The following is a 144,179-nucleotide window of genomic DNA, read 5'->3' on the forward strand; positions in this document are numbered from 1 at the left end:
CCTATAATTTTTAAAACACAAATTAATTATTAAATTAATATAATGCGTAAAGTATATTGATGACTTAACATGTATATATATCTAAATGAAAATAAATTAGTCCTCAAATTAATTTGATTTTTATCAATATAATTTCTTATGTTGCGTTTTGTTCTTTTGTTTTTTAAAATTTTTGAGTATTTTTTGTCCTACATAAATAATTATATTTCTTTTTATTAATCTATATGGCTATAATTAATATTCCCTTATTCATGTTAGTAAATTTTAAGTATTATCTCTTTTTTAAATAGTAAAGACCAAATTGATAATTAAGATAAATTTAAGGGATGAACTTAATAAAAATTAAATTTTAAGGACCAAATCAACAAGTGAGGTAAACTTAAGAGACTAAAAATTCTATTATCTCTTTTTTAAATTAAATATTTATAATTTATATTTTTTTATAAAATCTCTGTTTATATTATTTTATTTGTTTTCTAATTCTCAATAAATACTTAATAATTTTCTATGCCTCAAAATTATTTTTGTTATGCATTTTAGTTTCAGATAATTAATTTATTACCTAGTGATTGAAGCCTAAGATGTTAGAAGAATAATGTCTCAATAACCAAATAAATTAAACTAATTCAATCACTTGCATGTTTAGAAAACAATGAGCATGCAAAGTAGTCGACAAAAACAATTTATCATTTTCAAACAGTACATATAACAATGCATGATGAACACAATCTCTTTTACAGCCTTTGGTCGGCTCACCCAAAGCTCTTGCTAGCCTCAAATCACCTCCAGGAGTCATGTATAAACCTTATATTGAATTTTGATTTTGATGATTACAAAATAATAAAGTTGTTATTTTACAGGTTTTTGTTATTGGCAAGTTTAAGGAAATAAGGTTTATATGCTTAATTCTTTAACTTATTCCTTGTCCTTAATCCTTATCTATTCTTTCCCTCATTAGAGATAATTATTTGAATCATTTCTTGATCATTGAATTGATTTCAGCTTGAGTCAAATTAGATTAAACATGTGTACTGAAATAGTTCTTAAACATACTAGTAGAACTTATTCCTACCGTTATGAACATTTCCTACTCAAATGTGTACCTTGTTACCCAAATATCTTCCTCCGTTCTTGGTCTCTGGTGTATATGAACTTTCCTATTTGAGCTCTACCCAAATATCTAATTCTTGCGCAAATGAACAGGTTCTACCCAATGTCCTCGTCTATTTTTAGTTACCCAAGTTCTTAATATCCTCACCAGTATATTGAAAACCTACCCATATATATATATATATATATATTACCCATATGTCTTTTGTCATTTTAGTAAAAGTCTTCTTCAATCAATGTTTTTTGTAATAAATCCTTTCGATATATATCTCATCTATTCATATGAAGTTTTTTATTATCATTCTTAAAACATTCATACTCGTATCAATATATTTCACTTCCTACTGATATATCTTTAAAAATTATTGCCTTGTTTTTCCTTTCCTAAATAGAGCTTATTGAAACTCACCTAATTACTAATCTTTTTAGCTTTGAAGTGATGTATTCACTTTTTTATTGCACAGTGACATATAAAACCTTAACCATATCTTTGGTGCTAATTTGCCTTGAATTCTTTTTTTAAGAGCGTTAGGTATCCTGAAGTCTTTTTAAAATAATACTTAATAAATATTATTAAAATATTAATTATTCTAATATTTAATAATTTAAATATTATTATTTATAAATATTTATTCAAAAATTTATTCAAATAGCATTTTATAAATTTATAAATTTTTTTTATTTTTTATATATCAATCTTCAATCTTCTTTTTAAAACAATGCTCAAATTGTTATACTTTTTGTGTGTGTCAAAACTTACTAATATCTTTAATAGTGATTAAGTTTCTTAAATTTTTAAGTCATTATCTATAATTTTTTTGTTAACTAATTGATCTTCCTTTAACATATTGCACTACACAAACTTAATATTTTCTGTACGTTGCAATTTAGGAGTAAATTAGAAACATGACAAATTATGACCAACAATTTGCCAAAAATGTTTATTTGAAAGATATTACCTATTCTATTAATATGCTACAAAAAAAGTTACTTAATAAGAAAAAATGGAGAAGTGAGAAAAAAATTTCTTACTTAATTTGGAGGTTCATTCCTTTCATTTTAATACAAAATTATAAAATATAAAAATATTAAAATATTAAATTGGGTGGTGTAATATTTTGAAATAAGACGGTTAGTTGATAAAAAAATTACAGAAAATGATCTAAAAAAATTTAAGAAACTCAATTAATATTAAAAATATAATCAATATATAAAAATATTACAAATTATTTATAAATTTCTAAAAAACCTAGTTTAAAATTTTTAATATTTAGGCATATTTAAAAAGTAATTTATAAATTTTGAATGAATATTTATAAATAATATTTAAATTATTAAATATGAAAATATTTAATATTTTAGTAATATTTATTAAATTTTATTTGATAAGACTTCAAGATAACCAGTGTTTTTAGTAAAAGATTTTAGGGTGCCTAATAGTTTTGGAAAAACAATCCAAGTACAAATTAACACCAAAAAACATTATTACAATTTTACTTGTTATTATACATGGGCTTCACGCACATGCCATATCAGTAAAAAAGAGCAAAGTTAATGATTGACCAATAGAAGGAGATTTTTACTCTTGAAAAAGTAGTTTAATTGCTCCATTAATCAGTACAAAGTGTTCAGTGCTCCTAAAAAAATTTAAAGATAAAAATGCATATTAACCCAATGGATAAGGATATTTTAAAAATTTTAATTTGAGATAAAAATTTTCCATCAGCCAATAATTAATATTGTGGATCATATTATGTTTCTAAAACGCGCTTAGTATACCAGACCAGAGGGAGTATATGTAGCATACATCACTTTCCATTTTATATGCATTAATTACTAGTTGATATTATTACTTTCTAGTACATACGTGTCAATAAGCGATGCCGCCACAACCACAACGAAAAATTTATAGTTCTGTCAGTAGTTAAAGCGTGCTTGTCACTAAATAAATTTATGTACACGTGTCAATATGAAAGAATACGCCATAGAAGGTCCCCACACGGCTTGATGTTGAAACACTCATTGTAGAAGTTTTGACAATCAGCTTCAATCTCAGCTTTCTTCTCGGTGGTATTTCCTCGGGTCATATTTATTAGGCGCGTTTTAAAAGCATAATCTGATCCACAACATTAACAGTTGGTTGATTGAGAATTTTTATTTGAAATTAAATTTTTTAAAATATCCTTATTTTATTTTACCTTTCAGGCTCTCTGTCTCCTTCTCTGGATTCACTTTGCCCTTCTCGCTCTCTTCAGGATTATAAATTCTTGGTTGCCTTTTAAGTAAAATTTATTTGCCTTGCATATTTGCTTACCAGTCTGAGTTTTTGTAATTCCTCTCAAATTATATATGATGAGTTTCAGCAAGTACATAAAGATTAAAAAAAAAAAAGGAAGATAGTAATAGGTGTCTTTAACATTCTTTTCTCTATTCATTGCAATATATTGATCTTCACTTTGATTATTGTTCAAGTAGACATTTCAAACATGGGAGGAGCATTTTTTTTTTCCATGGTGGAAGATCAAAAACCCATTGGTGGTGGTTCCTTTTTGTGTCTTTGTTTTTCCTGGATGCAATTTGACTCCCTTTTAAAAGGATGTGACTTTCACAAAATTTATCCGGCGTCATTAAGTTACAGGAAAAATATGAGAGACTAGCTTTCTCTATATCTATAAAGGGAGTAGCTTTTTATATGTTTGTAAAGGATAAGGGAGAAATACAGGAAAAATATTATTATATGAATTGATTGTATTTTTTGCTTTTTATTTGAAAGTTATTTTTAAAAATTTAATTTTTTTATTTATTATATTTTTATTATATTAATAGTGATAAAATTAATAGAAACAATTTAAAAATAAAATGTGAAGGGATTTATCTTAAAATGTAACTTTTTTTGTGGGGCAACTTTCCCCCGCTATAATATGGATGGAACCCCCCTTGACTATTATCTGTTGTATTGCATATAGATCTATCTGCTTACACTACAACAAACATTGACATTTGATGGCGACAAAAGCTCGGAGACCAAAAAAGTTCAAAAATCACCACCAATAACGGTTCTGTCTAAAAATAAATAATGAGAAGTTCATGCGATGTCATCTATCAAGCATACACCATGTCATGCCACATAATGTGCAAGTAGGCACCGCATCATGCTATGCTGGCCACCATGTGTGAACCGCGTCAATGGCCAGGCCCCATTGCCAAGTCATAAAGGACCCATTGCCACATTTTCTAATGAGCCATTGCCATGTCATCATCACATCACATGCAAGGCCTACTGTCATGTCATTTTCCACCCCAAGTGCCATATTGTTGCGAACTAGGGGTGTTTTTATTTTTTTCCTTCCGTTTCTCTCCACTTCTCCCATCACAATCATTTAAAATTTTTTATTAAATAATTTTTTAAATGATAAAATTAATAAATGGTGGGGATGGGAGAAGTGGAGGAAAATGGAGAGAAAAAAAATGAAGAGTCCTCACTTTCCATTGTTGCTGGCCCCTTACATACCACATCGTTACCTGTCACTTGTTGATGAAATATGAGATAATAATTAATTAAGATAATTAGAATTAATATAAGATATTAAGATTATTTAGTATAAATATTTAATTTGAATAAATATTTCATCCATTAAAATTATAATTTATTATTTTATTTTATTATTAGTTTTTGGTTTTAGATATATCATTACTTGAGTTTGAATTAGATTTAAATTTATTATTTTATTGTTTTTAGAATTTTATAAATAAAACTAAGAATCTTCATTTGTATTTAGACTATATTTGAATTGAATATTGAATAAAAATTTCAAAAGTTTAAGCCTTCTCACTTCATCTCTCTCTCTCTCTCTCTCTCATTCTTCCTACTTTCTATTCTCTCTCTCTCCTTTTTTACTTTCCTATTTTACATGAGTTGATGCTAAAATAAAGTTCTACCACTTCAATCATATGTTTAGAGATGTCAATAAGTGTGCGGATTGATTTGCTCATCAAGCATCGAACGACAATAATAATATCTTGATTTTTGATGACCTTTCACTAAAATGTTGCACTCTTATATAATTTAATTTGACCTAATTTTACACGATTTTTTGTGTCCTTGTATAATAATAATAATAATAATAATAATAATAATAATAATAAGCATCCACCTTCCTTGTAGGGCTGCACAAAGGACATGATAGCACTAGATTTCACCTTAACCAAAAGTCCGGTCTCTTTTATAAAAAAGGATTGAATTAGGCAACCGGTAGTCTGATCTTATTTAATGATAACCTGAAGATTAATAGGATCAGACTTGATTCATAAAATTAGAAGACTAGTCCTGTTAGTCCAATACTCACTTAGCTTTTTTTTCTTTTATGAGAGGCAATAATTTATTTCAACCTAATAAACTCAATTAAGATAATAATAATAATAATAATAATAATGATAATAATAATGATAAATTCATAATCATTTCCAACAATAAGAAAAAAATATTTTTATTATAGTCTAAATGATAAAAATTTCTAACTTTAACATAAATAGCACTCAACAAATATTAATAACACTATATTACAACAATAATTTAAAAACAAACTCAATAAATTTTCATACAATCATCTCCTTAGTTTCAATTACATTTAAAGTATTTGTCAAAAATAAATTAATTATAATTATAATAAATTAATTAATAGAATTAGACTGAATTAAGTAGCTTGAATATTTAATCTCTTATCCAGTCCAGTTTAAAAAAAATTAATCTTTTAAATTTTTTTAATTCAAAGACTAATATTCATGTGCATCGAATAAAATTAGGATCATCCCAAATTGAATTGGGTCAGGAATTGATGTACTTTTGCAGCACCCTACTTCCTTGTGCGATTTCTTTGTAAAACACCTATACCCAATTCTACCTTAGTTAACTTCACAAACGTCGATGTCAATAGCTTCATCCAACCTTTTACTGACAGTCATTCAATGTGCGACCATCACCATCATCTTTGCCTCGTCGAACTCGACAGTTGCGTGAAGCACATCGCCGGATAACGCTACATGCACCCACACGCGCCAACTGTAGTATATGCTCATGAAGTTATGCACCGCACGCGCCTGGAGCCTTCTTCGCAGTGTAAATCCCACTCTCAGCATGTGCCGCATGCGTCTGTTGCTCCCAATTTTTCCCAATTGCATTTTTGCCATCCCAAACCTTCCCGAAACTGCGTATAATTACATAACATATTTGAGGATTGGGGGGTATTTTTCAACTCTTATATTTATGAATTTTTATAGGTTATTAATTGATACATGTGCAAAGGAGTGTCGAAATTATTGTGAAATCCCACCTCAGTATCCACAATGAAAGGCTAAACAATGGGGAAAAAAATATGAAGATCGATGCAACTACTAAAATGTGTATAGCTAATGATGCGATTATGAAGCATGTCATATATAGGGTTGAATATAAATGACAGATGGATGAGTATGAAAGTTTTGATGCTGAAATAAAAGGCAAATTGTGAAATTTTGTTAACCTCTAAAATTTCATTCCATGTTATCACATTTTTTTTTTGAATTTTTAATATATTCTTGCTCACTTATATATATTTTAAATACTCAAGTTAGTAAGAAACTGTGCATATTGATTTGGAAATTCATACCATGAGTTTATTTTGTTATTTGTTAGCTAAGTTAATGCTATTTTAGTTTAAGGTTATGTTGAGGGTGTTTTTGGCCACTAAATGATACTTTAGAAGGTATTAAGATGAACAAATGAGGTGAAAAGTTGAATAACCACTCTAAATGAGAGAAGTGTATAAAACAGAACAAATTTGTAACCAAAGTTGCGATTTTTGATGTTGACAGCAAGACACAACATTTTATTCAGTTAATAAAGGCTTTTTTCGACTTTGGTTGATATTCTAGACTTCTTAAAAGTATTTAGAAGTTTTAGGTATGCTAGAGGTTGAATTTTGATGGAGACTAAGTTAAAAGTGAAACATTAAAAGAGATTTTAGTTTTATATTTTGCATTATTAGAAAAACAAATTTAGAAATATTCCTCACTAAATGAAAAACATATTTAGCGATGGCCTTTGCTAATTTCATGATAAAAAATAAGCTTGATAATTTTAGCAACAAAATATATCTCCTCACTAATTTGGTGAGGGAATTGACTTCACGCTAAATTTGAAATAAGTTCTTTTCATATGATATTGATTGATATATGCAAAAAAAATTATGTCCATTTGTTATTGGGCGTCCCTGCCAGGCTGATGCAAAGGCTCCACCGTTTAATTAATTTGATAGTGATTGGAACATCACCGGTGCACCCTCTGCAACCATAATATTTATGTATCCATTAGCGCAAAGCATGATATAATTAAATATATATCTGCCTATTACAACACTCTTTTCATTTTAAATTATAAGATACTTTTAAATAAAATTTTATATATTAAAAAATCTCATTAAATATATTTAACAATTTAATTTTTTAAAATAAAAATATAAATTTTTAAAAATATTTATATTAATGTATTGAAAAGAGAAAAGATAAAAATTAATCATAAAGAGAAAAAAATAATATTAAAATTATTGTATTTAATGAAACATTAATCTATTCAAAATGTCTTATATTTTAAATAAAAAAACTCCTTGATAAGTGTTCTATAATTTGAACGTAGTAGTAACAATTAATAACATGATTGATGTATATATGGGTGTGCACTGTGTATATATAAACATATATGAGTGAATGCCTGGCGTTTATGAACTGCTTGATTTGATATTGCAGATATACACAGACAGGGATTTGAAAAAAATGTGGAAGCTGAAGATCGGAGAGGGAGGGAATGATCCGTACATATTCAGCACAAACAACTTCACGAAGGCAAACATGGGAGCTTGATGCTCATGAAGGCTCTCCTGAAGAGCGTGCTGAGGTTGAAGCCGCTCGTCAACACTTCTTCAATAATCGCTTCAACATCAAACCTTGTGGGGACCTTCTATGGCGCTTTCAGGTCTCACTGTATTTTTTATTAATATCCTGTCCAACCTTTTCAATACTTGCACATATATATATATATATATACACATATTTATAAAATATCATAAAAACATTAAAAATATAATTTTAATTCAAAAAATATTTAAACTAGCATACATATATATTAATGCTTTATAATAATGCCAAGCAAAAAATACTCTTTAATTGTTACTTATTCTATGAATATATATATATATATATATCTAATTACCTACCGCTTAGTCAATACTAATAAGTATAATATTAATATTTTCTTCTTAACCATCGTTTGAAAGAAGAATAGCTTCTATATATAGTTTATCGAAAGATACGTTTGTTACTCCTAAAATTTTCGGCACCATAAAGGTCATCCCAAGTATTTCTACTAATATCTCAAAAAAGATATTAATAATAAAAAGTTTAATATTGTAATTTTTAATAAAACTTAATTTCTTAAAAATGTTGTTGAAGTATCGGCTTTGAAGCATTAACTATTTAACTCCCAATCAAGAAGTATAGCAAAATTCAATTTTTTTAAATTTAAAAAATAATATTTTGATATTGTATGAATACATATTAAAGAAGGATGGTGATTGACAATATCACATATAATATTAATTTAGATATATGAGGTAATTTAAAATATTAATGCTTCATAACTAATAACGCAAGACACGCAATCAACAAGCACCAACCCTCCTTTGAAGATAGATTTGCTAGCTGTTTAATCAACAAGGCACGCAACCGTGCATGATTATATTGAAACATCACCGGTACGAACCCCTGCAACCATAATTAAATTATCTACCTACCTGTTATAGCAACAATTAATAACATGATTGACATGTGTGTGTGTGTACTATTTATTTATATAAACATACATGAGCGAGTGCCTGGCGTCTATGAACTGCTTGATTTGATATTGCAGATATAGAAAGATAGAGATTTAAAAAAAAAAAATGTGGAGGCTGAAGATTGGAAAGAGAGGGAATGACCCGTACATATTCAGCACAAACAACTTCACGGGAAGGCAAACATGGGAGTTTGATGCTCATGAAGGCTCTCCTGAAGAGCGTGCTGAAGTAGAAGCTGCTCGTCAACACTTCTTCAATAATCGCTTCAACCTCAAGCCTTGTGGGGACCTTCTATGGCGTTTTCAGGTCTCTCCCTGTATTTTTTTTTTTAATATCCTATCTAACCTTTTCTTAGAAAGAAGGGATCCCACACATTTGCATTTCAATATAATACACACTTACACGACACACGCCACACAACAAAATTACACACACAAGATTTCTCCCCTTTTAATCACATGGAGCTTTGATCCTTTAACCCATCAAGAGGTAGGATCACAAGGATGGGTATTACGTACTACTTCAAAGGACTGGGCTATTCTTTATTGAGGAAACCTCCTCCACACCTCTCTTAAGGGGGTGCCACTATCCAGACTGTATCTATTTACTGTGTTTTTTTTATTTTGTATTTATTAAAATAAAAAATTATGTAAAATATAAAAAATTTTAATAAATATATTCACTAGTCTGGATAGTCTAAATTTAATATAAATGATTCAAATTTAATATTAAAAATTTTGATATTAAATTTATATTGTTCAGAATATATCTGGATAGTGAATTTATAAGAATTTAAATATTAAATGTGGACCATTGATATTAAATATGAACTATCCAGACTGCTAACAAATTTATTACATTTTTTTAATGATTTATATAAAATTTTATTTTAAAAAATGAAAAAAAACAATAAAAAAATATTATATTTAAACTATCTAAATTTACTTTAAACAGTTCAAATGTAAACTTGCCTTAGTGGAAGTGCGGAGAAAGTTTCTTTTAGAAAACTCGAGTCCTAACTTCAAAGGGTGATTTGTGTTTTTCAGGTCTTTTTGAATTCCCTCATTTCTTCATAATTTTTTTTTTTATGTAATCATGTAGGGAATGGGAAGTCTATGCCTTTAATATATGTCTCTTCTTTAAGCGACATAAAAAGCTTCAATGTGATACACACTAGTACGTTTCTCTTTCCATTAGTTCATGTTTCTGTCGCGAACTGGGCCCAATGTTGATATGGATCCATTTGAATATCATATTTTCTCCAGTATTTTCTATATTCTCTGCCCGTCGAGATTGGCGATCGTGACATTTTGCCGTTCCATTAAATAAGTTGTTGATGGAATATTGTTGTATGTGAAGAACAATGTTGAAACTTGAAACCATATTCGTATACTTGCATATTTCACTTACATATTTTAGTTAATTTCGATCGCCTCATATGGCTAAGGCTAACTAATGTTGATTTTTTTTTTTTAAATACAGTTTTTGAGGGAGAAGAATTTCAAACAAACAATACCAAGTGTGAAGATAGAGAATGGGGAGGAAAATAAGTGATGAAAGAAGTTGGTAATACTGTGAGAAGGGCAACACATTATCTATCGGCTTTACAATCAAAACATGGTCATTGGCCTGCTCAAATTGCTGGATGTCTCTATTTCATGCAACCTCTGGTAAGCACCAATCATGCATATGGATTTCAAAAAGTGAGAAAAAAAGTATTTTTAATTTAATTATATCTTTCTATGATCTCATAGTTGAAAATACAAGTAAAGTATAGCTGGTAATTTGAATTAAACCCCATGAACCAACTCAAATAAGCCAAAAATTTTAAAGTCAAGAGCTTGAGAAAATAGTATTAAAAAAAAAACAGGATAAATAAGCTTTAGGTTTAGTAGCATTTTAGACTTTGAACTTGTTTATTGTACAAATTATTCTTTTAATTTTTGAAAATTATGCAATTTGGCTCCTGTTGTTAATAAAAATTAACTTTAACCTTAGTTAATTAAAAATTGACAGCAAAGAATATCACAATTATATAAAAGGACAAAAAATTACAAACAAAGACCCAGAGAACTACAGAAAAGAACCAATTTTTTTTGGAAGTTTTCTATAATATTTTGAGATTCTTTTCTATCATTTTCGGGGTAAATTAATAGTCAAAGTTAACTTTTATTAAAGCAGGCAAAATTGTATTGCTTTTAAAAATTAAGAAAATAATTTACATAATAAATAAGTTCAGTCTTTGATACTATTAAATATTAAATTCAGGAAATAATTTAATCATTTATCAAGTTAGTCCCAAAAATATCTAGCCAAACCTGATTGAGTTGGGCTAGGCTTAAATGTTCCTAACATTTTTTTAACTGTAACATATATTAAATGTTAATTATTCTTTTAAGTCCTCGTCCATTTTATTATAGTAAGAGACTATATATTTAAATATATTATTATAAATATTTTTTAAAAAAGTTAAAAGATCCATCTTATTATTTTTTCATTTTTGATATGCAAATATTTTTAAAACAATATTAAAATTTTTTAATGTTGATTTTTAAATTTAAAGAATGAAGACCCACATTTTTCTTTAAAAAAATTGAGTCTTTTATATCTTTTAAGTATTCCAAAAAGTATGCTGTATAACTTTTGATAATAATAATAATAATTAATTTTAAGGTAAAAATTGAAATTTCCTTAAAAATAAAAAAATAAAAATATTTTTTCAATTAAAGTATTTGATATGGCCTGGATAAGCTCGAAAGTCCGAGATATTAAAGCCATCTTGATTATATGAATACACGAATATTTTCATAAGTTCAAGTTTATTTAAGTCATCTTGATGCAAATTGAGTTTGGCCTAATAATGCAAACCTGAATTATAAATTCTAAAGCATTGTTTCAAAAATTGGGTAGGATGATGAATTGAAAAGGTCAGCAAGTTTTGATTTCTTATAGTTTAACCAATTAGATTGGTGGTTGAACTAATATCATAATAATTAAATAAAAATAGAATAAAATATTATGCTCTCCCATCTATTTTATCTTAATTGCAGATACATCTCTTCTATTTTTGAAATATACATGAACCTCTCTTAGAATGAATAATTACAAAACACGGACATTACTTTTATTTTTAAGATTTCATTTTTGTATACTTAACCGTTAGTCGACCATTAAGTTTCATATGTTAGATCAAAATACTCCTCTTTAAATGTAAATTTTGTCTAAAAATTAATCATATTACCTAGAGAAAAATTAATGCATACACTTTTTTCTTTTTAATTTATATTTAATTTTTTTTGTTTTGTGAACGTATTTATTAAAAACGAAATTTAAAAAATTAACGGAATAAGAATTTTTTTTGGCTAGAAATAAAATAAGTATTTATTTAAATATTGACGTACTTAATTTTTTAAAGTTTTTAAAATTAGAACCGAGAGTAGAGGGAAAATTAATAATTTTAAAATTTTCAACATAATTATAAATAAAAAATTAAGTATTTTGAAACCTTTAATGAAATATTTCTAAAAATTAATATTTATATGCAAGAAAGATAAGTTAATTCGGTGGTGATGCTCATGACTTTGATGATAGTGCTTATCAGGCTGATAAGATATGAATGCTCCAAATTTTAATATAGATAGTCCATATTTAAAATAGTTATTTTATAAAAAAATATAAAAAATATAAATATTTTAATAAATATGTTTATCATCAATCTTGCTTAGATTTAATTTGGAGGATCCATATTTAATATTAAATTTTTAGAAATTTTTTGGCTAGAAATTTTTTTATAACTTGATTATGCTGATTTAATCTTTTTAGATTTAAAATTTTTAATTGGTATTTTTTAAAAGATATTTTTTCGGAAAGTGTCTATAAGGAGATTATTTTAATTTTTTATATTGCATTTATCAAATTAAAAATTTTATAAAAATTATAAATGATTTAATATTAAATATAGACTGTTTAAAGTACATTAAAATAGTCAATATACAAAAATTATAAGAAAATTAACATTAAATCTGATTGTTTAGATTAAATATGTACTGTTCCAATTGGTAGTAAACAATTTAAAAAAAAAAAGGAGCAATACTTATATAATTAATATAATTTTATCCAATCAAACAAAACATGTGAATTTTAATATGTTAATAATATTAATAACAAGAATTTGTTATAGATTAAATAATCTATAAAAGATACACATGTGTTGATTTTATTGAAAATAAGTACTTTAAGTATATAAGGTTCAGTATGTAAGTTTTTCTGTAAAAATTTTATATTTTTTTTATAATTTTTTACTTTAATAAATATTAAATAAAAATATAAATAAATACTTTAAATTTGGACAATCCAACTTTTAAAATCTGGACAATCTAGATATCAAGGTGCTGGTCACAGTGATCAGAAGTTGAACTCTCTTATGTGATTATCTCTATTATTTAAGGAACTGCAGTAAAGAAAGGAGAGAAACTATTATTATAAATTTACATAAAAAATATAGATATAAATAAATTTATAGTGTTAAAATTTTATTTGTCCGAATAGTTTAAAATTTAGACTATTATTAAATTTTAAATATTTTACAAACTGAATTTTTCCACTTTTTTCATTACAGTTTTAAATTGTCCAAAATAAATTTTTACAGTTTAAATTCATTAATGTATTTTTACATAATATTATAATATAAGTAGAAGCTTTGAAATTTTGATCTAAAAAGGGGAGGATATAAAAAGGAAGGGAAGGAAAAAGAAGAGGGTCTCTCTCTCTCTCTCTCACACACACACACAATCAAGATTCTACTCCTCTGTTTCAAAATTTAAGGGCCCTATTTAGAAATCTATTTTTGGAATGATTTTTTGTTATCTATAATAAGATAATAAAAAAATTTGTTTGGTAATGTGTTGTTAAAAAATATTTTGACAAACAAAAAAATAATATTGTTCTAAAGAATAAAAAAAAGAAAATAATTTTTTGGTATTCTAGGATTATTCTTCTAAAGAATGAAAAAAATACCTATTTTTATTATTTTTTTATTCTCAAAACATGTTCTATAAAAACACCAAATCTCATAACAACAAAATAAAAATAATTTCAAATAACTGCTAATTCTTTTAAAATTTTAATGCACAGATTAAGAAATACAATGAATACACTAAAATACTAATGTATTACCAGATTCTTCCTTTATTTAATGCATTTAAATATGTTCACATTACTCATAGATAAGGGTGTAATAGAAAATGTTAATAAATGCTATTTTAGACTTATAAAAATATAATTCAAATTTAGGTCACAATTAAGCTATAACTTTTACTTAGCTTTTCTATCAAACAATTATTAAATAATTTGAAATTTTTGAAAATGGTGTAGGTTTTCTGTATGTATATTACTGGCCATCTTGATGATGTATTTCCAGAAGAGTATCGAAAAGAGATCCTTCGATACTTGTACTATCACCAGGTTCAAAAACTTGAAGTTAGAATAATGCAGCTACTTTATTATTCATGACATGTTTATAAATACTACTCCATGTTTGAAGTGAACTAATGATTTGTAAGTACTTGTTGGTGGTATACATGTTTAAAGAATGAAGATGGAGGGTGGGGATTACACATAGAGGGACACAGCATCATGTTTTGTACTGTGCTGAGTTATATATGCATGAGAATGCTTGGAGAAGGACCTGATGGAGGTGAAAACAATGCTTGTCTTAGAGCACGAAAATGGATTCTTGATCATGGTGGTGCCACCTACTCACCCTCATGGGGAAAGACTTGGCTTTCAGTATGTGGTTTTATTTATCTATTTATTTATTTTTATCTTTGGTCATACATTATACAGATTTTGAAACGGCAAGCCAAAACATAAAATGTTTGCATCACGTAGATATATAGAGGGGCCAAAAAGCCACAAGTGAATAGTGCGTTTGCCTATATATATATATAGGGAAAATATATTTAAAATCCTTATAGTTTTTCACAATTTGAATTAGGTATCTGCAGTTTATTTTGTTTTAATTGATCTCATATTGTTTGATCCATTAATTTTTCTAATTCTTAAAGGTTAAAATTCTTGAATTTTTCCTTTAGAATAACAAAATTAAAAATTTTTATATTTCTATTAAATGGTTATATAACTTTAGAATTAATTATATAATTTTTATAACTCAAAATTTATATAAGTGAGTTATCTTATAAATAATATTTACACATAGAATTTTCATAAAAATTCATAAACATGTAAACAGTGCATTAAATCAATTATTTTTAAATTTTGAACAAAATTATTTTAAATCAATTATTTTTAAATTGTGAACAAAGGTATTAAATAAAATTTCCTATAAATTTCAAAAGTATTTTTGTTTCAGGAAATTAATAATTTATTATTAATTTTAATTTTCAAGGATTAATATATATAATGGAACAAACTATAAATTTTTTATTAAAATAAAATAAATTATAAGATCCTAATTTAAAATTGGAAAAAACTATAAGGATATACAGATTAATTTTCCCTACATACACTTCCTCCATTTATAAATTAACATTTCTGGGTGAAATTAATATAATTTACAAATTTTTTGGGTGTAAACTTTTTTTCCTAAAATGCCTTTTATTCACTGAATAAACATACCTGACCCCCTTGATAGCAAAGTTGAATAAATGATGAGAATTAATATAAATGAGGGAAAAAATGGAAAGCTGAAAAATTTTTAAGACTGAATTAGTTAAAACTATCTCATTGGAATATATAAGTTGGTAATTTGTTTTATAAAGTGGAAGGGAGGGTGAGGGAGGGACCTAGCTTCCCTCCTCTTCCTTATTCCTCCTCTGCCCCCCACTCCATTTGGAAAAGATTTGGACTATCTATATTTAACCTGGACGGCTCAGATTTAATATAAAAATATTTATATTTATTTTATAGATATTAAAATAAACAATTGTAGAAAAATTTAATAAGTTTGATAATCTGGATTGTCCAAATTTAATATAGATATCAAAGTTTAATACTAAACATTTATAAAAATAAAAAATTAATATTAAATCTAAACTATCCATAATATATATGGATAGTTAATTTATAAAATTAAATTTTTTTAAATAAATATGATCATCAATCTAGATAATCTAGATTTAATATGGATTGTTCAAATTTAATATCAAAAAATTTATAAAAGTTATAAAAAAATTAATATTAAATCTACACTATCCAAAATATATTTGGATAGTTAATTTATAAAAAAAATTAGTATTAAACTTAGACATTTATATTAAATATAGATTGTCCAAACTAGTGACTAAATTTATTAAACTTTTTACACCATTTTTTTATTAAATTTTTTTATTTTACTAAAAACATTAAATCTTGATTGTCTAGATCAAATTTAGATGGTCCAAATTTTCAATATCCCTCAAGGGAGAGACAGCAAAGGGAATCCGAGTCTGTGTGGAAGAGGCTTCTCTCTACTTTATGGATATAGACTATTGAAAATGTGGAGGGATGTAGGTTTGTTGGATAAGGCTGGCAGTTAAGAGAGGAATAAATTTGGTATTCTAAAAATTTTCATAAAACTTTTCCTAACCCAAAAATAAAAATAAATTCAAAAACAAATAAGTACAGAAAGCTTTAATGAAATAAGAGTTTAAAGAATTGAGAGAGCTTAACAAAAAAATTTATCTTAGTTTAGTCTGACCACATAGCCTACACCAATCTTCAAGATAACATTTAAGATTTTTCATTATAAATACAAGCTTAATTAGGTGTTTGCCACCTCAATATAAACCACAAGACTACGCTAGTCTTGATTTTATAAAAACCACTTACAACACTACTTGCAAGCTCTAACAACCTTTTAGGAAAATTTCTTTCTAAGATTTCAAATAAGCAAACAAAACCTTTTCAAAACAATAATTCTATAAAAGAATGAATATGAATGCAACAAAAGCTTGTAAATCAGTTGAGAGCTTTTTCACATAATATTGAATACAAGTTGGTGAGAATTGAATGCAAATACTTAATGATCAAAGAATTGTTACCCAATCACTTAAATGAGGTCCTCTTTGTAGATTGGAATCAAAATAGACATTAGGAATGCTTAGAGTAATGATCATAGCTGTTGAAGACATGTAGAAGTGAAGTTTACTAGAAAAAAAGCTTTTTCTGTGAACAATGCATTTAATGCTTATTAGAATATGATTCACATGTGGATTAGTAGGGACACATGCATGGATTAGCTGTGTACCTAAAATCTTGGTCCACTTTTATCTTTTTTAAGCATGAAGGAGATAAGGGTACAAGCGTGTATTACAGTTTAAAAGCTCCTTGCTTCCATTTTGAGTTGTACTAACTCGTTCAAGCTTGGATTGAAGATGTACTCTTTGTAAGGTGAAACATCATTGAGTTACTTTTGAAAAAAGCTTGAATTGGCTTGTTCAATCTTAAGGCTCTCTCAATCAAGCTTGAAAAAAAAAACTAAGTATAGAAACTCATTCAAGTGTGGATTATAATAAGGCACATTTCAAGCTGACACTTTAGGATAATTCAAGTGTGTATAACATCTAACTCAAGCAAAAATTAGATCATAGAAGTAAGTCTAAGTGTAATGGCTAATTCAAATGGGAACTCAGACCTAAGTCAAGTGTGATCTAGCCAAGCTCAAGACATTCACTTTTACTAAAGACTAAAACAGTAGATCTAAACCAAGACAAGCATGGATTGACTTGTAGTGTTAGGCAAAGCTTTTGGAGGCTAATTCAAGTAAGTATTAATCTTAACCCAAGCTTGAATTGGACCCTTGAGTCCTATAAAATATGATAAAAGCTTGATTCCAGCATGGGTTCATACTAGAATAAGTGTGAATTGGACAATAAGGCACAAATGCAATGTAAGTGTTTGACAATGAAGTTTAAAGACTTATGAGCATATGACATGTTCCAATGGATGCATTCTTACCATTCAAATAATGATTTGGCTCTTAAAAGTTTTCACAATAAGTATTTAAGAGAAGAATAAAAAGAATTAAACCTATTAAGTCTAAGTCATTCTTCATGCACTTAGAAGTTTTGTCACTTAGAAATATATAACATTGATCTGCACAAGTGACAAACTGCTTTCTCCTGATTTTGTACTCATCAAAACACACAATTTACATTTTTTCCCTTTTTGATGATGACAAAACCTCAAATTTAGATAAGTTATATTCAAATAATTAACTCTACTTTAAGTAGGCATATGAGTTCAAAAAGTGTAAAGACTAGAAAGATCAGATTAAAAATTAAATAATAGAAAGTAAAGCTCAGAACTACTAAATAATATTCAAATTTCATTGATGATAAATGAATTACAAGAAGTATAAGCATATATATATCAATAAAAATACTTAAAGTCACACATTTAAGCAATGTACATAAAATTAGATTAAACAAAGCTTGAACTCTCTCTTCTCTCCTATTGCTCTCCCTATTTAGCATCATAAAAAAGATGCATGGTGGCCTATAAGATTATGAAATTAAGCTCTAGTGCTAGCCCCTAGAACTTCTCATTCAAGTAGGGGAGGAAGGTTTGATTGAGAGACAACAATGGGTATTTAAGGAATTGAAGGAAGGATGGATTGCTCTAGAGGATTATAAATAATCATAGTCTAGGTCTTTAAGAGCTCATTGAATCCATAATAGGTATATGGTCAAGCTCTTCATATTAATCTTCTCCCTTTTTCTCTTATAATGCATTATCCTTTCCTCATCTATATCCATTTTATCAGCTAAAACCTTTTTAAATTTATCCTTATCATTCTGAAACACATACTTCCTCTATGGTGGTATTCTTAACTTCTAATGGCTTAAAGTGCTTGGTAAGTTTTGGGTCTTGGTTTTAGGTTGGCTTTTCTTCCTCAAAACATTTTTGTACCTGATTATGTAATAGGAAGAGTGGTTTGAGATTTGGGAGAGGTAAAGGGATTGATTTTGGTAGCAAGAGTTGGAGGCTCACTAATATGTCTAATAAGCTACCCAACCAATAGATTGAGAATAGAGTCATCTACATTTTCATCTAAGTAAGCTTCACTTAAGGTGAGTGTTTCATTAGATTTAGGTGAAAAGGGAATTTAGCTTTACTTAAAGGGATGAACTTCTGTTTTTCTCTCATGTTGCTTTTGAGTTGAGGTTTAGGGTGTGGAGGAGGTGGTTGTTTAATTTGTTGAGGTTTAGAGTGAATGCTAGGTTGAGTTTTAGTTTCTTGAGTTAGTTAAGGTAAAAGTTGGTGGTATGGGATGTTTGATAGGAGATTGTTTGGAAGGAGATAAGATAGGAATACCAAGGTTAAGTTTGGTTTTTGCTTTTAAGAAACTATTGTGTGTGGAGGTAGATGAGGATATCACTTTAACAAAACATTCTCTTTTTGGCTGAATCTATGATAGACCAGCTTCTTACTTCTCTTTTAATCCTAAATGCCTTATAACCATAGTGCTCAATCTATCTTTCTTCTCATTGATAGCAAGCATTATTTTCCTAAGTCCAATGGTGTCTTGCTTCATATGGAAGGCACTTTCATCAATTTTGCACCAAATGTTATTTAGAACTATAGCTAAGAATTGATTGGTCTTGAGGGATTAGGCTTAGGCTTTTCAGAAGGGAGCTCTATAGCTTTCTTCTTGCCCTTCTTCCTTATTGAAGACTTAAATAGACTAGCCTCATCTTTTCTACCTTCTTGATTAGCAACCAATCTTTACCAACCACCTTATACTTCATCTTGAAGAATGTTAAGTCTTTGAATTCTTCAAGGGACACCTTCAAGATATTATATGTTAAATCAATTTAGAATTGTAAAGATGATAGTAGGATAGCATAAATTTCTTTCAATCTTCTCGTTCTTCTTATTATCTATCTTTGATACCTATAGCATCTTACTTAGAATAAAGTGGCATATGTTTATCATCTTTTTCATAATAAGAGTCATTATCTCATGTTCTATCTCACTATAAGTGTTGAATGTTGTTCTCTTGATGAAAAACCATATCACCACATATGCCAGCTTCCTATGCATGAAAGGAGAGGAAGTTGGATGAACTGTAAATACAAGCTTGACATACTGAGGAACCTCATTAACTATATAGATTGCTTTGTACCTCTCTTCCAGAGTGTGGTAGTTTAGCCTTTTATTACTCAGTGCAGCCAAATTCTTACAACTCCTTATCATCTTCATCATATTCAATCCCAAGAATGTGAATAAGCCTCTTGGAAGTGAAGAAAATGTGTTGTCTCCTCATAATGGCTCTATATCTAAGGTGCTTTTTCTCATACTTGAAACTAACATAGAAAGCTTTAACTGCCTTTATAGTGTAATCTAAGTTGAGTTCTAATAAACCTCTATAGTCTTTCAAGTTATAAGCCTTAAAAAGGGACTCATACTTCACCTAATAATTATACGCTAGCTTTCTGTTTAGGAACTCCTTCTTGTATTTAACTTTGATTTCCTTCGTCATCATCTTCCGATCAAATAATGGAACTTTAATTATTTTCCTAGCAGGCATATTACTCATATCTCTTGATAATTATCTACCAATTTTTATCAGAGCTTCTTTAGATTCTATTGTTTTGTCTTCCTTTAGCATCCTCTCCTTCTTAACTTGAAGAGTAGAGGATGTTCTCAGAGTAGTTTTGATTATTTCTTCAACCCTCTTTCTCTTGTTGGATGTCTTATCATCCTTCTTTAGCCCAGTATTCTTCATTCTGGTCATTTGCTTAGCCACAGATAACTTTTTGGACTCTTGGCTAAGGTGATTAGGTCAAGAGATTTATGGTGGTTTAGAAGGATTAGAGTTAAAGATAATAAAACAATGTGTAGAATGTTTCAATATGAGTAAGGAAGAAATTTGCTTAGAAAAGAAGATTGGAGTTCATATAGTTTACATTGGCTCTTTTTCATATTATTAGAGTGCAACTTGAGTGAGAAAGACTCAAGCAACATAAACACACACAATGCGGGCATGTTTCAGCTTGGGCATATACTTAAATTAGCCTTAGTCCTCTTTAGAGTCTAATTCCCTTGTATGCTTAAACTGAATCATGCTTGAATCAACCACAAGTAATTTCACACATAATGAGCATTTAAAGGACTTATTTGATTCAGGCTTGAATCATAATGAACACATACTTGGATTAGTTGGCATATTGTCATATAGTTTACTTTGATCCCATTCATGCTCGACTCTCTTAAGGCACAGGGTTGAATTGATCAAGCTTCTTAGTGTTTCTCTCTATGAGCTATTAATGCTTATACTTGATCCAATCTCCTCATGAATTGGATTTTCCATGCTAAAGGAAAATCTCTAGGTAAGTATGATTAAAGCATGTTTTAGCCACACCACATACTTGAATCAGCTTTTAGAGACCTTGTTTTTTGCATGCAAATTCATGCTTGAGCTCCTTCTGGTGCATGCTTGAATCATAATCAACTCTTACATCAATTTTTTTAAAACACCAATACACGCATGTATCATGAATTGGTTGTTTCTCTCTAAACTTCACCTTCAATGAATTTAAAACACTAAAAGCCAAGGTGAGATCTTGCACAAACATCATATAGCTATTATGAAACTCAAGTTACTAATATATAACATATAAAAACATAAAATTTGACACAAGATTAAGGGATTAGGGATACATGAGCATTCATTAGAATATACCACTCCCAATTCTCTTATAATGATGGTGAATTGTTCTTCAGCTAAGGGCTTGGTAAGGATATAAACCAATTGTTGTAGGTACAAATTCCAATACTATGTCCTTTTTTTACACGTGATATGAGGAAATGATGCCTTACATCATTGTTCTTGTGTTGTCATATCAAATAGAAACTTCTTTGATATATACTCCTAAATCCTCTAATTGTTGTTTGAGCCACAAAACTTGTGCTAGCTTTGGGCAACAAATTATTTAGCCTCACATAGTGAGAGCGAGACACTATTTTGCATTTCGCTGAACCATGATATTAGTGAGCTTCCAAAGAATTGACATATCCTACTTATGCTCTTTTTGTCTATTTTTTATCCAGTATGGTTAGTATCTGAGTAGGTGATCAACTTAGCTTCACCTCCTTTGGAAAAACCAAAATCTAAGTTATGTTATTCCATTCAACTGTTTGAAATTATCTTCACAAGTTGTAAATAAGACTCCTTTAGAGCAACTTAGAATCTTGCACACATGCAAACATTGAATTTAATGTCAAGTCTACTAACTATGAGATATAACAAGAAACCAATCATTTTTCGTATCTTTTCATCTCTCACAACAAATCTAGTTGAGTTAAATTCCAATTCATAATTTTTGCACATAATTGACTTATGCTTAGAAGGTTACCTAAACCATCAACTAAATAAACATTCTCAACACAAGATGTGGTTGAAGATTTCTTACCAATCTTACCTACACCAATGATTTTGCCTTTATCATTGTTCCCAAAAGTGATAGTCCCTTCATTTTTTTAGCAATGTAGATGAACATAAAGCTATCACTAGTCATGTATTTGGATCAACCATTATCCAAGAATACCATTTTTCTTAGTGGTTCTCCTTGAAACTTGCACAAATGTCAAGTTTTCTTAGGTATTTGAATCTATTTCTGTTTTGGAGGGTTGGTGGACTCTTTTAGAACTCACTTCATATTTTCACTCAACTCATGTTTTGTAAAGTGACATGACTTAGTCATATGTCCCTTCTTGTTACAATAAGAATAAGTGGAATTAGGTAAGTTAGTAGGCATAGTTGCAAGCATAAAAAAGTTATTTTAATACTTTAGCTTTGGCTTTGGCTTATAACCTAAACCCGAGTTATCAAAAATACTTCTTTGTTGGCTTAAAATCATGTTTAAATTTTATTTACCTTTAGCAAACTTAACTAAAGTTTTTTTTTCTTCCAAATATTCCTTTTCATCAACATGCAATTTGCAATCAGTGTAATTTATTTGAGTCTTATTTTCTAAAATAGATAATTTCTTTTTCAAAGACTCATTTTTAATTTTCAACAATGCATAGTCTTTTTCAAAAGATGTTAATCTCTTCTTGATTGAAACCAAGGATTTTGCAAGTTGAAGGGACTCACTTGCAATTCTTTAAAATCATTTTATAATTCATCAATTGTGAATTCAAATTTAGAGTGTGAGTCAAAATCATTTACCTTATCATCATTTCCTCTTACCATTAGGCAAAGGTTATCTTCCTCAAATTCAAATTCCTTATCACTGTCACCTTATATAGAGGAGAGATAAGTTTTGAATTTCTTATCATCATATTTGTTACTCTTGCTCTCTTGGGCTAGTAGACATCCATACTTGATATGATCATACTTCTTGCATTTGAAGCATGTTATTTCCTTCTCTTTCTTTTCCTTCTTGAAGTCTTTCTTTGAGAATCTTCTTGTAAATTTATTCTTCCTAAAAAATTTACCAAATTTTTTAATAAACATAGTCATTTCTTCATTTAATCCTCATTATCATTGGATTTAGAATAAGTCATGCTTGGAGGCCTTGAATGTAAAAGTATTCTTCTTTTCTGCATCCTCTTTCAACATCTCAAGATTTCCTTTATGTTCAACAAGAATGCTAGAGAATGCAGCAACTGAGCTTATACAATCACCTTTAACTTCTTCTATGACAGTGATTTTAGGCTGCCATTCAAATGATAAGGCTCTCATTAACTTTCTTACTTGATTTTTTGAGGATGTCTTTCCCAGTATAGCAAGCTCATTCATCCTATGAGTATGTCACTTGCATCTCCTTGATGTTCTATTTAGACTTCATCTTAAAGATCTCATATCTTGAGTCTAGGTGCTCAACTTGTTCTCCTTGACACCTTATGTGCTATCTCAAGGGCATCCTATATCTTGTTTGTTGTCTCTAAATTGCTAATTTGGAATTACTCTTGTTGGTTTAATGCATTAGCTATAATCATCTTGGCTTTTGAATTTAGCAACACCAACTTCTCCTTTTCTGTTAGCTCATCTATGCCTTTTCTAATCATTAAGCCATCTTCTTATTTTAAGGGAATGTAGGGACCTCTCTTCACAATGCCCTAAAGATATCTAAATTAGATGTCTTAAAGAATAATATCATTTTTTCTCTTTCAAAATGTAAAGTTTTCACTATTGAATCCTGAAAATCTGTTAGTCTTGGCACCCTTAGGAAGAACGTAGTAACCAAAACTAGCCATAAGGTCTTCTTAGACTATTAAATCTTTGATCAAGAGACCTTGTTCTAATACCAAATGTTGGGTAAGACTAGCACCTAAGAGAGGGATGAACTAGTGTTCTTAAATTTTTCACAAAAACTTTCCAACCTAAAAATGAAGATGAACTCAAAAACAAATAAGTGTAGAAAGCTTTAATGAGATAGATGAGTTTAAATTGGGTGTTCTTAACACAAAGATTTATCCTAGTATAGGCTAAGCACACGACCTAGTTCTAGTTCCTAAAATCAGATTTGAGATTTTTCACTATAAATACAAGCTTAATTGACTTGCCACCTTAATTCAAACCACATGACTACACCAATCTTGATTTCAAAAAAACCACCTATGGCACTTTTCTAACAACCTCTTAGGAAAATCTCTTTCTAAAATTTCAAATAAGGAAGAAAAAGCTTTTTAAAATCATAACTCTCTAAAAGAGTGAATATGAATACAATGAAAGCTTATAAAATAGTTAAGATCTTTTTCACAAAATATTGAATGCAAACACTTAATGCTTAAACAATTATTATTTACTCAATTAAATGAGGTCCTATAGTATAAGGATTATAACTGTTAGAGACGTGTAGAAGTGAAGTTTACCAAAAAAAAAAAGGTAATTTTTTTTGGAAAATAGCATTAAATGCTTGTCAAAATATGATTCATATATCAATTGGTAGGGATGCACACGTGAATTAGCCTGGTACACAAAGGCTTGGATCACTTATGGCTATTTCAAGTGTGAAGGCTATAGGGGTTCAAGTGTGTACTAGAGTTCAGAAGCTCCTTGCTTTAATTGTGAGCTCAAACACACGTGAGTATTAACTCATTCAAGCATGGATTGGAAATGTACTCTCTGTAAGGTGAAACATGCTTGAGTCATTTCTAAAACATGTTTGAATTAATTTTTTCAATCTTAAGGCTCTTTAAGTCAAACTTAAAAGAAACTAAATATGGATGCCCATTCAAGCGTGATGTAGCCAAGCTCAAGACACTTGCCTTCACTAAAGACTAAAACACATGTCGGTCCAAACCAAGACAAGAATGGATTGATTTACAATGTTGGACAAAGCTTATGGAGGCTAATTCAAGCTTGTATTTGTCTTATCTGATGCTTGAATTAAACCCACTAAGTCCTATAAAGCATGATAAAAGGTTGATTTACCTGTACGTTCATACCAGAATAAGGTGAATTAGACAACAAAGAAGAACAAATGCATTCCAAGTGTTTGACAATGAAGTTCTAAGGACTTATGAGCTTATGACATGTTCTATTAATAGATGCATCCTTACTATTCAAATTGTGATTTTGCTCTCAATGGTTTTTACAATAATTATCTAAGAGAAGAATAAAAACAATTAAACCTATTAAGTCTAGTTTTCTCTTGTTTCTTTTTTTCATGCACTTGAAGGTTTCGTCAACTAGAAATATATGACATTAATCTACACAAGTAGCAAACTCCTTTCTCTTGATTTTCTAATCATTAAAACACATAGTTTAACAAGGTCAACCATGTTTATGAGGGGTAAGGACTAAGGTTCATCATTTAGTTCATCAGGTTGAGTGTCATTATTCATGAAGTTTGTGGACAGTGTAGTGATTTTTACATTTAATTTGTGGTATATAGTATAGGGTTTTATCATGTTTACCATAAAGAGGAGGGTACTTTAGTTTATTTTTTATTTTGATTTTTTAATTTCTATTCTCATCCTTCTTAGAAACCAAAGAGTCCTTAATTTTATTACATATATTTCATTGTTGGAATTTTGTCGTAGATACTTGGACTGTTTGACTGGTATGGAACAAACCCAATGCCTCCGGAGTTTTGGCTCCTTCCATCATATCTTCCTATGCATCCAGGTAATTCAATACCCATTTACTTTTCTTGCCGTCACAAAGTGAACAATATTGAGCCCTTGGTGCTAAATATTTTAAATTTCAAAATTTTGTCTCTTAAATTGTTAAATTTCTAACTTATTAGCTCTCTACCTTATCTCATAACTCATTCTAATCTCTTAATTTTATTCTGCTTTAATTTGATCTATTTAACTTTTTTTATCATATGCTTATTTTCCCTTTAAGACTATAAATTTAAAATGCTTAACAAAGAGTAATATAATTAAACTAAAAGGAAATTATCTATAATAATGTTAAAAAATAACAAAAAAATTAAGATACAAAAATAAATTTTATTATAAGCCAAAGGGATTATGTATACACATTAAGAATATACTACAATAAATAAGATTAAGAACCAAATATATATAGATATATATATATATGCCACTATAGAACTGAGTTGTTGAAATCGTATATCCCAATATAAGAATGCTGATTTTCTAGGGCTCAAATTCTAGAAAGATTACCACATGGATATTTTTCCCCAGAAAGTTATATATTTATCTTTTAGATTCTGTACACAACTCAGTCGATCGGGTTGATTGTGATTTTTGTTTAAATTTTTTTTTCTACAATGTGATTTTTGAGAGCATTGATTTTGTTTAAATATTTTTTATTAAAATCACTTTTGAATGTGCAATTACAAGTAAAGAGTATAACAATAATAACTGGTACTTCTACTCCTTAACCCTTTAACTTCTAAAAGGCACTAGGGAGCTCTTACAAGTTGTAAGAACGTTTACAAGATTTCAACTAATTAACATTTTCAGTTTCTAAACATAACCCTTAAGGCACTATTTGACACTTTCAAAAACTTTTATCAATTTAAAAAAATCATAACCAATTTTAGACAACAGGTTATTCAAATCTCCAATTAAAGCTCTTGAAGTCCTCTATGTGACAAAAATACCTACTAAACTTAACTATGTGGAAACCTATCCAAAATAATTTTTTTAATGTAGATTACTCTTGGATAGGCTGGCATTCAAATTGGGGGTGAATTGTATTATTCTTTGCATCAATTTTTTTTTTATAATCAAAACCGCTACAGAATCTGGTGCATTGTTTCCCGCCATTTGACGTCATATCTTGTGGTTTTCATGCAATCACCACCACGTTTTGTCACAGTTATTGTCAAAAAACCATCACACTTTTTCAAGCCATGGTAGGGCGTCAAAACATAACAACTTAGAAGTGGTTTTGTATTAAACCGTGACATTGACAATGTCATACAATAATTGTAGTGGTTTTATATAACTGCTACTACCAACCATTATCATATAACATTTTTTATAGTGAAATAACAGAATACTTGTACTTATTCTATTGTACTCCAAAAATGTTTGGATAAAAGTTATCTCAAAATCTTTCTAAAGTTTCACTCAATGCGCAGGAAAAATCCTCAACTCAACTGAACTAAATTTATTTCTCTCTCTTTTTTCTTTTATTTTCTTTCCTTTTGGTGGTATTTATCCTTCTCTTTTTCAATTCCTTTTAATAGCACACCATTTTGTTCCCAAAAACTGAGCAAATTGGTGCCTAGCTCCGACTGACATAATTGGATAAAAATTGTACTTTTCAAGAATAGAGAATTAATTATACGTTGGGCATTAAAACTCTTTTTAGGGTCTTCTTCAATGGCATAATTGCCCTTGGAAAAATCCCTTCCTCCTTTATTGAATTAACTGTGCATGTTACTTTGTCCAATCTGATGATCATTTCAGGCTCTTTTGACCATTTCGGGAATTTTTTCACCTGGTACAAAAGTTAATTGACATTGAACTTTATAACCCTTTAATCTTCTATCCTCCATTTAGTACTTTATGTCTAGATATTTATAATCATATTTTAGGCTTTTGCTAGCCTCTGACTATGATAATTTTCTTCATACCGTTATAGGTATTTGGCCTGACCATATTATAGCAGGCTTGGTTGGTAATGCCAACCTAGAATTATTATTAACTATGGCCTAAGGAGAATTTTTACCTTTAAACTTTTTTTTAAGGATATGTGAGTATCTGAATTGAGTTCCATTTTGGGTTACTTTTATCATTAAATGTTTGAAATTAAACCAACTATTCTACTATCTCTATGTAAAGTAATAAATTCATTCAATAATCTATTGTTTGATATTTTAATTTGGAATGCATATAACATGGTAATGAGTATCTAGTTTCACATGTTTTATAATTAAATTAATATTTTAAACAATAATACTGTTTGTTTAAAATAATTAAACATGTGATAGTTAAATTTATTCATCCATATAATGATATTTTAACTAATCTAATTTCAATTTAAATTCTACTTTTAATGCCAGCAACTTTGAAGTTTGATGCTATTTTAAGGGTTCCTAGTTCAATAGTTAATGATAAGGAAGATGATGAAAAGAAGAGAAATGAGATATTTTAAAATTCTACTTTTAACTTTTGAAATATATGAAATATATCTATGTATGTTATGCTATATGATTTTTTGTTTGATGCTATCTTGAGAAATAAATATAAAAAAACTGAGATAATATGGTGTATAATTCTTTTATAAAATTATCATTTAAAAATAAAAAATAATTAAAAAAGTAAAATGCAAAAAAAAAAGTCAAATACGTTACTTAAGATTTATTGTAAATTAAAATTAAAAATAAAATTTTAATTAAACTAGCTAGAACAATAAATAATTATGATCTAATGTATAATCATCTATATTTTTTTATTTATTCTTAGATATTTTTATATTTTTAAAAATTAAGTTACACTACTTAAGAGTTATCATTTTATTTTTTGTTTAATCTAATATTTAACATTTTAAGATATTAATTTTGTTGTATTCAATTAATCTAATTTTTCAATTAAAATTTGTTAGGCTTTGAAGCTTGATTCTAATTTAGAAATTTCCAATTCCACTACTAGTAAATTTTTAGAATATATAAAATATGTCAATGTTATGCTATATGATTTTTTTTGTTTTATAATATCTTAAGATATAAAATTGTCATTTAAAAATAAAAAACTAATTAAAAAATTAAAATGTAATGTAAAAACAAATCAATAACTTTATTTAAGAGTTATTGTTAATTGAAAGTAAACCCAAAAGCCATATATAAACTCATAACGTAAACACATAACACAAATTTATATAAATATATAGGCAATACTTATGCATTTAGCTTTATACACTCAATATAGTACTTTTGTTTAATCAAATCAAGAATTTTGGTAAAATTAAAAGTTTAAAAGTCAAACTTACAGTCAACTAAGTCATATATATGTATATGGAAATGGAATCTCAAATACACAAAGGAGGTTTATCTAACATATATTTTAATTTTAATGAAAAGATCTGTTTACTTATATATTAATCATTTCCATTTTTAGTTTACTTTTTTTAAAAATAACTCCATTATATTATGCTAAAAATTTGCATATATCTAAGTACAAATAAATTCCTTGAGGTTGTATTTGGATGGGTGAATTTAAGTTGAGACTTTAGATTTAAAATCTCATATTTGAAATCTCACATTTGAAATTCATAGATTCTAAATTCTTCATTTGGATGATATAAAAAATTTCAAATTACAATATTAAAATCTTTTGTTTGGATCTAAAGTAAAATTTTAAATTTTAAATTTTAAATTCTATAGTTAAATTCAAAAGAAACTTAAAAGATTTGTCAAACTCGATGATTCAAATGGCCAACTTCCAACACAATCAGACAAATAAAGCCAATTAGGACTATAGCACTGGTGACGACCGGCGTCGGACCACTGACTTCCACTAAGATCGGACCAATGGGGACCGAATGGCCAACTTCCACTGAGACCGGACTAACTACGATGGTGGGGATTGAATGGCCAACTTTTCCTGGGATTGGATCGATAATGATGATAGGCATCATACACTAGACTTTAACAGGGACCAGATCGACGGCTACTATAGGCACTAGACAATCAATTTATATCGAGATCGGACTGAAGGCGATGACAAGAACTAGATAATTGACTTCTATTGGGACCAAACCAACGGCAATAACAAGGATCGGATTGCAGACTTCCACCGGGACAAGACCAATGACAACTATGGGCACTGGACGACTAACTTCCACCAAGATCAGACCAATGACAACAGCAGGTACCAGATGACCGACTTCTACTGGGGCTGGACTAACGACCATGGTGGGCACTAGTTCCATTAGGACTGGACCAACAGCTAGCACGAGCACCAGATGACCTTCTTCCACCGAAATCAGGCCGATGGCAATGATAGGGACTTGATTACCGACTTTCTCTAACACCAGACTGGACCCAATGCTACTACTGAAACTGGACAACCTTCTTCTATTGCGTCTAGATTGATGGCAATGACGAGAATCTGACTGGTGACTTCTACTGGCATTAGACCAGATCGATAGTGATGGCAACAGCAACCAGACTGAAAGGATTGTGGCAGAAGCCGACCGTTTGGTCCTCGCCCGGTGGAAGTGTGCAGTCCAATTTCAATCATCGGCATCGGTTTGGTGTCGGTGGAAGTCAATCATTCGATCTCAATAGAAGTTGATCATTCGGTCCCCATCATTACCATCAATCTAGTCCTCATTGTAGCCGTCAATTTGGTCCCAATGGAAGAAGGTTGTCTGGCACCTGTGGTATTCGTTTGTCCGATCCTAGTAGAAGTCAGCTATCCTTTCATTATCGTCAATCCAATTTCAATGGAAGTCTGCCATCTAGTCCCAGTCATCACTGTTAGTCTAATCTTAATGAAGTCGGTAGTCTAATCCCTGTAGTTGCTGTCGGTCTGGTCTCCGTAGAAGTTGGTCATTTAGTCCCTGTCGTCACAATTGATCTAGTCTTGATAGAAGTTAACCGTTAAGTGACTGTCATCGTCGTTGGTCTGATCCTAGTAGAAGTCGGCTATTAGGTGCTCGTCATCGCCATCTTTTCAGTTTTGGTGGAAGTCATTCGTGAGGTCCCGATCGTCAATGTCAGTCTAGTCTCAATGAAAGTCGGCCGTCAGGTGCTCGTCATCATTGTTAATTCAGTATCAGTTGAAGTTAGCCATCCAGTCCCTGTCATCATCATCAGTTCGGTCCCAGTGGAAGTCAGTTGTCAGATGCCCGTTGTCACCGTGAGTTTGGTCCAAATGGAAGTTAGCCGTCAGGTGCCTGTCGTCATTATTAGTCCTATCCTGATAGAAGTTAGCTGTTCGGTCCCCGTCATCGCTGTCAGTTTGGTCCCGATTGAAGTCAGTCGTCTCGTCTCGCTCAATGGTGGCTACTTGTTTCTGTTAACTTCAGTGGTTTGGTGCAATTAACATTAGTAGATCAATAAAGCCTTTATGTATTTGAGTCAAATTACAAAAGAGCTTGAGTTAGGATTTGAAATAATAGGGATTTAGAGAGGGTTTCAAATTACAAAGAGATTAAGGGAGAACTTGAATTTAGATTTGGGTTAAATCTAAATCCATTCATTTTTAATTATTCAAACAATGGATTTGGCTCAAATCCAAATCTATATATATCCAAACATAGTATGAAAGAAAATCGGTCCAGCTGAAATTTGCATCTAGTGTTATATATCTAATCTCAATTTTTTGAGGTGTAGAATAGGTTCGACATATTATTATATGATATAATTGATTAAAATATAGGTATATATAAAATATTGCCATAAGAAAATAAGCATTACTTTCAACCTCCGTGGTAGGAATGCAGTGATCGCTTCTTCAAATCTACTAGTACTATTTTCCTACCAACATAATGTGAAAATTGCAAATTCTTATGACATGTGATGTGTGGTGATGTGGAAGCATGCAAGGAGTGACATAGTGAGCCAATGTGGTGCCATGTGGGGGTCGAATGGTGACATGGAAGCATGCAAGGAGTGACGTGATGCCACATATGACAAACAATTAATAGTATCATTTTTTTCAACAATGACAAAATAGTTGCCACTAATTGGTAGTTTCAGCCTTAACTTTCAATGGCGACTATCTTTTAATGGTAAATTTTTTGTCACTGCAGATAGAATTAGCAATGGAATCTCTCATGGTGACAAAGGTCACCTCTAAAAACTATTAATGGTGACTTTTCAACTTTTAGGGATGATTTTTGTCATCACTGAAAGTCAAATTTTTTATAGTGATATATGTCCCAAATAATTTGAGTTTGTCCAAATGAGCACTTGGACATCTTAGTAAAGAGTTGATTAGCCATCAATTGCTTCAAGACCCTATTCAACATACTTTAAATGTTGAGACCAAGTGGCACTATAAACTATTATGTCATCAAAGAAAATCAACATACATTTAAAGAAATAAGGCTTAAACACTAAATTCATCAAAGATTGAAATGCAGCTAGTGTGTTTGTATGTTCAAAAGGTATAAAGAGCCATTAATAGAGCCCTTAGTGTGTATGTATGCTGTCTTTCTAGTGGGTGCATTCGAACCTGATGATATCCAACTCGCAAGTCAAGGTTGGAAAAGTACGTAGATCCATAAAGTTCATATAATAGCTCAGTCCATTATGTGATGGGAAATGTGTAATGAGCATAAGCGCAAAGAGAGAGCCTATCTTAAGAAACTAGTTTGTTGGGTGGGAGAGTCCTTTAAAATTATAAACCTCACACCACTTGTGAGGCTCTCTGATGTAGGACTCATGACAATGCCACCCCGTCAAGAGCTGATGTCCTTGGTAGCTTTACTCCAATGCACTTCACTCGGCCTCTTATTGATCAAAACTCTCCGTGGGTAGCCCTTTTCATGAAACTGGTCTCTCAATGAAAGCACCAATGTAACAAGCATAAGCTCAAAGGGAGAACCCATCCTAAAAGGCAAGCTTGTTAGGTAGAAGAGTCCCTTAAACTTATGTTTCACACCACTTGTGAGGTTGACTACTATAGGACAGACTTTTAACAATGGTTATTTTGAATTTTTAACATCAGTTATTGAGGGAAAGTGAAAAATTGGGAAGCGACAAGTAAATATTTAATGTTAGTTACGTACTGACATTAAAAATACTTTCAACGTCGATTACAGTTATAACCGATGTTGAAACTATATAAAAAAATAATTCAATTTTTTTTCCAAAATTGGACCTTTAACCACAGTTTTGGAAAAATTGTGGTTAAAAGTCTTTTTAACTATGGTTATCGTGTATAATCATTGTTAAAAGTTGTTTTTAACAATGGTTTTTTTTTTTATAATAATCATAGTTAAAAAGACTTTTAACCATGGTTTTTAAAGAATTGTGGTTAAAAGTCCTTTTTCTAAATTTTTTTCAAAATTTTCTGTACATTCACAACTGAAAAAATGAAAATGGTATAGATTATAAACAACTAGCCAGCACAACTACAATCAATATACAACAAGTTACAACTACATTATACATTTGTTCAACCACTAAAAACTATAAAATTATATTCAATCACTTTGAAAAGTATTCTTGGAGAAGTTGTTGAGCCAGAATATTCTGAATGCCATTGATCTCTTTTTCATTATAAGGCTCCATATTATCAAAAATCAAATGATAAAATTAATCAGAATAATAATTTAAAGCAATTAAATACAAGAATTTGAACTAAAATAACAAAATCAAATACCTCTTGTAATCTTTTAGTACTTCCAACTTGAATTATCTCATACATGTAATGGATAACATAATATCCACATTCTGTGCTTCCTGGTTGCCTACGACACTAAAATAAATGAAAATTTAAAATTAAACCAAAACATGTAAAGAATAATAAAATATGAAAGTTAGAGGTTCATACTTGCATTTGGATAAATCCATTCCACTGATGATTTTGGCTTGCGTTCCCTTAGTGTAAGCATATAATATGTCTCAGGTGCACTATTATCATTTGTAAATGAAAAAAATTACAAAAGCATAAATATATCAAAAATTTCAACAATAATCAAGTTTAACTCAAATCTCAAACAATTTGAAAATTTAAGTAAATCTAGACAAAATTAAACATATAACAATTTTATTAAATAGGTACAAATTCCATTATACTATCTAACAACATCATGGCATAAAAATCATTATAACAAATTCAATTCATCTAAACAACTACAAATTTCATTCCTCTATCCAACAATATTCATCATAAAAGAAATTAATTCCTCTATCTAAAATCATTTCAGACAAAGAAAATTTTTTTATTAATTATAAAAAAATAGAAACAGCAATATAGAAAAATAGAAAAAAAATATAACCAGCCAATAAAATTTTCATTAATCAAAGAAAAAATAAAAAAAATTAGTAATACTTACTTGGAATATGTGAACATGAAAAAGCAACTCAAAAGATCAACTTGAAACCACAACCAACAATGGAGGAAGAGGAAGAAAGAGGAAGAAGGAAGTACACCTACTGAAATGGAAGATTAACTGGCAATGGAACACAATGAAAAAATAATAAAGTAAATGAGAGCCCCAAATCAATGATTAAAACTTCACTCACAAAGATAAATGAAAAAAACCAACCTTTAAAGAACTCAAATGTCAAAGAAATGGGGGGGAGGGCAGAGTAGATTGGCTATGGCAGTGGCGACGGCTTCTTCGACAGCGACTGGACTCAATTTCGGCAAGGGTGTTTTGCTCATCGACTTTGGACAGTTTGATGACAGAGAAGAGAGGTTTGAAAGTTTGAAATCTAGGAAAAAAAAAATGGGGGAGGAGACGTGTGGGACAAATGAAATAAATGGGAAATGACATTGGTTACATAGTAACGGACATCATTTCCCTTCACATGTGCTCATAAATTTTTTTAAAAGATCTAAGGGATACAACATCGGTTACTCTTTTTAACCGACGTTGTATCCCATAATTTTTTATTTTTTTAAATTTTGAATGTTTTTGACGTAGCAACTGATGTTGAAAGCCTTATACGACGTCGTTTTACCTATGTGACTGATGTCGTATCCTTTAAAATGTAATTTTTTTTTATTTTTGTTTTTGAGTAGGTAACAAACGTTGAAAACAATTTTGCCACATCAGTTAGTCACATAACCGATGTGGAAAATTCCTTTGACATCAGTTATTTAATAACCAACATCAAATATTTCAACTTATTTATGCTTTTGCCACCATTTTATTTATAACCACGGTTTTCTTTTAAAATGTGATGTCAAAGGCATAATTTCTAGTAATGGTTCCCCGATGTGGGACCCGTGGCAAAACAAGTCTTTCAATGCAACCTTGTTCGATGCCTTATAATCTGCACAAAAATGCCAAGATTCGTCTTATTTCTTCTTAACAAGGAGTACAAGTTCCATAAAAAGACTGACACTAGGCTCAATGAATGTATTTTTTAAAAACTCTTCTGCCGAGCATTCAATTCTATCTATTTCTGGAAAAAAACAAATCCCTATCTTTTGGACACAAGGGTAATGGTACGATCGTACCTTCACTAGCTCAGAGACTAGTTGAAGAATAATTTGAAGATCACACTCATAGGGTGGTGGTAATTCATGAGGGGTGTCAAACACTGGCTGATACATAGTTAGCAAGTTATACATATTATCAGAAACACAGGGATAGTCCATGAGGGGATGACATCTAATAGAAAGCAAAAAATTGCTCCGCACGAAAAATCCACCCAAAAGGGTTAGTGCTATCGAAACAAGGAAAGTCGACTTTGGAGCTGAGTGAAGTTGGTTTTGGAGCTGCCAACCAAACTTAGGTCACTACTTCAATTGCACGTTTCCACCACATGTACCAGGGCATCCAATCGAGCTTCAAGCTTCTCGAACCGAGGAACTGGAGCACTAGCTAAAGCTTCAATGGCTGCCTCTAGCTTATTGATCATTGGGTTTAGGTTTCATAATAGATCACCTAAAGCCACCTCCAACCTGTCAAGAAGTGAGGCATTCGCTTCCTCCACTTTTTCCATAAAGTTCTGTAAACTCTGTAAATCTTCATGTAGGGCTCTAACATCATTGGACAGAGCCTTCACGTCACTAGATAGATCTTTCATACGCTTGTTCTCAGCCATGGAAGCTAAGCGCGTGTATCTCAATGAAGCACCTTTTGTTACACCAACAATCAGAAATAAGGAATGCACGAGTATTACTGGTAATTGCTAAGCGTATTATTCATCAGTATAACATTCCGTCATAAAAATTACAGAAAAGAGTAGAACGGAATTCATAGGAAGGGTATAGAAATGAGGTCAGAAAGATGATAACACAGAGAGAGAGAGAGATATATATATATATATACACAACCATAACAACCATAGTTTAATTTCCTAATGATTATGTCACTCCCCATATGACCTCCCTACTCAATAGCCTCACGTAACTTCCATGTGACTCTCCTTGAGCGAGTGCTACATCTTGGAGCAGTGGGACCCTAATCCCTTCCGTCTAGCACATCCATGTTGTCACCTAAGTCAAGGGCGTGACAACGCGCCAAAGTACAATAGTGACTTGTCTATGCTCCAGTTTCACGGAGTTGCCTTCCATCCTCTGAAGGAAGCAGAATAATCGTCCAAATTTAATATTTTTTATTTTAAATTTTTAAAATAAAAAATTATATAAATTTTAAAAAACTTTAATAAATTTGTTTACTTATTTATATAGTTGAGATTTAAATTAAATGGTCCATATTTAATATTAAATATTTTATAAGTTGACTTTTCAGATATATTTAATATCAAAAAATTTAATAAATTTGTTCACTTGTCTGTACAGTCCAGATTTAATATAAATAGTCCATATTTAAGATCAAATATTTTATAAATTAAATTTTAAATATATTTGAAAATTTTTAATGAATTTATTCACCAGCTTGTATTGTCCATATTTAATATAAATGGTCCAAATTTAATATAAAATGTTTTATAAGTTGACTTTTCAGATATATTTTGAATAGGATAAGTTCAATATTAATTTTTTAATTTTATGAATTTAGTATGGACTATTCGTATTAAATCTAGATTATCCAGATTGATAAAAAAAATTTATTAAAATTTACATAATTTTTATTTTAAAATAAAAAAAAAAAAAAAAAAACATTATTCTGGACCATCTAGATTTAAATCTAGAATGGGAGGGTGGAAGAAGGAAAACCGAGTCTGACTTTTAGAGCACCAAATGCTAAACCAAACAGGCTTGTATCTGTTTGCCAACAAATTACCAAAAAAGCTTGTAATGGACAAGAAAACATCTTTTATAAAAAATAATAAATTAAGAGCAAAACATTTTATCTCAGCATATTGATTAAGGCACTATCACTTTCTAATTAATCACTACCATCTCATTTCATTCATGTCTCATTAATAATATTATAATACAGGTAAGATGTGGTGCTATTGCCGAACAGTTTACATGCCTATGTCTTATTTGTATGGGAAAAGATTTGTGGGTCCGATTACACCACTTATTCTTCAATTGAGAGAAGAACTCTATCTGGAACCTTACCATCAAATTAATTGGAGCAAAACCCGTCATCTTTGTGCAAAGGTGAGTTTTGTATCAAATTAACCATTATATATATACGAGAAAACATAACAATTCATCCTTATAGTTTTTTATTTGTTTTGATACAGGTCTCTAGCTTTTTTCGTTGCTCCATGCAAGTCCCTCTAGTTTATCTCATTTACAACATTGGTCCCTCTATTTTTGAATATACCCAAAAAGATGATGAAATGGCATTAATGGTATTAAATATGTTGACCTATGACTAATCCCATTAATTTGTGCTAGGGTGAAATTATAATTCAACATATTTAAAGCATTGCCCACCCCATTCTATTTCATATTTCATGTTTCAATTTGTTGAATCATAATTCAGCTTAGCACAAAGATTGATGTTGTTAGTCAAATGTCAACATATTTAACATTAATTATTAGTATCACCTCATCATTCTTTCAAATATATTCAAAAATAGAGGGACCAACATTGCAAGACGGGATAAACTAAAAACATTTTAAGTAATGGAAAAAAGCTAAAGGAACTTATACCAAAACAAGTTAAAACTATAGGAATTGATATTTGTGTTTTCCTTCAATACACACACACACATGTAGCTAGATTTCTCAACACGTTAATGATTAATTATCATAAATTATATATCGTTGTAGGAAGATCTGTATTACCCCCATCCTTTGATACAAAATATGATGTGGGATGCATTATACTTCTTAACTGAGCCACTTTTTACACGATGGCCATTCAATAAGTTAGTCAGAGAGAAAGCAATTCAAGTAACAATGAAACATATTCATTATGAAGACGAAAATAGTCGATATATGACTCATGGATGTGTTGAAAAGGTACAACTACTTCACATTTAGCTATTGATTGGTTGAGATTTATTTGATTTCGATATGCGCATAAATATGATCTTAAGATATGTATTCAAATGCATTTTTATATTTGTCACAGAGTTTATGTATGCTTGCTTGTTGGGTTGAAGATCCAAATGGAGATGCCTTTAAGAAACATCTTGCAAGGGTTCCGGATTACATATGGGTTTCAGAGGATGGAATCACCATGCAGGTGAACTAATTAAAGCATATTGATGTAAAATAATGAAATTATGATTTTCTGTGCAATTTGTAGGGGACCTAGTGTAGGGAAAACTAGTGAAAAATTTGATTCGAATCGTACTCAATGATACTATCTTTAAGAGTTATTCCACCACACATGGTTAAATGCAATAGCTCTCTAAAATTAAATAAATTCAGGAAAAGCACTAGGGGGTGCCAAAAAGCTTAGGATGATGTGTCCAACTATGCAATTTACATTGCCTTTCATTGGGAAAATTCATGAACATTGGACAATCACACGTGTCATTGACACTTTAATACCATTAAAAAATAGTCATTAACACTTTAATACCATTAAAAAACAAATTTGGGAAATAATGAGAAATAAATAGATTTAAATAGTAATTAATATTACTAATAAAAATAATTCCTTTTGAAATACCAAAAGATATAAAATATCCAACAGTTAGGAGACCTTAAGTTAGTGAGGAGACTTGAATTAAATTTGGAGAATTACAGTTAGGTCCCAGGGAATTAATTACTGCAAGGTCCATTAATAATTGAACTAAATTGCATTGACAACTAATTGTGTTGTTAATACAATTTAGTTCAGTTGTTAATGGACCTTGCAGTAATTAATTCCCCTATGTGGGACTTTAATATCATTCTCCTAATTAAATTTAGGCTTAGTGGGGTCAAAATATTGAAATTATCGATTAAAAAAAATCAAATTTTTCATATCTGGTAACATGTACTTTTTTGCAAGTGACAGGACATTGCTCCCCCCCCCCCAACCCTTTTCATGTCTACTCATGTATACAATTATTGACTAAACCAAGAAGAGAACCAAATCAATAATATTTTATCAAAGCAATGCCTTTATCTTCTCGCATGCTCAATGTTTAGTTCCAAATAAATATCATATCGTTAGGTTCATTTTTTAAAATTTAATAAAATATCAATAGTTTGGGTTTGATATATTCCATTAACTATGTGCAGAGTTTTGGAAGCCAAGGATGGGATGCTGGCTTTGCAATCCAAGCTTTACTTGCCACAGACCTAATTGACGAACTTGCTCTTACACTTGCAAGAGGACATGACTTCATAAAAAAATCTCAGGTCAACCTTTCCTTTTAATCAAGAAACATGTTCGTATTTGACTAGCTTGTTAAATGCGGGTCCCATGCATGGCATGAGATTTAAGCCATAAGCAACACCATTTATAGCCTATAATATAAATAAAGTGACTTACTATATTTTAGGGAAAAAATTAATCATTAAATTCTTATAATTTTAAATCAATTGTAATTTAAATTCTAATATTAAACTTGTTTAACTTAAGCTTGTCTAGCTCAATATTTTTTTTCCCAAAAATCTGTCAAAAACACATTGAAAATTTTTTTGCATGAAATTTGTGACAAGAATTTCATAGATCCAACAGCTTTGTGATGGAACACCACCAAAAAACCATCACAAACACAACTTGTGATAGATTATACTTGATTTTCGATGAAACACCAATCTGTTGCAAATCTCCTTTTTTTTAAAAAAAAAAAGTAATTGATAGCGGTTATGATTATTTTATTAGGTTAAAGACAACCCTTCAGGTGACTTTAAAAGTATGCATCGTCACATTTCTAAAGGGGCATGGACCTTCTCTGATCAGGACCATGGATGGCAAGTTTCTGATTGTACTGCAGAGGCTTTGAAGGTGATGAATATCTCAATAATTAAACAAGTCAATTTGATTGTTCATCTTCACCTTTTATGATATTTCCTTTACTATCCATTGTTTTATTTTAGTGTTGTCTTCTTTTCTCAATGATACCACAAGAGATTGTGGGTGGAAGAATGGAACCAGAAAGGCTTTATGATTCCATTAATCTTCTCTTGTCACTTCAGGAAAGTCTTTCACATTATGATTGTGGTTTGTCTCTTTGTGTATTAATTCAATGACTAATATACACATTAAAATTCATATATTTACAGAGTAAAAATGGTGGTTTAGCAGCATGGGAACCAGTGAAAGGTCAAGATTGGTTAGAAGTGAGAATCATATATAAACATCATTTGAATTCATTCGAATTGAAGTGAACAAAATCAAATGGGGGAAAGGTGCAAATCTACCCTCAAAGTATCATATGAAGAGTGTTGGGTATGCTAAAATAAGGAAGGTGCAATGTTGCCCAATTTCAATAGACCCCCAACGTTAACTGTTAAGTTGACTTATTGTGCCCGAGGGCATGCACATGTGGACTCATTGCTCTAGTGATGATCAATGCTCTAGAGATGACTTCTCACTCTCTCATGGCATCTTTGGAGTATCACATGTGTATGCCACCTAGGCATAATAAGTTAACTTAATGGTTAATATTTAGGGTAAGTTAAAATTGGACAACATTACTCCCTTTTAAATAAATTGGTGGCAACATTTCACTTTTGTATACCTAACACCCCTTGCGTGATACTTCGGGGGTAGATTTGTACCTTTACCCATTAAAATAATATAATATAATTGGTAATAATGGATTAGTTTGTTCGGATCAGGTGTTAAATCCTACAGAATTTTATGAAGACATTGTGGTTGAACATGAATATGTAGAATGCACTGGATCAGCAATTCAAGCTTTAGTTTATTCAATAAGTTGCATCCAGAACATAGGAGGAGAGAGATAGAGAATTCTATTGAGAAAGCTGTGAGATTCATTGAAGATACACAAGCAGAGGATGGTTCATGGTATGGGAATTGGGGGGTTTGCTTTACTTATGGCACTTGGTTTGCATTAAATGGCCTTGCTGCTGCTGGTAAGACTTACAGCAATTGTGCTACAATTCCCAAAGCTGTGAACTTTCTTCTCACATCACAAAAGGATGATGGTGGATGGGGAGAGAGCTATCTTTCATGTCCAAAAAAGGTAAATTAATGATTATAAATTTAGTATTTGTTATAGATTATCCAAATTTAGGTGCACTTGAATTGATGTGAGTAGGAAGTCCCACATCAAATAAAGGTGCACTTAATAACTAATATAATTAAAATAAAGAGGTACAATCCATATACTCGAGCTCTAAGGTTTTGAGTTAAGATGTGGTGTCTTTTCTATTACTCTTGCCCATTACTTCTCTCACCCTTTTCAAGTAGTCGCTTCTCATTTTTAACAAGTGGTATTAGAGATAAGTAAGGAGGAGAGATTGTTAGGCTGTTCAAGTGTGAATAGATTTAAATTGATGTGAGATAAAGTTAGGTTTAATAATTAATATAAAATGAAGAAGAACGCATAAATTTGAACCTTGAGATGTTTAGTTAAGATATGGAGTCCTTTTTTTTTTACTCTTCCCTATCTATCCTCTCTCTGTTTTCATGTGGGCACTCCATATTCTTAACAAGTGGTATCGGAGCCCAAGGGGAGAGATTGATAGGTTGTCCAAGGGACTTAAATTGATGTGGGATAAGATTGGTTTAATAACAAATATAAAATAAAAAAGACCCATAACTAATATAATGAGTGATCACTCCCCCTTCTTAATAATATCAATATAAAATATACAATTTATAAGAAGTCACATTATGTAAGTAAAGAGAAATATGAGTATTATTGCTCATTCATTTCCCAAACTTTATATAATTCACGGAGATGCATGCATGCATATATATATATATAGCTATACGGCCTTAATTTTAGTTACCTCATCCTCTTATGATTTTTATAAACGATGCAGAAATATGTTCCCCTCGAAGGTAATAGATCAAATGTAGTACAGACAGCATGGGCTATGATGAGTTTAATGTATGCTGGACAGGTGATTATTTAATTGTTTATTGTGAATAGCAGATTTATGCTTATTTTCAATTTAAAATTATAAAAAAGACTAAAATAATCAAAATTTATTGGAAGGTTGAGAGAGATCCAACACCTCTTCATCGAGGAGCAAGAGTCTTAATCAATGCTCAATTGGAGAATGGGGATTGGCCACAACAAGTTAATTAATTAGTACCTTTCACTTCTTCATTTGCAATGATTTGCTAAACTTATAACATTAATCAATCAGTGGTAGATTAAATGTTAGTTTATGTGTGACTTGTTTTTAGGAAATCTCTGGTGTATTCAACAGGAATTGCATGATCCATTATCCAATGTACAGAAATGTTTTTCCACTTTGGGCTCTAGCAGAATATCGCAAGCGGGTTACAGTGCTTTCTAAAGTTGAATAAATCATGTAATGTTTAAATCTGATGGGAAGCAAAGTGAATGCAAGAGTTCTCATGAATGTTGATAAACTTCAGGAACAAATTATGTAATGATGACCATCTAGTTATCATTCTCTTTCATTACCGAAAAAATTCTTGTGCCAAAATCCGTGAGAAAATTCTATTGTTGTCATACTTGTAGCTTGGAGGTCATTTGTGGTTGTTGTGTTGACTTTAAGTTGTGGTTGTTGTTGTGTTCTTTCACTTTAAATTGTAGTTGTAATTCAATGCTTAAATTTATGTACTTGTGTGTTTTAGTTTTGGACTTAGAAAGCTATGTAATTTAATAAATGTTATTATCAATCTCTCTCTTCCACATTTTGTCTACTTTATCAGGACATCCTAGTTAGAATAGTGACATGATGAGACAAAGGACAAAATTCTAGTGTAACACCTCACATAATGAAGACTTGTTTTAGAATGTTGAAGATTCTCTAAACATATATAACTAAGAAAATTAAGGAGTGGGTGGATTGGAAATTTTCTTTATCATATTTGGGACTTTTAGAAGAAGTCTTGGAATTTTGCAAAAAAAAAAAAGTAGTAGTCTTGGAAATTGTTAATTTTAGATGGTCAAATGATAACATTTTTGAGTTCTTCTTTTGCATTATAAAGTCAACATCATAAGCTTTCCAAAGGGCCCTGATTCATAATTTTGAAAGTTGGTGGAATAAATTATGAATTTCCAAAATCTAGGGGAAAAAGGGGTATTTCTCATGGAAATACTCCATGACAAAATTCCAAGAGAAATGTCAGTTTTCAAAGAAGAAAATATAGCATTTCCAATGTGTAGGGTTTTGAGGGTAAACATTGGGGCTCTGCCAGGGCTCAAATTTTGGGAAATTTTGGTTTATTTCAAAGCAACTAATCATTCCCAATCATCAATGTAAAGTTTCGTCTCCAATCTACTCCCATTTCCTTCATGATTCATCAGTTTGTTTTCCTCTTCTCTCTTGAATCCGAACTTGAGGTTGGAAATATGATATGGTTGAGTTGTTTGGTTGTTGATATATGCTTTGGGGGTCGGATTAAGATTTTTGTTGCCTCTAATGTGGATTTAGACAGTGAAAATTTTGAATTTGTCTCATTTGCTCAAACCGTAAGCTATATAAAAGGTGATTTCAATTTTTAAGCCTCTTCGAAAAAGAAATTTTTGTTGAATTGAACATTTTGCAGATTTTTTATTTTCTTTCTTGTATTTATGTCTAAAATTTTAAGGGATTTTTGGTTGGAGCAAATGGGATGTTATGTAAATAAGAAATTCATTTAGTTGGAAACTTTAGGTAACAAAGATGTTATTTGTTTGATTATTTTGAACTTAAGATTCTTAATCTGAAAAGAGCTTATTTGGAAATAAACTGTGAGATTGGTTTGAATTGTTGAAATTGATGTAAGCATGGGTCTTTTGAAATTGAATGGATAACTGGTATTTATAGCACCTGCAAATATATAAATTTGGATGAAGGATAAGGTTGTGTTTTGTGTTATATGTCTTTCTTTGGATTGAACCTTGATTGTAGTATTAGTTTCTATCATGGGATCTGTAGGTTTCAAATTGGGATTTTGAATATCCAAGTGTTTCTGTTATATCGTGGTTGGCCCTTTTATCCTTTTAATTTCTTGAAGGGTTGAGGTAACCAGAGTTTAATTCTTGTTATGACATATGCATGCATATGTATTCAAATGCTGTGTGAGCTTCCAAAAATAATTATCCATTTGTATGAGCTATGTTGTGTTTTGGAAAATGATATTTGAAAAGTATATTTACATTTGCACTTTGGAGGAAAATTGGAACAAAGTTGTTCTTTCGAATGCGATGTAATATTTGAAATATTATGAACTATTTTACTAAAGTAGAATGGATTAAAAAGTGATTTAGAGAACTTATTTAATCAAATATGTTTAACTATACGAGCATGTTTATAATGATAAATTGGTTTTATACCCTACTTTGCCTGTAATAATTCTAAATTTTAAATTAAATAAATTTTTTTCTCCCAATTGATATTTATTTAAATTAGTTTTGTAACAAGTAGAGAGTGATAGTTTAATTTTATGCTAGTAACTTCCTTGAAGATAAGAGTTTGAATTTTAAGAGCAAAAGTTTAGTTTTATTTTAGTTTAAATTATAAAAAAATTTTGTCCCCGTTCTTGTAATTTTTTCAATTTATCTTCTGTTCAAATTTTTCTTCTCTACCATTCGAATTATAAAGTATCCCATTTTTTCTTCTTACTTTTCATCGACCCATTCCTCTGGTCCTCCTCGTCGGTTGTCACTGCTCACCGCTGGCCTGTGTTCCTTCTCGTCGTTACATCTCTGCTGTTGGGAGAGTTATAAAGTCATCAAAATTTTTTCCTATCACTATTCTTTGTTCCTTATTGGTCTTGTGTTGACATGTCCACATCCTGAAATATAAGAGTGATCAGCACAATATATGTGCACAAACACACATCCTCAAAGCCTTGATTAAGGAAAGTTTTGAATTAATATGTCTAACACAATCAGCATGATTATATGTACCTGATTTTACTTTCACTTAAATCAAAATTTCATATAAATTTCGGCAGCACTTTTCGTATAAGTAAGATCTCCCAAAATTTTTACAACATAAATTTTACAATAAACATTCAACAATATGGAGCTCTGATCTTCAGCAACAGATAAACAACATAATAAAGTGAATCAAGACCTGCTTGTAATCAATGTAGAGCATCTAATTATATTTTTAAATATAATATGTAAATTTCCATAATTGCATCAAAAGGCAATTTTCACAACATGAATCTCCACCTGACTTAGCCAAAAAAAAAAAATCTCTCAAGGGTCAGCAGGGGATACAATGTCAACTATATTATCTGAGACCAAACCATATACTTTTTAATGAATAATATCCAAACTATAAAATTTGCAGTATTAAAATGAATAATTTACAACAATTACAAAAATTAAAGAGAAAAAAATTGGATATAATAAAAATTAATAAATTAGAATAAAAATTTCTATACAACGTTAATATTATAAGCTTTAAATCTTTAATAATGATGCAACTTTAACATTTAATCTTGATGAGTTAAATTGATTAAATAATCAAAAAAAATAAAAATAATGACATTCACTAATTAAAAATCATTAGAGCATGAAATCATAAATTAATAAAAATTCATATTTTTTAAGGATTTATTAGAATAATTCACAAACGTAGACACAGTTCACGAGAGTAAGTAACCAAATGTAGCCTAAGTTACAAAATAAATGTGGACACACAGTTCATGAGGATAATACTAACTAAATGCAGCTCGAAACCATGAAAATAAATGCAAGTATTAAACCCACGAATAACAAACATGAGAACAAAGCTTGCGAAAATTAAAGTAGTGAGTCATTGATCATGGACACGCTAAGGGCTAATGAAACTACTGTTAGCAACTAGTGTTCTGTATAAAATCTCCCCCAAATCCATTTTCAAACATGTGAAAGAATCACCAATTTTAAAATATAATTTCTATTCTTAAAATCAAACTAGCATGAATAGTTTTTAGGCATCAAAACTTGTTAGAATAAAATTTCATTTGCATTTATTGAATAATTAAAAATTGCAACGTTAGTGAAATTATTTTATCAATCTTGAAAGTATATCTCATAAGGGGTAAAACATTCATATGCCATGATGTAAATATTCTTCATTAGTGTCTTATAACTTAAAATTGAAGAAATTTAATTAACAAGTATCCACTGATTATATAATTATTATTGAAATAATCTATATAAAAATATAAAATTTCAATGAAAAAATTAATTGATAAATTATTTGGGACACTATTCACTTACCTATAATTTGCTCAAGTAGTAGAATTCATTTCTTAGAACTTCAATTAACTCTTCTTCCTTTAAGCATCCTATTCAATATAATACTTTAGTTAAATAAGTTGTCTTCCAATATTGAAAATACTATAATCAATTGGTTTCAATCATTATAATTTAATTAACCAAGTCTTAATTTCTTCAGTCCTTTCAATACTTTACATACCTACTTCCCCATCCAACAAATTGCTTATATTTTAATTTGTTTTCTCAACCCTTCTCTGACTTATGTAGCTAAACATTAATCAGGTGCCTATAAGCATATCCAAATGCGCACACACACCCTACATTTACTCTCTCAAGTGATCCCCAACTCCTATATCACCCATTTCACCGAACATCTTTCATGCTTCTCAAAATTAAATAATAGAACAACACTAAGGTTTATAATCTATCAACCATACAACTCTCAAGAGCTTAGCTAGCCACATGTTAGCTTCATAATCAATTCTTCCTCAAATCTCAAGTTAATGAATCAATAACCCATACCGAGCATGCTTATCAAAAGAGTTAGTGAAAATTCAGAAAAATACATATTCCAGCAAACTCTACCTAACAGACATTTTATCTAAAAACTTGTAAACATTAAACCTAAACTACAATTCCAAACTAATTTCTCATCAACTCTCATTCTAACAGTTTCCTATGTTAATTTCAGGTTTATCAAACTTCTCAATTTTTTTTTATTAACAATAATCAGTTCGAATATGAAAAGGTTACCCACATAAACCCCTTGCCTCTTACAATAATCAAAGGGGTTAAAGCATAATTTCCTATCAAAAATTAAAGTTACAACTGGATCAAACTCTACCTATCCTCTCTGCCATGCTCAGCAACAAGAAACAACTAAGTGCAACCCCAACCAAATAATACACATGCAGACACAATCGGCGAGGGCAAAAGAACTGGATCTCCTACCTTGAACCAGCGATGATGTGAGCAGAGAAGGAGGAGAAAGGCCTGCGACACTGCACAAGGAAGAGGGAGAAGAACGTTCGATGCATTCCTTCACAGCACTAGGAACAGAGGAGGGAGAATTGAAATTCAAAGCCCACACACACACCAAACAACGTCACAGCAGGGAAGAGCGAAGCGATCGACGGAGCACCTGGGAGAACTCGCAACTCAAACTCCAAGCAGCGGCAGACGAAGCTTCTAGACTCATCAACACCGGCGAATGGAGACAGAAGACGGAGAAGGGAGATGGAGAAGACAAAAGGCGAAGTTTCTGGATCCAGGATTTCTCTCCCTCTCTCCACCGATTCTGATCGGACAAAATGGATTGAAGAGAAATGGGGAAAGAAAAGGAAAAGGAAAAAGGAAAAAATATCATCATCTCATCATCATCATCATCAAGGGCATAACAGTAATTTTAGAGGAGCTGAAGTAAAATAAAGGAAATCTCATTCTTTGCCCCTGATGGATCCGAACCTAGTACGTATGAGATAACACCAACATAATCTCCGCTAAGCCACCATTCCCTCTCCATGTATCTGCTCTAGAATTAATAAAAATACATTTAAAATCCCTTACTAGATATTTATTCACTTAAAACTCTTGGGTTATTATTACATGACATGTGGGTGTGTGTGGGGTGCTAAACGTCTTCATCTCTTCTTCCTCTTAAGTTTCTAGCCGTTGTGTGTGTGTGTTGTATGGTAAGCTCAAATTTCTTTTTACTGGCCAATGCATTTGCTCTGTTTCACATGTTGCTGCCATGTTGATTTTTAAGGAAATTGAGGTGTTGTTTGGTTTATGCTGGGTATTTTGATGCTGACCTGAATCTTGATTGTAGAATTAAATGTTTGAAGTGTTTGGGGGTTGGTTCATGATTGAGTTAATGATCAATGCTCTCAAGGTGTCTGTAAAAATGTTTGAGTGAAATATTAGTGAATAAATATTGTTAAATTTTCATTTTTATATCTGGAGGTATATGTATAAATATTGGCTTGAGCTATTGGTTGGAATCTTAAGATGTAGCATAAGATAAATGATTAAATTGATAGTGGTGGTAGTAGTGGTAGTGGTGGTGGTGATGGTGATGATACTTTATTATTGTGAATAAGCATAAGAAGAGTTAATGTGGCCTGTTATGATTGATGATTGAGGATGGTTACAAGGAAGCATAAGGATACATTGAAATTTGTCAAATGGTATAATTGACTGAAGGATATTTGGAACATAATTGATTTTGGTATTTTTCTTTAATGTTGTTTGGAAATTAAATTGTTATTATCTTGAGGAATATGGAGTTGCTTATAATTTACTTTGTATTATGTTTTAAAGTATTTAGACATGGAATTTAGTGAAGGTAAGACTGTTTAATTTTCATATTAGGATCTAGAGGAATTATAAGTGAAACTTGAGGAGTATGTCTTTACATATATAAGTTGTAAGGTTGGACTACTCATTAAAATCATGTAGCACCTAAAGGAAAATTGTTAAACTCTATGGTAATTGTGATTTTTGTTAAGTATGGATAAAGTCTGTGTTTATGAAGTTAAATGTTGCCAAGTGTTGTTGTACTATTTGATAAAAGTTATTTAGAGGGTTCAGTGAGAGGTTAGGGGTTAATAAGAAATTTAAAAATTATTGAAGAGAATTGAATGTACTTTTGCTTGCTTATTATAAGAAGGGAAATCATAATGACATAAGGATTGTTGGTTTATGTGCTAGATTATTAGTGACATCATTGAAGTAAGGAGAATTTGAGAGAGCCTAATGATAGGATTCTTGGAAACCCTCAAGTGTGTGTGGTAGCACTCCAATTGTGTAGTTATTAAAGATTTTTTTTTTCATAAATTCTCTTTTTTAAATCTTTACTATCAATTCTTCATAATTTATGAAATCTTCATTTCCTATCCTTTTTTTTCATAAATGATGTATTATTAAAAAGTTTTATTCTTTTTTATTTATTTATGTGTTTGATGCAAGCTTGGTAAAAGAGCTTTTGAATATGATATGTGATGGATTACTCATTTCATTCCAAACAATCCTATTATTTAATTCTATAAAACAACTAGAAATTTGAAATTATAGAACACCCAAATCCTACACTATCAAGAATTTAAAAATATTGTGGAAAAAATAATCACAAAAATATTTAGGAAATTTATCTAGCCTTAGATTGTTTCAAATCATTGTCCAAGTATCATATATAGTAGAACCTACCTTTAAAAATCTCTTCCCGGATGACACCCCTGTTCGCGTTTGCAAAGCGCAACTCTTTCTTTACTACTAGTGATGAGCAGAGAAATGAAATGAATGTGGGGGAAGAAAAAAAATTCTTAATTTTTTGTTCTAAGCCTAATTTTCCTTCTATAGTACTCTTCTTCAGCACCTTCTTCTTCAATACCCAAACAAATACCATAATATCTCTAAGACAGGAAGGATTTTAAGACTTAAAATTAAGATGTTTGATCAGATAGTCTCACCAGCTACCTAAAATAGAGAAGCTAGGATTTCATGATTGGTAAAGGAAGTGCATCCTGGTCTCATTCTTTTAACGCAATATGTGTTGTCTTGTGAATTAATGTTCCAGTGGCAACCAAGATGAAGAAGGCCAACGAAGAGAATCTTGTGGAGGAAAACCCTGGCAAAACCTTAGACCCCACTATTTCTCTCGCCGCCAGAATTAGAGCATGAGCACGAGAAGAAAATTCAAAACGAAAAACAAAAATTAAACTGCTTAAAAAATCGAGTAATCAAACACGAACTGATGAAACATGAAAGCATGTAGAATTTGGTTAATTTGATATGAACTTATAAAGAGAAGGTTGTTCATCTTGATTAGATCAAAACGGGCCAAGAGGACAAAAAAGAAATATAAAGAGAGATTATGTAAACCAAGAAAAGGGAAACAATAGAGAGACCACAAAAAAAAAAAAAAAAAAGAAAAAAATCGAGCTCTTCGGAAATGACTTGCATGTGCACTTTCATGTTCTCCTTATCAATCACCCCAGCATGAGGTCTTTCATGATCTTCATCATCTAACAAGAACTCTGTTTGATCTGAATCTAGGAATTCGATCACTCATTTGCAAATTGGGTCGTCAAATTCCAGGATTTCGGCTATGGACTCCATAACCGGCGTTCGCCTTATGCTCACGTCCTTCTCGCTCCGACAGCTCAACAAAGACACCCCGTTTCAAGATGAACCTTTTCATTTTCATTTCTCTGCCTTGTGTCTCCCACTGTCATACACAAAGGAGATGAAATAGAAGTTTGGACAAGTAACCTCAAAGTTCGGGACGAATGAAAAGCAACAGTTAGAAAGCAGCAACTTAACTTTTTCTCTAGCGAATGATCTTATCCTTGTTATGGAAAGATTTATATGAAGTTTTTATGTCATGCTATGAGTTATTAAATTCTTTATGTGAAGTTCTTCCACGATGCCATGATATGTTTATGTCATAAAGTTTTATGCTAGTTGTAAGTATGTTGTATATCATGCAATACTTGTTAGTTGTGTTCAATGTTTGAATGGATCATGTTATGTGGAATGGTTATGTTGCTATTGAGATATTATGTCTCACTCCCAATTACTAACCATATTAGGTGGAAAGCTAATAAGAACAAGAAGGAAGAAGAATTCAAAGTAAGTGGCACTAGATTACCAAGTTGGAGACTCATGTTTAAAATCACATGTAAATTCATGAGTTATGTAAATTCACATAAAAATAATGTTGATCTTTGAAATGGCTAGAGTGATCAAGTTTGAGTTAAGCTTTAGAAATTTCTCGCAGCCATTATTTAAGCATGTAAGTGTCAAACTGTTCTGATGCAGGATTTTCTGAATGTCCAATACTGTTTCATTAAAACGTTTACAGTAAATAGATTCTTGACTTTGATAATTTGTATGCATAATCTAGACATCCTAAGATTTCCAGAAATTTCAAAACCTAATCAATTGGAGCTCTATTTCTTGCTTTATTAATTTTCCAATTGAAGGGTCAGAATCAGTCTTGAAAACAGAGCAATTTAAGAGAATGTATTAACTGTATCAGTTGGCCCAATTAAAGTCTTGTTCCTTATTTTTATCATGTATAGGACTTGTCAAGATTTAAAATGAGATAAGAGTCAGATAAAAATAAATTTTATAGAATTAGTTATGAATTTTTAAAGTTAAGGAGCATAATAAGTTTCAGAAATAGAACAGTTTTGGAAAATGATTAAACTATACTTTTTGGAATGAAAAAGGATTTAAAATGTATTTTTATCATGTAAAGGACTTCAAGAGATTTCAAGCTAAGTTTAGTTCATTGTCATACAAATTCTCTAGATTTAGTTATGATTCTTTTAAAATTCAAAAACTTACCAAATGTGCAGTACGTAACCCGATAATTAATTCGTGAATTTTAATTCATGGGCTCTGATTCCCATTTGCCTGAATCATATTGCTTTCCATTGCATGGTGAAAGTGTTAAAAGTGAGAATGTAATAAATTCCAACGCAAAATGTAATGATTGGTTATGATTGGGACACGTGATGATTCTCATATATTTCAACATGTCCTCACAACGATGAACTTCCCACGTCTGCCTTTAGGTATATTTATTTTTTTACAATTTATTTGTCTTAGACTTCAAATTACAAACATTGACATTGATCTCATTTTTTATAAACTAAATACTATTTGGTAGATGCTGGTTATCCAACACCAAATGGATGTGTTGGATTGTATAGATGTAATTGCTATCATCTTTCTAATTTTGGGAGATCATCTTCATTTGCAAGCATTAATGAAGTCTTCAATTATTATTATTCAAATTTAAGGTACACATTAGAAGGAACTTTTGGAGTTTGGAATAATAGATTTGCAATTTTATGCTATATGCCTAGCTATGATTGTGATACACAAGTCCAAATTATTGGTGCAATAATGGCAATATATATAATTTCATTAGAAAGCAATCTGATTTTGATTATGAATTTATGCGTTGTGAAAATGAACATCACGTATAGCATGAGGATAACGAGCATGTTGGTGAATATTTATCTTTGCCTTCATTTACAGCATCTTCATTACATATGGCTCAACTTTGTGATGTCATTAGAGATTAAATTATTTATTATCTCCATGGCAATAAGTCATTGTCAACTTATGTTTAGTATTTAAGAATTATATTTGTCTCTTTTATTAAATTTATTTCAAGTTAGATACGTTGACGTATTTTTTTTATGTAGATTTATTTTATCAATATTACATTATAAATCTAGTGAAACAATTATTACATTATAAAAATGGATGTTACTTATTGTAATTTACATATTTAAATTGATTCTAAAAAGTTATTTAAATATCTTCAATTTTATCAAATTAATTTTTGAAACACATTCTGGTAATCAATTTTTCCAAATGAAATCCAAACACACCCTAAAGCTTTTGGCAAAAGGAATGAAATTAATGGTCTTTCTCAGTCGAAATTTAAAGGACACAATTAAGCAAAAAATTAATTAATATTATATTGAATATATATATATATATATATAATAAGCCCATTCCATGCTGTGTATATTCTAGTGATTGTACAGCCATAAACATATGAATTGATAATAAATTTCACGAACTTGAAATTATATCCTTGTTAAAGCTTTAATTTCTATACGATTTAACAGTAGTGAGTTGGGGAAGAAAATGAACAAGAATTGAAAGTCTAATAATAATGGGAAAAGGAATTAATGCTAATATTATTATTAGTGTATATATGAGCATCCAAGCCAAAAGGACAAGCCAAGGTTCAAGGTTGTCAAGAAAATAAGAGGTGGCCCTTGGAGATCTCCCTTACGCAGCTAAGGAATATGAAAACCAACCGAACAAATGAAAAAAAGGTGGCAAAGGGAGGCCAAGTGGTTGAGGGAGGGTTGACACATGCACAACAACATCTCACAACAATTGATAACACTATTCTAATTAAGTCAATCCTAAAATCTAAAATTCACAACCACAACGAACCAAAATAAACCCGAAAAAACAAAACAAGAAGAAAAAGCACCACCACCACATGCTTCTCATCACCATTATCTGGGCCTTGGCTCTCTCGTCCCTTCCGATTTGCTAATGGGCGCGCACGCCGCTTTGCCTGTGCGCGTTCCGGCAGCAATTTACTCCGTTCTTGTTGTTGTTCTTTTACTCTCGTGGTCGTCTTCGTCGTTGTCCAGCTCCGATGCCGAAGCTCTCTTGAAGTTCAAAAGCTCTCTCAACAATGTCGTCGCTCTCAGTAACTGGGATCCCGGCGTCAACCCTAAGCCGCCCTGCACCGGCAATAACCCCAACTGGATCGGCATTTTCTGCATCAACGACACCGTTTGGGGCTTCCGTCTCGAGAACATGGGCCTCATGGGCACCATCGATGTTGAAGCTCTTGCTTCCATGCCACGTTTAAGGTCTATTAGCTTGATGAACAATACCTTCGTCGGTCCTTTGCCTGAAATTAAGCGCATCAAGAATTTGAAGTCAATTTACTATCGTACAACCATTTCACCGGCGACATCCCCGACGACGCGTTTGAGGGTATGAATATGTTAAAGAAAGTTTATTTGGCAAATAACCAGTTCACCGGAAAAATCCCTTCCTCCCTTGGCGTCTTGCCTAACCTCCTCGCTGTCAGGCTTGACGGCAACAAGTTTCATGGTCGAATCCCTAATTTTCAAAATAGCACGTTGAAGCTTATCGACTTTTCTAACAACGCTTTGGATGGCCCCATTCCAGAGAATCTAACATCTTTCAGCGCCTTCGCCTTCTCTGGTATGTGTGTGTGTGTGTGTATATGTGTGTGTGTATAACAAATGGATTATTTAACGTTACGTTTTGATCAATTTTGAATCAAATACATGTAAATGCAGGGAACGTACATTTATGTGGACCTCCTCTGCAGAATCCTTGCGCTTCAATCCCCTACGCCACCATGGATTCTCCAACAAAGACAGCGATTCTCAAGATTCTACTAATTTTAATTCTGACATTACTGATCATAGTGGTGATCAGTTCGGCGATCGTGATAGCCCGCCTGAGGACGAGCCGGCGATATGCCGAGGATTCGGTCTCGGGGTTCCAAAGCCAACCTTCTCTGAAGTATGCTCCTCCTGCATTCACGAAAGCAAAAAGCATAGATCATCATGACAGTACGAAGCTTCTTGCTGGACAAAACAACACAAATTATCAGAACACAGCATCCATATCGAAGAAAGGGGAATCAGGGAAGCTGATATTTGTGAGGAATCGGGAGAAGAAGTTTGACCTGCAAGATTTGTTGAAAGCGTCGGCGGAAATTCTGGAAGTGCTGCGTTTGGGTCATCGTATAAGGCAGTGATGAAAGACGATCAAGCTGTGGTGGTGAAGAGGTACAAGCAGATGAATAATGTGTCGAGAGATGAGTTCTTTGAGCACATGGCAAGACTAGGCGATCTATCTCATCCCAATCTTCTTCCTCTCGTTGCTTATTATTACAGGAAAGAAGAGAAGCTCTTGCTCTCTGACTTCGTTCCCAAGGGTTGCTTGGCCAGCCAGCTTCATGGTAATTATTACTAATTACTAAGCTCTAAATCTGTAGGTATATGTGTGGGGATAACCAGTTAATTTGCCATTATTTCGCCTATTATTTTGATAATCATGTATATTTTTATTTAAATCTCCGCAATTGAAATCTATGAATTATGCGATGTTTGTTTTTTTTTTTCGAATTTTTTTTATCATTTTATTATTTTTTATAACATATAAAATACTTTCTTCATTTTTTTCAAAGGAAAAAACAGAAATTCATAGATTTTAACTTCAGCGAAGTTAAATCCATAATATCTCAAGGGTTTACCAGTAAATAATATATATATATATATTTTTGCATGGTAGTCTAAACTTTGAGAGTTTAGTGATGTATCAGGTTTGGTTAATAAAATTACAGACTAATTAACAATAGAGGATTGTGTTTAGGAATTTATTGCAAATGTTAAATTAGTTATCATCTGTAGATAACTCAATAATCAGAAGAATTTTGGGTAATCTAACCCAACATTTATTGCTAATAAGATAGAATGTGTGTGTGTACATGTGTGTAAAGTTTAACCAAATCAAACTAGTTATATAAATTTTAGACTTATGAATTAATCGTGTCGTTGATATGTGTACAGGAAATCATAATAATGAACGGCCAGGCCTTTGTTGGCCAACTCGGTTGAAAATTGTGAAAGGTGTAGCGAGAGGGTTTATCATACCTATACAACGCATTGCCATGCCTCGTAGTGCCTCATGGTCATTTGAAATCTTCCAATATTCTATTGGACGAATCATACGAACCATTACTCACAGATTACGCTCTCATTCCAGTGATTAACCTAGATCATGCTCAACAGATCATGATGCCCTACAAATCCCCCGAGTACGCGCAACTCGGCCGGATCACGAAGAAGACCGACGTGTGGAGCTTCGGCATCATGATTCTGGAGATCTTAACTGGGAAATTCCCGGAGAACTATCTCACTAACAGGCATGACACCAGCTCCGATATCGCTAGTTGGGTTAACAGCATGGTCACCGAGAAGCGCACTGGCGAGGTTTTTGACGTTGAGATGGGAGGGGCAGAGAATAGCAAGAGCGAATTGCTCAAGCTTTTGAAAATTGGGCTGAGCTGTTGTGAGGAGAATGTGGAGAGAAGATTGGACATGAAGGAAGCTCTTGAGAAGATTGAAGAGTTGAAGGATGAGAATTATGATGGAGATTTTTCTTTGATTGTCACTAGCGAACGAGATGCTTTTCAAGCTATATGATTCACGTTGGACTTTGACTATTCGGATTTTCTGAGGTTAAGAATCTGAATCAAGATGGTGAAATTTAAGGCAAAGTATCAGTACTATATATCTGTGTGTGTGTATAGTATTGGTCTTTAATTTGCGTTTATATGTCTTCACCTTCTTGTAACTTCGGAGTTTGTTCTCCGGTTGGACTTTTGCATGGAAGCAACTATGTACGTACAGAAATCTAAAGTGAATCCATGCCCCAAAAAACACACAACTGAATATGTGATATCTCTAATTAACCTCGCTGCTATTTTTTGATTAATTAATTAGTTTATTTTTCTGATCTGTGCAAATTTTGTTGTTTTGTAATTAGGCAACTCTGGTGATTTAATTTCTCTAACTAGCTTCTTGTTGTAATCACTTCGCATAGAACTAGTTGGGTTTAAAGTTCTCTAACTTGTCTGATCTCGTTTGACTTGTCTTCCACCGTGGGAAAAACAGTTCTCGCTGATTTATATAAAAGAAAACAAAATCTTTTTCTATGCAATTTATAAGATAAACAATAATTAGCGAATAGAAATTTTTTAACGCAATATATATTTATCCAAATAAAATTTTAGATGAAAAATTCAAAATTTTTTGGAAATTGTTATGAAATGTGCGGAGAAGAAATAAAGATCAAGGGATGAGAGAATTTCCTTAGATTATTATACTTTACAATGCAAATAACATGTCCTATTGATCTTATATCAAAGGTTACGCTCATGATTGAATATAGGTTTAATGGAATAATGACGGTGAGAGTTTCATGGTAAACGAAAAAGAGGTGAGGAAGATGAACATCTATACCTTTGATATTCATAACACTATCCATTGAATGCCCATTACATAACAATATGCGTCATTAAAAATATCAATAAGGAAACACCTTGTGGTGTAATATAGGATTTAATTTAGGATGTTAGTTAGGGTTATCTATTAGGAATTTTAAATAAAGATATTCATCCATTAAAATCATGATTTATGATTTATTTATTATTATCTTATATATTAGTATCTTTAAGATTAGGTTTATATTTAGAATTTGATATTTGAGTTTAAATTATTAGCATTATCATTATTATTATTATTATTATTTTAGGGCTCTATAAATAGAATTTGAAGTTTTCATTTGTATCTAGTTTTGAGTATTGAATAATAAGAGTTCTTATTTTCTCGACCTCCTCCTTTTCTTTCTGTCTTTCTTTTTTTTTCTCTCTTCCCTATTCCTCTTCTTGTTTTACATCACCTTGTGGGATAAAAACTCTGCAAAAGAAAAGAGTATAACATTACTAAGGAAACCCAACAGGACAAAACCTTAATTAAAAAAAAAATGGTGTAGCATGTAGTTACTTCTTGAGAAGACAAAACATTTTTAAATTAGTGTGCACTTCACGATATATTAATTTCTCAAATGTGACTATTGTCAATATTTTTCAGGAAGATCTTACTTATGGTTAAATCATATTAGATGCATTGTTATCATATAATTTTTGACAATATAGTTCATCTATAGTTCTCTAACATATTTTTAGGATATACACTCTCTCAAAATATCATATTTCTGTTTCAATTTCTATTAATTCACTCAGAACCTAAGCTTGCTAACAAAAATATAATAAATTATAATATAAGAAGATATGTAAATATTTATAAATATATGATACTTCTAGATCAATCAATTCAGTATATTCTCGCAGACAAAATAAACATGATATAATGATTTTATAACCGGTGGGTATTAAATACTCAATCAACTTGAATGAAAAATTGGTATCAAAATTTTATTCTCAATTTTTTTTTTATCAAAACCTATCATTTTCAATATATATATATATATATATTTTGTAAGGGCAATATGTGTGTGTGCAACTGTGTGCGCGTGCACTTAAATTATTTTAATTCATACAAGCTTAAGAACTCTCTCATACGCACATGCATGTTAAATAATTTTTTTCAGGAATTGTTGTCATTTTAACTCCTCCAAGAATTATTATATAAATTTTAGTATTTAGTGAGTCATATGCATAGCTAATAATAATATTAAATAGACGAATAATATTCTCAATTTATTATACTGGTAAACTAATGATATATTATAAAAATCCACCATCTGATAACATACTTGTTCATAATCACCTTTAGACATTTCTGAAAAATCTTATTTTCACATAAATGTTCGTTTATCCAATAACTTTACACTTCAAGTGTTTGAATTACAAGTCCGTGATTTTCATATATTAAGAATGAATGTAATTCTACTGACATTGTGTCCTTTCCATTGCTTTTTACCTGAGCCGATAATTTAGGCAAATTTCCTAAAAAATTGTCAACAAAGTAGCAATACCCTCACTTGTTCTCATTAGTATGTTATTTCATTGGTTATTCAAAATTTGAGGGCAAAATTTCTAAAACAAGGAGAAAGTTAGATCATCCAAAAATTGTAATCCCGAATTATTAAATTAAGAAAGGGTAAATTATTAATTTGGCAAATAAGTTAAGAAAGGGTAAATTATTAATTTGGCAAATAAGTTAAGTTAAGAGTGATTAAAGATGACTAATGGGCTCATTGAATTTGTTGATAGCCTAGGAATTAAGCATGGGGGTGCATTGGGCCACTTGGGCCCAATTGGAAGAGTTAAAATTCAAATTTGGACTACTGTACCATCAGGCGTAATGGAACATGCGAAATAGAATATAATTAGATTCATGTTTGAGCTGGAGAAAGGAAAGAGGAATGGAGAGAATGAGAGCACACGATCTCAAGTTGCTAGGGTTCATCATACATGGCTATTGGATATAACTGGTAATATAAGTTGAGCCCACAAGTTCAACCAGCCAACCCACAAAAAAGTGTGGATTGGATTAAAAAAATGAGCTCAATTCTATGTGATGTGGTCTTGGTTAGCTCCGCATAGCTTGAACTTGTAATGGGCTAACTTGTGAGTTGGTGGGTTAGTTTGCTTATTATTTTTTTTTTAAAAGAAGGCAAAAATTGCATAATTGTTCTCAATTTTCAAACATGTCAAAATTTAAAAATTGAACCATCCAGAGCAATTTTGGATAATTAATTTCTAAAAATTTTAAAATTTTTTTAATATTAAATTGGGCCATAAGATTAAATTTATATTATCCAGATTGATAATGAAATAAATTTATTAATGTATCATAATTTTTATTTTTTAAAATATTTTTATAATGGCCATATGTTTGATTAGAAGAAATCTTCATTAAAAAAAGGTTCAATTTTTAGATTGATATTTTGACAGTTTTTTCAAAAAATATTTTGATGATAATTTTTATAATAAAAGTTGTCCGATATCGCTTCATATAACGTACGTACACATATTCATTAGTTCTGAAAATAAATACAAAAGCTTATTTTTTAAAACTTATCGATAGAGAGAGAGAGAGAGATATATATATATATATATATATATAAAATAACGAACAAAAAAATGCATAATTTGCGCGCGCCGCGCGCGCATATAATTTACTTTTCATAACTTCAGTGACATTATGTTTCTTGTTGTGTGCATGACAGCTGACAAGAATTATAAGCTGATCAATCACGTTGTTCATAGTATACATAAGAAAAAATTTTACATTTTATATTAATATTTATACAAATAAGAATATTTTCTAGGAATTTCTTACTAATTTGTATGGTGGTTATCCTCAACTAGATTCATTTAATTTTTTTAATGGATTTGCTCAAAGACTTTGCACCTTCTAAAGTGGTCCTATGTAAAGAATCAACATGAGTTTCCTTTGTCTTTAATATTTTAAATTGATCGATATTTATGATTTGTATGTTTGGTATAATTTTCAATTTGTATTTTTTTAATAATTTAGAAGGAGTTTTATTGTTATTTGGATAATTAATTTTTAGGGAGAAAATATGATTTTTTTACCACAAAAAACAATGAAAAAAGTGAATTTATAATTTTTATAATTAAAAAAATGTATATAAAAAATATTTTTTATTGATAGGTTAGCTTGCTGACCCACCAACCCATTGCAGGTTGGTAGAAATACAACTTGCACAAGATACGGGTTATGTCAACTCACCCCACCAAGCCCGCAACTAACTCTACTATTGGAGATTATTTGTGTAACATCTCAAAATTTAATATTATAATTTATAAATTAATTGAGGATAAATTAATAAATTATAGTATTCATTGAGTTAATTAATTATTTTTTCAAATTGCTAATGGACTCATTAGAATGTTGGGCAACCTTAAGATAGGTCTATGATGGTTATCGCACCAAGCAAGCTGAAGTGAAGAACCCAAACCTATGTATAGGGTTTTTGTACCATCCTTCATGACCAATGCATGGTGCGTTGTGGTGAATGTGCAATTTTGGAATTAAAACACGAGCTCCAATAAAAAAAATCAAAAGGAAAAGATGGAGTTCGACAAGCGAGTTAAAGGGCTCTGCTAAGGCACACAAGAATCATCTATAGGGCATTTATTTGGAGTTCAAATAGTATGGGTAAGCTTCATATCTTCTTTCTCTCTTATTCAATGTGATTTGTTGCTAGGTTTTGAGATGGTAGAAGATGATTTTAGTTTCTTAGGGTGTTATAATCAAACCCATTAACTTAAATGAAGCCTTTGGAAATTAAATTAAGTTTCTATACTTCAGGTTAGTGATTTTGTAGAGTTATGGTTGGGCTTAACGGCTTGGATGAACCCTAGCCTGTAAATGAATGTTTGGGAGTAATGTGAACTATTAATTAATGTTGTTTAACCTTGTGGGAGTTAAATGGAGCTAATGAAAGGTCATTAAGGTTTTGGTTATGCCAAAGATGGGAGTTGTACATTTAAGATAGCTAATTAGAGTGAAAAAGTGTATGTTTTAGAATTGGAAATTGGCAAACACTACAAAAAATTGACTTTCAGTCGCCGCTGCTGAAAGTCAAAAAGTCGCCGCTGAAAGTTTTCAGTGGCGACAAAAAGTCGCCACAATGTCACCGCGAGAGCTTCTGTCGCTGATTCAATCTGCGGCGACAAAAAAAGTCGCCGCTGAAAGTTGAGAATCTGCGGCGACATTTGTTGCCGCTGAAAGTCAAATAATTTTTTTAAAAACAAATAAAAAAATGCTGACAATCAGTGGCGATACTAAAAAGTCGCCGCTAATTCTCAACTTTCAGCGGCGACAGTAAAAGTGGCCGCTAAAAGTCTAACAATCAGTGGCGACTATATCTTGTCGCCGCTGAAAAGTAATGTTGGTTCACTTACACACATGGCACCACATCACCGTCCATGTGGCACCCCACATCACGCCACGTGGTGTCATGTCACCTCCACGTAAGGCCCCACCTCGCACCACGTGTCGCCATGTCATCCTCTACGTGTCGCCCTCACCTCACGCCACGTGGCACCATGTCACTCTCCATGTGTTGCTCTCACCACACGCCACGTGGCGCCATGTCGCCCTTCACATAGGGGCCTACCTTGCACCATGTGACGCCATGTCATCCTCCATGTGTCGCCCTTCACCTCACGCCACGTGGCCCCATATCACTCTTCATGTATCGCTCTCACCACACGCCACATGTCATCATGTCATCAATTTATATTTCCATTTTGAAAGTTGTCTCCTCCAAGGTTTGAACCCGTGACCTCCTCCTTTTGTGTCCAACCATTTTGCCACTAAGCTGGAATGAACTTATAGTCTATTATTACATAATCAAATATATATATAATATACACACATATTATTAAACTATACAAACACACATATATATTAAATATTAAATATTATAAAATATCATTACTATCCTTAAATACTTCAATTAATTCTTTCTATTTATAAAATTATAAATTATATTATTTATTTTGTTTAAAGTAAACTATAAATATAATTGATACAATATAATTTGTATTATTTATTTTAATTTTTTTTACTTCTTGAGGTTGTTATATTATTTATTTTAGTATTCATATTTATAATTATAATATAAAAAATATCTAAGAATAAATAGTAAAAATATTGATGATTATACATGAGTAAAAAAATTATAAAAATGCTGATAATCAGCGGCGACACTGAAAAGTCGTCGTTGAAAGTCCACTTTTAGCGGCGACTTTTATATCGCCGCTGAAGTTTGCAACATAATTTTTGTAAAAGAATTAAAAAATGCTGACAATCAGCGGCGACTTTTATGTCACCGCTGAAACTTGCAACATAATTTTTTAAAAAAATAAAAAAATGCTGATAATCAACGGCGACTTTTATGTCGCCGCTGAAGCTTGCAACATAATTTTTTTAAAAAAATAAAAAAATGCTGAGAATCAGCGGCGACAATAAAAAGTCGCCGCTGAAAGTCGACTTTTAGTGGCGACTTTTATGTCGCCGCTGAAGCTTGCAACATAATTTTTTTAAAAAGAATTATAAAAATGGCCAAATCTTTCACATTTATAACAAACTATTTCTATTTTATATTTTTTAAAATTATCTTTTCTAAAGGTTTTATAATATTAATTATTTGTCCATATGTTAAAACAGTAGAATTTATTGTTCTTCGTTATAACTAGTAAAATAAAAGCAAAAGAAATATAGAAAATGAAATAGATAACACCCCTTTTGAAATAAATCAACAAAGATACATAACATAATATCACATATAACTTATAAAAAAAATGATATTGCCAAGTAAGTTTAGTAACAAACATAGAATATTCAAGAAATATAATATTAAAAAATCCTGTGAAAGAATAGGAAAGTTAGGCAGTGGTGTTCCTATGAAGCTCAAGAAGAACAATATCAATAGAAAATAAAACTTATAGAAATAGAAATATGAGATGGTTCGATAAGATATTAGGATCTAAGTCAAAAAAGAAGAATAAGATAAGTCTTAAGAGTCTTAGTCTATAGCCAAATAGGAATAGTGAACCTGAAAGAAAAGTAGAAGAGGTAGAAATAAAGAAATACATTATAAAATAATTGAAGAACAAATAAAAATCTCAAAAATAGAAAATAGAATAAATTAAATAAGAGAAAAATTTGAAAGAGATATTTGTGCAGAATATCCAAATTCTTTTTTAAATAGAAAAAGACACAAGAAATCACGGGTGAAAAACAAATATGACAAAAGAAGAAAAAGAAAAAGCAAAAGAAAAATAAGAGTTGAATGGCCCCTTCTCTATCTCTTAATATAAACCTCTCTCCACTTGTAATATTATAACATATGTATGTGTATCTATGCATACATGCATACATACATACAACTTGGTTAAATAAATGAAAATGAAAATAAATTAAAATTTAAATAAAAAGAACATCATGAAATTGGTAAAACAAAAATATATTTTTTCCTATGAAAAATACTTTAATCTATTTTTGAAAACACAAAAAAATGCTGACAATCAGCGGCGACACTAAAAAGTCGCCGCTGAAGCTTGCAACATAATTTTTTGAAAAAGAATTAAAAAATGCTGACAATCAGCGGCGACACTAAAACGTCGCCGCTGAAAGTCGACTTTCAGTGGCGACTTTTATGTCGCCGCTGAAGCTTGCAACATAATTTTTTGAAAAAGAATTAAAAAATGCTGACAGTCAGCGGCGACAGTAAAAGTCGCCGCTGAAAGTCTAACAATCAGCGGCGACTACATCTTGTCGTCGCTGAAAGTCACACTTTCAGCGGCGATGTTTACTGTTGCCGCTGAAAGTCACACTTTGAGCGGCGACTTTTTAGTGTCGCCGCTGAAAGTCATTTTTTTTGTAGTGAAAGTAGTCTTTAATATGTAGATTGTTGTTGCTTGGGAACTCATTGAGTAAGAGGAGGCTCTAGGAGTTGCTAAATCTAAAGGTAACTCTTTTTATTAATAAAAAAGTTGAGGTAACTAGATGAACTAAACTTGCCACATGTTTGCTCGCATTGTTTGTGATTGTTAAGTGCTATTTTGATTATATATATATATATATATAGAAAATTATGTTTTGCCTTATAAAATTATGTGAAGTGGGAAATGGTTTTAGAAAGAGTTATATATTTGCAAAAACATTTCCAAGCATAATTATGTTAAAGGTTGATCATGATTTTGTTGTGGTATGAAATGAATATGTAAGCGTAAAGATAATGCATATTTGACATTCTAGGGTGATATATTAAGTCCAAATGGTACCCAATAATACCAAGCACTAAAAAAAAAAAAATCAATTTTCCATCTCTAGTCAATACAAATTTTGTCCCTAAATTGGTTAGCAACAGAATAATTTTTTTGGTTAAAACACTGTCCTTAATTCATTAGTGATGCAATTGGAAATTCTGTCACTAATTAGGGAATTATTCCATTGTCCCTAATTTGAAGGATAGCCTATTCTTATTTAGCGATGGAAATCTAATCTCATTACTAATCCATTACAAAGTAGTCATGGATTAGCAACAAAAATCTGTCACAAATTTTAGTTTCGAAATTTCCATGGCAATTATGTCACTAATTTTTTTTAATTTCATATATATTTTTTATTCACACATTTGGTTGCAAATCCATAACTAATTTTTTTAATTTTTTTATGCTAAAGTATACTTTTAATCATCTAACTTTATATAAATTTTTAATTTAGTTTTTAATTTTGTAAAGTATTTTTTAATCTTTTAACCCTAATATTATTACTTTCAACTGATTATTTTTTTCAATCATTATTATTTTGAAAAAAAATTAAACTTAAGATATCAACATCTAATAATGTTTTGTTAATATTTGAAAGTTCAATATAAAAATTTATTAAAATAAAACTAATAGTGTTAGAGTTAAATAATAAAAAAAATACTTTATAAAATTAAGGAACTAAAATGAAATGTCGTATAAAGTTAAATGACTAAAGTATAGTTTAGCTCTTATTTTATTTATAGATAGCATTTTAAATATACCTTAATATTCTATTCTATTAAAATTCATCTAAAATAAACAATTCAAATTTACTAAATAATTATATAATATAAATTTACTAAATTTACATTGAAAATGTCACTATATTAACCCTAATATGTGCAGGAATAATTAATTACACCATCATACAATGCTGAAAGCAAAACATCAGTAAAGAAACAACAGATTAGCAACAGAATTTCCCGTCACAAAATTACCATAATAATGTTTATAGCATATAATAAAATGAATCACTCCTAAAACAAACTACTATCTAACAATATGGGAATAATACAACTTTTTTTTGGACCCTCCTCTACTGTTGCTTGCATAATGATACTATTCTGGGAAGGTCAAGATGCATAATACTCAAGTATCAGTAGCAACCTTTGGTCTTCCTTGCCCTGCACCAGTTTGAAGTTGAAGTCAAATATTATCTATAAAGTAAATTAGTAACAACGCCAACGAAACACCACAATTTAGTATCTCAATAACTTTATAATTAGTAACAAACTAAGCCAAACTTTCTTGTTCATCACAATAAGCTTTCCAGTATGGTTACTATTGATAATACTTCATCCTAAGAGACATACTTTTAAAGGTGAAGGAAACAAAGAAAATTGAAATGATTTATTTATTACCCCATTTTTTATGCTCATTAACTGTCAAGCTTGCTTATAAATAAATTAGATTATGAGATTACTGAAATATTATTTTCACCCTTGTGGTTACTATTTTACAAGCGAATGGATTAGTAGGGACAAAGGGGAAGGTACTCAGGGTAAGGAGTGGTATTCCTTACTATAAAGCCCTTGTATATATATTTTTTAATGTGTAATATGAATATTGTGCACATATTGCAAACTAGGACAATACCAATGTTTTGGGATGCACTTGCATGTTTGGGATTGTGATGTGTTGTATTTTGGCCTAGAATGAGTGATTTGTTATTCAATAGTTGTATGAGGCCAAAATACCAGTGCTAGTGTGTCTTTAATGTTAATGGACTTGTTTGGATGATAAATGGCCAAATGAGACTTAACTAAAATGAATTTGTGAAATTGTGCCCCTTATTCTCGAATTGAGAGTTGAATGGCCAAATTTTGTCTGATATGAATGATTGACATTACCAAAAAGAAAAACAAAATTTGGAAGTTGAGATGTTACAAGGGATATTAGAGAAATACATATTAAAGGCTCATAGCCCTATCCCTTTAATCCAGGGATGGTGTTGGGTTCTCTCTCTCAGGCACACTCATGCCTTTTCAGTTATAAACATGACTAACCAGGTAACAAAGGTTTTTGTTAAATATATATGAATGTTAGTTATAATCTTAATTAATACTGTAAAACTGAATCATAAATTAAAATAGCGCCAGAAGCGAGATGGCGCAATTTCGTTTTTAAAAAGTGTCCTCAAAATCTTAGTGAGCAACTGGTGTAATAGCAATCCCGTGATGGCCTTGAATTCCTTATTTTTGTAAGCAGGTGGTTCATCATAATTATTCATGCACCCAAAAAAAAAAAAATGTACACTCCCCACAAATGCTTTTCATGTGTGTGTGTCCTTACCCAAGATTTTGGCTTGTGCACCTAGGAACACCCAAAGATTTTAATTATATGGATATGCAATTGTTGTTACAAAGACATTGCGATACAATGCTTTCGAGATAAACAAGCAATCTAAGCTTATGAGTGCTTTCAAGATGGGGTCTCTGAGGTTCATGAAATTCAACGATTATGTTTATTAAAATGTATGTATGACATAAATGAGATACACCTTAGAGTTCAACTTCATAAGTTTCGAAGGCACTAACTTTAGAGTATCTGACGAACACCCATATCAGGAGAACTTGTGCTTGCACTTCATTTCATAATTTCACATCACTCACACACATGTTATAATTTATTGAACTTTGGAGTGCAAGCTGGTAACCCGCCTGCGATATTCGGCTAGAGCCCAAAGTGGATAAATATTCCTGTACATTGGATAATGTTGCATGCAATTCTTCAGGAATACCCCAGTAAGTTCCTGAAAATTAAATTATGTCTCAAGCAGTCAATTTCACCACTCATTCATTGTTAAAATTAAAGGGTAAAAACGTAAAAATTTCCCAAAACTTTTTGTCTGAGCGTCCAATACATTCTCCAGTCAACAAAGATGCAAAAGTACCTAATAACTGTGTTTTTCTTTTTGTTTTTTTTTTGCTCATACCTAATAACTCTTTAATAATGGCATCCTTCCTTGAAGCATTAAAATGGCTTAATATCCGTTAATGCGGACCCTTGATGTCAGGTTTTTTCAGTTTTTGACCAACAGACCCCTGAGATTAATGAGCAAAAATATCTAGAAAGTTTTTTTCCAAGTAGCTTCTGGTGATATCCTTAAATTAACAATAGTCCATGCTAGTTTTGCACTTGAAAAAAAAGTTTTTTTAATACTTTTGCACCTTAAGTTCATTTTCTTTTTTTTTAACGTCAATGTTAATGGGCGTTGGACAAATTTAATTATAGCATGGGAAAGGATGCCCTTACTAAAAAGAATTTATAGGTATTCATGCATCATTATTGACTTAAAAATATTGAATGCTCCTCACAAAAAAGCTCCTAGATATTTTTGCCTTTTAACCCTAATTAAATTAAATTAAGTGTAATAATGTAATATTCCAACTGGATAAGTCAAATGTACGCACTTGTTGTGGCCAATCTCCGTTCTCCAATTGAGCATTGATCAGGACTCTTGCTCCACGATGAAGAGGTGTTGGATCTCTCTCAGCCTCCAATTAACAAATTTTTTTTTTGCTTTGTTTTGTGGGGTAAATATGATCATAAATGAGTGCATATTGCAATTCACATTAAATATTTAAATCAAATTAATTACCTGTCCAGTATGCATTAAACCCATCATAGCCCATGCTGTATGTACCACATTTGACCTGTTGCCTTCAAGTGGGATATATTTCTGCATGTTTATAAACGTCACATAATTATAAAAAGCATAATATAAGGAAATTCAGTGCACCAACTTATATATATTAATGCTAAACTTAACTTGTTTATTTATAGTAATTACATAAAATATGAAAAATGAATCCATTAATAGATCAATTATCTATCAATACATACATAAAAACTAGTTGAAGTTACACTGAGGCTTTACATAAAAAATGAGTCCATCAATCAATACATATACAAATTAAGCTATTAGAAGCTAAGAGCATGTTTGGTTTCCGTAATAATTTTTTATTTTTAAAATAAAAAATTAAAAAAAACTTATTTGAACAAGTATTTTGAATTTAATTATTTTTAAAATTGTTACATTTTTTGTTTTTAAAAGAAAAAAAAATCTTAAATTTGTTTTCGTTTTAATTTTTTTGTTGTTATCCAAATACATCATACTTGATTATTGAAAACTACAGTCAGTATTAAAGCTACTATTATTAACTGTCAACAACTATCATTATTGGCCAATTTTTTAATTCTAAAACTATTTTTAAAGTATCACAATCAAACATGCATTTTTTTGTTGTTTTGAAAAATAATTTTAAAAACTATATTACAAAACAATTTTAAAAAATAAAAAATGAAGACACAACCAAACTTACCCTAAGTTTATAGACATACGAACAGGGGATATGTCATAATACATGATTATATCTACATATTGATAAATTCATACATAGTGATTTACCTTTTTCGGACATGAAAGATAACTCTCTCCCCAACCACCATCATCATGTTGTGAAGTGAGAAGAAAATTCACAGCTTTACGAATGGCAACACAATCATTGGAAGTCTTACTAGAAGCAGCAAGGCCACCAAATGCAAACCAAGTGCCATAAGTGAAGCAAATGCCCCAATTCCCATACCATCCACCATCCTTTGTTTGTGTTTCTTCAAAGAATTTCACAGCTTTCTCTATGAAACTCTCAATCTCTTTCTTCCTATGTCCTGGATATAGCTTTATGAACAACTCTAAAGCTTGAATTGCTGATCTTGTGCATTCTACATATTCATGTTCTACTACGAGGTCTTGCAAAAATTCTGTCAGATTTAGCACCTGATGACCATAATTAATCCAAATGTTTAGTCTTAATCTCTTCTATTTTAATTCGATCCACTCAGATGACATTAATATGATATCGTTCTTACGTACTTCCAAAAAATCATGAGCTTTGATTGGCTCCCATGCCGCTAAACCGCCCCTTTTACTCTGCAAATATGCGAATTTGGGAGTTATAAATCTCTACTTTGAATATAAAATCTAATTAACATATTAAATGAGGATATAGTGTATGTGATAAAGAAACTAAACAAGATATAAGTTAAAATTGCATACTTAAGCTAGCTAGTCAACCTATCGTCTTCTTCTCTATACCCTTCGAGAGTTATGCAGCTTTCAGTGGGGAAACATATACTAAGTTAGGGTTAGAGAGGGGACCTAACTTATTTAATAATCCTTACTGGATTCAATGACTACAGGCTCTAGTAAGGTTAATGGCCAACACTTTAATCGTTAACTTGGCTCAATAAATTGTGTGTTAGACCCATTAACTCTGTGTGTGTGTGTGTGTGTGTGAGATGATTACATATCACATTTGGCTTTAATATTTGAGGGACTACTAGTTAACCTATTTTAACAAAGCAATAAAATAATTAATGTGAACCCAACACATAAATTTCAAACGTTGAATCATGAGAAATTTCTTTGATAGAACCTTTGTTTTATTATAATTAATAAACCATAATTATAATATGAAATTACTCACCTGAAGTGACAACAAGATGTTGATGGAATCATAGAGCCTTTCAAGTTCCATCTTTTCACCCACAATCTCTGGTGGTAGCATTGATAAAAGAAGACAACACTGAAATAATCCAATATATATATATATATATAAAGGAAACATATTTAGGTGAAGATGAACAATAAAATTAATTAACTTATTTAATTAAGTACAATAGGTTATTCACTTTCAAGCCTTCTGCGGTACAATCTGAAACTTGCCATCCATGATCTTGATCAGAGAAGGTCCATGACCCTTTGGAAATGTGACAATACATACTTTTGAAATTACTAGAAGGATTGTCCTTAACCTGACGAGATCATTAGTTCCATAGTTAGTACTAAAAGACTCAGTCACCCAAAATTTTAAATATTCATATGTTTGTTAGTTAATTGGTAATAACAAATTGACCTGAGATTTCTTGATAAAGTCATGTCCTTTTGCAAGTGTAGGAGCAATTTCGTCAACTAGTTTTGTGGCAAGTAAAGCTTGGACAGCAAAGCCAGCATCCCATTCTTGGCTTCCACAACTCTAAGTAATGGTAATTTATGGCATATATTAATTATTAAACCCAAAATATTTTTGCATTAATAATTAAATTAGAGTAGTTTCTAAATTAAGAAAAATGAAGAGAATTATTAGGAACTCAAAACTCTAGAAATGTTGTTCATGGGATAAGATAAATCAACACATTAATAAAAAATAATATACAATTAATTTGTTCTCGATTAATAATTAGTTCATGAATGCATAGAAGATCATGATTTTTTTTTAATTATTATGCTCTTTACTAGTTTACCTGCATGATAATTCCATCTTCGGACACCCAAATATAATCAGGAACCCTTGCAAGATGCTTCTTAAAAGCATCTCCATTTGGATCTTCAATCCAACAAGCTAGCATACATAGAGACTAGGGCAAATGTAAGAGGAAGATTAAAAATTCATTAGAACTATTCTCAAACCAAAATTAATTATCAAATTTCTATAATTGGGTCATCATTGAACAGCCAGATACTAAGTTAGGGTCAAACATAACTTAGCAATACATTTTGACCTGTGAATACCTTGATAAAATATATAGTACCTTTTCTACACATCCAATAGTTATGTAGCGACTATTTTCATCTTCATAGTGAATATGTTTCATTGTTACTTGAAGAGCTTCCTCCCTAACCAACTTATTGAAGGGCTATCTGGTAAGAAGTGGCTCAATGAATATATATAAACTATCCCAGATCAAATCTTGTATCAAGGGATGAGGATAGTAAAGATCTTCCTATAATGATATATTCAACTACAATGTATTATAATGGTTCCTTGGGATAAATCAACTGGTGTTTATATACATATATGGCAATAAATTAGAGACAAAAAGACTCACCTTTGCACAAAGGTGACGAGCTTTGTTCCAATTAATTTCATTGTAAAGATCAACATAGAGTTCTTGTCTGAGTTGAAGAATAAGCAGTGTGATTGGACCCACAAATCTTTTCCCATACAAATAAGACATAGGCATGTAAACCAAGCGGCAATAACACCACATTTTAGCTGCATCGCAATATAGTGGAAGAGAAATAATGGAGGATTATTAGATATACATGGCAATAGATAGTGTTACAAGAAAGTGATCATGCAATATCTAATATGTGCAGCAAGATTTTTTAATTTTTTTATCACTTTCTGCATCCTTTTAATTTTTTTATTTAATTTCAATTTGATTCTTAATTTTATTCTAAGTCTTACTTTTATCTCTTAATTTTATTTTGTCCAAATTTCTTTCTAACATACTTTATCATTTTTAAATTATATTATTTTTAAGCAATTTGATTGAATGTTAGAGAGGGGAAAACATTTGAGTGACATTTGGAATTTAAGGGTAGGGGTCAAATTAAATTAAAATTAAGATAATATAAAACTAGTATTAATTATAGTTTTTTAATGTTAATCCACTTAAGGCTTGTCACAAAAATACTTTAAACTATCATAGATGGACATGCCAATTGTCACCCACTTATATGGTTAATTATGACTAATCCTATGATCATTCGTTTCATGATACATCTAATATTTCCATACTATATTTTTTCTTTTTCTTTTTACCCTTAAATCTCAACTTTTTTATTTTTATCTGGGGGATTATACTTTTTTTTTTTTAAAGTTTTAGAGGTTCAAGTCGCAATTTCATTTTATTCTTCTTTTCATCTCTCTGTATTTTTTCTTGAGTCCCAAATCGCTAGGGTCTTGACAATACCATATCAGAGTTTTTTAATAAAGATTTGTCACTTATACCAAAATAACTTAAGTTACTTTAATTCAGACTTTTCATCGTTGCATTGAATTACCTGGATGCATTGGAAGAAATGATGGAAAGAGCCAAAACTCTGGTGGCATTGGATTTGTTCCAGACCACTCAAACAACCCAAGTATCTTCAACAACGTACATATTAACAATGAGACATAAGAAATTAAATTAAGGGAATTAATTAAGTATCCTATACATGAATGTGTGTGTATACATATTTCAAGATGAAATATTCACAAGTTGCAAGTAAAATGGCTTGCTCTCTCAAAGTATTCGCGATCACAGTGAATGTAGGGTGTACATGATGTGTATGACATTAAACATATATACAAATAAGGTATGAATAATCATTGTGTGTGTAACTATTCTCTATAGGTTCTTATATTTTGAATACTTTAAGGTAGCTTCAGATTGGTGAATTAAATCCCAAATTTAAAATTCATTTATATTTAAAATCTTTTATTTAAATAGTTTAGAGTAGTTGACATTTCTAACAGCTAGTGGTATTGGGGCATTTGGAATTACAAAAAAAAATTATAATAAAATATAGATTTGGATTTGGATCCATATATTTTTTATGAACCAAAATGAGAAAATTTTCCTCTACTCTAAACTAAAACATATTCATAAAACCATAATTAATCTCATATTCATGGAGTATCATGATTCTTCTTAGAAAAAAGAGAGGAGGTAAATTTAAATATTTTTTATATACTGCTACTTTATCATTGTAATTTTTTATAAAAAAAGTAATTTTTTTTAAAAATTATTCTCTATCCTTTCCAATTTATAAGATATTTTTTAATGTAATTTGTTATCCCAAAATAAAAGACATTTTGACAAAAAATATAATTTCATTAATGATAATTATTAAAATATTATCCCTCACTATTTCACTTTTTAAATAAATTTCTTTTCCTCTCCCTTATTAATGAAGTGTATTTTTGAAAGTTTATGAAAAAATTAATACAACATAAATTGCATTTAATACACTTTATTGGTATGTTAATTTTATTAAAAAATATATTATAAATTGGAATGGTGGGAGTGTTATCTAAAAATAATAGTAGAATGAATACATATATATTAAAAAATTAAAATAAGAAAGTAAAATGTATCTTATTTAATGATGTAGAATGAATGCAACTACTTACTGAAAGCTAAGTTTTTCCCCATGAGGGTATGTAAGTGACACCACCATGATTAAGAATCTATTTTCGTGCTCTAAGACAAGCATTGTCTTCACCTCCATTAGGTCCTTCTCCGAGCATTCTCATGTATATATAACTCAGCACAATACAAAACATGGTGCTGTGTCCTTCTATGTGTAGTCCCCACCCTCCATCTTCATTCTTTAACATTCATGCACTTGTAAAACATTAGTTCACTTAAAACTTTAAATTATAACGTATCAATGAAAGTGGGTTATAATTTAAGGTTTGGGTTGGATAGAGGAAAGATGGGAAGGAAATAAGGAGGAGAATTTCTAAAATAATAATTTTTTATTATTTTTTGGATTTTTCCTTCCTAATTTTATTTCCCATATTTTTCTCTCTATCCAAACAAAAGGCAAATGTATGAACCTGGTGATAGTGGAGGTATTGAAGGATCTCTTTTCTATGCTCTTCCAGAAACACATCATCAAGATGGCCGGTAATATACGTACAAAAAACCTACACCATTTTCATAAATTTCAAATCACTTAATAATTATTTAATATAAAAACCAATAAAATTTATAGCCTGTGACCTAAATTTGAAATTATATTATTATTCTTATAATCATATAAGTCCTTTTAGAAATTTTTTTTTCAATTTATATGTATTTTTAGAAGTCTAAAGCAACATTTATTAACATTTTTTTCTTTTTATTACTCATAAATATCTTTTTATTGGAGATAACCCTATTTGAGACACGATCGGGTACTAAACATAAGTAATTCTCCTAGCAGGGAGTCAAACCTTGTTTTGCTATGTTGTGATTATTAACATTTTTCTATTACACCCTTAATTATGATCAATAATGTGGAAATATTTAAATGTATTAAATTATGGAAAATTAAAATTTAATTTGTTGGTAATGCAGTTAATATTTTGATGTATTAATTGCATTTCTTAATTTATGTCACTAGTACAAATTGTTTAATTTACATGAGACTTTCTACATTGATTAGAAGGCAAATGATGTAGAAAGTCCAGATGATAATAGTATTTTCATAATATTTGCAGTTGATTATTCACTTTCTACATTGGATAGGATGAAACCAATGTAGAAACTATACTGTTTACGTTAGTTATAATAGGAACCAATGTAGAAAGTGCTTCTATCTTCAAAATATTAAAAAAGTGAACTTTCTACATGGAGTGCATATGATATTAATGAGTATTCCTTTTATCCAAAGTCCTTGGATGAAAAGAGTATGGTGGAAAATAATAGGGTTAGAATAGTTGCTAAAGCTATGCACTTCTCTAGCTTGAAGGATAAGAAACCTAAACTAGTAACAGGACTTATTTTTGGATTATTGAAGAGATTTGGAAGGTTGACTATACAATAAAGTTCCTATTTTCAAATGCAAATGTGTTGATATCAATGGCATTTAGAAGGATAACTAAGTTAGGATTTATATTAGCTAATCTTAAAAAACTAACTTATGGGGATGAGTCATTTATTATAATAGACCAAGATAAACAAATCTTCTATTTTACGAATCTGGCAAATAAAAATTGGTCAATAGTTTTCTAAGAAAAAATGGTGATTGATGGTGATGATAAGAATGAATCAAACTTTGATATTTTTTAGATCCCTACCTTTTCATCAAGGCTACCCATTTTGAATGAAGTAGATGACAAACATGCCACAAGAAGTGATCACCATGAAGGGATATAGAAGAATATTCCTATATGAATTTATTTTGTTTTTAAATTGAAATGTAGTTTGTTTTTAAATTGAACTATGTTTTTGGAATTTTATTTATTTGATGAATTGATTGTTCATATTAAATTTTTTCTAATTATCTTTGATAATTTTTAATTAATTTAATTTATGTAAATTAATAGGAACATGAAGAACTAGAGTGGACATGGTAACGATACTCAGAGCACCCCTAGTGAGGAGCAAAGTTAGAACTAGGCAAGTCAGAGCTAGTTAGAAAGGAGGGGTAGACATAACACATGACTAAGAGGTCTGACTTTGAGTAGGAGTGCTGAACTCAAATTATCAATCCAATTCGACCGAAGATGGAATCTAGTTGGGAAACACAAGGTGTTATTTTACATCAGTGATGTAAAATGTAATACTTTTTATATTGGTTAAGGCAACAATCAATGCAAAAAGGCTTCACTTTTACATCGGTAATGGTATTCACCCAATGTTGAAAAGGAAACACTTTTTTTTTTGCTACGTTTTTTACATTAGTTATAGACTTGATGTAGAAAATTACTTATTTCCTATATCAACATCACCTGTGAAATCAATCTAAAAAGTGATTAACCAATATAAAAGGCCTTTTTCTATTCTTGTGTGTGTTAAAATGACATATTTTTAAATGGAGGAAGTAGAATTTTGCATGTGAGGCCTACTTACCTCATACTTATATGTCTATGTCTTGATATAATATATAGTACTTAGCGACACAATAGAAAGATAGAAACAAAACAATATGCAGTGTGATCACTTTTGGAAATTTATATCTGATAGAGTCAACAATAAGAATTGAGTTAGACAGACTAATCCTTTTAGGTCCAGCATATTTTTTAAGGAAAAAGTTTGGTAAAAATAGAGAATTTTGGTATAAAAATGCTTTCAAGCCCTAACCTTATAAGCCCTCCAGGGGCCCAGGCTTGCCCTTAATCTGTTATAATTTTAAAAACTTTATTTATATAATTTAGTTAAAGGTTGAATTAATATTACAATAATAACACAATTTGTTAAATATTTATTTTAAGTAACGAAGATGAAGTTGGTGAGGTTGTTGAAATGGCACCACTTCCTCCAAACGGACATTTTTTTAACTAGTCTAATGCTTTTTTTAACTCATCACAAGTATCCCCTTATTGGAAGCAATGATGTTAAAGATATTAAAGGGTCTAATGTTTTACATTTGAATGAAGATTGATGATAATAAGGATAAAAGAATATTTATATTTTGGATGATAGACAATATGAACTTGTATGGTTTATATAATTATATTCTAGGGTGTGCATAATGTTAATTATTTCAAAGCTTATTATAATCTTGAATATATTTAATTAGATACTTTGAAATTTATATATAAATTAGTATAAATAGACATTTTAATTTTTTAAAAAATATGTTATGTGGGGTTTCAGGCTCAATCCTAAGCCTTATCAGTAATGAACAAGCTTGAAAAAAGTGCTGATTTTAAGATAAGAGAGTTTATAGGCTTGAATCTTTAAAAGTCTAACTTATAAGGATTGGACTTATAAGGGCTGGGTCAGCTCTTATTGCTTAATTGCATGATGCGTGCTTACCAGAGGTTGCATGAAATAGAGACGTCGGGAATTTAGAGCAGGCTAGTGACCATCTTTAGACTGTAAAGCAGATAGATAATGTGATGCCCTTCTCACAGTGTTGCCAACTTTTTCATCATTTATTTCCTCCCCATTCTCTATCTTCACACTTGGTATTGTTTGTTTGAAATTCTTCTCCCTCAAAAACTATTAAAAAAATCAACATAATAGTTAGCCTTACACACTCACACCACAAAAAGGAATTAATGCATGTCTCGCCGTTAGGAGGTGATCGAAACTAACTAAAAGGTTAAAAATCATTTTTCCCCCTAAACATATTTTTTTTAAGAAGTGCTGGGCATTTTGTGCCGAAGGATGGAGCAACATTTCTCTTAAATAATTTTTTTCAAGAGCACAATCACTCTTTTGTTGAAGACTTGTCATCTTCTCTGTCATCTATTGACAAGAAATAGTTGTGAGCCTACACGCATTGGCAACAAGAAATAACAACCCATTTTGAACATTTGACATAGGTCAAAGGGACTAAGTGTAGTGGCAATGGCAGAAACTAGGTCTAGTGTTAAATGGCAATAATATGGGCTTGCTATTATTATACACAAGCCTCACAACTATTTCATATCAACAAATAACAGAGAAGATTGTGGGTCTTTTATGGAAGGATGATTTTGCTACTATAAAAGATTGTTTAGGGGTAATATTACTCCACCTTTTAGTATAAGATATCCAGCACTCTTAAAAAAGTTTAGAGAAAAAATGATATTTAAATCTTTAACTAAAATATATAAATCAAATATGCAACTATATGGACATGGTTTCAGGTTTCCACATTCTTCACATACAACAATATACCATGAGCTAATAATTTAATGAAACGAGAAATATGAACTCATGAAAAGAGAATGGTAGTAGTGAAGGTGAGACCAACAACTTAATTTGGTCCTATGAAGCTTTTTATGTCGCTTAAAAGGGGAGAAATCTTGTGTGTGTGATTTTGTTGTGTGGCGTGTGTTGTGAAAGTGTGTATTACATTGAAATGCGAATGTATGTGGGATCCCTTCTCTCTAAGAAAAGGTTAGATAGGATATTAATAAAAAATACAGGGATACCTGAAAACGCCATAGAAGGTCCCCACAAGGCTTGAGGTTGAAGCGATTATTGAAGAAGTGTTGACGAGCAGCTCAACCTCAGCACGCTCTTCAGGAGAGCCTTCATGAGCATGAAACTCCCATATTTGCCTTCCTGTGAAGTTGTTGGTGCTGAATATGTACGGATCATTCCCTCTCTCCCCGATCTTCAGCCTCCACATTTTTTTTTCTAAATCTCTATATGTGTATATCTGCAATATCAAAGCAATCAGTTCATAAGCGCCAGGCACTCACTCATATATATTTATATATACACAATACACACGCACGCAAATATATATATATATATATGAATCATGTCATTAATTGTTACTATAACAGGTACGTAGATATTTAATTATGGTTGCAGGGGGGTGCACCGGTGATGTTTCAACAAAATCATGCATGATTGCGTGTCTTGTTGATGAAATGGCTTGCAATTCTTCAAAGGAGGGTTGGTTCTTTTTGATTGTGTGTCTTGCCTTTTTAGTCTATTGTTTTTTTTTTTTTTGCCCTGGAGGCTGTACTTAGGCTTTACTTGCCCCTCTTTTATGAGTAAATCATCTCTTGATTTAAGGTCAAGTAGTATCATAGACTTTGAATTTGTTGTGCAAATTGTTCCATCAACTTTTGAAAATGGTGGGATATGACCTTACTGTTAACAAAAGTTAACTTTGACCATTAGTTAATCAAATTGACAAGAAAAAATCTCAAAAATTACGTAAAAGGATCAAAAATTTATAAAAAAGGGTTAAAAATTTACAAACAAGGACCACAAATTGAGAGCTTGCCCTCGAGCTCTTATAATTTTTTAAATGTATTTATATAATTTAATTAAAATTTTGAATTAATATTATGATAATAACATAATTAGTTAAGTATTTATTCTACGTGATGAAAATGAAGTTGGTGAGGTGATTGAAATAGTAACACTTCCTCTAAGTACATCTTTTTCTAAAGGGTTTAATATTTTTTAGTTACTCACAGGTATTTTTCCATTGGAGAGAATACTGTTTGAGGCATTAAAAAGTCTAATATTTTATTTTGGAATGAAGATTGACTTGTATGCTTTACATTATTCTGAGGTATATATTAATTTTTTATATTTCAAAACTTACTATTATCTTTTATATATTTAATAAGGTACTTTGTAATTTATATATAAATTAGTATAATTAGAAATTTTTTTAAAAAAAAGTAATGCTGGCTTTTGAACCTGGCTTGAGCCTTGTCAATAAAGACTGGGCTTGAAAAAAGTGTTGATTTTAAGATAAAAAAACTAATGGACTTGAACCGTCAAAAGTTGAGCTTATACAAATCAAACCTATAAAGATTGGGTTAACTTTTATTGACAGCTCGTGCTTACCAGAGGTTGGGTGAGATAGAGACATCCAGCAGCTTGACCATGCCAAGCCAATGACCATGTTTTGATGACTGTAAGGTGGATAAAAAATGTGTTGCCCTTCTCACAGGGTTACCAACTTTTTCATCACTTATTTAGCACGTGGTATTGTTTGTTTGAAATTCTTCTCCTAAAAACTGTATCAAAAAAAAAATTTAACATAACATTATTAGTTAGCCTTAGCCGCCTTAGGAGGCGATCGAAATTAACTAAAATATGTAAGTGAAATATGCAAGTATACGGACATGGTTTCAAGTTGCAACATTATTCTTCACATACAACAATATTCCATCTGCAACTTCTTTAATGGAACGACAAGAAACATGCAACTGATGGAAAGAGAACGGCACTATCGAAGGTGAGACCAATAATTTAAGTTGGTTCTATGAAGTTTTTACGTCGCTTATAAAGAAGAGACCTACATTAAAGGGTAGTAGTATAAGTTAAGGCAAAATCACAATTATATTAATGACTTGCGAAAATCAGCATCATTCAGATCATAAAATGTTGAAATTGAAAATTTCGAAATTAGGTAAGACATGCAATCAACCAACATTCCAACACCAATCCTCCTTTAAACATTTGCAAGCCGCCGTTTAATTAATTTGATTGTGACTGAAACATCCATTTCACCGGTGCACCCCGCAGCCATAATATTTTTGTATCCATTATTAGTACAAAACACGGTGCATACATCTACCTACCTGTTATAGTAGCAATTAAATACATGATTGATATATAAATGTGTACTATGTATATAGTGTTTTTAGTGTAATTATGTGTTATTCTGTTTGTTTTGTTTTTGTTTTTTCTCGAGGTTGTAAACCAAACACACTACACAATTCACACTTCCAGTGGCGCACCAGAGAGGGAACGCGAGAGTTTGCAAATCAGTGAGAAGTTTAGAGTTTAGATTCAATCATATATTTTATGGGTGATCTAAAGAATTTTAAGGCCAAGCGTGCAAGATAACATAATTTAAAAACTAAAAATTAAAAATAATATTATAAGTTTTTTAAAATAGTTACATTATGCTAAAAATATAACAGCATAAATAAAATAATACATATTTTTATTTAGAAAAAATATATTGAGGTTTTTTTGAACAAAAATATGTTGAGAAGGTTGACAGAGTTCACATTTGGATAATAAGAAAACTATTACACAAAAGGTTAACTTAATATGTGGTTGGTTTTTATTATAAAATAAACATAACTCTTTGATTTTTTTTAAATAATATGTCTAATGGGTTTATTTTTTTTATTTGAATTTCCCACTCACATCAACGTGTCTCCGCCATTGCCTTTAGATTCGATTCATTCAAATGTATGTGGTCCAGCACCTGTCACCACAGTCTTGAGATATGAGTATTATATATGTTTCCTGGATGATCATAGTAGATATGCATGGGGTTACCATTTAAAATTTAAATCTAAAGATATTAGTGGCTTTAAGCACTTTAAGAACATGGTTGAGAACTTGGTTTGATAAGACAATCAAAACTCTCTGTAGTGATTTTGATGATTTTGATGGGGAATATCGAGGCTTTATTCCTATTCTTAATGAAGCTGGAATTTCTACTCAATACACATGTCCCTATACCTCTCAATAAAATGGTAGAGTTGAGAGAAAACACATAGACACTTTGTTAAGATGGGTTAAGGTTACTTGCTCAAGCTAATATGCCTTTGAAGTATTGGTGGAATGCCTTTGCTTGTGCGCTTCACATTATAAATTGTTTACCAATACCAGTGCTAAACTTAATTACAGACCCCTCATGAGTGCTTGTTTTAAAAGAAATTGAACCAGCTGATTATTCAATGCTTAAGACATTTGGCTGCGCTCTTGCTAACCCTGTCTGCACTCTTGCAATAAACACAAATTATAGTTCAGAAGTCAAAAGTGTGTGTTCCTGGGCTACAGCATCTCTCACAAGGGTTATACGTGCTTGAATTCAAATGGAAGAATTTAGGAAAAATGACAATCAGGGACCCCCATTAGATCATTAATGACAATTAGAGATCCTGAAATATTAAAATCCCAATAACAAACCATGGTCCTTATTTGCAATTAAAAAATGCGAATAGTCAATTGAAAAATCTACAAAATACACTTGAAATTATTTGAAATGTAATTTGTGAATTTACAAGAATCAAACATAAATCTTGACTTTTTGCTGTCAATATGCAAATAAACTACTTAAAAAATTAAATAAATATACTTGGGATTATTTGTAATGTTAGCTGAGAATTTACAAAAATCATATGTGAATTCAAGTCAAGTACTTATAACTTTTTTGCTATCGATATATAGATAAATCACTTAAAAAAATTACTAAATATACTTGAGATTATTTGTAATATCACTTGGAAATTTACAAGAGTCAGTTTGTGAAATGCAGGTCAATCACTTGTGATTTTTTGTTATCAGGAAATCAACAAATGATAGTTGGAAATCTTTGTAGCATTAGTTGGGAATTTATTGAAGTCTATTGCGAATGTCAAGCTAATCAACAAGAGATAATTAATTGCAAGGAAGGGCCATGATCTATTATTGGGATTTCAATAATTCAAAGTCAATAATTGTATTAATTTTTTTATGGGGTCCCTAATCGTCATTTTCCCAAGAATTTATATATTTCACCATGTTTCATTTGATGAGTCTGGGTTCTCTTTTGAAGGATGTTTCACTAAAAACAATTCAAGCTCTGAGACAACTGTTGTTCCGAGTCTCTCAAAGTCTAGTGATTAGCTGGACATGTTTTCTGGTGCTGTACCATCAGTCCATGTCTAAGAGTCGAGAACAACAATCATCTTCTAGATCAGCCCGCAATGATGCTCTTCACGGTAAGCAAGACCAAAGCAGTCAATGCAGTAATAATCATACTACTCCTCTTGAGCCAACTCTCTTACGTGAAGTATATGAATTTCCTGATACAGATCATGATAGCCACAGGCCAAAAAATAATTCAAGTGCCGATTTACAGCAGGTGGTGTCTGCACCTCTCACCTCTGTAAGTTCAACCTTCATACCCCATGATTACATGAGTTTACGGCTAGAATTTTCAAGCCAAAATGTCCATACATTGGTGTTCAATTCAAATCAGATTCAGATCCTGAACCTATAATAGTTCAAGAAGGTTTACAGTCCAAGAATTGGTTTGCGGCAATGAGAGAAGAATATGAAGCACTGGTCAAGAACGACAATACATGGAAGTTAGTACCTCCACAACATAACTTTGATGTTGTCGGCTTTAAATTGGTGTTCAAGAAGAAATATAATTCTGGTGGAATGTTAGACTGCAACAAAGCAAGATTGGTGGCCTAGGGTTATCTTCAAGAACCAGGAATAGACTTTGGGGAAACATTCAGTCAAATAATAAAGTCATGCATTGTAAGACTTGTACTTCATGGTTAGAGTGGATATTGACAAGGTCTTTCTCTATATGGATTATTAAATGAAACTGTTTATACGTCTTAGCCTTAAGGGTTCAATTTGTTGATCCCAAGAGACCTAACTATGTACGTAAATTGTCTAAAGCTCTCTATGGCTTGAAACAAACTCCACGAACCTGGTATGAAAAATTGAGAAATACTCTCCTATAATGGAGATTTGTTAATAACAAGAGTGATCCCTCATTGTTCTTTTATAAGGACAAAACTCAAACTACACTCATACTAATATAAGTTGATGACATTTTAATATCAGGAAACTAAATGGTGATCGTTCGAAGCATTTTATACCAAGTTGAATTTGATGTATTATTCCTTGAAGGACATGGGAACTGTCTATCATTTCTTCGGAATCAGTGTGTACCGAGATGAATCTTGTTTTTATCTTGACCAGAATAAGTATGCTTTGGAAATTCTAAACAAATATGGCATGGAAAACTCAATCCTGCACAACCCCAATGTCTGCAAGTCAAATTGTCTAACATTAATGGAGAGCCCTTTCATAGTCCTTATCTCTATCGATAAACCGCAGGAGCACTTCAATATCTTTGTTGCACAAGGCCTGATATCAGTTTTAGTGTCAACAAACTTAGCGAAATTATACTATCTCCTTCAACTAATCACTGAAAGGCAGTAAAAAGAGTCCTACGTTATATTCAAGTCACAATACATTATGATATTCATCTTGAAGGTGCATATCAACTATCCTTGACAACATATTCTGATGTAGATTGGGCATCATGTCCTGAATGACAGAAGATCAACGGGAATATGTATATATATATATATATATATAAAACTTGTTTTTAAGTGATTCAATCATCTCTTGGTCATCTAAATGACAACCTGTAGTTGCTCAGTCTAGTACCGAATCTAAGTATCGCTCTCTTGCAAATACTTCAGCTGAACTCATGTGGATTACATAATTGCTGTCAGAATTATCTCTATTCATTTGCCAACCTTCAATAATTTGGTGTGATAATATCATATTTAAACCTTACATGATTTATTCAACTTTGAAAGGCATGCAATGTAACCCGTTTGCGATAGCCAGAGCCCGAAGTGGGAAAACATTTTTGTACATTGGATAATGAAGCAAGCAATTCCTGTTGAACACACCAGTGATTTCCTTAAAACAAGTCACAAACTAATATTTAATCTACTCTGATTGATTTATGTCAAAGTTTAATAAATTATTGCAAATGAGAAGTGAAAGGTACTAATTTATTAACTTGTTGTGGCCAATCCCCATTCTCCAATTGAGCATTGATTAAGATTGTTGCTCCCCGATGAAGAGGAGTTGGGTCTCTCTCAACCTTCCAATAAATTCTGATTAACTATTTTAGTTTTTTTTTTTCATAATTGTTAATTGAAAATAAGCATAAGTCACAATAAATAATTAAATAGATTCACCTGTCTGGCATATATCAGACCCATCATAGCCCATGCTGTGCGTACCACATTTGATCTATTACCTTCGAGAGGAACATATTTCTGCATCATTTATAAAAATCATTAGATGATGAGGTAACAAAAAGCCACATAGCTATAGGAATATGAAATAACAAGACATGTTTCTCCATCTATATATACTCATATTTCTACTTGCATAGTATAACTTATTATTTTAAATAAAATAACTTTTAGTCCCCATATTTTTATCTTCTTTAATTTTGGTATTAGTCCCTATAGTTTTATTTCATTATTTCAAATCCCTTAAGTTTTATTTGTCTGCAAGTGTTAGTTCCTATGTTTTTAAATATGACTATAAGGACTTAAAGGTAGCTAACATGTGAATAAACTCTATTACTTTTTGTACTGGCTTGTTTAAATTATGATGAGCTGTAAAAAAAAATGAGTAAAATACAAAAAAACAAACAAGACATTAAATTAGTAAAGAAACATCATAAGGAAGAAAAAAATTATAGGTAGGGCAAACAAGCAAAAAAATTAGTAGTCATTTTGCTCATACAATGTCTAACTCATCATAATTTTACCAACTCACCAACAAAATTAAACAAAGCAATGTATACATCAATAGATTTAACTCTATCAGTGATGGCAAGAGCAACATTACAAATATATAAAACTTAATGGACTTGGAACAACAAAATAAAAGTACATGGACTAATGACCAATAGTTATATTTTCCCTTATAAATTTTATATTTTGTATCGATACTTCAAATATAGCAATTTACCTTTTCTGGACATGAAAGATAGCTCTCACCCCAACCACCATCATGTCTTTGTGATGTGAGAAGAAAATTGACAGCTGTGCGAATTGTAACACAATCGTTGTAAGTCTTACCAGAAGCAGCAAGGCCACCTAAAGCAAACCAAGTGCCAAAAGTGAAGCAAACCCCCAGTTCCCATACAATCCACCACCCTTTATTTGTGTATCTTCTAGGAATTTCACAGCTTTCTCAATAGAATTCTCAATCTCTCTCTTTTTCCTTTGTCTTGGATACAGATTATTGAATAAAACTAAAGCTCGAATTGACGATCCAGTGCATTCTACATACTCATGCTCAACTATGATACCTTTGAAAAATTTTGTAGGGTTCAACACCTAATAATCTAGACAAGCAAATCCATATGCTAGAAGAAATCAGAAGAGAAGGAAAGGAGACAGGAAAAATTATCATACTTTATTAATATAAAGAGCTAGATCATCCTAATTATAACTAATGAATATCCTGTAACACATGTATTAATTAGTTAGTGTTTAGTGCCTATTACATTCTCTTTAATTATTTTGTTCACATCAATTCAAATTTAAATGAGATCAGACTCTTACTTCCAACCAATCTTGAGCTTTGATTGGCTCCCATGCTGCAAAACTACCTTTTTTATTATGCAAATATTATGCAGTTTTGCAAGTAAATCAATCCATAAAAAACACAGCGACCCAGAAAAAAAAAAAAGAATGGCTTTGTCACAAACAAAATCATTGAAAAACACTCTTGAATATGTGAGAAATGTCTCCATCATAAATTTTTGAAGGATAAAGTCTAGAGAGAATGTAATTTATTAGAAAGAAGTTCTCTGAAGAGAAAACCTGTGAAAAGTTTTCTAAAAGAAAATCATTGTTTTATTGTAATATATTGAACCATAATAATAATAATAATAATAATGTAAGATAGATTACTCACTTGAAGTGACAACAAGACATTGACGGAATCATAAAGCCTTTCAAGCTCCATCTTTTCGCCTACAATCTCTGGTGGTAACATCGATAAAAGAAGACAACACTGAAATAGTCCAAAATATATTAAGTGGCCACATGTATAATAAGGTAAAGATGAACAATGAAATTAATTAACTTGTTTAATTGACTTGATTAATCACATTCAAGCCTTCTGCAGTGCAATCAGAAACTTGCCATCTATGGTCTTGATTAGAGAAGGTCCCGAGCCTTTGGAAATGTGACGATACATACTTTTGAAATCACCAGAAGGATTATCCTTAACCTGATAAGATCATCAATTTTAGTTAGCAGCACAAGAGGATTTGTGCATTAATATATACACATAATAAATATCTCTCAATTAATAACTAGTCATTCAAATATCCATATGCTTGTTAATTGGTAATAACTAGTTGACCTGTGATTTCTTGATGAAGTCATGTCCTTTTCCAAGTGTAGGAGCAATTTTGTCAATTAGGTTTGTGGCAAGCAAAGCTTGGACGGCAAGACTAGCATCCCATTATTGGCTTCCAAAACTCTGCAAATAATAATTAATGTCATATACTAATTAAAACCCAAAATATTAATGTTTTACAAAAGTAAAGTACACTATAATGTTATATAATTTTACATCTAGTCATTTAACTCTAACACCATTAGTTTCAAATGACTTTTTTTTTGGTGTGGCAGTCATTATTATTTTAAAAAAAACTGAACTTAATATGTAACCATTTCAAAATATTTTGTCAATTTAAGAAGTTTTTTTGTCAATGAAACTAATGGTGTTAAGGTTAAAGGACTACTAAAAAAATAGTTTATAAAATTAAGAAACTAAATTGAAACATTGTGTAAAGTTAAATTAGAGTTGTCAAATTAAGTAAAATGAATATATGAAGAGATTTATTTGGGACTTGAAACTTTGGGAATACTGTCCATGGGAGAAGATAAAAAACCACATGAAACTATAAAGAATGATACAATTAATACCTCATACTTAATCTGTTCTCTTCTTGATTAATAATTAGTCGATAATTGCATAGAAGATCCTGATTTAATCTTTTTTTTTTTTTACTATGTTCTTACTGGTTTACCTGCATGGTAATTCCTTCTTTGGAAACCCATATGTAATTAGAAACCCTTGCAAGATGCTTATTGAAAGCATCTCCATTTGGATCTTCAATCCAACAAGGCTAGCATACATAAAATCTATGACGAATTTAAAAAGAAAGATAAATATAAGGTTTAGCATGATGTGATGCTTATTTGGACAATGGTAATAATCAACTTTAGAGGCCAAAATTAAATTTTTGTAAAAATATATCCAAACACTCTTTTTTTATCAACTTATAACATTTTAAAGTTAATTATGATTCAAAACCATATTTTTTCAAAAAAAAAAAATATATATATACAAACATCTTTGTATATGTCAAAATCAATTATGAACATCAAACTGTGATTTTGTTAAAAATGTTCAAACACTTTTATACATGACAAAATTAATCATGAACTTGAAACCATAATTTATAAAATAGTTAGATGATTTTTAGAAATAATTTAGGATAGTATAATTGAAAAAGATAAATTAAAAAATACATCATAATATGCTTGTTTCGATAAGAAATATAATCAATTTTATGAATATACATCCAAATGTTTAAGAACCATAGTTTTTTGTTCATAATTGATGCTGGCATATAATAGATATGTTTAAATATATTTTCACAAAATCATAGTTTTATCAAATTTCTTTTCAATTACGCTCAAAATCAATCCTAGATCAATTTTATAAATCCATTACCACAAAAAATAATTAATTATAATCAAAGTCAATCATATAAATCAATTTTAGATTGTGAAGGAAATATACATGTGCGTAAGATTAAAAATACAACAGATAGTTAAAGTATGAATAATAATCCTATCTAACTTATTCTCTGCAAGTTTTTATACCTTGAATACATTGGTAACATTTGGATCCGTAGTTTTGAATTTAGATCTTATATTTAAAAGCTCAATTTAAAATTCATATATTTACCAACCAGCATATAGCTCAACTAGGTAAGAGGCTATGCTAGTTTAACCAGTGATTTTGAGTTCGGGTCTTTTGTGTTAAAAACTCATTAGGAGAACTTTGCCACCAATATGATCTTACTCAGCTTAGCCCATGAATAATAGGTAATTGTAAAAAAGAATTCATATATTTAAAATTCTTTATTTAAGTAACATAAAAAATTTGAAGTTCAAAGACAATGAAAAGAGGGACATGGAAAATGAAAACCGGAAGAGAACAGGAGGCACTTCAAACACTAGGGTGAATGAAGGATTTAAAATCATAAAGGAATTATAAATAAAATACAGATTTGGATTCAAATAAAAATCCATAAATTATGGATCCAAAGGATGGATTTCATGTCCTAAATTCATATCCAAATTTAAACTAAATCATCCAAACGCAATATAAAAGATTTTCTCCTTTTTATATAGTTGTTATTATGATGCTGATTTTCGAATGAGAAAATTTTCAAAGCAAAGTTAAATACCTACACACACAGGAAATTCAAATATTGTAATTTTTTTTAATAAACCTGAGATCATGTAAGGTTTTAACTGGTTCATTGTCTAAAAATAATAGTAGAATGAATATAAAGATAAGTAAAATAATACACCCTTATTTAATGTTATCACATGTTAACTAAAAGAAGCTGAAAGAGAGAGAATGAGATGTTAGGACATGAATGGGAGAATAAGAAAATAGAAAATAAGAAACACATGATATTAACAAAAAGAACAAGATGAAACAAAATAAAATATAACAAAATTAAACTTAATCAAAAAGCCATAGAGGCCAACTTTTAAAGGTGGAAAATAGATATATCTTACAAGTAGAGTAGAATCATACTTGTTTTTTTTTAAAAAAAAGGATATGTGATGTATATAGATAAACATGTAAAAATATGAAATAAAAAGTCGAGTAAATTAAAATTTAAATGAATATCATCAAATATTAATAAATCAAAGATACATAATATAAACAACATAGAGAGTAAATCTTTTTTTGGGGGAGACGATTGCCCCCAGCCACTAGCTTTGTATATAGATATTTATCTAGCAATATATATGAAACATTACATGCACAAATACAGTGCAAGATTCACTATTCAAAAGGGAATGAATAAAACCACTTATTGAAAGCCAAGTCTTTCCCTAGCAGGGTGAGTAGGTGGCACCACCATGATCAAGAATCCATTTTCGTGCTCCAAGACAAGCATTGTCTTCACCTCCATCAGGTCATTCTCCGAGCATTCTGATGCATATATAACTAAGCACAGAACAAAACATGATGTTGTGTCCCTCTATGTGTAGTCCCCACCGTCCATTCTCATTCTTTTAACATGAATGCACTTGTAAAGCATTAGTTCATTTAAAACTTACAATTATATCCTATCATTGAAAGCAGGTTTTAACAATTAAATGTATGAACCTAGTGATAGTACAGGTATCGAAGGATCTTCTTTCTATACTCTTCCGTAAACACATTGTCAAGATGGCTGATGATATACATACAAAACACCTACACCTACCATTTTCAGAAATTTCAAATCATTTAATATAAAAACCAAGTAAAATTTATAGCTTGTGACCTAAATTTGAAATTATATTATTATTCTTATCATCATATAAGTCCTTTTAGAAAAAAATTGTTTGGATTTATCTTTGTACTTTTAGAAGTCTAAAGCAACATTTATTAACATTTTTTCTTTTTTTTTTCCCTTTTTATTGCTCGTAAGTATTTTTTTATATGTGGTTTATGAATTTGGTCTATAATGATGGACAAAAACTATTGCCTATAGCTATAGGTAACTGTCAGGCAACGGTTTTGAGGCATGGAATATGCTCGCGTTACTTAAAGTTTAAGGAAACGGTATTTTTTTACAATCTATAGCAACAAAAGACAAAACTGTTTCCATATAACAACAACCTAATGAATCCAACACGAGGCCGATTCAATGAACCGAGGAACCTATGATGAGAGCTACGCCTAGAGAACCCACCACAAGACTTACGGCAAGATTGCCCTCAAGAAACCAAATGAACCCACTACATGACCTGGGGCGAGAGAATCTAGTGAACCAACTGATGATGAGCTTGGATGACTTCTAGGCCTTCTTTGATTTAGACTAGCAATGAGTTTGGGCAAAAGGAAATGGCTATTTGGGAATTTGGGGTTTCACGCTATCAAAAGGGATTCAGAGGATCTAGGTTTGGTTTATTTTTATTTAATTCATAGATAAATAAATCATGAAATTGAATAAAATAAGAAATGAAAAGATTCCAGAGAAAAAAAAAAAGTGATCGCGGTAAAGGGAAAATAATATAGGGAACAGGATGCAATTGTTGTCCAAGTATAAATTAAATAAATAAAAAGTAAATGTTGTTGGCTTTCTTGAGAAAAGTTTGCAACACTAGTAAATCTGCAACATTTATTGCATGTCGCTTCCTGCCTGTTGCTTAAAATTCCTGTCAAATAATATAGTAGTAAAAGAAGTGTTACCTACTAAGGAAATAGGCAACACTTTTTTACCTATTGTAAAGTGAAGTATTGCTGTAGTCTTGAAATGTTGTATTGACTTTTGGCTTGTGCACTAGGAACATCCAAAGATTTTATATGAATATGCAAAGTTCTTACAAACATATTATGATATAATGCTTCGGAGATAAACAAGCAACCAATCTAAACTTATGAGTGCTTTTAAAATGGGGTCTCTCTAATGTTCATGGAATTCAACGATTATGTTTATTAAAATGTATGTATGACATAAATGAGATACACCTTAGAGTTCAAATTCATATGTTTCAAAGGCACTAACCTCAAAGTATGTGATGAACACCCTGATGAGGACTTATGCTTGCACTTCGCTTCATATATATATATATATATATATATTGTATCATTTATTGAACTTTGGAGTGCAAGCTGGTAATGCGCCTGCGATATTCCGCGAGAGCCCAAAGTGGATAAATATTTCTGTACATTAGATAACATAGCATGCAATTCTTCATGAATAACCCAGTAAATTTCTTGAAAATTAAACCAAGTCTCAAGCATCATTCAATTTCACCACATATTCATTGTTAAATTGTAGGGTTAAAATGTAAAAAAACCTAAAAACTTGTCAAGAGCATCCAATATCCTTAATTCAGCAAAGGTGTAGGAGCACCTATCAATACTTTTTAGTGAGGGCATTCTTCCCCAAATCATTAAAATGGCTTAAAATCCATAAATATGGATCCTTGATGTTGGGTTAATGAGCACAAATATTTTAAAAAAAATTTCTCCAAGAACTTTTGGTGGTATTCTTATTTATAGTATTTTTACACTTTACATTTACTTCCTTTTTTTAAAACAATCAATGTTAATGGACGTCAAGAAAATTTAATAGGATAGGAAAGGATGCTCTTACTAAAAAAATTTCACGAATATCCATTCACTATTGTTGATTTTAGAATATTGGATACCCCTAGCAAAAAAAAAATAGTCTTATATATTTTTGCCTTTTAACCTTAAATTAAATTAAGTGAAAGTAATATTCCAAATGAATATATTAAATAAGATACGCACTTGTTGCGGCCAATCTCCATTCTCCAACTAAGCATTGATTAGGACTCTTGCTCCACGATGAAGAGATGTTGGATTTCTCAGCTTCCAATTGACAAAATTTGATTTTAGCTTTTTTTTTGGGATTAAATATCATCATATGTAAGCGCAAATTGCAATTCACATTAAATATTTAAATCAAATTACCTGTCCAGCATGCATTAAACTCATCATAGCCCATGCTGTATGTACCACATTTGACCTGTTGCCTTCGAGTGGAATATATTTCTGCACATTTATAAAAGTCTCATAGTTATAAAAAGCATAATATGGAGAAATTAAGTGGGCAACAAATTATATAAATTAATGGTAAAATGAACTCGTTTCTTTCTAGTAATTACGTGAAATACAAAAAATGAGTCCATTAATAAATTAATCATCAATCAATAGATACATACATAAAAACTAGTTGAAATTTAAAAACTATATCAATTTTTTAAAGACAAAAAATAAAAACCCAACAAACAAGCTCTAAATCACACAATTAATAGACCTGTGAATGCAACTTTTAGTAGGCGATATGTGGTTATATAAATATTATTATATACATATTGATAATTAATTCATAATGATTTACCTTTTTGGGACTTGAAAGATAGCTCTCTCCCCAGCCACCATCATCACGTTGTGAAGTGAGAAGAAAATTCACAACTTTGCAAATGGCAACACAATCATTGTAAGTCTTGCTAGACGCAACAAGGCCACCTAATGCAAACCAAGTGCCATAAGTAAAGCAACCCCCCAGTTCCCATACCATCTACCATCCTCTGTTTGTGTTTCTTCAATGAATCTCATAGCTTTCTCTATGAAACTCTCAATCTCTTTCTTCCTAAGTCTTAGGATATAGCTTTGTGAACAACAGTAATGCTTGAATTGCTGACCCTATGCATTCTACATATTCATGTTTCACTACGATGTCTTGGAAAAATTCTGTCGGATTTAACACCTGATGATCATAATTAATCCATACATTAAGTCTTAATCACTGTTGTTTTTTAATTTGTTCCACTCAGCTGATAGTAATATGATATCATTCTTACTTCCAACCAATCATAAGCTTTGACTGGCTCCCATACAGTTAAACTGCCCTTTTTACTCTGCAAAAATGAGAATTCGAGAGTTATAAATCTCTACTTTGAATGTAAAATCTAATTAACATATTAAATAAGGATATAGTATACTGATAAAGAAACTAAACAAGATATAAGATAAAATTGGACGCTTAAGCTAGCCATAGTCAACCTATTGTCTTCTTCTCTATACCCTTTGAGAGTTATGCAGCTTTTGGTGGGGAATGATATACTAAGTTAGGGTCAGCAAGGGGACCTAACCTATTTAATAATCCTTACTGGATCCACTAACTGTAGGCTTTAGTAAAGTTAATGGCCAACACTTTAAATGTTAAGTTGGCTCAATAAATTGTGTGTTAGACCTATTAAATATATATATATATATATATTATCGCATAACATATTGGGCTTTAATATTTTAGGGACTACTAGTTAACCTATTGTAACAAACTAACAAAATAATTAATGTGAACCCACGGCATAACTTTCAAACACTAAATCATGAGAAATTTCTTTGAGAAAATCTTTGTTTTATTATAATTAATGAACTATAATTATAATATGAAATTAATCACTTGAAGTGACAACAGTTGACAGAATCATAAAGTCTTTTAGGTTCCATCTTTCACCCACAATCTCTGGTGGTAGCATTGATAAAAGAAGACAACACTGAAATAGTCCAAAATATATTTAAAGGAAAAAACATATATTAACGTGAAGATAAACAATGAAATTAATTAATTTTTTAATTAAGTAAAATAGGTTATTCACTTTCAAGCCTTTTGCAATGTAATCTGAAACTTGCCATCCATGGTCTTGATCAGAGAAAGTCCATGACCCTTTTGAAATCTGACGATACATACTTTTGAAATCACCAAAGGATTGTCCTTAACCTGATAAGATCATCATCATTAGTTCTATATTTAGTTAGTTCTAAAAGAATTAGTCATTTGAAATTTCAAATATTCATATGCTTGTTAATAAATTGGTAATAACAAATTGACTTGAGACTTCTTGACGAAGTCATGTCCAGCTGCAAGTGTAGGAGCAATTTCGTCAACTAGGTTTGGGGCAAGTAAAGCTTGAATAGCAAAGCCAGCATCCCATTCTTGGCTTCCAAAACTCTAATTAATGGTGATTAATGGCATATATTAATTATTAAACCCAAAATATTTTGCTTTATTAATAATTAAATTAGAGTAATTTCTAAATTAAGAAAAATGAAGAGAATTATTAGGAACTTGAAACTCTAGAAATATTGTTCATGGGAGAAGATAAAACAACACATTAATAAAAAATAATTTACAATTAATTTGTTCTTGATTAATAATTAGTTGATGATTGCATAGAATTAAGATCATGATTTAATTTTTTTTAATTATTATGCTCTTTACTACTTTACTTGCATGGTAATTCCATCTTCTGACACCCAGATATAATCAAGAACCCTTGCAAGATGCTTCTTAAAAGCATTTCCATTTGGATCTTCAACCCAACGAGCGAGCATACACAAGCATTGGGGCAAATGTAAAAGGGAGATTAAAAATTGATTAGAACTATGCTTAAACCAAAATCAATTATCAAATTTCTATCACTTGGTCATCATTGAATAGCTAGATACTTAGTTAGGGTCAAACATAACTTGGCAGTACATTTTGACCTGTGAATACCTTGATAAAATATAGAGTACCTTTTCAACGCATCCAATTGTTATATATCAACTATTTTCATCTTCATAGTGAATATGCTTCATTGTTACTTGAAGAGCTTTCTCTCCCACCAACTTATTGAAGTGCCATCGAGTACGAAGTGCCTCAGTAGATATATATAAACTATCCCATACCAAATCTTGTACCAAGGGATGAGGATAGTAAAGATCTTCCTGTAGTGATATATTCAACTACAATGTATTATAATTGTTCATTGGGATAAATCAACTGGTGTGTGTGTGTGGCGATAAATCAGAGACAAAAAAACTCACCTTTGCACGAGCTTTATTCCAATTAATTTCATGGTAAGGATCAACATGGAGTTCTTGTCTCAATTGAAGAATAAGTGGTGTGATCGGACCCATGAATCTTTGCCCATACAAATAAGATATCGGCATGTAAACCAAGCAGCAATAACACCACATTTTAGCTGCATTACAATATGGTGGAAGAGAATTAATGGAGGATTATTAGATAGACATGGCAATAGATAGAATTAAGTGATCATAATGCAATATCTAATATATATGTATAGGAAGAGTTCTAAATTTTTTTTAATCACTTTCTCCGCCTTTTAATTTTTTATTTAATCTCAATTTGTTTCTTAATGTTATTCTAAGTTTTAATTTTGTCTCTTAATTTTATCTTTCCAAATTCCTTTTTAACAATTTTTAATTTTACTTTATTTTATAGTGTTAGAGAGGACTGGGGAAAACATTTGAGTGACTTTTGAAATTTAAGAGGAGATGGGGTCAAGTTAAAATGAAAATAACTACATAATTAAATCAAATGACTGAGAAGAAATTTAAACAACAAATTAATGCCACATCTGATAATTTTCATATTTTCTGGCTAAAGGAGTTGAATGAAGATCTTAAGACCAAAATAAAAGAATAAACGAAAATAAGTTATGATGAGGCATAAGTGCCGTTTCCAAGAGTTTCAGGTCTCTCTCTAAGTGCAGTTACCAAAAATTTATCCAAAAAATTACAAATTCCTTGGCATCTCCAGAGTTATTTGTCAAAGTTTTCATCCTGATCATAAAATGGAGTTAATTAAGCTTTGAAACGATTTTTCTATATGGTTATGAATTTTCAAGGTCATCAAAAAGTCTAGAATTACCTATGAACAGTAATCTGATAATATATTTTGCAATTTATAAGAGAGTTTTGGTTCTTCTAAGAGTTGCAAAGGCTCAAATTGGTTCATTACAAGTCTTCAATGTATAAATCAAACATGAAAGATGAGATGTGTCAATATTAGAACTAATATAAGCGTAGCTGAGGAATTGAAATATACCTTCAAGTAAAATTAAGGAACTAAATTGATATTACATGAAATTAAAAAAAAACTTAAAACTTCAAATATAAAATTGATATTACATCTTGTCAATGAACGCATTGAATTAACCTGGATGCATTGGAAGAAACGATGGAATAAGCCAAAACTCTGGTGGCATTGGATTTGTTCCAGACCAGTCAAACAATCCAAGTATCCACAACAACATATCAACAATGAGACATAAGCAATTAAATTAAATTGAGGGATATTTGTATATATATTACAAGCTGCAATATTCACATGTTGCTTGTAATTATTATGGCTTTCTCTCTCAAACTATGAGCAGTATAATAATGGACCCAAGATTTTAGATTGTGAAGGTAATGTACATAAGATTAAAAATACAACAGATAGTTAACGTATGAATAATCATCCTATCTAACTATTCTCTGCAAGTTTTTATACTTTGAATTCATTGGTAACATTTGGATCCGTAGTTTTGAATTTGGATTTTATATTTAAAATTTCAATTTAAAATTCATCTATTTACCAACAAGCGTGTAGCTCAACTAGTAAGAGGCCATGCTAGTTTAACCAGTGGTTTTGAGTTTGAGTCTTTTGTGTTAAAAACTCGTTGGGAGAACTTTGCCGCCAATATGGTCTTACTCGGCTCGACCCATGAATAATAGGTAATTGTAAAAACAAAAGCAAAAATTCATATATTTAAAATTCTTTATTTAGGTAGTATAAAATATTTGAAATTCAAAGACAATGAAAAGAGGGACATGGAAAATGAAAACTGGAAGAGAACAGGAGGCATTTCAAACACTAGGGTGTATGAAGGATTTAAAATTATAAAGGAATTACAAATAAATATAGATTTGGATTCAATCAAAATCCATAAATTTTCATCTATCCAAATGATGGATTTCATGTCCTAAATTCAAATCCAAATTTAAACTAAATCATCCAAATGCAATATAAAATATTTTATATAGTTGTTATTATTATGCTGATTTTCTAATGAGAAAATTTTCAAAGCAAAGTTATATACCTACACACACAAGAAATTCATATATTGTAATTTTTTTAATAAACCTGAGATCATGTAAGGTTTTAACAGTTTTATTGTCTAAAAATAATAGTAGAATGAATATAAGGATAAGTAAAATAATACATCCTTATTTAATGTTATCAGATGTTAACTAAAAGAAGCTGAAAGAGAGAGAATGAGATGTTAGGACATGAAAGAGAGAATAAGAAAATAGAAAATAAGAAACACATGATATTAACAAAAAGAACAAGCTGAAACAAAATAAAATATAACAAAATTAAACTTAATCAGAAAGCGAAAGAGGCCAACTTTTAAAGATGGAAAATAGATATATTTTCCAAGTAGAGTAGAATCATACTTGATTTTTTTTAAAAAAAAAAGGATATGTGATGTATATAGATAAACGTGTAAAAATATGAAATAAAAAGTCGAGTAAATAAACATTTTAATGAATATCATCAAATATTAATAAATCAAAGACACATTATATATAAATAACACAGAGAGTAAGGGCTTGTTTGTTTTCTATTTTTAAAAATTTTTTTAATAGAAAATTTTCAAAATTTGTTTGGATAAGTATTTTTTATTTAGTTGTTTTCAAAACTTTTTTTATTTGTTTTTTAAAAATAAAAAATAGAAATAATGTCAACTTATTTTCATTTTATTTTTCTTGTTTTTAAAATATGCTACATTTGGTTATTGAAAATTATAATTATTTTAATCAATTTTTATCATTAATTACCACCATTAACTGTTTATAACCATCACATTTTTCAATTCTAAAAATGTTTTTAATTGACATAACTAAACAATTTTTTATTTTATTTTGTTTTAAAAGCAAGTTTAAAAAACAGTTTATAAAAACAAAAAATGAGAATAGAAATCAAACATGCCCTAAATCTTCTTTCGGGGGACGATTTCCCCTGGCCACTAGCTTTGTGTGTGTGTGTGTGTGTGTTATCTAGCAATATCTATGAAACATTAGACGCACAAATACAGTGCCAGATTCACTATTCGAAAGGGAATGAATAAAATTACTTACTGAAAGCCAAGTCTTTCCTCATGAGGGTATGTAGGTGGCACCACCGTAATCAAGAATCCATTTTCGTGCTCTAAGACAGGCATTGTCTTCACCTCCATCAGGTCCTTCTCCGAGCATTCTCATGCATATATAACTCAACACAGTGTGATGCTGTGTCCCTCTATGTGTAGTCCCCACCCTCCATCTTCATTCTTTAACATGCATGCACTTGTAAAGCATTAGTTCATTTAAAAATGACAATTATAAACTTATCATTGAAAGTTTAACAAGAAAATGTATGAACCTGGTGATAGTACAGATATCGAAGGATCTCTTTTCTATACTCTCCCGGAAACACATCATCAAGATGGCCAGTAATATACATACAAAAGACTTACACCATTTTCAGTAATTAGAAATCATTTAATAATTGTTTCATATAACAACCAAGTAAAATTTATGTCTTTTTTAGAAGCCTAAAACAACATTTATTAATCTTTTTTTGCTTTTTATTGTTCACATATATCTTTTTATTGGAGGTAATCATACTCGAAATATAGTCGAACACTAAATGCAAGCACATTTCTAATAGGAATTTGAATCTTAGCTTGGTTCACTACATTATGATTATATATTGATATTTTTTTTAGAATTAATGAGCAAAAATATCCTAAATTTTTTTGTGAGAAACGTCAAGTATTATAAACTTTAATAGGTTAAGGGGCAAAAATGCTTTGGAAGTTTCTAAAAGGAAAATAGAGCACTCTTATTTTTAGTTGGAGTAATTTTATTTCAAAACTTTCCAAAAGAGAGTAATTTTGCACTACCATTAACCTAACTAATTGTTACCATTAAATTTTACTTTGACTAACAAATTTACATGTGTAGCCTTCTCCTTCCTCTTGCCACCTATTCTCTTTCTTAATCTTCATCTTAGGTTCCAAACAAGAAAACATAGAGAGATCACGATGAACATCCTCCTCACTACTCTCCTTTCCTCATTATCCCAATCATCCTCTTTCTCCCAAGATCAACTAAACAATCATCATCATCATCAAAACGAAGAAAGTCTCTTGTTGTCAAAGCTGAACACAATTCACATAAAAAAAAATTACATGGTGAACTAATGATAAAAAATACCACCTAGAAATGGAGAGACAATATAACTAAGGAAATTAACTTTTGGGAGCACATTCGGTGCTCATCAAGCGTGCTCATCACCCTCTAAAATAATCTAGACTGTCTAGATTTAATCAGGATAGTCCAAATTAAATTATGTTTTTATTTTTTAGATAAAAGTTTATAAATTTAAAATAAATATATTTATTAATTATTACTAACCTGTATCATTCATATTCAATCAGATGATTCTAAATTAATATTAATTTTTATAATTTTTGATAAATTCGTCATACAAATTTAGCTTGTACTATTCAAATTCAAATTTTTAAGTTATTAAATTGTCAGATTTAAAATAGTTTAGAGTAAATCTATATCATCAATTTATAAAAATAATTAAAAAGTTTAATATTAAATTTAGACTGATCTAATTAAATGTAAATGGTACATGTTAATAATAAATATATTTATTTAACATTTTATAAATTTTTATTTTAAAAAATATAAAAAATTAAAAACAAGTAGTTTAATCTGGATCATCTAGATTGTTTCAAGGGTGATGGACACATGTGCTCCCATTAACTTCTCAACCACAAAAAAAGTAGACATAGATTTTTGGATAATAACGAGTAATAGAAACATCAATATCAGTATTACCTTTGAGAAAGAGCAGCGATTTTGGATCTGGTGAATTGATTTGTAGGGAATATTATAAATAACACAAAAATGTGCTGACCTATTTTATTTTAACAAATGTTCTCCAGGATTGAAAAGCAGAGAATGTAGGAGACAACACTGGAGTGTAGAAAGAGGAGGATGGGAAATGAGGTGGGAGACAGCGGAGATGAGAGCGTCCATAGCTTGCTTGACTTTGAGGCAAAATATGACGAGGAGAAGAAACTATAAAAATGGTCATAAAAATTAGAAAAATGTGATTCTCAATTTATACCATCTTCACTGCTGGTTTTCTTGTTGTTCGACCCTTATTCTCAATTTTGGAATACCTCATGCTCCTTTTAAAAAACTTTTCGACCCCTTAACCTAACCTTCATTTGAAGTAGTTTGGAAAAATCATTCTAAGGTCCCATGGAAGCATTCAAAATACACTAAAGTCCCATGAATTCATCAAATAGTTGTTAGATTCCAAGGGATTTAAGGGTGAATAAGTCTGAAAATGAAATTACTGATTTGTCCTCTACTATTAAAAAGGAAATTTTGCTTGAATGTAGATCTCATGAAATCCATGATCAGCAATACTAAAGATTGATGCTTATCCATGATTGTTGATCACGGTAGGGTAATTTTTACTTCCTTATATCTATGATTACTGCCCTTGTCTTCATCTAAGTGAGGTGGGAGTGTTCATTTGCGACTGCAGTATTTCATCAACAGAAAACAATACAATGATTGTTGAGCGAGTAATGATTTCTCATATGTTAATGATTTCATTATTGTTTAAGGGTAGGATAATGCTTTTTGGGTATGCCTGCGATCATTTAATTTGCATAGCTAATGGGCATGGATTTATCTGGTGCAACATTGATACGTTGAAAAATATTTGATGAGAACAACTCTACATGTTATTAATAGTGTATTCTTGTATTGTCAATATGCTATTAGTAGTTGTCAATATACTGTATTGTACAAGATGACTTGTAAGAATGCTTATACTACCAAAAAACATGTATTATGTTATGTTTTTTTCATATAGGGGATATTTTATATCTTATTCTCAAGCATGTGATGTAAGCTTATTTTATTAAAAAATCTCTATTATGAAACAAACATTACATCTTGCCAATAGTGGATGAATGTGTTGACATTATACGATGTGTAGTTGTCAATACACTGTGTATGGTGTTGGTTGACCTGTAAGATGGCAAGTTCTTCTAGAGAACATATATTATATTTTTTTTATATAGGGACATTTTCAAAATTATGACCAAGGAAGTATGCAATATGTTGGGGGGAGTGTTAGAACAAGAACAATAAAGGAATGGACAATGGTTTGAAGAGTTGACAAGAATGAAATCATCAAATGAGTAGCACATACATGCTCTTGTTTAGCGTGGCAAATGAGTGAAATATCTTGTGTACATGCATGTGCTGTAACCAAGCTAGTTTATGGCGATATGTATAATTTTGTAGATGAATGTTATAAGTTTATCACTCAATAGAAGATATATGCCACAACATGAAGTCGTAGCCACACATGACTATCCATGTCTATAAGCATTGATAGTGACAAATTTGTTAACCCAAACCTGCTTGAAGCTACCAATGACTATAAGGCCTTCAGGTAGGCCAAAACGTAAAAGAAGGAAATCTCAAATCCAAAACAAAGGGCTTATCATTGTGCAAGATGCCATGAGACTGGTCATACCTCCAAGACTTGCAAAAATCCTAATCCATGCTAGAAAATATCAGAGACAAGTGTACTTTTTTGTTTATGTATTTGAAATTTATTTTTTGTTTATTGCACTTAATGTATCAGCACTTGTCAATAAAGAATGCATAGCTTGTCAATGAAGTGATAACTTACAGTCAATGGCCAATGGCAAGTAGTTAATCAGTTCTTATAACTGGTTGATTTTTTAAAGGAAATAACAACACTCAATGTATTAACACTTGTCAATGGCAAATGCGTAGCTTCTCAATATAGTGATAAGTTGCAGTCAATGTCCAATAGCAAGTAGTCAATAGGTTCTTATAACTAGTTAATTTTTAAAGGGAATAATAGTATTTAATGTATCAGCACTTGTCAATGGTGAATGCATAGTTTGTCAATATAGCGATAACACTTCTCAATTGCCAACAGCAAATAATCAACAGGTTCTTGTAACTTGTTGATTTTAAAGGGAATATATCACCTAATGTATCAACACTTGTCAATAATAAATGCATAGTTTGGCAATATAGTGATAACTACTTGTCAATTGCCAACGGCAATAATCAACAAGTTCTTATAGTTTTGTTGATTTTTAAAGGGAATAACAACACTTAATGTATCAGTACTAGTCAATAGCGAATGCAAAGCTTATCAATAAAGTGAAAACCCTTGTCAATCATAGTTGGCCACTTGTCAACATCATAGTTGGCCACTTGTCAAAATTTAATTAATAAAACAAACTATTTGCCAACATTTACAAACTTGTAATCACCATTCATAATAATATTGTTTTAAGTAACTACCCGATATAGGCTAACTATATAAAAGGACATGATTATCAAAAAGTTTATATTCTAAAGTTCCATCAATAATCTTCTATTTCCTCTTCTTCCTTTCCTGGGATCTTTCTAACAAGGGCATGGCTTTGTGCTCCTTCACATTGTTACAATGACTCAATAACCCCCACAAGAATTCTATCTTCCCTCCTATAGAGGTCATTCTGCACCACCAAGTCAGTCATATGAGGTACAACAGAGATTTTGCAACAAAAGAAGCTTGCATCATATGCTTGAGAATAATATATAAAATGTCCCTATATGGAAAAAAAAAATAAACATCTACATGTTTTTCGGTGGTAATAAGCATTCTACAAGTTCATCTTGCACAATACAGGTATCGACAACCATCGATAGATTTGACAATACAAGAATACACTATTGACTCATGTAGAGTTGGGTCGTAGAAAAAATTGTTTCCACATATGCAATGTCACACCAGATAAATCCATACCTATTAGTTATGCAAATCAAATGATCACAGGCATACCCAAAAAACCATTATCCTACCCTTAAACAATAATGAAATTATTAAGGCATGAGGATCATTTACTCGCTCAACAATCATTGTATAGTTTTCTGTCGATGAAATCCTGCAGTCGCAGATGAACACTCTCACCTTGCTTAGATGAAGACAAGGGCAATAATCAAAAATATGAGGAAGTGAAATTACCCTACTGTGATCAACAATCATGAAATATGCATCAATCTTCAGTATTGCGATCATAGGTTTCGTGAGATCTGCGTTCAAGCAAAAATTTTCTTTTTAATGGTAGAGGACAAATCCGTAATTTTATTTTCAGACTTATTCACCCTTAAGTCCCTTGGGATCTAGCAGCTATTTGATGAATTCTTGGGACTTCTTGAGTGTATTTTAAATGCTTCCATGGGATCTTAGAATGATTTTCCTAGTAATTTTACTTCAGGATTTTCAAAAAGTATAAACATCGGCCAACCATTGAGGCTAGCTGATTGTTTAATTTGACTTTATTTTTCATGTCACAAGCAACATTGTCATTTTAAAAAAAAATTGAAAAATAAAAACTAATACAGGTGTAGTCATTTCTCAACACTCACACCCACGGAAGGCCATGCCCTGTGTCTCTACTCCCTTGCCTTCTCGATGGACAACGAAACTTCTCATATCTTCAACAAGCTTGACATTAACGACGACGGTAAGATCTCTAGCTCTGACCTCAAGAAGATGTTGTATACACTTGGACGCCAAAAATGACGTCAAATGAAATCAAGCGCCTCATGGCCGAGCTCGACAAGAACGGCGACAGCTACATTATTCATGCTATCTAATACTATCACTATCTAAACAATATGCCCTTAAAAAATGTTTTCGTTCGTATATTAAAAAAAATTTTTTTAATTAAAATATGACAGCGTTATTTTTAAAAATATAAATGCTATTACATTTTTCAGACTATTTAATTCAAAATTTTATTCTTGTGTTTCAAATTAAAATTATTATGAATTTAACCATTGATGCTTGTTTTTATCCTTGTGTGTATTATTTATAAATAAAAAATATTAAAAATGGGGATAATATTAATGTATATATAAATATATTATTTAAAGATTAAAAAATATTATTTATAAATTTTAAAAAATTCCTACCAAAAACAAAATAAAAACTGTTTCAGTGAGTACTGAGTAAACCAATTTTTACGTTCTTCTGATGCGATGTTCTTCCGATAACATATGTTCCTGCGTTTTCCACTTGCCCTACTTGCAAACTTCATTTTAATTTTAGGTAACATATTGATTCAAATTTACAAATAATATATACACACACATTAATATTTTCCCCACTGAAACGGTTTTTTAAGTTATAAATTGATTGGAAAACGTAAAAATTAGTTTTGCTCACGAAAAATATTTTAATTTTTCGGTAGAAACTTTTTTTAAATTTATAAAATAAATTTTAAATAATATATATACACATTAATATTTTTCCATTTTTAATATTTTTATTTATAAATAATGCAATAAAGATAAAAATAATGATTAAATCCATAATAATTTTAATTTGAAACACAAGAATAAAATTTTAAATTAAATAGTTTGAAGAAATGTAATAGCATTTTTTTAAATATAACACTATTTTAATAAAAAATTTCAAAACAGTTTTTTAGGACAAATCGTTTAGGTAATAATTAGATTTATACCCGTGTAATGCACAAGAATGCTATAAATTTAAAAAATAAAAATAAAATAAATATTAAAAATTTATTTTAGTAATATTAAAATAAAATATATTTCTTTCTCTTTTATTTAAGAGTAAAAAGTATAAACTTACTTTTTATTTTTAGTTTTCATTTTCATTCATTTAACCATAAATTGATAGTTGCTGGACTAAAATACCATTCTCAATATATTATTTTAAATTTTTATCCATACCTTAAATTTATTAGTATATAAACTTTTCTACTTAGTATTTTTTTTGTTATATTTAAGTTATTAAAATAAAATATATTGCTTTCTCTTTTATTTTAAGAGTGACAAAGTATAAACATACTTTTTATATTTAAGCTTTCATTTTAATTCATTTAACCATTAATTGATAGTTGTTGGACTAAAATACCATTCTTGATAAATTGTTTTAAAGTTTTATTCATATTTTAAATTTATTACTTATACAAAATTTTTCATTTAGTATTTTTTTTTTAAAAAAAAATACACACTCCCTCATTTGAAAAATTTAAGATAGTTTTTAATTGAATCTCACCTCTCAATAAAGTAGTTACTTGTTTTCTAATTAACACAATCTTTTTATGTTTATTCCTATTTAATAAGGTGTTTCACTTTAAAATAATATAAAATAACTTATTCATTGGAGGCACTTTTAAAAAAATTACAATAATTACATCTTAAAATACTAAAACTATCTTATAGTTTTTTTAGCATCCAACCTCTCAAAAAATATTTTACATTTTTGAACAAAAGGAGTACATTTGCTAAAATAATATGTCAAACATGTGTGCAGAAAAAAAAATTATGAAATAAGAGATAGATTAGTCAATATAATTTATGTTTATATGTTCATTTAAATTTTATAATTTTCTTAAAATATTTTTAAATGATTGTCATACTTAATTGTTTAAAGTTTTGTTTTTTGGAAATTTTTTTTTAAATTTTCTTAAATTATAAAGCGAGACGATAGACAAATAAATTATAGGGGTAAATAACAATTTAAAATTTTTCAATATAAATACAAATAATAAATTAAATTTTTATAATAGTTAACATAATATTCCTAATGATGTTAAAAATGAGACTAAAGTGTAAGTTTTAAAAACATAAAAAGAAGTACTATAATGAATCATACTACATTTATGTCATAATATTATTTATAAATTATAACTATAATGGTTGTAAATCAAGAAAATATATAATCTATGTATAACATCATTTGTCTATCATATATACAAGAGTATTACATCATTAAGAAAGAATTATAAGTAATATAATGATTATTAATAAAAAATTAGGTGTGTAGTGTAAGATAAATTCATTAGCATTATATAATTAACTTGAGGCCCATAATTTTTTTTTTGTTTGGACTTGAAACACATAATTACATCAATGTCTTTCATAAATTTTCAAATCATAATCTACTTTTATATATAAGTAATAGAATAATAGATTTTTTACCTTATGAATCGGAAGAATATGAATAAAAACTTATTTTATATATTCTCATACAAATGATTTTATGATTTGTTACCATATGTTAATAATAAATATATTGTAAATTATTTTATCTAAACCATATTATTATCTCCATATAAATTCAGTGCATATCTAACACTTACTATTTTATTAAGAATCTTATATCCATATTCAATTTTTACTATGGATCCTATATGATCTTTTAAAATATAAAAATTTTATTATTTTTTACATTTTGTCTAAAATTTTAACATTTACAAATGTAGGTTCCATCTCCACATTTTTTAATGATAGATCCTACATCCACTTTTTTTTTTTACCATAAGTCCCACAACTATATATATAATTCGCCAGTTCTCTTATAAGTTATTTTTACTAATTACATCAATATTAATGCAAAAAAAGTAGAAGGAATAAAAGTATGTAGAATTTCAAATATTTCTTATATAACAAATCTAAACAATGATGTTATGTTATTTTTGCTCTTTCATGAAAGGTAATTTTGAAAATACTTTTAAATATTACCTAAAAGCTACACCATGATTTGTAAATAGAACCAAATGAACTTTTTAAAAGGTGCCTTATAAATGGGACTCGAGGGAGTATATATTATTTTTTTGAACAAAATATCCATTAATTAATTTTTTTTAAAAATTAAAATTTTAAATTTATTACTAATTTAAATTTACTAATTAAATTATAAGTCCCACACAACTTTTTTACCATTAATAATTTTCTTTGTATATCCAACACTTATTATTTTTTACTAAGAATCTTATATTCATCGTCAATTTTTACTAATTCTACATGATCTTTTAAAATATAAAAATCTTATTATTTTTATATTTTATCTAAAATTTTAAAATTTACCAATATAGTTCCCACTCTCACAATTTTTAATGACAAGTCTCACACCCACTTTTTTATTATAGTTCCCACAGCTACTTTTTTAAACAAAATCATTCATTAACAGAACTTAAAAAACAAAGCAGAGAAAAGCATTGTTTTGACATGCTTTACAATATATATATATATATATATATTGATGGTATTAAATTACAGCTGATACTTTAATTTGGATGGTAAGATAAGAGCCACATAGATTGCACGGTTAAAATAGGAAAAAAAAAAAAAAAAGAGGAGAAAAAGGAAAGGGGACACCTGCGCCCGATCTTGATGTTACAGATGGCATGCAACCATACGCTGGGCACCGTAACACTATCGAATAACTCAGGCTTGAGAAGAAAATTAGGAACAGAGCAACAGAAACAAATATCATAGAAGGAGCCATCGCGGTGAAGGTCGATAAAGGGCTTGGCTTCCATCTTCGGCGCTCATCAAGATGAAGAGCACCATAGCACTAGGGTGCTCATAAGCATGATAAAATATGGACCAACCAAATAACTTGATTTACTCGGTCCAAGTTTTAATTTTTAAATTTACATGTATATTTTATATTTAATAAAATAAAAAATTAAAAAAATTATTAAAAAATTGATAAATATGCTTATTAGCAATCAAACAGTCTAAATTTTATTTGGATTGTCTGATTTTAATATAAATTTTTTTTATAATTTTATAGATTGACTATCTAAATTTACTCTGGATAGTCCCAAATTTAAAATTTTCTACTAACAAATTTTTTAAAAATATTTTTAAAGGAAACAGTACTAGTTAAGATATTATCTTTATTTTCAATATTATATTTATTAAATAAAAAATTATAAAAAAGCTTAATTTTAAATCTATACTGTCTAGAATATATTTGAATAAATAATTTATAAAAATCATAAAAATATTATAATCAAATTGGATTAAATAGATTAGAGTTGCACAATCCTAATTGATGAAAAATTATCTGTAATAAAAATTATAAATTATTATTTTAACAAATATAAAAATAAAAATTAATAACAAATCAAATCCAAAAATTGGATGGTCATATCTCATTAAAGGTGATGAACACTATAGATAGACCTGACCATGAACGTAAGAGATGAATAGAGGAAGAAGAGGAAAATGGCCACTTGTAAGTAGTTTTTTTTTTTTTAAATTTTAGATAACTAGAAAATAAAGTCAAATTAACAGTCAACTAACTTCAACATTGATGGTAGACTAGTATTGCATTCTTTTTTAATCTTTTGGGTACTTCAAAAAGAATTTTAAAATATCAGGCACTCTTGACAGAAAATTTCAAGACATTTTTTGTTTTTTAACTTTTTTTTCTATTACATCCTTAATTATGAATAATGTGGAAATATTTAAACGCATTAAATTAAGGGAAATTAAAATTTTATGGTAACACAGTTAATATTTTGATGTATTAATTATATTTTTTAATTTAAATATTAAAAGGACTTATATTTTGAAATGAGGGAATAGAATATTATATGAGGCCCACTCACCTCATATTTATATGTTTTATCTCTTTAATTATAATATATATGTGCGCGCGCGCGCCAGTTGCCTTGTGCCATAAGGGGCACCACTCTCACCCTGCAGAATGCACGGTGTGGGTTTGAGCCCATAGTGGCTCTGTGTGTGTGAGTTTCCTTCCATCGAGGAGAAGGATTGACTAAATACACACACAGTACTTAGCAGTACAAAAGCAGTGCATGATCACTTTTGGACATTTGTATCCATGATAGAGTCAACAATAAGGGCGGCTAGATAGATATCCTTTTAGGTCTTGTATTTTTTCAAGGAATAGACTTAAAAAGATAGAACATTTTAATATAAAAAACGCTTTTAAGCCTTAATTTATAAGCTTTGCAAAATAGGGTTCAAGTCCTAGCTTGCCCTTAAGCTCTTATAATTTGTTAACTCTCTTTTATATAATTTATGTAAAATTTTAAATTAATATTATAAATAATAACATAATTTGTTAAATATTTATTTTAGATGATGAAAATGAAGTTGTTGAAATAGCACCACTTTATCTAAGTAGACCCTCCTCTAACGGCTTGTAATGTTTTGTTTAATTACTCACATATATTCTCCTACTAAAGGCGTGCTGTTCTAGACACAAAAGAGTCTAATTTTTTCATTTTTGAATAAAGATTGATGATAATAAGGATAAAAAAATATTTATATTTTGGATGGTGAATAATTTGAACTTGGATGTTTTATATTATTCTAGGGTATGCATTATTTTAGTTATATTTCAAATCTTATTATTATCTTTTATGTATTTAATTAAGGTATTTTATAATTTATATATAAATTTAGTATAATTAGAATTTTATTTAAAAAACAGTTGTGTAGGATTTTGGGCCCACCTTGAGCGTTGTTAATAAAGATCAAGCTTTTCTTAATATAAGAAAGTTTATAAGCGTGACTTTTAGAGTCAGGTTTATAAGAATCAAACTTGTAAGAAATTGAGTAAGCTCTTATTGATAGCTGTTAATTGCATGATAGGTGCTTACCAGAGGTTGCATGATAGAGACATCCAGCAATTTGAGCAGGCAATGACCATGTTTTGACTATAAAGCCGATAGATAATGTGTTGCCCTTCTCACAGTATTGCCACCTTTTTCATCACTTATTTCCTCCCCATTCTCTATCTTCACACTTGGTATTGTTATAAAGCCGATAGATAATGTGGGCCCTTCTCACAGTATTGGCCAACTTTTTCATCACTTATTTCCTCCCCATTCTCTATCTTCACACTTGGTATTGTTTGCTTGAAATTCTTTCTCCCTCAAATTACGGGTATTAAAAAAAAAACATTAGTTAGCCTTAGCCTTAGGAGGAGATCGAAATTAACTAAAATATGTAAGTGAAAATATGCAAGTATACGAATATGGTTTCAAGTTTCAACATTATTCGTCACATACAAGAATATTCCATCAACCAGCTTATTAACGGAACGACAAATGTCCTGATCACCAATCCTAATAGACAAAGATTATAGAAAAATTGGAAAAAAACATTATATTTAAATGGACCATTTATGATAATGGTCAAGTTCGTGACCAAACAAGAACTAATGGAAAGAGAATGGTACTATTAAAGGTGAGACCAATATTTACGTAGGTTCTATGAAGCTGTTTATGTCGCTTAAAGAAGAGAAATATATTAAAAACTCTACCTTGACATACTAGTAAATAAATGCAGCTCATTTTTGTATTATAAATATTGCTCCTCCATCTCAAATTATAAGACACTTTAGACAAAATTTCACATATCAATAAAATTTCATTAAATACACTTAACTTTATTTTTTCAAAATAAAAATATAAAACTTTATAAAATACTCATCATTTAATATATTGAAAAGAAAAGTGACATCAATTAATTATAGAGAGAGATGGGGTAAAAATATAAACTTATAAAAATACTCATCATTTAATATATTGAAAAGAAAAGTGACATAAATTAATTATAGAGAGAGATGGGTAATATTAAAAATTGATGTATTTAATAAAAACTTAATCTACTCAAAGTATTTTATATTTGTGAAGGAGAAACTTCTTCAAAAGTATTTCATAACTTGGGACGACAAGAACATATTTATTATATGGGTGGTGTTCATAACTCCTATAACACTTAGGATTTTTTTTTTATTTGTGATTAAAGGGGAGAAATATTTTGTGTGTGATTTTGTTGTGCGGCGTGTATTGTGTAAGCGTGTATTATTGAAATGCGAATGTGTGGGGATCCCTACTTTTTCATCACTTATTTCGCACGTGGTATTGTTTGTTGAAATTCTTCTCCCTAAAAACTGTATAAACAAAAAAAAAAAATAACATAACATTATTAGCTAGCCAAAGCCGCCTTAGGAGGTGATCGAAATTAACTAAAATATATGTAAGTGAAATATGCAAGCATGCAGACATGGTTTCAAGTTTCAACATTATTCTTCACCTACAACAATAGTCCATCTGCAACTTGTTTAATGGAATGACAAAATGTCACCATTACCAATCTGATTGGCAAAAATTATAACAAAATTGGGAGAAAAATATGAATTTAATGGATCCTATTTAATGTTAGGCCCATTTCGTGACAGAAATATCAACCAATGGAAAGAGAATCGTACTAGTGTAGGTGAGAGAAATTATTTACGTGGGTTCTATCAAGCTTTTTATGTGGCTTAAAGAAGAGACATATATTAAAGGCGCTGCCCATTATACATGATTACATCAAGAAAAAAAGAAAAGGGAATGAGGGAATTCTAAAGCCGATGGATAATGTGTTGCCCTTCTCACAGTATTACCAACTTTTTTTATCACTTATTTCCTCCCCATTCTCTATCTTCACACTTGGTATTGTTTGTTTGAAATTCTTCTCCGTCAAAAACTGTATTAAAAAAAATCAACATTAGTTAGCCTTAGCCTTAGAGGCGATCGAAATTAACTAAAATAAGTAAGTGAAATATGCAAGTATACGAATATGGTTTCAAGTTTCAACATTATTCTTCACATACAACAATATTCCATCAACAGCTTATTTAATGGAACGACAAAATGTCATGATCACCAATTCTAATAGACAAAGATTATAGAAAATATTGGAAAAGAAAAACATTATATTTAAATGGACCCTTATTAATATTGGCCCAGTTCGTGACACAAACAAGAACTAATGGAAAGAGAATAGTACTATTGAAGGTGAGACCAATAATTTACGTAGGTTCGATGAAGCTGTTTATGTCGCTTAAAGAGAAAGATATTAAACGCATAGACTATCCATTACTGACATTGATTACATAAAAAAATAAAATAATGAGGGAATTGAAAAAGACATGAAAAACACTAATCACCCTTTGAAGTTAGGACTTGGCTTCCCTGAAAGAAACTTTCTCCGCACCTCCGCTGAGGCAAGTTTACATTTGAACCATTTAAAAGTAGATTTGGATAGTCTAAATTTAATATTTTATATAAATTGTCAAAAAAATTTAATAAATCTGTTCAGCAGTTTGAATAGTTCAGATTAGTATCAATGGTCCACATTTAATATTTAAATTTTTATAAATTGAATATACAAATATACTTTGGACAATGCATATTTAATACTAAATTTTTTATAATTTTTAATATTAAATTTGGACTGTTCAGGTGGGTGAACATATTTATTAATTTTTTTTTACAATTTATATAATTTTTTATTTTAATACATATAAAATAAAACATTAGATAATCTAGATATAGGCATCCCCCTCAGGGAGGTGAGAAGGAGGCTTCCCTCAACAAAGGAAAGCTGACTCCTTTGAAATAATGTGTAACATCTATCCTTGTGGTCCTACCTCTTAACGAAAGAGGTTAAAGGATCAAACCCTCATGTGATTAGATAGAATATTGAAAAAAAAAAATTACATGAAGAGACCTGAAAACGCCATAGAAGATCCCCACAGGGCTTGAGGTTGAATCGATTATTGAAGAAGTGTTGACGAGCAGCTTCAACCTCTGCTCGCTCTTCAGCAGAGCCTTCATGAGCATGAAACTCCCATGTTTGCCTTCCTGTGAAGCTGTTTGTACTGAATATGTACGGATCATTCCCTCCGTCTCCAATCTTCAGTCTCCAAATTTTTTTTTTAAATCTCTAGCTATCTGTGTATATCTGCAATATTTTTGTATTTGTTTATATACACAGAACACGCGCGCGCGCGCACTCTCACAACATACATATATCAATCATGTTGTTAATTATTATTGTTGCTATAACAGGTAGGTAGATAATTTAATTATATCATGTTTTGTATTAATGGATGCATAAATATTATGGTTGCGGCCATTACTATCAAACTAATTAAACGGCTTGCAAATTACTATCAAAGAAGGGTTGGTGTTGGACTGTTGGTTGATTGCGTGTCTTGCCTTAATATTCACTTTGTTTTGTTTTGTTTTTCCCTCGAGGTTGTTACTTTACGCTTTGCTTGCTTTGTGGTAGTTTGCACTTAGGCTTTACTTGCCTTTTTTTTTAATAAATAAGTAAATTATTTATTAAACTTTATGTTAAGTAGTACTCTCTCTATTCCAAATTATTGAGCATTTTGGAAGGACTTTCTCTGTTCCAAAATAAAAGATACTTTGGATAGATTAAGATTTTATTAAATGCGCTATTTTCAAAATTATCCTTTCTCTTTCTATAATTAATCTCTGTCCCTTCTCTTTTCAATATATTAAATGATGTTATTTTTGAAAGTTCATATTTTATTTTGAAAAGATAATGTTGTTAGGTGTATTTAATAAGGTTTATTGGTGTGTAAAATTTTACCTAAAAGTGTCTTATAATTTGGGATGGAGAGAGTATTATAGACTTTGAATTTATTTATTGTGCAAATTTTTTCCTCAATTTTTAAAAACGGTGCAATATTGCCCCTTCAATTAATAAAAGTTAACTTTAATCATTGGTTGATTAGAAATTGATAGAAGGACCTCAAAAACTACAAAAAAAGGTCAAGAAATTATTAAAAAAATAATTAAAAATAATAAAAAAGGACCAAAATTTTTTTAGTACTTTTTTTGTAATTTTTGATGTCATTTTTTAGTTAATTAACAATTATAGTTAACTTTTGTTAATAGTAGGGGTTAAGTTGCATTATTTTTTAAAGTTAAGAAAATAATTTACATAATAAATGAGTTTATGGTCCATGATTCTACTGGATCTAAAGTTCGTGAAGTAATTTTCTGTTTATCCTTCATTTTTTCTGTTTTTATTAATGTGTAGTTTTTTTTTGAAAATTAATACCATGGGCTCTTTTTTGTTTAAAAAAATTAATTAAGCAGTGGAGCCTTGTATCAGCATATCAGGTTAGGGACGCCCGATAATGAATGGACATAATTTCCTTGGATATATGAATCAGTATAATATGAAAGAGAATTTATTGCAAATTAATCATTGCTATAAAATATAAAACTCTACCTTGACATACTAGTAAATAATGCAGCTCATTTTTGTATTACAAATATTACTCCCTCCATCTCAAGTTATAAGACACTTTAGACAAAATTTCACATATCAATAAATTTCATTAAATATACTTAACAACCATATCTTTTCAAAATAAAATATAAACTTTATAAAATACTCATCATTTAATATATTGAAAAAAAAGTGACATAAATTAATTATAGAGTGAGATGGGGTAATATTGAAATTGGTGTATTTAATGAAACCTTAATTATTCAAAGTATTATATATTTTTGAAGGAGAAACTTCTCCAAAAATACCTCATAATTTGGGACAAAAAGAGTATATTATTATATGGGGGGTTGTTCATAACTCCTATAACACTTAAGTTTTTTTTTATCTTGTGATTAAAAGGGGAGAAATATTTTGTGTGTGATTTTGTTGTGCGGCGTGTGTTGTGTAAGCGTGTATTATATTGAAAAGCGAATGTGTGTGGGATCCCTACTTTTTCATCACTTATTTTGCACGTGGTATTGTTTGCTTGAAATTCTTCTCCCTAAAAACTGTATCAACCAAAAAAAAAATTAACATAACATTATTAGCTAGCCAAAGCCGCCTTAGGAGGCGATCGAAATTAACTAAAATATATATGTAAGTGAAATATGCAAGCATGCAGATATGGTTTCAAGTTTCAACATTGTTCTTCACCTACAACAATAGTCCATCTGCAACTTGTTTAATGGAATGACAAAATGTCACCATTACCAATCTGATTGGCAAAAATTATAACAAAATATTGGAGAAAATATGATATATAAATGGACCCTTATTAATGTTAGGCCCATTTCGTGACAGAAATATCAACCAATGGAAAGAGAATCGTACTAGTGTAGGTGAGAGAAATTATTTACGTGGGTTCTATCAAGCTTTTTATGTGGCTTAAAGAAGAGACATATATTAAAGGCATACGCTACCCCTTACCCACATTGATTACATTAATAAAAAAAGAAAATGAGGGAATTCAAAAGGACCTGAAAAACACTAACCACCCTTTGAAGTTAGGACTCGGCTTCCCTGAAAGAAACTTTCTCCGCAACTCCAATAAGGCAAGTTTATATTTAAATTGTTTAAAGTATATTTGAATGGTTTGAATTTAATATTTTTTATTTTTATTTTCCATTTTTAAAATATAATTTTATATTAAATTGTTAAAAAAATCTAATAAATTTGTTCAGCTGTCTTGATAGTTCATATTTAATATCAATGGTCCACATTTAATATTTAAATTTTTATAAATTCACTATGTAGATATACTCTGAATAATGCAAATTTAATATTAAATATGGACTGGTAAACATATTTATTAATTTTTTTTACATTTTACATAAATTTTTATTTAATAAATAAAAAATACAGTAAATTTAGACAGCCTAAATATAGGCACCCCCCTCAAAGAAGATGTGGAGGAGGCTTCTCTCAACCAAGAAAAGCCAAGTCCTTTGAAATAGTGCGTAATACCCATCCTAAGGCCAATAATTTAAGAAACATGCAACTAATGGAAAGAGAACGGTACTATTGAAGGTGAGACCAATAATTTAAGTTGGTTCTATGAAGTTTTTATGTCGCTTATAAAGAAGGGACCTACATTAAAGGGTAGTTGTATATTTAAGCAAAATCATAATTATATTAATAACTCGCGAAAATCAGTATCATTCAGATCATAAAAAGTTGAAAATGAAAATTTCAAAATTAGGTAAGACCTGCAATCAACCAACAGTCCAACACCAATCCTTCTTTGAACATTTGCAAGTCACGTTTAATTAATTTGATTGCGACTGAAACATCCATTTCACCGGTGCACCCCGCCAACAATAATATTTATGTATCCATTAGTACAAAACATGATATATACATCTATCTACATGATGTTACAGTAACAATTAATAACATGATTGATATACAAATATCTGTTTGTCTTGTTTTAATTTTCTCCCATCAATTAAACCTAACACGCTACACGATTGACACTTCCAGTGGTGCACCAGAGAGGGAACGCGAGAGTTTGCAAATCAGTGAGAAATTTAGAGTTTAGGTTCAATCATATATTTTATGGGTGATCTAAAGAATTTTAAGGCCAAGCGTAAAAGATAACCTAATTTAAAAAATAAAAATTTAAAAATAATATTATAATTGTTTTAAAATAAGTACATTATGCTAAAATTATAACACAAATAAAATTATAAATATTTTTATTTGAAAAAATATATATTGCGGTTTTTTTGGCTAAAAATACGTTGAGAAGGTTGACATAGAGTTTACGTTTGGATAATAAGAAAATTATCACACAAAAGGATAACTTAATGTGGTTGGATTTTATTATGAAATAGACACAACTCTTTGATCAAGTTTTTTTTTAATAATATGTCTTATGGGTTTAAATATTTATTTATTTGAATTTACAGGATATGACTTAAAATATCATATATCTAAAAAAAGTTTTGAACCCAAAAATGATTTTTTATTGAGTCTAAAAGGTTCAAAATGCAAAAATAAAGTGTCCGAGGTTATAATTTTCACACGCTACATGTGTAATTTTCTCTATTTGAGGGGTACATTTCCCACTCACATCAACTTGTCTCTGCCGTTGCCTTTAGATTTGATTCATTCTAATTTATGTGGTGCAGCACCTGTCATCACAGTCATGAGATATGAGTTATATATGATGTATGGGGTTACCATTTAAAATTTATATCTAAAGACATCAGTCGCTTTAAGCACTTTAAGAACATGAGTGAGAACTTGGTTTGATAAGACAATCAAAACTCTCTGTAGTGATTTTGATGACGAATACAGAGGCTTTATTCCTATTCTTAATGAAGCTAGAATTTCTTCTCAATACACATGTCCCTATACCTCTCAACAAAATGGTAGAGTTGAGAGAAAACATATAGACACATTGTTAGGGTGGGTTTAGATTACTTGCTCAAGCTAATATGCCTTTGAAATATTGGTGGAATGCCTCTGCCTGTGCACGTTACATTGTAAATTGTTTACCAATAGTGCTAAACTTAATTAGAGACTCCTTATGAGTGCTTGTTTAAAAGGAAATTGAGCCAGCTGATTATTCAATGCTTAAGACTTTTGGCTACGCTCCTGCTAACCCCTGTCTGCACTCTTACAATAAACACAAATTATAGTTCAGAAGTCAAGAGTGTGTTCCTGGGCTACAGCACCTCTCACAAGGTTATAATTAGTGCTTGAATTCAAATGGAAGAATTTAGCAAAAATAAAAATCAGGGACCCCCATAAGAACATTAATGACAATTAAAGATCCTAAATTATCAAAATTCTAAAAACAGACCATGGTCCTTACTTGTAATTTAAAAAATGCAAATAGTTAGTTGAATAATCTACAAAATATACTTGAGATTATTTTTTAACATCATTTAGGAACATTACAAAATACACTTGCAAGTTGTAATGTTAGTTGAGAATTTACAAGAATTAGTTGTGAATCACAATCCAACACTTATGATTTTTTGGCCATCAATATATAAATAAATTGCTTGAAAAATTTATTAAATATACTTGAGATTATTTATAATGTGAGTTAAAAATTTACGAAAGTCAGTTTGTGAATTATAAGCTTATTACTTGTGATTTTTTGCTATTACTTGGGGAATTAACAAAAGATAGTTGGGAATTCTTGTATCATTAGTTGGAAATTTATTGAAGTCCATTGTTAATCTCAAGCCAATCAATAAAAAATAATTTATTGCAAGCGCCATGATCTGTTATTGGAATTTCAATCATTCAAAGTCAGTAAATGTCATTAATTTTTTTATGGGGTCCCTAATTGTCATTTTCCGAAGAATTTATATAACTCACCATGTTTCATTTGATGAGTCTGGGTTCCCTTTTGCAGGATGTTTCACTAAAAACAATTCAAATTCTGATACAACTGTTGTTTCGAGTCTCTTAGTCTAGTGATTGGCTGGACATGTTTTCTGGTACTGAACCATTAGTCCAAGTCAACAGTTGAGAACAACAATCATCTTCAAGATCAGCCAGCAATGATGCTCTTCATGGTAAACACGGCCAAAGAAGTCAAAGCAGCAATGATCATACCAATCCTCTTGACCCAACTCTCTCACAACAAGTATATGAATTTCCTGATACCGATCATGATAGCCACATGCCAAAAAATAATTAAAGTGCCGATTTACAACAGGTGGTGTCCGCACCTCTCACCTCTGTAACTATTCAACCTTCATACCCCATGCTTAGACTAGATATTGACAATGTCTTTCTCTATATGGATTATAAAATGAAACTATTTATATGTCTTCTTAGCCTTAAGTGTTTAATTTGTTGATCCCAGGAGACCTACCTGTGTATGTAAATTGTCTAAAGCTCTATGGCTTGAAACGAACTCCACGAATCTGGTATGAAAAATTGAGAAATACTCTTCTATAATGGAGATTTGTTGGTAACAAGAGTGATGACTCAGTGCTATTTTATTAGAACAAAACTTAAACTACACTCATACTAATATAAGTTGATGACATTTTAATATCAGAACAGAAAATGGTGATCCTTTGAAGCAATTTATTGCCAAGTCGAACTAGATGCATTATTCCTTGAAGGACATGGGAACCGTCTATCATTTCTTCGGAGTCATTGTGTACTGAGATGAATCTTGTTTTTATCTTAATCAGGCTAAGCATGCTCTGGAAATTCTAAACAAATATGGCATGGAAAACTCAAAATCCTGCACAACACTAATGTCTAGAAGTCAAAAATTGTCTAACATTAATGGAGAGCCCTTTCATAGTCCTTATCTCTATCGATAAACCGCTGGAGCACTTCAATGTCTTTGTTATACAAGACCTGATATCAGCTTTAGTGTCAACAAACTTAGTGAAATTATACAATCTCCTTCTACTAATCACTAGAAGGCAGTAAAAAGAGTCCTACGTTATATTCAAGGCACAATACATTATGGTATTCATCTTAAAGGTGCATATAAACTATCCTTGACAACATATTCTAATGTAAATTGGACATCTTGTCTTGATAACAGAAGATCAACAGGAATATATATATATATATATATAAAACTTGTTTTTAAGTGATTCAATAATCTCTTGCTCAGTCTAGTGCCGAATCAAAGTATCGCTCTCTTGCAAATACTTAAGCTGAACTCATGTGGATTACATGATTGCTGTCAGAATTATCTCTATTCATTCGTCAACCTTCAATAATTTGGTGTGGTAATATCATATTTAAACCCTACATGATTTATTCAACTTTGGAAGGCATGCAATGTAACCTGTTTGCGATGTTCAGCCAGAGTCCAAAGTGGGAAAACATTTCTGTACATTGGATAATGAAGCATGCAATTCCTGTTGAATACACAGTGATTTCCTGAAAACAAGTCACAAACTAACATTTAATCTACACTGATTGATATAAGTTCAATAAATTATTGCAAATGAGAAGTGAAAGGTACCAATTAATTAACTTGTTGCAGCCAACCCCCATTCTCCAATTGAGCATTGATTAAGACTCTTGCTCCTTGATGAAGAGGAGTTGGATCTCTCTCAACCTTCTAATAAATTTTGATTAATTATGTAAGTTTTTTTTTCATAATTATAAATTGAAAATAAGCATAAATTGCTATTTGATCTCAATAAATAATTAAAAAGATTCACCTGTCCGGCATACATTAGACCCATCATAGCCCATGCTGTCTGTACCAGATTTGATCTATTACCTTTGAGGGGAATATATTTCTGCATCATTTATAAATAATCATATGATGAGGTAACTAAAAGGCCACATAGCTATCGGTATATGAAATAATAAGACTTGTTTCTCCATGATTTATATCAAGTATGAGAAATGATTGAGCCATACTATATACTCATATTTCTACTTGCATAATATGACTTATTATTGTAAATAAATATAAATTTTATTCCCTATACTTTTAGTGTGTTTAAGGTTGGTATTAGTCTCTATACTTTTATTTCATTATTTCAAGTTCTTTAAGTTTTATCTATCTACAATGCTAGCCCCTATATTCTTCAAGTTGTTTTAGTGTGCATAAACTTTATTACTTCTTGTTCTTGTACTGGCTTGTTAAAGTATGATGGACTGTATAAAAAATGAGTAGAAGACCAAAAAAACAAGCAAACAAGATTAATAGTCATTATGATCACAAGGACTAGCATTGCAAACATATGAAACTTAAGGGACTTGAAACAATAAAATAAAAATACATCCTAGATTATTACCAAAACACCTTAAAAATAGAGACCAATATAGTTTTATTTTCCTTTATAATTTTTCTATTTGATATTGATACTTAATTAAAATATAGAGATTTAGGACTTGTTTGGTTTTTATTTTCATTTTTTTAAAAACTGTTTTATAATACAATTTTTAAAATATAAAAAATGAAAATATGCTTAGTTATGTCAATAAAAAATAGATTGATAGTGATGGTTATAGATAGTTAATGGTGGTGATTAATAATAGAAAATAATCAAGATAAATAAAATTTTTAAAAATTAAATTTAATGTATTTTTTAAAAAAATAAAAAAACTATTTAAAGTTGTTTCTATTGTTTTGTTTTTAAAAATAAAAAATGAAAACAGTTTTGAAGACAATAAATGAAAAACACTCATCCAAACAAACTTTTAAATTTTTCTGTTTTCAAAAAAAAATTATAAAAATAGAAAACAAACATACCCTTACCTTTTCTGGACAAGAAAGATAGCTGTCACCCCACCCACCATCATCTCTTTGTGACATGAGGAGAAAACTGACAGCTTTGTGAATCGCAGCACAATCCTTATAAGTCTTACCAGAAGCAGCAAGGCCACCTAACGCAAACCAAGTGCCATAAGTGAAGCAAACCCCCCACTTCCCGTACTAGCCACCATCCTTTGTTTGTGTATCCTCGAGGAATTTTACAACTTTCTCAATAGAATTCTCAATCTCTCTCTTGTTCCTATGTCTTGGATACATCTTATTGAATAAAACTAAAGCTTGAATTGACGATCCAGTGCATTCTACATATTCATGCTCAACTACGATGCCTTAGAAAAAATCTGTAGGGTTCAACGCCTAATAATCCAAACAAGCAAATCCATGAGCAGAAAGAAATCAAGAAAGAAAGGAGAACAGAAAAAGAGTCATACTTTATTAATAAGAAGAGCTTACAATATATACATCATCATAATAATAACTAATAAACATCCTAATAATCCATATACATGTGTTAGTGTTTAGTGCCTATTACATTCTCTTTAATTATTTTGTTGACTTCAATTCAAATTTAAATGAGATCAAATTCTTACTTCTAACCATTCTTGAGCTTTGATTGGCTCCCATGCCGCAAAACCACCTTTTTTACTCTACAAATGTTATGGAGTTTTACAAGTAAATCAATACACAAACAAAACAGCACTGGCTTTCTCACAGACAAAATCATTGAAAAACACCCTAGAATATCTGAGAAATGTCTCCATCACAAATTTCTGACGGATAAAGTCCGGAGAGAATGCAATTTATTAGAGAAAAGTTCTCTAAAGATCATTGTTCTATTATAATATTGAACCATAATAATGATAACAACAACAACAACAACAACAACGTAGGATTACTCACTTGAAGTGACAACAAGACATTGATGGAATCATAAAGCCTTTCAGGTTCCATCTTTTCACCTACAATCTCTGGTGGTGGCATTGATAAAAGAAGACAACACTTAAATAGTCCAAAATATATTAAGTGACCAAATGTATAATAAGGTGAAGATGGACAATGAAATTAATTAACTTGTTTAATAAAGTAAAATAGGTTAATCACATTCAAGGCTTCTGCAGTGCAATCAGAAACTTGCCATCTATGGTCTTGATCAAAGAAAGTTCATGACCCTTTGGAAATGTGATGATACATACTTTTGAAATCACTGAAGGATTATCCTTAACCTGAAAAGACCATCAGTTTTAGTTAGCAGCACAAGAGGATTCATGCATTAATATATACACATAATAAATATCTCTCAATTAATAACTAGTCATTCAAATATTCATATGCTTGTTAATTGGTAGTAACCAGTTGACTTGAGATTTCTTGATGAAGTCATGTTCTTTTGCAAGTGTAGGTGCAATTTCGTCAATTAGGTTTGTGGCAAGCAAAGCTTGGACTGCAAAACCAGCATCCCATTCTTGGCTTCCAAAACTCTGCAAATAGTTAATGTCATATACTAACTAAAACCCAAAATATTAATGTTTTACAAAAGTAAAGTATACTAATTTTATACAGCTTTATATCTAATTATTTAATCATAATACCGTTAGTTTCAAATGAATTTTTTGTATGCCAATCATTATTATTTTAAAAAAAATAAGTAAACGTAATATGTAACCATTTGAAAATATTTTGTCAATATTTACAAGTTCAATTTAAGATTTTTTTCAATAAAACTAATGGTATTAGGATTAAAGAACTGAAAAGATATTGTGTAAAGTTACAAGATTAAAGGTACACTTTAACCTTTTACTAAATGAATTAGGGTTGTTAAATTTAAGTAAAATGAATATATGAAGATAATTATTTGGAACTCGAAACTTTGGGAATACCGTTCATGGGAGAAGACAAAATACCACATTAAACTATAAAAAATGACACAATTAGTATATCATAGTTAATATGTTCTCTTCTTGATTAATAATTAGTTGATGATTGTGTAGAAGATCCTAATTTATTTATTAATTTATTTATTTTGCTTTACTATGTTCTTAACTAGTTTACCTACATGGTAATTCCATCTTCCAAAAGTCATATGTAATCAGGAACCCTTTCAAGATGCTTCTTGAAAGCATCTCCATTTGGATCTTCGATCCAACAAGCCAACATACATAAAACCTATGACAAATTTTAAAAGAAAGATAAAAATAAGAACCGTGCCCCTTCTTGACTAGGCCCAGACATGGGCAACAAGATTTAGCAAGACATGGTGCTTATTTCGATGATGGTAATAATCAACTTTTCAGGCCAATATCATAGTTTTGTAAAAAAAAATATATTCAAAGCACTCTTTTTTATCAACTTATTACGTGGTAAAATTAATTATGAATTCACAGCCATAATTTTCTTAAAAAATATACAAAGATATTTGTATATGTTAAAATCAATTATGAGCCTAAAACTGTGGTGTTCAAACACTTTTATACATGACAAAGTCAATCATGAACTCCAAACCATAATTTATAAAATAGTTAGATGATTTCTAGAAATAATTAGGAGAGTATAATTGAAGAGATGAATTGAAAAATACATAATATTGTCCTTGTTTAGACAAGGAATATAAATTTTTTACGATAAAAGTGCATTTTTGCTGTTGAAATATTTCTTAAGGAGCATCTAATATCCTAACATTTTTATTGAAGTAATTTTGCTCTTAAAGTTATTAACACAGAGCATTTTTGCCCCTTTCATCAAATTTTCTAACAGTCAATGCTTTATATCAATGTTAAACTTTTGACGAAAAGGGAAAAAAATGTTCTATTTTGATAACTTAAAAGGCAAAATTGCTCCAACAAAAATGTTAAGATGTTAGGTGTTTCTCGGAAAATACTTTAAAGGCAAACATGCACCTTAACCCTAAATTTTATGAAAATAATCCAAATATTTAAGAATTATATTTTTTTGTTCGTAATTGATTTTGGCATACAATAAGGGTGTTTAAATATGTTTTCACAAAATCATATTTTCACCTAATTTCTTTTCAATTATACTCAATCAATCCTACTGATCAATTTTATAAATCCATTACAACGAAATATAATCAATCATATAAATCAATTTTATCCAATATGTGTTAATCCAAGCACAATGCTCAGAGAGCTAGACGCATCCAACCCAATGAAAATGTACCTTTTCGACACATCTAATAGTTATATATCGACTATATTCATCTTCATAATGAATATGCTTCATCGTAACTTGAAGAGCTCTCTCTCTAACCAACTTACTAAAAGGCCATCGCATAAGAAGCGGCTGAATGAATTTATATAAGCTATCCCATATCAAATCTTGTATCAAGGGATGGCGATAGTAAAGATCTTCCTGTAATTATAAATTTGATATTCTATTATAATTGTTCATTAATTGGGAGAAATCAACAAGTATGTATGTAGATAGAACTTGGTAATTTCATGGTATAAGGATAAAAGACAAAAAAAAAAAAACTCACCTTTGCACAAAGGTGACGAGCTTTATTCCAATTAATTTAATGGTAAGGATCAACATAGAGTTTTTGTCTGAGTTGAAGAATAAGTGGTGTGATCGGAATCACAAATCTTTTCCCATACAAATAAGACATACGCATGTAAACCAAGCGGCATTAACACCACATTTTAGCTGCATTACAATATGGCGTACGATAATTAATGCAGGATTAATAGATAGACATGGCAATAGAAAGTGTTAGAAGAAAGTGATCATGCAATATCTAACATGTATAGCAGGACTTTTTAATTTTTTTATCACTTTCTCGGACTTTTAATTTTTTTATTTAATCTCAGTTTGTTTTTTAATTTTATTCTGAGTTTTAATTTTATCTGTCCAAATTTCTTTTGAACAATTTTTAATTTTACTTTATTTTATATATTTTTTGGACAAATTGATTTGATAGTGTTAGAGATGACCGGGGAAAACATTTGAGTGACTTTTCGAAATTTAAGAGAAGATGGGATCAAATTAAAATGAAAATAACTACATAATTAAATCAAATGACTGAGAAGATATTTAAACAAAAAATTATTATCACATGTGATAATTTTCATACCGACAGTAGGACATCTTCGGGCTAAAGGAGCTGAACGAAGATCTCAAGACCAAAAGTAAAAGAATAAACGAACAATTAAGGTTTTTTGAGGCAAAAGTGACATTTCCAGAAGTTTCAGGTCAATCTAAGTGCAGTTACCAAAAATTTACCCAAAAAATTACAAATTTCTTGGGATCTCTAGAGTTATATGACAAAGTTTTCATCCAGATCATAAAAAGGATTTAATAAGCTTTGAAACGATTTTTCTACAGTAATGAATTTTGAAAGGCCATCGAAAAATCCAAAATTACAATATGAACATAATCTGATCATAAAAACTTATAAGAGAGTTTTGCAATTTATAAGAGAGTTTTGGTTCTTCTAAGGGCAAAGGCTTAAATTGGTTCACAACAAGTCTTTAATGCACCAACGTAGCAGAGGAATTGAAGTATAGCTTCAAGTAAAATTAAGGAACTAAATTGATATTACATGAAATTAAAGCAAACTTAAAACTTCAAATATAAAATTGATATTATATATTAAATCATGAATGCATTGAATTAACCTGGATGCATTGGAAGAAACGATGGAAGAAGCCAGAACTCTGGTGGCATTGGATTTGTTCCAGACCAGTCAAACAAGCCAAGTATCTACAGCATATCAACAATGAGACATACACAAGCAATTAAATTAAATTGAGAGATATGTTTGTATATTAATTACAAGCAGCAATTTTCACATGTTGCTGGTAACTATTATGGCTTTCTCTCTCAGACCATGCGCAATATAGTAACAATGACGGACCCAAAAATTTTAGATTGTGAAGGTGATATGCAACAGACAGTTAAAATATCAATAATCATCCTATATAATTTATTATATTCTCTGCAAGTTTTTATACTTTGAATAAATAGGTAACATTTGGATTGGTAGATTTAAATTCGAATTTTATATTTAAAAGTCTTATCTAAAATTCTTATATTTAAAATTCTTTACTTAGGTAGCATGAAAAATTCAAATTCAAAGACGATGAAAAGAGGAGATGAGAAATGAAAACAGTGAACTGGCATAAAAGAATTATAAATAAAATATAGATTTGGATTCAAACCAAAATCCATAAAATTTTATGGATCCGAATTATAGATTTCTCATCCCAAATCCAAATTCCTTACATCCAAATGCAATGTAAAAGATTTTCTTCTTTTTAACCGCTTGAGAGAGGTAGATGTATATATATATATATATAGTTGTGTTATGATGTTGATTTTCAGGTGAAAAAAATTTTCGAAAGCAAAGTTAAATATTACACACACAACACAATTCAAATATTGAAAATTTTTTTTAATAAACCTGAGATCAAGTAAGGTTTTAACAATTGCATTGTCTAAAAATAATAGTATAATTTGATCAAAAAAATAATAATAGTATAATGAATATAAAGAAAAATAAAGATAAGTAGAATAATGCATCTTATTAAATGTTATCATATGTTAACCACGAGAAACTGAAAGAGAGAGAATAAGAAAGTAAAAATGAAAAGAAAAAGGAAAAAAAACATAAGATATTAACAAAAAGAGCAAGATGAAACTCTTAAAGATAGAAAATAGATACTTCCTCCGTTCAAAAATATAAAATATTTTTAACCAAATCCCATCCCCCAATAAAGTAGTTACATATTTTTTAACTAACCTTATCTTTTCATATTTACCCATATTAAACACCCTACAATAAATATAAAATCATTATCAATAGGGGCACTTTTGAAAAAAGGCAATGATTATACTTCAAAAGACTAAAAATGCCTTATATTTTTTAATAGAGGGAGTATATCTTACCACTAGAGTAGAATCATACTTGATTTAACCCCAAAAAAAAAGGGAGAATTATATTGAAATCTCATGTAAGGAAATTAATTACAGCAAAATCTATTGATAACTGAATTAAACTGCATTAACAACACAATCAATTGTTAATGTAATTTAGTTTAGTTGTTAATGGGCTTTGCAATAATTAATTTCTTTATGTGGGACTTGGTTGTAATTCTTCCAAAAAAAAAACACTGGGGGTAATATACAAGTCTGTTTTCCTAGTTTTCCTCAATTTTAAATCAGAACTTATGGTTTATTTTATTTTAATTGAATCTTTATAGTTTGATGGATTAAATATATTAATCCCTGCAAGTTAAAATTTTGAATGAATATTGACTTTTCCGAAATAAAAGCATTTTTAAAAGTTATAGAAAATTTTATTTAATTTTTTTAGCCAAAAAATTTAACACAATAATTACATTTTTTAATTTTTATGTATATAAAAGTTACTTTAAAAACGATAACCTAGTTATATAAACATATAGATGTTCTTAATTTAATTTTTTGAGAGAGAAAATTAAAGGATTTTAATAATTAGGGACTAACATATCTAATCAATCAAACTATAAAAACTTGATTAAAAATAAAATAAACTACAATAACCTAATTCAAAATCATGTAAAACTATTAGGATTTATGGATTAATTTTTCTAAAACACGATATGTGATATATGTATGTATGAACATACAAAAATATGAAACAAAAAGTCGAGTAGCATTGGATTTTTTTTTATTTTTTGGGCCAAGAGTAACGTTGGAATTAATATCATAAAATATTAATAAATCAAGATACATAAATAACAGAAAGAGTAAATCTTCTTTGGGGGGACGAGGCCACTAGCTTTGTGTGTGTCTATGTATATTTACCGAGCAATATATATGAAACATCACACGCACAAATACAGTGCAAGATTCACTATTCGAAGGAGAATGAATAAAATTACTTACTGAAAGCTAAGTCTTTCCCCAGAAGGGTATGTAGGTGGCACCACCATAATCAAGAATCCATTTTCGTGCTCTAAGACAGGCATTGTCTTCACCTCCATCAGGTCCTTCTCCGAGCATTCTCATGCATATATAATTCAGCACAGTAGAAAACATGATGCTGTGTCCCTCTACGTGTATTCCCCACCCTCCATCTTCATTCTTTAACATGCACGCACTTGTAAAGAATTAGTTCACTTAAAATTATAATGTATCAATGAAAGCAGGTTTTAACTTATAAAATGTATGAACCTGGCGATAGTACAGGTATCAAAGGATCTCTTTTCTATACTCTTTCGGGAATACAGTGTCAAGATGGCCGGTGATATACATACAAAAAACCTACACCATTTTCGGAAATTTTAAATCATTGAATAATTTCTTAATATAAAAACCAAGTAAAATGTATAGCTTGTGACCTAAATTTGAGTTTATATTATTATTCTTATCATCATAAAAGTCTTTCCTCAAAAAAATTGTTTCAGTTTATATGTCTTTTTAGAAGTCTAAAGCAACATTTATTAACCTTTTTTTCTTTTCTCCTTTTATTTCTTACATATGCATCTTTGTATTGAAAATGAACATATTCGAGAGTCGATCAAGCGCTAAATATAAGTACCTCTCTAAGACGGACTTGGATCTTTGTTTGCCATTGCCATGTTTATGATCATTAACATTTATTAACATAATTCATGCATATATATATATATATATATATATTAAAATTCCCTAAAAATATTATAATAACAATTTTACAGTCTCATATAATGTGCCGTAAATATTTAGGCCGCCCATAGCAATCTTAATGGCACAGATGGCATGTAACCATACGCTGAGCACCCTAACACTATTGACTAACCCAGGCTTGAGAAGAAAATTAGGAACAGAGGAACAGAAACAGATGCGAAAGAAGGGAACTGACGGAGCAAAGATCATAGAAGGAGCTGTCGCGATGAAAATGAAGGGCTTGGCTTGTGGGGAGAGGCATCTGCGAAAGGAGCCATCTTCGGTGCTTATCAGGATGAAGAGCACCATGGCACTAGGGTGCTCATAAAGTTGTAAATATTTATCCAGATAATTTAATTTACTTGGTCCAAATTTAAAGTTGTAAATTTAAATTTATACATATTTAATAAAATAAAAAAATAAAAAAATTGAATAAATATGTTTATTAACAATCAGACAGTCCAGATTTAATTTGAATTATCTAATTTTAATATTAATTATTTTATAATTTTATAAATTGACTATCCAAATATACTTTAGATAGTTTAAATTTAAAATTTTTAACTAACAAAAAATTTTTTTAAAAGAAAGGTACCAAATAAGATATTATCTTTATTTTTAATATTGTATTTATTAAAATAAATATTTATTAAAATAAAAAAAATTAATGTTAAATCTATTCTATCCATAATACATTTGGATAAATAATTTATAAAAATTATAGAAATGTTATAATTAAAGTATATTATCCAGATTATATCTGTACAGTCCTGATTGATGAAAAATTATTTGTAAAAATTTTTAAATATTTATTTTAATAAATATAAAATATAAATATAAATACAAATTTAAGTATAGAAATCTGGATGGTCCGGATCATAGTTAGACCCGACTTGCGAATGTAAGAGATGAATAGATGAAGAAGAGGATAAACGGCCACTTGCATTAGTTTTTTTTTTTTTTAGCCACCTAGAAAATGAAGTTAAATTAACAGTCAACAAACTTCAACATTGATGTCAGGGTAGTATTGTGTTCTTTTTCAGATGCCCTCGATAGAAAAGTTTCAAGACATCTTTTCCTTTAACCCCTTTTTCTATTACACCCTTAATTATGAATAATGTGGAAATATTTAAATGCATTAAATAAAGGGAAACTAAAATTTTCTGGTAATGCAGTTAATATTTTGATGTATTAATTGCATTTCTGAATCTATATGTTAACATGACTTATATTTTAAAACAGAAAAAGTAAAATTTTATTGGTGAGGGCCCGCTCACTTCATATTTATATGTCTATCTCTTTTAAGTATATAATGTATAGTAGTACCTAGCGATTCAATAGAAAGATAGAAGCAAAGCAATATGTAGCGTGATCAGTTTTGGAAATTTATATCCATGATAGAGTCAACAAAAGGGTAGGGCTAGACTAACTATCCTTTTAGGTCTTGTAATTTTCAAGGAATAGTCTTGAAAAAAATAGAGAATTTTGGTATAGAAAAGCTTTTAAGCCCTAACCTTATAGGCTTTGCAAAAATAAGCCTTGGACTCAAGCTCAGGCCCTTAAGCTCTTATAATTTTTTGAACTTTGTGTATATAATTTACTTAAACTTTTGAATTAATATTATGATAATAACACAATTTGTTAAGTATATATATTTATTCTAGGTGATCAAAATGAAGTTGGAGAGATTGTTAAAATAGCACTACTTCCTCTAAAGGATCTAATATTTTTTTTAAGCCCATCACCAGTGTCCTCCTAATGTTGTTTGATGCATGAAAAAGTCTCTATATTTATGTTTATGTTTATGTTTTTTATTTTTGAATGAAGATTGATGACAATAAGGACAAGAATATTTAATTTTCGATAATAGACAATTTGAACTTATATGGTTTATATTATTTTGGGATACATATTATTTTAATTATATTTCAAAGCTTACTATATATTATCTTTTATATATTTAATTAAGGTACTTTGTAATTTATATATAAATCAGTATGATTAGAAATTTTGATTTTAAAAAAACAACTAACGCAGGCTTTTGAAGCTGGCCTAAGCCTTGGCAATAAAGGCTGGACATGAAAAAAATGCTGATTTCAAGATAAAAACACTTGTGAATTTGAATTCTTAAAAGTCAAGCTTATAAAAATCAGACCTATAAGCATTGGGTCAGCTTTTATTGACAATTTTAATTGTATGATGGATGCGTACCAGAGGTTGCATGAAATAGAGACATCCAGCAATTTGGGCAGGCCAATGACCATGTTTTGACTGTAAAGCTGATAGATAATGTGTTGCCCGTTCTCACAGTGTTAGTAACTTTTTCATCACTTATTTCCTCCCCATTCTCTATCTTCACACTTAGTATTGTTTGTTTGAAATCCTTCTCCCTCAAAAACTATATCAAAATAATCAACATAACATTAGTTTGCCTTGCCCTTAGGAGGCAACCGAAATTAACTAAACTACGTAAGTGAAATATGCAAGTATACTGGTTTCAAGTTTCAACATTATTCTTCACATAAAACAATGTTCCATCAACAACTTATTTAATGGAACGACAAAATGTCACGATCACCAATCCTGACAGGCAGAGAATATAGAAAATACTGGAGAAAATATGATATTCAAATGGATCCATATTAACATTGGGCCCACTTCGTGACAGAAACATGAACTAATGGAAAGAGAATAGTACTAGTGAAGGTGAGACCCATAATTAACGTAGGTTCTATGAAACTTTTTACGTCGCTTGAGGAGACATATATATTAAAGAAAAATTTATAAATTTAATATGTAAAGTTTATAAATTTAGAATTGAACAATCACTAACCTTGACGTTTTCATCTTCATCTAAATCTGAACTCTCTTTTTTGTTAATATTTAACTAACTGCTAAACTATTTATTAAAATATTAAATCTCCCTTTTAACCAACAAAATCATCTATCCTAATGTTTCCAAGTCTCTCTCTTACATAAAAAAGAAAAGGAAAAACATAACTTCAAAGCATTATACTTTACTCACATTTTGCTATTGATCACTGTACATTTTTTTAGTGCTTTTGGCCCATTTTGCTATTGATCACTGTACATTTTTTTAGTGCTTTTGGCCCCTTCAAGATCCTTATACTTTATTAATGGAAGACTTAAAATAATGAAAAAAAAAAATACAGAGACTAAAAATACCAAAAAAAAGGTACAAGGACTAATAGTAAGATAGAAGCAAATTACAAAGACCTAAAATTTTGTTTTTTCAAAAGAAAAAAAATTTGAAGAAATGAGGGAATTCAAACAAAGCTGAAAAACAATAATAACCCTTTGAAGTAGGAGTGTAGGACTCAGCTTTCTTGGGGAGAATCTTCCTCCACACCTTCACTGAGTCAGGTTTATATCTAGACCATATAGATGTGAATAATCTGGATTTAATATTTTTTATTTTTTATTTTCTATTTTATAAAATAAAAAATTTATATAAATTGTTAAAAATTTTAATAAATCTGTTCAGCAATCTGGATAATTCAAATTTAATATCATGGTCCACATTTAATATTTAAATTTTTATAAATTAACTATCTAGATATACTCTGAATAATGCTTATTTAATATTTAAATTTTTTATAATTTTTATAAATTTTTAATGTTAAGTTTAGATCATTCATAATAAATCTGGACTATCCATGTTGATGAATGTATTTTTAAAATTTGTTACAGTTCATAAAATTTTTATTTTAATAAATAAAAATAAAAAACATTAACTTTAGACAGTCCAAATATAGGCATCCCTAGAGAGAGGTGCGGAGGAGGCTTCCCTCGAGTCCTTTGAAGTAGCACGTGATGCCCATCCGTATGGATAAAGGATCAAAGCTTCATGTGGTTAAAAGCAGAGAAATCTTGTGTGTGATTTTGTTGTGTTGTGTGTGTTTTGTAAGTGTGTATTATATTGAAATGCAAATGTGTGGGATCCCTTCTTTCTAAAAAAGGTTAGATAGGATATTAATAAAAGAATACAGGGAGAGACCTAAAAACGCCATAGGAGGTCCCCACAAGGCTTGAGGTTGAAGAGATTATTGAACAAGTGTTGACGAGCAGTTTCAACCTCAGCACGCTCTTCAGGAGAGCCTTCATGAGCATGAAACTCCCATATTTGCCTTCCTGTGAAGTTGTTGGTGCTGAATATGTACGGATCATTCCCCATCTCCCCGATCTTCAGCCTCCACATTTTTGTCTAAATCTCTATCTGTGTATATCTGCAATATCAAATCGAGCAGTTCATAAATGCCAGGCACTCACTCATATATGTTTATATATACACAGTACGAGCACACAAACACACATCTCAATCATGTTGTTAGCGGGTAGATTTTTAATTCTGCTTGCGGCCCCGGTGATGTTTCAATATAATCACTGATGATTGCGTGTCTTGTTGATTAAACGGCTTGTAAATCTTCAAAGGAGGGTAGGTGCTTGTTGATTTCGTGCCTTGCCTTATTAGGCTTTACTTGCCATTTTTGGTTTTTTTTTTTAATGAGTGAATTATATCTTGAATTTTAGGTTAAGTAACACCATAAATTTTGAACTTATTTACTATGTAAATTGTTCCCTAAATTTTTAAAAATGGTGCAATATGGCACCTATCATTAATAAAAATTAACTTTGACTATTAGTGAACTATAAATTGATAGAAAAGGACCTCAAAATTATATAAAAGTAACAAAAAATTATAAAAAAAAGGACTAAAAAATTACAAACAAGGACCAAAAATTATAAGAGCTGGCCCTTAAACTCTTATAATTTTTTAACTTTATTTATATAATTCATTTAAAATTTTAAATTAAAATTATGATAATAGTACAATAAGTTAAATATTTATTCTACGTGACGAAGATGAAGTTGGTGAGGTGGTTAAAATGGTACCACTTCCTCTAAGTAGACCTTCCCCTAAAGGGTCTGTCGCACCCGTGTCATGACTTTCCTAGAGAGAGAAGGTTGATAAATGTAGGAAATGGAAGTCATCCCCAAAGTTTTTAGAGAAACCTTAAAAAACTGTATAATGAAAAATTATAGTTTGCAAAAAGGGTTTGGGAGTCAATTATATGTGGAAAAAGTGTTAGGCATCCCACGATAGCAATTCATAAGAATAGTTACCCTAAGTTGATTGAATAAAATTAATTAGTTTTTTAATCATATATTGATTACGCTTTATAATCACATGCAAAAAAATAAAAATAAAAATAAATAATGAAAAAAAATTTATTTATTTACATGGGAGGACTTAAATTAGGATTAAAGTCTAAGGCCTATGTATCTTATGATGGATCAAAGTCCACATAATTCGAAAGTATTAATATTTATGTTTTCTTTTAATTTTTTTAATTTTATTTGATCAAGTGAATGTCATTTTGGGTTGTATTTATTTATTTATTTTTTTAAAATAATTTTTTTCCTTGGAAATACCTTTATTTAAGACAATACTAGAAAATGAAAAATTTAGTGAGGAATTATCCATTCCTCTCTAAAATGCTTAATTAGCGAGGAATTTTGATTTTATAACTTGATTGAAAATTAACAAGGAAAAATAGTAACGAATTATCAATTTCTCTCTAAAATAAGATAATTAGTGAGGAAATTAGTGAGACATTTTATACCCCTCTAAAATGAGAGATTAGCAAGTGATTTAGAAAAAAATTTTGTATTCCTCTCTAAAATAAGATAATTAGTGAAAAAATTAGCGAGACATTTTTATATCTCTCTAAAATGAGAAATTAATGAGGGATTTAGTGAGAGATTCTGTATTCCTATCTAAAATAAGATAATTAATGAGGGATTATTTTATTTGTTTTTCCTATAAAACCCTAAATTTCCTTTTTTTATTTATTTAATTTTATTAGAATTTTTTATTTATTTTCATTTATATTTGGAAGTCCAAACAAAATATAGTGTTCACAGGTTCTAATAGTTTTTTTAATTACTCACAGATATTCTCCTATTAGATGCAGTGCTATTCAAGGCACTGAAAGTTCAAATTTTTTTTTGAATGAAGATTGATGATAATAAGAACAAAAAGATATTTATATTTTGAATGATATAGACAATTTGAACTTGTATGGTTTATATTATTCTGGGGTATATATTATTTTAATTATATTTCAAAGCTTACTATTTTATTTATATAGTTAATTAAGATACTTTTTAATTTATATATAAATTAGTATAATTATAAATTTTAATTTTCCTAAAAAAAGTAATATGGGATTTTTGACCTGGCCTGAGCTTTGTCAATAAAGACCAGGCTTGAAAAAAGTACTGATTTTAAGATAAAAAATTTTATGGACTTGAACCCTCAAGAGTTGTGTTTGTAAAAATAGAAAGTTCAGGTTAACTTTTATTGACACAGCTTGAATTGCGTGATGCCTGCTTACCAGAGGTTGCGTGAAATAGAGACATCCAGCAATTTGAGTGGGGCAATGCCCATGTTTTGATGACTGGAAGGCGGATAAATAATGTGTTGCCCTCCTCACAAGGTCACCAACCTTTTCATCACTTATTTCCTCCTCTATCTTCACACGTGATATTGTCTGTTTGAAATTCTTCTCCCTAAAAACTGTATCAAAAAAATTAACATAACATTGGTTAGCTTTAGCCTTACGAGGCGATCGAAATTAACTAAAATATGTAAGTGAAATTTGCAAGAATATGGACATGGTTTCAAGTTTCAACATTATTCTTCACATACAATAATATCTCCATCTGCAATTTATTTAATGGAACGAGAAACATGCAACTGATGCAAAGAGAACGGTACTATTGAAGGTGAGACCAATAATTTAAGTTGGTTCTATGGAGTTTTTATGTCGCTTAAAGAAGAGACCTACATTAAAGGGCAGTAGTAAGTTAAGATATTTAGGCAAAATCACAATTAATGACTGGCGAAAATCAGTATCACTCAGATCATAAAATGTTGAAATTGAAAATTTCAAAATTAGGTAAGACATACAATCAACCGACAGTCCAACACCAATCCTCCTTTTAACATTTGTAAGCCATTTAATTAATTTGATAGTGATCGCCGCAATCATAATATTTATGTATCCATTAGTACAAAACATGATATAATTAAATATCTTCCTACATATGAGTAACTAAAAACAAATATTAGACCCATTAGGTCAAATAGTATTATAGACTCTAAACTTATTTATTATCCAAGTCATTTTCTCACTTTTAAAACAGTGCAGTATGGCCCTTCCTATTAATAACTGTTAATTTTAACTGTTAATTGATTAAAAATTAATAGAAGGACATCAAAAATTATTAAAAAAAGGATCAAAAAATATAGACACAAACCAAAAATTCTCTTAGTTCTTTTTTATAATTTTTGATGTTATTTTTTTATTAATTTACAGTTAAAGTTGACTTTTGTTAATATTAAGAGTTAGATTGTACTGTTTTCAAAAGTTAAAAAAATAATTTACATAATAAATGAGTTTACGATCTATTGTGTTATTAGATTTAAAGTTCATGTGGTAATTTACTGTTTAGCCTTCTTTTTTTCTGTTTTTACTAGTGCGTGATTTTTTTTTTGAAAATTAATAAAATGGTCTCCTTTCTGTTTAAAAAAAAAATTAATTAAACGGTGGAGTTATGTATTAGCCTATCAGGGTCAGGGACGCCCAATGACAAATGGACATAATTTTCTTGCACATGTCAATCAATATCATGTGAAAAAGAATTTATTTTAAATTAATCATTTCCATAAAATGTAAAAACTCTACCTTAACATACTAGTAAGTAATGTAGCTCACTTTTATACTATAAATATTATATTATTATATGGATGGTTGTCCATAACTCCTATAACACTTAGTATTTTTAATCTTAATGCCTTAAATCCTATAACCTCCCCAATGTCTATGTCTTTTAACATCTTCAATGAATAGTTTGGAAAGAGTTTCTTATATGTAATACCTTATAACTTTCAAATGCTACATAATGTATGTGATGAAATATAAAAGATTTGATTTTCTATGGGATAGTATCCACGGTTTTATTTGAACGATTAAGCGTTATATTATACCTTATGGCCCATAAGCCTACAAGATTGCATCCCAAGCTTATAAGCTTTCATCCAAAGTGCATCGCCTTGCACTTTAAGCCTATATATCTTTGTACCCCCAAGCCTATTCACTTGCACACTGAGGCTAATGACTTGTATCTTGAGGATAATGTACCTATGTCAATTTTCATGATATGTGCATTGCGTTTCAAGAAATAACATGTTGTCGTTTAGGTAATTAATTTTCAAGATATGTCAATCGCATGTAATGCAAAGGCTGAATAGAAATATTTGTTGTACACCTAGTGGTTACTTTTTAGGATATGGAAATTGTGAATCATGAAAAATAATCAAACAAGCTAGTGATGGCAGCCTGTAGCCACATAAGTTCCAAAAAATTTGTAAATTTCATGTAAAACATATTATATTGATAAATACATTAACATCACAGTTCATACTAGTCATTTTACATTTATAAACTAGCTAGACAACATTGATGACTAGAATTTGTCTCCACATAAGTGCACATATTGATAAGTAGAACGTGATGATACAATTATATTTTCATTCAATCAATTTGTCATTGCAGAATGGGCATCCATAATGGTCATATGGGAAAAAATACAGAGTTGCAAGGCAAGATAGCAAATTGCCCTTCGAATAATCAACCCTCTACTAGTTTCCCTTAAAATCATTGATGTAGCTTGCAAGTGCTTGTTGGAGAGGCAAATTTTCCTTTCTTTTCTCATCGATCGATAAGATCCCAAAACTTCCTATCATCATCTCTTAAAAGTCCCGACAATAAGCGCAAAAAGGTTCCTGCATTTACCAAGCATGACACTGCTTGTTCTTCTTCTCTCTCCCATCTTGCTCCTTTGACCAGTCCAAGAAATTGCGTGTGACAAGCGTCGGAGAATGAAGATGAAAATTTTTATGGTCTTTCAATGATTTTTTTATGGGATTTCATTGTGGTTCTGATTGGGGTCTATACTATGGTTAATTGGGTGTAGATTTACCATTATTGCTAAGCTATCATTTGCTTAGTGTGCTGATTCTTTGGAAGATTTTCTTGGTTTTGGATGTACCTTCGTATTGAATCTCATGAATATTTAGTGTTCAGTTTCTCATAGCTTTTGAGTGTACTATTTTATGTAATTGGGTCTCTTGGTTTCTTTGAAAACTCCTCCCTATATTCTAATTATTTATGGCTTTTCCTCTCCTTTTTCTGGCCAGCTATTTAGGATTTGATTTTGCCTAGGATTATGTAGGACCTCAAGTTCCAAGATGTTCTTGCCTTTGTTTGGGATTTGCCGGACTTGGAGATGGTGCTGAGGAGGGAGAAAAGAGAGAGGAAGAAAGAGAAGAAGCTAGAGAAGGGGATGGGAATTTGGATGAAGCGAAAGGGCATTGGAGAGAAGGCCACGTGGATGTCAATGTGGCAGATAATAATAAATATTTTTATCTTAACGGTGCAGCAGTTAAATTTTAATGATAGGGCAACGTTGTACGAAATTAATAAGCGTTGGGGTGACATCGCACCCAAAAAAAAAAAAAAAACCTTAAGGATTTCAAGTGTGCTTGTGTGAAAACTTCACTGTTAGATTTGCACCTTAAATTATGGTAATGTAATGGGTTTCCTAGAACAAAATCTTTATTATTATTATTATTATTATTATTTTGCTTAATGTACGATTTTAGCATTAATTTGTAAATTGGATTGTCTCAATCAATTTTAATATATTGTTCTTAAATCAGTTATTTTCTTTTGGGTTAAGATCCAATTTTATCCTTTTACTTATTTTTTAGGAGTGCTAGGCACTCTACACTCTTAAGTGGGGCAATCTTCCACCTAAACTAATTTTTGAAGGACCAAAAGTGCCCTTTTATTATTAAGCCATGAACTCTCTCATTATTTGGTGATGTAGCAAGATATGGAGCCCAGGCAAAAGCCATTTAATTCTCTGACGTGTCCGACCTTCATTTGTTTAATCAGATATGTGGCTCTCTTCTTTATAACATTGCAGGCAAACCATATTCAAAGGAATCATTCATCAACATCTTCCTTTTTTGTTTTTTTCTCTCCCTCTAGTTGTAGTGGCGGCCACCTTAGGTCTTGGGTATAGCTGAAACATCCTCGTTATCAACGGCTCTCTTGTTTTCTTGTCGCTAGCGAGCAGCAGAAGAAGGGTTACTTTGCTCCAGCAACACGGGGGACAATGAGATTATGAGGGTCCATTCAGCTATTGTTGTTGTGGCTTGTTGGCTCTACGATGGACCTCATTGAGTGAAGGTAAACCAAAGAAGGTTCTATAGTTGGCTAAACTTTTACTAGTTAAATTAAAGCTTGCAATTTCTTAGTTGTATCACTTTGATCATTTCTAATATATTTGAAACAAAATGACAGGGAGATGGCTGCAGGTACTTCTTATGGCATAATGAAAGATTAGGGCTGAGAAAGAATTAATATGTGAATAGCTTGATGCCATATGTGTAGAGGTGAAGGAGCTAAAAGATAAATGGGGGACATATGAAAGTGAACTAGAGATTGAGAAGAAAAAATATAAAATGGTAGTTATAGCACTTTTTGTTTCTTGACTCTTTTTTTTTTTTTTTGGTCAGGAAAAGTGCATGACAAAGTCATATGTAACTTCTGTGAAGGAACGAAGTACATTTTGTAATTGTTGTTATTTGTAACTCTGTGTTATGACTTTGTTTAAGATTAATATAGCATTTGCATTGGTATTTAGCCAGGAATTCATTTTATGATTACCTATATATATTGTTACAAAATCAATATATTCGTTACCTAGAACAAAATACATTAAACAAAAGTATACACGCATATGATAACTTAAAAAGAGTTCCCAATAACATATATAATTAATAATCCCTGCCATATACATAGACAACAACATACACTATAAAGTGGTCCTACCACATCCAAAATGGTCCTTGCCACGTTCATAGTCAACAACATAAAATAAAGTAGTCCCCGCCATATTCAAAATTACCCAACAAAGTGGTCTGTGCCACATATTCAAAATTACACAACAATACTATATGGCATCCTTAAACTTGCTCCTTGTTTGCACGCCAATCCTCCTTTCTCACTCTGCTTCAAGTTATGAGGTTTTTACACTATAATGTGGCCCATCCATGTTAGACCTAGTGGTGTTACAGGTAAATCAGAAGGTTGTAATGCAGACCCACCTCTTAAATGCAACCTAATCTTCCTAGAACCAAAAGGCGCTATTGAAATTTGTACTTGATGTTTCTGGATTTTATTCTCATTAAGGACAGGGAGTCTGGTCTCTAGATTAGTGTGATAAGTCATATACTCTATAGTAGTTCCCTCTTCAGGCACTAACTTAGACCTTTGTCTAGGCTATAAAGCAAAAAAAAAAAAAAATCATTAGCACATGTTCAAGACATTTTTTACGAACGAATAAAACCAAATCTTACATTATACACAATCCTCCCTGTTAACGCCTGTATCCACTCTAATCCTAAACCCCACTCATTTCTTGACTTCGACATTGTTCTTCCTCAATTTGCCCTCAGTGCAACATTTGCTTGACTTTCTTTTGTCGCTTGACTTTCTAGTTGAGTTACTTTGGCCCTGTGGTGTCTTCTCCTACCAATTTGTGTGCTAGGTGAAGGATTCTGTCACAACATAAAATTGACCATTAGAACAAGTAACCTTATATATGAAGCAAAATGAAAGGAAATGATAGTCATATCTGGCTATTTTGCTTTGTTGTGTCCCTTTTTTTAACAATAAGTGCATGTAATTGATCCACTCCTTCTTGTAAATTTATTGGCCATTGGAGTTTTGTCACGCTCCAAAAATAGAGGATAACCGGCACGAGATGTGAACTATATAGCACATCTCCGTAAGCCTTTAATCTTAATTCATTTCATTTTAAAAATGTAATCAAATTCAAATTGAAATTTTTAGCATTTCTGATATTGATCATTATAATAAAGTTTTAAAATTTTTGTAAAACAGTAGAATCTCTCCTGTAAATAGGATCTTCCAAAACTCTACAATACAAAAATATTCATAGAATATCATGTCAGTCAAGAACTTAACTCCTTTCAGCCAACAGACAGAATATACCAATATAGAAGCCCTAGATATAACCTATGTGGAGCACCTAACTAGACTTCTCCAAAAATAAAATACATAAGCATTTATAGTTACATTAAAAGGAAAATTTCAATCAGTTCTTCACCCAGCACGTCCATAAGTTCTCATGGGTCATTAGGAGGATCGACGTCAACTAGGGTATGAGAGACCAAAAATAATTTTCTAGTGAATAATATCTCAACAATAAACAATAGAACATAAGTAAAATGGAAAATCTGAAATAGTTATATAAGTTAAAGAGACAACAATTTTCGTAAAAATGTAATAAACTTCATGATAAATAGCTCCATAAAATTTCAAATAAAATCTCAAATCATTTAACTATTATAGTAAATGACAATATCGCTTGTTTTCAAGAAAGCACATAAATGAAAGAAATATTTATAAACAAATTACTAACTAAAAAATAATGGAATATAAAATTATCAAATAATTGGATTCATAATTATAGAGACTTATCAGAACAATTAACAAACGTGGATACACAGTCTATAAGAGTAAATAACCAAACATAGCTTATACCATGGAAATAAATGTGGACACATAGTCCACGAGGGTAGGTAACTAAAGGCGGCCAGAGCTACGAAACAAATGTGGACACAAAGTCCATAAGAGTAATACTAACGAAATGCGACTCAAAGCTATGAAAACAAATGCAAGTACGAGACCTACAAATAACAAACGTGAGTGCAATGCTCACAAAAGTTGAATTGGCTAGTCATAACCATGGCACGTCTAAAGCTAACAAAACTACAGCTAGCAACCAGTGTTTTGTAATAAGTTCCTTTTAAATTTAATTTCAAATATTTCAGAAAATCATCAATAATGAATGAAGTTTTCATTTTTAAAGTCTAACTTGCATGAATTATTTTCTGTATCAATCCAATATTTGATAGAATAAAAATCTCATAATCAAAGTTCAAACTTGTTTTAATTGATTAAATAACATTTCAAATCTGGTAAAGTTAATTTCTCAAAATAAAGGAAATTTTAATTCACAAATATCCAATAATCGCATTATTACTCTTAAAATGATTTGCAGAAAAATGTGATATTTTAGTAAATGAAATTTTGATTGGAACAATCAATTGAGACACTATCCACTTACCTAAAAAGCTTACAAGATGAAAATTTACTCCTTCCAAACACCTCACAATTGCCTTTTGACTACTTTAATTATCTAAATAAGAAGAATGAATAATTTTATTTAATGATAACTCTACTTCACATACCACTAATAAAATTCAGCAACCTATTATTTTGTCTAGAGCTTATCATTTATCATTTCATTCATTTTTTTTTCTTTCTAAATCAGTATTTGTTCCTAACCTGGCAACCATATTTAAAATATTTTATTTCTTTCTCTAGACAAGAATGATACCCTTATGTTGCACTCATACCATCTTCTCTTGGACACCAACAAATGATTTATCATTTATAATCAACAACCATACAATATCTCCTTATCTACTTTGTATCACAGTAGCTCCACAATCAAAATTCTTTACAAGCCCAAGTTATATTCATACATAATTAACACCCAAACCAAATAGGTCCTTGTAAAAGTTAAAAAAATTTTAGAAAATTCGTAACGAAACAAAACTCATTCAAACATGCACTTTGTCAAACATCTTGTGAGAACTATTGTTTAAACCTTACTAATAAGTCTTTTTTCTCTCTCTTCCAATCTCCTCATGATATACAATAAAATTGTATTAGGCTTCCTATACAAACCCAACATACTTCCTTCTAACATTGCGGCATCATTATATAGATATTCCAAAGATCAATACATAGATAATAATTTAATACTTGAATTATCAATGAAAATATTCTCTTCAAAACCTCTATTTCTACTTTCAACTTTCTATCCAGCATTTTATTGAACATCTCATATATATTCAAATTCAAACAAATACCAAACCTCTTCTTCCTTGATATCCTCTCCAAAGTTCTTCAATATCAATATCTAAAATAATCAATCTTCCTAATTTCACCCTTTCAACTGAATTAAAATAATGCTCAAATAAAATTCAAACCCACTACATCTAGCTCTAATTATTTGAAAGTTCCAGCTTGCCTAAATCCCTCATTCTCTATTTGAACATACACATTGGCAAAAGGAAAAATCACAATATCTGTGATTCAAACATTCCCACATGACCATCAATGACAGTTCAAAGCCCCTGATCACTACAACAACAATCTCTCTAACGCACACACAGAGAACCAAGGAGAGATTTAGAGATCTTACCTCCGTTCATGGTAACAGCACTAAGAACAAGAGGAAGCTTTAGTTGTGTGGCCAAGGAGGAGGAGAAAATTAAGAAGGTCTGATGCATTCCATACCACGACAAGAATAGAGGAGACGACCGACGGCAGCGACCCCATAGCAACACAGCACAGAGGAACAATCCTATAATTTTTGACGGGAAGATGAGTGATGAAGGGAAGGATTTCAGCTACCATAATTTTTGACGTCGGTAGTGAGAAGGAGGTGAGTTCCTCCCCCCCAGCAACAATCAACGACAGCACAACAGAGGAAGGAATTTCCAACGCACTCTTACAGATTGCTGGAATAGAGGAAGACAAAGGAAGGAAGCTCCAGCACTCTCACGATGATCCACAACACACAGAGAGGAAGATCGAAGAAGATGCGGTGGTCAAGGTCGGCAGCTCACTCACTGTCGGTCTCCAAGTGCATCCATGAGAAAAAGAAGAGGAAGCTTCCCGATTGCTCTCCCTCTAATTCTCTTCTATGTTCATTTATATTATAACATATACATATATATAAGGGCAAACCAGTAATTCAATAAGGGTTATAACTCAACCAATAAAAAAAAAATCCTCCCTCTCAAGCCAGTAAGATTCGAACTCAGCACTTGACACTAAGCAATTGAGTTGTTAGCATAAATTTTCACTAGACCAATATTCCCTTTTGATATATCTAATTCAAAAGTTAATAAAATATAATAATTATTTTTTTTTGTAAATTATAATGTTGCTAAAATTCATGGGTTATTACAAGTTTGGAAATCAGATGGTTGAGGAACACATTCAGCAACTCTTTGTACTGCTTTTACCCTTCCCCTGATCATCCATTTTAATGAAAGCAAACTAAAATCAACAACAATACAATAAAAAATTGAGGGCATATATTTCACTCAAATAATATTAACAAAGAAGTCTTCATTGTCATATTCAATTCTTTACCTGAAAGCTAGTGTTGAGTTACTGTGCTTCATTGCCTCCAACATGGTCAAGATTCCCCATGCACATGCAATTCACCATACTTCAAGATTTGTAATTGCTCTACTCTTCTTTGCAACTATCATCCAAATTGGACAACCTCAAACCCTCAATTGTCAATGGGTCTTGTATAATCTTGTTTGATGCTCTTTCTTTGACTCTGAAATGTCCTAACCCTCTAGTTTGTTTGTTTGCATTTTGCTTTCTCTTCCTATTTTCTTTATTCTAATGTGCGTGTAATCATGCATTTTAATCTAATGTGTCCCTCTCCTCCAAATAGAATGCCAACTCAGATGGTCAAACAATCAAACTTCACATGTTTGAAGCCAAGTTAGGATTTTCTTGGGCCTCACGTCTTGCCACATCAATAGATAATGGGAGAGTTGAAGGCTTAGAAGGGCATTTTTGGTCTTCAAAAAATTAGTTTAGAGGAAAAATTATCCCACTTAAAAATTATCCCACTTGGAAAAAACCCCTCCCCCAAGTGGATCACTATGATATTATTGGCTTTAGAATTTATATCAATGGAAA

At 30.2% G+C, this 144,179-nt stretch overlaps 1 protein-coding gene and 4 pseudogenes across 1 annotated transcript; 2 read left to right on the forward strand and 3 right to left on the reverse strand.

The window, feature by feature from the left end:
• The first annotated feature begins 36,083 nt into the window (after positions 1-36,083).
• Positions 36,084-42,798, forward strand: LOC129289260 (beta-amyrin synthase-like). The gene is made up of 11 exons (XM_054926046.1): positions 36,084-36,165; positions 37,390-37,556; positions 37,643-37,753; positions 38,178-38,369; positions 38,482-38,595; positions 39,585-39,704; positions 40,174-40,296; positions 40,389-40,512; positions 41,241-41,500; positions 42,306-42,386; positions 42,676-42,798. Exons 1-11 carry the CDS (start codon positions 36,084-36,086, stop codon positions 42,796-42,798), a joined length of 1,497 nt encoding a protein of 498 aa, XP_054782021.1.
• A 10,876-nt stretch (positions 42,799-53,674) lies between these two features.
• LOC129287630 (pollen receptor-like kinase 4) lies at positions 53,675-56,511 on the forward strand (annotated as a pseudogene).
• Positions 56,512-67,257: 10,746 nt separating this feature from the next.
• LOC129289261 (beta-amyrin synthase-like) lies at positions 67,258-87,301 on the reverse strand (annotated as a pseudogene).
• Positions 87,302-91,057: 3,756 nt separating this feature from the next.
• LOC129289262 (beta-amyrin synthase-like) lies at positions 91,058-98,255 on the reverse strand (annotated as a pseudogene).
• Positions 98,256-110,899: 12,644 nt separating this feature from the next.
• The window catches only part of LOC129288756 (beta-amyrin synthase-like), a 69,645-nt pseudogene continuing 36,365 nt past the window's right edge, over positions 110,900-144,179 (reverse strand).

This window comes from Prosopis cineraria, unplaced genomic scaffold, assembly GCF_029017545.1.
Source record: "Prosopis cineraria cultivar Desert tree isolate PC_DT_omini unplaced genomic scaffold, ASM2901754v1 PC12, whole genome shotgun sequence".
NCBI classification, from domain to species: Eukaryota; Viridiplantae; Streptophyta; class Magnoliopsida; order Fabales; family Fabaceae; genus Prosopis; species Prosopis cineraria.

Bases quoted from the DNA above. Each gene is read 5' to 3' on its own strand.
- LOC129289260 (XM_054926046.1), top strand. From the start codon at position 36,084: ATGGAAGCTAAGCGCGTGTATCTCAATGAAGCACCTTTTGTTACACCA. The intron at 38,370-38,481 runs GTACAACTACTT...TATTTGTCACAG, and splicing joins CTCATGGATGTGTTGAAAAG to AGTTTATGTATGCTTGCTTG. The intron at 41,501-42,305 runs GTAAATTAATGA...TAAACGATGCAG, and splicing joins ATCTTTCATGTCCAAAAAAG to AAATATGTTCCCCTCGAAGG.